The 144,179-nt window shown below is 36.2% G+C and overlaps 7 protein-coding genes and 1 non-coding gene across 8 annotated transcripts; 4 read left to right on the forward strand and 4 right to left on the reverse strand.

The window, feature by feature from the left end:
* The first annotated feature begins 5,636 nt into the window (after nucleotides 1-5,636).
* Nucleotides 5,637-10,644, forward strand: LOC130720511 (guanine nucleotide-binding protein-like NSN1). The gene is made up of 9 exons (XM_057571158.1): nucleotides 5,637-5,766; nucleotides 5,871-6,115; nucleotides 6,767-6,857; nucleotides 6,969-7,142; nucleotides 7,233-7,447; nucleotides 7,787-8,051; nucleotides 9,330-9,509; nucleotides 9,637-9,848; nucleotides 10,004-10,644. Exons 1-9 carry the CDS (start codon nucleotides 5,748-5,750, stop codon nucleotides 10,373-10,375), a joined length of 1,773 nt encoding a protein of 590 aa, XP_057427141.1. The 5' UTR covers nucleotides 5,637-5,747; the 3' UTR covers nucleotides 10,376-10,644.
* Nucleotides 10,645-11,607: 963 nt separating this feature from the next.
* On the forward strand, nucleotides 11,608-12,459 carry LOC130720054 (uncharacterized). Its single transcript, XM_057570636.1, has one exon. It carries the CDS (start codon nucleotides 11,965-11,967, stop codon nucleotides 12,298-12,300), a length of 336 nt encoding a protein of 111 aa, XP_057426619.1. The 5' UTR covers nucleotides 11,608-11,964; the 3' UTR covers nucleotides 12,301-12,459.
* Nucleotides 12,460-15,407: 2,948 nt separating this feature from the next.
* On the forward strand, nucleotides 15,408-16,385 carry LOC130721161 (40S ribosomal protein S27-2). The gene is made up of 4 exons (XM_057571902.1): nucleotides 15,408-15,562; nucleotides 15,688-15,789; nucleotides 15,903-15,931; nucleotides 16,033-16,385. The coding sequence occupies exons 1-4, from the start codon at nucleotides 15,560-15,562 to the stop codon at nucleotides 16,157-16,159; spliced, it is 261 nt and encodes an 86-aa protein (XP_057427885.1). The 5' UTR covers nucleotides 15,408-15,559; the 3' UTR covers nucleotides 16,160-16,385.
* A 12,419-nt stretch (nucleotides 16,386-28,804) lies between these two features.
* Nucleotides 28,805-39,481, reverse strand: LOC130717072 (F-box/LRR-repeat protein 15). Its single transcript, XM_057567179.1, has 17 exons — nucleotides 38,827-39,481; nucleotides 38,417-38,675; nucleotides 38,155-38,287; nucleotides 37,869-37,965; nucleotides 37,597-37,794; nucleotides 37,242-37,512; nucleotides 37,041-37,139; nucleotides 36,877-36,965; nucleotides 36,616-36,715; nucleotides 36,351-36,521; nucleotides 32,448-32,600; nucleotides 31,943-32,103; nucleotides 31,671-31,869; nucleotides 30,000-30,466; nucleotides 29,858-29,921; nucleotides 29,307-29,393; nucleotides 28,805-29,216 (listed from the first exon to the last, which is right to left on the reverse strand). The coding sequence occupies exons 1-17, from the start codon at nucleotides 39,228-39,230 to the stop codon at nucleotides 29,136-29,138; spliced, it is 3,033 nt and encodes a 1,010-aa protein (XP_057423162.1). The 5' UTR covers nucleotides 39,231-39,481; the 3' UTR covers nucleotides 28,805-29,135.
* A 16,081-nt stretch (nucleotides 39,482-55,562) lies between these two features.
* On the reverse strand, nucleotides 55,563-63,156 carry LOC130717639 (peroxisome biogenesis factor 10). Its single transcript, XM_057567954.1, has 11 exons — nucleotides 62,946-63,156; nucleotides 62,838-62,869; nucleotides 62,648-62,737; nucleotides 62,111-62,205; nucleotides 61,805-62,015; nucleotides 61,423-61,492; nucleotides 61,260-61,338; nucleotides 57,926-58,059; nucleotides 57,667-57,758; nucleotides 55,891-55,982; nucleotides 55,563-55,802 (listed from the first exon to the last, which is right to left on the reverse strand). Exons 1-11 carry the CDS (start codon nucleotides 63,127-63,129, stop codon nucleotides 55,700-55,702), a joined length of 1,182 nt encoding a protein of 393 aa, XP_057423937.1. The 5' UTR covers nucleotides 63,130-63,156; the 3' UTR covers nucleotides 55,563-55,699.
* An 87-nt stretch (nucleotides 63,157-63,243) lies between these two features.
* TRNAD-GUC (transfer RNA aspartic acid (anticodon GUC)) lies at nucleotides 63,244-63,315 on the reverse strand. The gene has a single exon. It is a non-coding gene; the product is annotated as a tRNA-Asp (tRNA).
* An 8,455-nt stretch (nucleotides 63,316-71,770) lies between these two features.
* Nucleotides 71,771-78,895, reverse strand: LOC130717103 (cytokinin dehydrogenase 7). The gene is made up of 4 exons (XM_057567215.1): nucleotides 77,923-78,895; nucleotides 77,543-77,821; nucleotides 76,403-76,665; nucleotides 71,771-72,387 (listed from the first exon to the last, which is right to left on the reverse strand). The coding sequence occupies exons 1-4, from the start codon at nucleotides 78,835-78,837 to the stop codon at nucleotides 72,051-72,053; spliced, it is 1,794 nt and encodes a 597-aa protein (XP_057423198.1). The 5' UTR covers nucleotides 78,838-78,895; the 3' UTR covers nucleotides 71,771-72,050.
* Nucleotides 78,896-111,001: 32,106 nt separating this feature from the next.
* On the forward strand, nucleotides 111,002-111,376 carry LOC130719009 (uncharacterized). Its single transcript, XM_057569660.1, has one exon. The coding sequence runs from the start codon at nucleotides 111,002-111,004 to the stop codon at nucleotides 111,374-111,376; it is 375 nt and encodes a 124-aa protein (XP_057425643.1).
* Nucleotides 111,377-144,179: the final 32,803 nt, after the last annotated feature.

A 144,179-nucleotide genomic window follows, 5' to 3' on the forward strand; every position in this document is an offset into this window, starting at 1 on the left:
GAAACAATAAGGACCAAAGTGACCCTTCACCCATTTTTTAGTTGGGTGAATGTGAAAGCACATTCACTCAACCCAACAAGTGCATTATGTTGGTTGAATGTGCATTGAAAATCGTGATCTCGAGTTCTAATGCTTCAAACAGACTTCTTAATTAAAAACCAAACATGCACATAATTGGTTTGGTCTTGTTCAATTAATTCATTTTTTTCTTCTGTAAATTCAAATTCAGGTTGTTTGATTGAGATCAAGTTCAAATATAAAAAAGTAATGTTCAAAAGTGCATCGTGTGTTGTGGTGCACAGTGGCGGGTTCGGGTGAGGGCACCATGGTGTAGAACGAGTCCACAACGGAGAAGATACATGCTAAAGATACAACACTCGTGTCAATAATGGATCAGAAAGAGAATTCTCAAAGTATAATTAATGATTTGTTTAATAGAATTAAGTTTGTGAAGAGAGAAAGAGGGGGGAGAGAGTTAAAGAAAAGAGAAAGGTTGAAAGATGGGTCTCATTACCTGTTTTTTATGTCTCCCCAAAATGAAGAGAGGAAGAGGGAGAATTCTTTGTTTTTTCTTGGAATTAAACTTTACTTGTGGTCATAATATCCCATGAAAGAGTGTTTTGGACCGTTAAGAATTAAATCCTCTAACACAAAAAAATAATGTTTTCTCTCTCTTTCACTTTATTAATTCTTTTCTTTTTCTATCATATCAAATAACCAAATTTAGATCCTTTAATATAAAAAAATTCTCATGTTTTCTTATGCTGAAGTTTTCGTGTCTACCTCCCTCTTCAAATGTATTAAATGTGTTAAATATGTGGAACGACTAAATGTAAGATTACAGTATATATAAAGTGAGGTTCTGAAGAACAATCTGAGTGAAAAAGAAAGGCGCATAGATCGCACATTGATATTCAAGCACCGAATCCTCAATCTTCAACTAGTCCTTAAGAGTCAAAAGCTTCAAAGTCACATCCTTCTACCACAACAGATAACTACATATCTATTATCCATCCTTGTAAAAGCCTCAAAGTACACTCAAAATAGTCATATCTCATTCACATACTAGAGAGCTATTTAAGCTTAGTCAATCTACATCATTCATTCTTCGAAGGATAATCAAAAGTAGAAAAATCTCTTCGTTCAACAAAAGAAATAAAGAGAAGTCCTTAATAATATTTGTAAAGAGAACCATGCACAATTTTTTTTTGAAAGTGAACCATGCACAATTACTTGTGCGGATAAGTCCTGTGTAATACTTGATAAAGAGAAGTTCTTCAAAATACTTAATACAGAGAAGTCCTTGATACTTTGTTGTTTAGTGAAACTCTTGGTAGATACCATTAAGACCGAATGTAACCCACGTTATGTGAACCAATATAGATCTATGTGTTCATTGTTTTTTTCTTTACTGTTTATTATCTATTTTGTATCTTTAATATGTTGTACTAATTAACAAAGGAGAATCTTTTAAAAGAATTTTAAGAACTAATTTTGTTTTACTAACAGATTTTAAAGACACAATTAATCCCCTCTTCTTGTGTTCTTGTGTTTATTTTCATTAAGGTTTTGTTTGTTGGTCATGATATGATAAGAGAGTTGGACTAGGACATGAAACAGAATAGACTCGTATCCTATCAATGTTTAAAGTGGACAAGATACTGTCAGGATATGATATAAATAGTGAAAGTACATGATATTGATTCAAAATTATTTTTTCAAAATTCTATAAATGAGTCTATATATGTTTTAAAGTAAACTAAAAATAAATGATTTTTATGTTATTTAAATGTACATATATACATATATAAATAAATAAGTAACTAATTGATTTTAACTCAATAGTAGCAAGTTATAAATAATAAAATTAGTCGATATTTAAATTATAAATAATTATATAAGTATATAAATAGTTTTAAGCAAGGAATAACGTTGAGAAAAATAATTAATTTTTGATATTTATAAGTAAGTAGTCTATTATCGGTGATTGCAATTTGAACATATTAGCAAGACATGAACTAAAAAATTGCCTCATTGGGATAGTTTATATTTTTTATTATCATAATATTTATCATGTTATAAGTAACAAAATAATATTAACTTTTTTTTTTGCTCCTTTGGCCACCAGTCTCCACGGGGGAAAGGGGCCTCACGTGACTAATCTGGCTCGGGATACGGTAGTGATGTCCCTGGCCACAAAGGTTTTTATTTTTGACCTCAGAGGGGATCGAACCCGGGCCAGAAGCCTAGGTGAATCCCTCAAGGAAATGCACATTCACCACTTGTGCCACCCATTGTGGTTACAAAATAATATTAACTGAGTAGTAACAAGTAATAAAGAAAAATATTGTATATTTTTATATGAGCAAAGTCAATATTTTCATCATTTATAAGCTATTTCAGTTTTTAATTAAATTTATGGGCAACTAAATAACTTAAAATTTATTGTAGCAATTACAATTAATAAATAATAAAATTAATATGTTATAGTTTATAAATAAAAATATTGAAACAATTTTAATTTAGTTTTACAAAACTGAGAAAATAAAAAATAAAACTGTTATCTTATCTTGCTCTATCTAATTCAATTTGCCTCTCAAGATAAGAGTTATTCATGGTAGACATACTAAGATAAGTGAAATGACAGTGATGATTGTATTATTCTATACTACTAAGAGCATCCCTGGTTGCTTAACCTAGTTGAAGCACCTTAAGAAAAGTGCTAATTTTGGGCAACCGTTACGTTGGAGCAACATGACATGACAGTTCTTATTACTTAAATTTTAGCAATGTTGCTTATTCTATTTCTGCTTGCTTTTTCACTAAAAAAATATATTTCTCTTTTATTAATGACCTTAAATAGTGTCATGATATTAAAATATTATAAAGACATGTGATACAATGAGATCCAATCGATAAAAAATGAAATAAGAAATTGTGATTGGAGTAAAATCTACATAAATTGATTAAATTATATATGACAATTTAGACTCACAAGAATAGTATTTAAACAACCCGACTGCGAATCTGATTAGATTATCATATATTATTTCTTTATCCTGAACTGCGAATCTGATTAGATTATCATATATTATTTCTTTTTTTTTTTGGTCAATGCATATATTATTTCTTTATCCTGATCAAAAGTATTATTGCATTTCTTTGGGCTGATACATATCCACTCTCACATGAACAAAAATGAAACAAAGTAGATGAGAGGATGTGGTCCAACAATCACATGCAAGGCGTTTTAGCAGAAGGACGTCTCAACAACAATTGTTCCTAGTCACGTGACCATTTAATGTGTACATTTATTAAGGATTTTGGGGCCCCATAATCCTCCTTCGCAGCTGCCATTGTATTTTTAAATTAATACTATGATCAATCGCTTTCCAAATGTTGAAACAGATCCGCATAGAATAATATCCCACTTTCCACCATAACCATTTAATTAAAACAATAATATCCCACTCAGCACAACAAAAATGATTTAAGTGATAGTAAGATGTTTCAGTTTTGTTAGAAAATACAAAAATCAAACACTTATTTAAAGAGGTTTATCTAATTTATTCATTAACCTTAAATTGGAATTTAATTTAACTGTTTTGACTATCAATGCTGGTTGTAATTTTCTTCTTCTTCCTTTGAATCCAAAACAATGGTGGTTGTAGGACTTAAAGAAAATGAAATTAAGTATATAATTTACTCAATTTTTTACTTTTTTGTCTCTACTCATCTTCTTTCATTTTATAATCTACCTTTTCAGTTATACAAAACAAATTGTTTGACTCTAGGTGTTCACAACAGGAAGACATTAATCAAAAGAGTTTTGCACTTATCATTCTTTACTTCAAACATGTGTCACTTAAAAAAAAAAACTATTCTTTACTGCCTATTTACACCTAGATTTTAGTATAAAAGTCTTTTTAATAGAAGATTATGTTGTGTGAATAGTAAAAAAAGCAATAACTTCAATTTATGCATTGAACTAGACTCGGCCCAATATGAGGACCAGGCCCCACGGGCCCACGTTCTGTGTGAGAAATACAGGCCTGGCATGATAATGGACCTGACTGACGATCATGTTACTCACTATCCATTCCCAGGTTTCCGGTTCTCCTCACCTACGTCAACGTCTTGTCAGCCATTTACCTAATCAGATCCACAGTCCACAGACTATTAAATATAGCAGAATTATATGAATGGCTTGATTTTGGTTTAAAAAAAAAGAAAGGACTTGTTGCCATTTAGTGAAAAAGCTGAAATATAATATAAAAAAGTGAGATGTAATAATAAATTTTGAAAACTATCATCCATTAAACATTTGTAGTTAAAATAAAAATTTCTAATCCAATTAATAAATAATTGAGTTCTGTAAGTATTTAATCGAGACTTCAATTATGAGGAAAGATTTAGGTTGCCTTACCTCGTCATTATTTGTCGCTCGCTGGGGTTGAGTTTAGGTTAGGGGTTTGATTTGGTTTTTGTGTTCAAAATTCACAAGGAAAATGAATTGAGTTTAGAATTTTAAAATGAAGAAGATGAGGGTTTGAACTCGGTGGCAAAGACCGCAGCTACGGTGACCTTGCTCAAAGGGATTTGAGATGAAGAAGGTGATGAGGAGGATAAAGATGCAAAAGATGAATTTATGGGTTTTGTTTTCCATTAGGATTATGAATTAAATTTAAAAACCTACATTAATCTATCGTAATGACTTACTCACATTTGGGTCACTTTTTCACTTACTCACCTTAAAAGAATCCTACAAAAACTTCATTGAACTTTTTGGTATTTTTTAAGAATTCAACAGTATTAAGTGTTGGCTTAAATATGTTTTAAGCCCATGTATATGAAAGATTTGAACATTTTCTCTATCTCTACCCATAAAAGTTTATTTTTATATTTACCTTCAATACATGAAGAGCATATAAGGAAAAGAATGAGATAAAATTATTTTTTTCATTATTGAAGAATAAAGAAGAGGTTCTAAAAGAACATCAAATAGGATTGATCTCACATCATTGATAGAAGTTAGTAGTCTAAACCAATCTTATTATGTAAAAACTATGAGCTCTCAAGATCCAACTTCTACATGCTTTCATTAATGATTAGGTTAATAGGACTACATGAAATCCTTTGGTCATTACAAGAAGATGTGACATGGAAATGTGAACAGAAATATGAAAATATCCAATAAGGAATTTGAACCCCAACTTTGTTTATTCTAGACAATATCCTTACTACTAGGCTCATTTAAACTGATATTGCTAAATATTCCGTTAAAAATTAAAATGAACATAGTGATAAGGGTATTGCCCATTATGCTATAAGTTAGGGGTTTGAATCCTCCATTAGATATTTTCGAATTTCTCTTCATATTTTCACATCAAAACATGTTGGCTCAACTAATGAGGTGACAAAGGTTTATGTCAGCTCCGTCTTTTAACTGACATCAAAGTTAACGGCAGAGACCAAAACCATCATATTATTTTCACCTTAAGGACTTTTTTCCAAAAAAAATTATAGGGACAAAAACCAAAATACATCAATATTACAGGGGCCTCAAATATATTTACACCTTAAATTTTTGTTTTTGTTTTTTTCTTTTCGAAGTGTTAATAAAACCCTAAACCCTGTTTTTTTTAACAACAAAAATTTAATTTAACGTTGTCTGCAGCAACCTTCGAGCCACCGCCTCCTCGTTGAGGCTCCTCTCCTTAACGCTTCATTCCATTCCATTGCCGAAAATGGTGAAGAAGAGCAAGAGTAAGCAAACTGGATTCCTCTCACTTCGATTCCATCTAGATAATACGAATGTTTGTTTGTTTGTTTCTAATTACTTGAATGAATGAATCTTTGGTCTGTTGCAGAGAGTAAGAGTAAGAGGGTTCCATTGAAGAAGAAGTATAAGATCATAAAGAAGGTGAAGGAGCACAAGAAGAAACAGGCCAAGGAAGCCAAAAAGCTTACTTTGAGTGGCAAGAAGAAGGTTGAGAAGGATCCTGGTATTCCCAATGATTGGCCCTTCAAGGAGCAGGAGCTCAAGGCTCTTGAAGCACGCCGAGCGCGCGCTATTGATGAATTGGAGCAGAAGAAAGCCGACCGCAAAGAAAGGGTAATTTATTTTTCACTCTATCAATGCATTTTTAAAGAAACTTGATTGGTTTTGATTTGTCATGGTTTTTGAAGAATTGAAAGAAAAAAAGGGAATAATTGGACTTGAAGTAGACTTTTTAGTGTAATTGGTTTTATGGACCTTAGGTTTTTTTGTGTCCTTATTTACTTATGATATGAACTATTAGGGTGTGTTTGGATTGCGGTCACGGTCATGGGCCTTCGTATTGCGGAAAATTGTGAACTAACGTGATTGTCGCGGCTGAAATCACGGTTGCGGACCTTGATTTCAAACCATGGAAGGGAAGGGAAATAACCTGGTGCTTTAAAGCCTTATGCCAGGTAAGGTCTAGGGAAGGTCGAACTTGTTGTGGGTCTATTGTAGGTTGCCTTATGCGCTTAGCAGGCATTTGCCAGAGGTTAATTCCTTGATTTGGACCTATGACCTTGCTGTTACATGGTTGTGAACCCTACTGTTGCCCTCAAGGATTGTTTTCAAAGGGGAGGTAGAATGAATATTTAATTTTAGAAGCGAGGGTTGTATGATTTTAGGAAAATGATTGGTTGTGGTTTGTTACGGTTTGTATGCAGTTCTAATGATTTTCATTTTTTTTATATTTTGAAACTTAACTATGTCTAACTCTTGTTTCAGGCTCGAAAAAGGAAATTGGGGTTGCTAGAGGATGATGATAGCTCCAAGGTGGTTGATAGTAATGAAAACACTACTTTTGTGAAGACCAGAGGTGTGTTTTTATTAATGAGCTAAAAAATTGGTTTAGGCCAAATATTTGTTTTTCCTTCACTTTTAGCATTCTTGTATATTTATTGTATTCTTATGTATTCTTTTGCCATAGATACCTCTGATAAGGCCTTTTACAAGGATTTGGTGAAGGTCATTGAAGCCTCTGATGTCATACTAGAGGTCCTTGATGCCCGAGATCCCTTGGGTACCCGTTGTGTTGATATAGAGAAAATGGTGATGAAAATGGGACCTGATAAACATCTTGTGTTGCTTTTAAACAAAATTGGTAACTTATATGCTTACATTTTCCCCTCTTTTCTCCTTTTAGTAATATTTTTATATTTACATTGACTAACCAATAGTGCTCTTGACTTAGATCTTGTCCCTCGAGAAGCTCTCGAGAAGTGGCTCAAATACCTTAGAGAAGAATTGCCTACTGTGGCTTTCAAGTGCAGCACCCAGCAACAAAGATCAAACCTAGGGTGGAAATCTTCTAAAACAGCCAAATCAAGCAATACTTTGCAACTAAGTGATTGTCTTGGAGCTGATACTCTCCTCAAATTGTTGAAGAATTACTCAAGAAGTCATGAGGTAACATATAACAACGATATTTTTTATTCCAAGTAGTGTTTTTTCTTTTAATGTTGTGTTGAAGAAAAAAAGGTATTCCATTATATTCTTACTTTCTATTCTACTGGGTTCTAAACTACATTTAAATCTTTTAAGTTGGAATGTCTCCTTCAAGTGTTATTGCCACCATTGGGGATTTTGCATGTGACTGATTATTTTATTTTCCCCTAAAAACTTGCAGCTTCTCTTCTAGTCTTAGTGCTTATCTGTAAATTGTATTTTTTTAATTCTATGTTTGTTTATTTGATTTGAGATCATTCATTGCCAATCTTTATTTATTTTGCATCCTTCTCTTGACAGATCAAAAAGTCAATCACTGTGGGTTTGGTTGGCCTGCCCAATGTTGGTAAGAGTAGTCTTATTAATAGCTTAAAGAGATGCCATGTTGTCAATGTTGGTGCTACTCCTGGGTTAACAAGATCAATGCAAGAGGTTCAATTGGACAAAAATGTTAAATTGCTGGATTGTCCTGGTGTCGTTATGCTGAAGTCTAAAGAAAATGACAGTTCTACCGCATTAAAGAATTGCAAGAGAATTGAGAAATTAGAGGATCCAATTAGCCCAGGTATTTGAAGGCATTTCTTACTAATTAATCTGCTTATTTAAGTCCTGTGTATTGGAGTAAAACAGTTGAAATGGTTGGTTGAAGCTTTATTTAAATTTAATGTAAATAAAATAGGAAAGCAGATGACCTTGCAACATAAAAGAAATACACTCGTGTCTTTTATGAAAATGTGTAATTTGTGCTATTCTTTGGTAAGTTTGGCTTAAACTTGTTATATGATAACATTATGTCCGTTGCTTCTCTTTAATGTTATGCTCATGGCAGTTTTCAGTTTTCACTAGTTGCTATTGGTCCCATGTTACATAGTTGTTTTTTGTTTTTTTAATATTTTGGCGGATATCTTATCTTCCACACATCCCTCCATTTGTCGAACATAATTTCTTATTTCTTATTAGTTTATAGAAAAACTCAAATTTTAGTTACTAGAGTCCTTCCTCTGTAACCAAAATAAAAAGTAACCAAAAAAGAGTCCTTCCTCCAGACCCTAGAATACTTGAAAGATTCTTTTTGTAGCTTAGTGGAGCTTATCTACTAGAAAAAGTACATATAAGCGCCCATAAGTGCTCTTTGCTCTGCATTCAAATGGGCTCAATATCAAGAAAGAAATCATATCTTTATTGCCTGCTTTCTTATCTTAAACCCTATACTTCAGTTTTCAAGGTAACAATGGCATCACTTGATCCATGTAGCCCTAGAGATTTTGCAATTGGCATGAGAACTGATATCTAATTCTAATAAGTATCATTATTATGGGAAATCTTACAATTGACTGGCCAATTCAAAGTGTAGAATATATTGATTAAATATAGAATCAACTGAACCACAACTAGTGGGAGAAATGCGTTTATTACTTTAGCCAAAATTGTAAGAGTTTGGTTTAGTTCAGGCTTTTCTTTGCAATTATAAATGGAGTTGTCGAGGTCAGTCCGCCTCCTGCAAGAGTTTGAATGTCGGGATGCAAATTCTGTTATCAATTCTCATCTCTTACCCTGTTAGTAGAAAATTATGTAAGATGTAAACTATGGAACTTTTAGGTGTTGAAGTCGAATATGGGATTTCTCTAAGCATGTACCTTTAGATCTCCACAAAAAATGCTACTCTGCCAAAATTTGTTGTTTTAAAATAACATGTTTGTAGCATGCTTCTGTTACTAGATATAAATTGAAGCTCTATATTTTGAAGTCTACTCAAGTGCTTTGAAGTTTGTACCAAACAGTTTTTTTGTATTTATGGGAATTTTAATTTGAAATCCTGTGTCCTTCTTCGTGGACAATGCAGTGAAGGAAATTCTCAAGCTTTGCCCGTCCAGGCTGCTGGTTACTCTTTATAAGATTCCAAGTTTTGATTCTGTTGATGACTTCCTACAGAAGGTCTCAACAGTTAGGGGCAAGCTCAAGAAGGGTGGAATAGTTGACACTGAAGCTGCTGCCAGAATTGTTCTTCATGATTGGAATGAAGGTATACATAATGAAATTTGTTAGAGCATAAACAGAGAGAAAGGGCAAAATGTTTCTTATGATATTGAAAATTAGAAACAACTTGATACTTCATTAACTTGATATAAATGTCTACTTGCATCGTTCAGGTAAAATTCCATATTATACCATGCCCCCAGTGAGGGATCAAGGGGAACTTTCAGAGGCCAAGATAGTTTCAGAGTTTGCTAAAGAGTTTAACATTGATGATGTCTACAATAGTGAAACATCATTTATTGGGAGCCTTAAATCTGCTGACGCCTTCGATCCTGTTGAAGTTCCGTCAAGTGGCCCTCTCAACCTTGATGAGGCGATGCTAGAGGTCTGTTTTTTATGTTGCTGTTTTAAAAACCTTATAAATAGGGAGAAAGTGCTTTGGAAATGACATTGTTTATCTTATTCTTCACTCAGTTTTACCCTTTACAATTTACCAATTAAAACATCTTATCTTCTTACAAGCTATTTTTTTCTTTCTAGGATGATCAGCAAGTTAAACCGTCAGAACAAGAGGATCCTGAGAACATGGCTGACAATGATAGTGATGAAGCTATGGAAGATGATAATGGTGATGCTAGCAAGAACAAGGGGAACAGTGCAGCTAGTAGACAAAATGAGAAATTATATACAGCCGATGGTATACTTAATCCGAAACTTAGGCGAGCAGAGAAGAAGAAAAGGAAAAAGGATAAAAAAGCCACATCAGATCCCATGGATGATGATTATGACTTCAAAGTTGATTACTTCAAAAAGGGATCCACAATGGATGCTGAAGGGAGCAACAATGAGGATGAAGATGATGAACAAGTCAACTCTGAGGTGCCAATGTCTGGTATTCAGGTTGATGAATGATTGGTCACCATTGAATCTTTATTAAGTTTTTTTTTTACTTCATTTTATTTACTATCCAGTATTTCTCAGGCTCGTTTTTTTCTTAGTTTAGTCGTGTTATATAGCATAACTGCTGAAAAAATATATCTATATTCGCTTCTGAACCCAGGAAAGGTGGCAATTTTGAAACACGTATACTAGTCTGTTTTCTTAGGAGAGATATATGAATATTTGTACCAGCTATTTGCTGTTTATTATCTATCTTGCATATAGTTTTCATTATCGTCTAATGGTATTTTTTTTCTGTTAATAATAAAGCAAATTGTGAATGATATGTAACCAAAAAAAAAATTGTGACTGATATTATAGTGTTAAACTATGTGAATATAAATTAAATTTGATGACACAAACATCCAATCATATCTCATTATTTTTCTTTTTTTAATTTTTAAAATTTTAATTTAACTAAGATTTGGCAGATGATAAATTTTTATTGGATGTTTGTGTAAAACTTATTTACTTTAGTAGTATTATATAGTTATTAAACTCAAATCAGAGAAATAAGTTTTTTTTCTTTTTTCACTATCATATATTTTAACCATATAGACTCGCACAATCACATGAATAGTTTTCTATATATACAAATACAAATTCATCTTATCCAACCGTTATTCATCCATAGTGTCCTTTTGTCCTTCCAAACACTGTCCTCTAGCATTTTCTTCGTTTGATTCTAGATAATCTTTTATTTTCCTCACCTTCAGCCATCATATAGAAGTTTCTCATGTAATTTCATGAGGTAATATTATGGATGTCCTTGACCATAGCAGAAGAAACAGCATCAGATTCCAGATAAAATTTAAAGAAGCAACGAATATTGGGTCTTTAGTGGTGAACCATGTTCACATATACACAGTATACACTAAGTCACTAATGGTCCGGTTCCTGTTGGCGCCTTCCACATAACACATTCTTTCTATTGTCAAAGTAGATTCCTTCAAGTAGATCAGAGTCCCCCACTTTCTGCTAAAATCTATCTTTAGTTCTTATATATACATAGGTTTTGTTTTTGTTTTTTTTTAATATAGAGTAAGAAAGAGATATGCTATTTAGTGCACTATGAGAAAACTTAAATACTTGTGCCACTAAGAGAACAATATTAAATATGTAGGTTACCTTATGACATATACTTATGCCAAATAGGGTATATAAATGAATGAAAAGTTTGCACAATACAACTTTTCCCAGGGTAATCCTAGCACATGAATGATGAAAAAAGAATAGTTGAGCGTATCTGATGCTTTATCATGTTTACTTTGAAAAGCAGGATTCCCCTGACCACATTAATATTTAGGGTGGCAATTACAACATACATATATTTTGCAAAATAATTTGTTCATACTCAGATTCCACCAACATCCAGAGAGACATAGTAATAAAATAGAAAGAAATTACAATGAGTTATGTGGTAGGAAAATAAGACAGAGATATGAAGAAAAAGTGAATGGAAGTAAAAAAATTGAGTGTCAATATATCATAGCCCATTTACTTTAGCAGAAATAAGTAAGGCCTCTAGAGAACCAAGGTAATTTTCACCATCTATCTTCTGAATGGAACATGGAGCTAGCAGGAGGGGGAGCAGAATTTCTTCTTATGAGAGAGTGGCAGCCATAAGCTTAGTGGTTCTTGCTGTGGCTTCTCCTCTCTATATCGACCGGAGATCGGAGAGTGAGTTGGAAGATGATGAGCACCCTTTAAATATTGTAATCTGGTTGCCTCTTCTTCTCTTTATCTTGGTTTTGGCCATAACTTTATCAGCTTTCCTGGACAGGAGCTTCACCAGGTTTGATCGTTACTGGATTCATAGGGTTGGTGGTTCTTCTGGTGGCATTCTTTTGATTCTTGTTATTCTCCTTCTTGTTTTGAAGTGTAAAGCGTCTATGTAATGTAAGAACTCAATTGGCATGCTCAAATTGAGTTTTAAGATATGCAACTACTTTTCTTTCTTCTCTGTATGTGAAGAAAAAAAAAACTTCATGATGTTGTGTGATTAATCATCCTTTGTTCAAGATTTCAAAGGTCTAATTTTAATTCATCAAGTGATTTGATTCCTCTTATGAATCATATAGTATGGACACAAGGTAGTCAAATCGAGATACGTATCGTGTATCGCTAGACCCTAATTCCATGTCGCGTATCGTATCGTAACGTGTATCGTAAGATACAGACACAAAAAAAATTAAGTCATAAATTAAATAATATACTAATATATCATATAAATATAGTTCAAAATAATCAAAGATTTAAGTCATAAGTAGAAAAATAGTCTCACAAAGTTCAAGTTCAACCTAATTCCAAGCCATAAGCCAAACTAAAGTACTAAACATCAAAGAGATGAAATTAAATGCTCACTCCCTAATTCCAAGCCATTAAAGGGCTGCTGAAGTTGAACGTGAAACATGAAAGGGCTGTTGAAGTGAAGTTGAACGTGAAAGGGTGAAAGAATCAAAGAAAACATAACTTTTTAGAGCAATTTACTAATTTTTAATGAAATTAAATGCCCACTCCCTAATTTTTCTAGGGGAGTAAGATGAAACGGCATTTGAAAAATTGTTTTTGTATCGTATCGGGATACGTATCGTGCGATACTCATGCGATATGTGCGATACAGGTCACGATACGAACACAAAAAGATACATATATGGGATACATATCGTTTGGTTGATTTTCGTATCATATCGGGATACGTATCGTGCGATACGCACGATACTGACTACCATGTATGGACATGGTTTGCAAGGTTGTTCTTGTGGCTGAAATTCTGATTTTTTTTACTTTTTTTTATATAACCACTGAAGAGATTTGCTAGAGCCAATGCCATAAATTTCGAATGCAATTAACAGTAAATAATATTGAAAATTGGCTTGAATCTCTTCACCAATTAAAAATAGATAAATAGCAGAGCTTAAAACCTTTCCAAAAAAAAAAAACAAAAATGAAAGAAGACATGAACTGAAGTATATATCATAACTGAAGTGGCAAATAGCCATATCCTGTCACAGCTGCTCCCACGAGTGTGATTCTTAGGATAAAGTATATCTATGCTCTTCTGGTTTCTTATCAGGATAAAAGAAAATGCCTCAGTTGCATGGTCATACTTATTGCATGTTTGGATCAATTTTTCTTTTCTTAAATGTAACTATGTAATCCAGAAACTACTTAAAGAAGCTTCCCCAAAAAAAATTGATTTTGACTTTAGAATAAATTGTAGATGGATTCTGCCATCCTAGAAATTGAGATTAATTCCAATGAATTGGGCAAGGTGGTAAAATTCCTAGGTTACGCTTCATATAAATGCCCCTGGTATAAACACCTTGCTCTAGGGTTGTTGAGTGGCTTCAAATTGTTTAATAATGATGAAGATGTGTGTGTATTTCTCTGTGATGTTAAGGGTCAAGATGCAGTAGACTTATATGTTGAGCATTGTGAAGTTTCAAAAGTGAACGTTGGTGAAACCGTGAAAAGGGATTTCAGATTAAAGGGTGTGTAAGGGAAACTGAGGTTGGGAGTTTAACATGTGAGTTAGTGGTTGAGGTAGAAGTACAGATTGAGGTTGAACTACAACAAGCACAGGATGAGGTTTAGGAAAAGACAAAGGAGGGTGAGGAACAAAGAAACCAGGTTGAGGTTGAGGAAGGAGCACATGCTGAGGTTCAGAAGACAAAGGAAGGTGAGGTTGATTCTGATGGTGATTCCTTAGATCCAGACTATGAGGCTGATTCAAGTGAAGAAGATATTTCGAGTCTAGATGATTATGATTATGATGACAGTTGGGAAATTTGCTTTGCCACCTGAAAATCTGAAATTATACAATTCCATGCAAATAGGAGATAAGGGGATAATGGTGAATGGATTTGACAACTAGGCAACAAACTTTTAGGATTTTGACAATGAGGATGGAGATTCTGATGAGTTAATCACTCCAACAGGAAGTAATGCAGACAGTGAAGATGAGAGGACAACGTTTCCAAAGTTCATCAAATCCAATCAAAATGAGGCTGGTGTGAGATTTGAGTTGGGGCAAATTTTCACGACTGCTGAACTTTTTAAAGGTGCAGTGAGGGACTATGCTCTACAGAGTTAAATAAGAATTTTTATTTGGACAAGAATGACAGGAAGAGGATTGTAGTGAAATGTGGGAAGGATGAGAATAATTGTCCTTTTTTACTTGAGGGTATCAAATATGAGAATTTTTTTTTCAGGAATGAGTTTCACAACGCTTTAATCTTCGCTCTCAACGGGTCTCCATTTTGACTTCCCCACATAGAAACCATAAGCTAATTCTGAGAATCATCACGCACCAATCCTATTGTCCCCTTAAGCTGACTAGAGGCGTTAAAAGCACCCTCAACATTGAGGACAAAAAAATCCTTAGCACCAAGAAGCTGTTATGGAATTTGAATATTCACACCTTGTACTATCCTTTAAGAAATTGATAATCTTTAAGGAATGAGTTTCCCGACGCTTTAATCTTCGCTCTCAATGGGTCTCCACCTTGACTCCCCTTCATAGAAACCACAAGCCAATTTTGAGAATCATCACGCACCAATCCCGTTGTCCCCTTAAGGTGACTAGAGGCGTTAAAATCACCCTCAACATTGAGGACAACAAAATCCTTATGATGGAGGCACCAAGAAGCTATTATGAAATTTGAAAATTCACACACCCTACTACTAAAAAGGAACTTGGTGTGGTCCTTTTGCTCATTCATAATCCACTTGCACCCAAAATCCACAAACCAACCCTTATCACCGAGCAACGTCTCATCACGCCACCACCACAAACCCTAGATAACCGCGACGAAGAGCGGGGTATTTGAACTAGTAACATGTTTCTTTCATCCATGCCTCCGACACCTCAATCACACTTGTTTAGAAATCAAGATTTTGAATACAATTTTAGTAATTTTTTTATAATAATAAGAAATTACATATATTTTTGTTAGAATCCGTAAATAATTTTATAATATTAAACATTACAACATATCACTTGATCCACTAGGTTTTGGGCCGGGCAGAAGAAGGACGCACTACTATATAATCACTTCTCACATTCTCCCTGAACCCTCTTCTGCCGCCACTCTCGCTCATTGCCGCAACTCCATTTCTGCTTCGTCAGTCATTAGGGTTTTCTCGCCGCTCCACAATGGTAAACATCTTCTTCCCTTCCTCGAATCAGATCTCAACTCGCTTTTCCTGCGATTCGATTCCTATCATGTTGTCTGTGTTTCGTTTCTAAGCATGTTTGGTCGCTGGTTTTTGTGATTTGCACAGGTTCTCCAGAATGATATCGATTTGTTGAACCCTCCAGCTGAGCTCGAAAAGAGAAAGCACAAACTCAAGCGTCTTGTGCAGTCACCAAACTCTTTCTTCATGGTATTCTGCTTTTTCTAATTGTGTTTTTATCCAATTCCCATGTTTGTGGAACCATTTTGATCTATCAACTTTCATTAGTTTTCAAATATGATTGTTTTTCTCTTTTGTTTCAGGATGTTAAGTGTCAGGGATGCTTCAACATGTAAGTTTGATCCATCCTTTTCTTTTTATCTGATATGATTTTTGTAGTGGTTTTGATTAGCTTGATTGATTGATGTGATTTATTTATTGAATTGGTTGCAGAACAACTGTGTTTAGCCACTCTCAGACTGTGGTGGTGTGCGGAAACTGCCAGACCGTCCTGTGCCAGCCGACCGGTGGGCGTGCCAGGCTTACAGAGGGTTGCTCCTTTAGGAAGAAGGGAGACTAAATGGTGTGTCATTGTTTCTTTGTTCATGATGGAGAGTTTCAATTGCTAGGGTTAAGATGGGTTCAATGGCTTGTCTTGTTTTAGTTTCGGTATTTAATTTTGTTTGATTTTGTAAGACTAAATCCTACAAGTACAACTTTATCCTAGACTTTTTGATACCCCATGGTATTGTTTATCTCTTCACTGCTTTGCATATGATTGAAAGTAGATATTTACTTCTCTGGCAGATGGTATTGAATGTGTTACTTGTATATTTATGTTCATGTTTATTCATTATGATGTTCTTTTGTTCTGTGTGATGTGTGTTGTGCTTGGCCTTTCCCCTTACTGTGATTGTCATGTTTGTTCTGTAGAGCTAACACACCTAACAAGTTTGTGATTGGCAATGTGTTTTTTCAAGATAAAAAGTGAAAAAATTGGGTTTATACACCAGTAGAACAAACTTTTATCTCAATCCCCCATAAGAAGTTTTGCTGACATTTTGTGAAGTGAGTGCTAACTTCTCTTGCAATGGCTACTATCTAAGCATAGTCTGAGTTGAAATCTGTTCACTTGCTCTCAATTATACTCACACTAATTCTATAATTAAGCTTTTGTTTTTGTTTTGTTTTTAAGGTAGTTTATCATTTGGGGGATCAAGTTTTTTTGAATTGCATGTACTTTCCCTTCCTTTGACTAGTCCTGTTTGAAGTTTTCGTAATGTTTTTATGGTTTCAACCGTGATGGATTTTTGCTTATAATGCGCCCAAGGCCGAGCGCTTCCCTCTTGAGTTAGGGGTGGCGTGGTATTTCCACGAGAGAGGGTATTCTTTGTGGCACACTTATTTTCAGTGTGGAGGTGGAAATGAATTATTTCCACTAAGTGAGGGGCTCCTTGGCTGCTTTCCTGCTCTAGTTTTAGCAGTTTAAGCGATGGGTTGGCCCTACATCTATTACGGTCTCTATCTTGAATAATTTACACCAATTTTGGAGTGATCTTTATATATCTTTGATTGGCGTTTTGATTTTTGGTTTCCTTCTCATCCCCACGAAGCATGTTGTCTTGGATATTTTCTGTTTTAGGCTTTTAGCTGCTAATACCATGCATGTATCTTTCTCTTTGAATATAATTATAGGTTGTACGGTTTTGTATATTGGAATGTGAATTTCGGCTTTTCAAAATGGATGGTTATGAAGAAATGGATTTTTCTTGGTTAAATGAAAAGTAACTAATTCAAAAACACAAGAAACACTTATTTCACTAAAGGGATTATGTTTTGCAGCACATTGTCAACCCACTTATGTAGTTGTTTGACTATTTTCCATTAAATGATATTGGCGAATCCTTTATCCTACGGTTGAAATGTGTGTTCGGTATTATTGCTTAACTTCATTCTTTCTCATGCTCATCAATGGAGTTTTGTCCTTAAATCCTTAACAATGGTAACTGTTTTGATTTTTGGTTTCCTTCTCATCCCCACAATGCATGGATTTTTTCTGTTGTAGGGTTTTAGCTGCTAATTTTATGCATGTATCTTTGAATATAATATAGCACGTTCGTTTATGCATGTTGGAATGTGAATTTCGGCTTTTCAAAATAGATGGATATGAAGAAATAGATTATTCTTGGTTAAATGAAAAGTAACTAATTCAAGAAGGAACACTTATTTCACCAAAGGGAATATGTTTTGCTGCACATTGTCAACCCACTTATGTAGACCTTTAACTATTTAACATTAAATGATATTGACGAATCCTTTCTCAAGCTCATCAATGGAGTTTTGTGCTTGAATCCTTAACAATGGTAACTGTTTTACAATGAATTCACTGTGTATTTAGTCCTCTAAGAGCTTCCAGAGACGGAATACTCTTTATCTTTATTAGGTTTTTAGTGCTTAGACCATTTACAATGGTTCAACACTTGTAATATCACTTTTCCTCTTCCCAACACTCCACATCATTTTCTCTTTCCAATTCAACACTCATTCAACTTTTACCCACTCCAATGGTTTTTCATTCAACACTCTACCCACTACTTTTTTATTTCATATTTTTATTTAATTTTATATTTTTGTTTTTATGATTACATAAAATTAAAATTATCGATTTAAATTAAATTAAAACAATAAACACTTAACAATTTTTTTTTAAATATAGACAATAATTTATTTTATTTTCTTAACTTAAAATGGTAATTGTTGTGGTCCATTTCAAAACAAAGGTTAATAGAAAGATAATAATAATAGTGAAAAACTTGGTTTTTATTTTTTTCGTGTCCAAATCAAACGAACCACGTCTCTATTTATAGAGGAAAAAATCATGAATTTTGGATAAAAAAAAATTTTCAGAATTTTTTTTGCAATGAAATAATTGAGTTCAAAAGATTAAGATGATAAAAATCCAGACAATCAATCACACGTTGGCATGCGTCCCTATTCAACATGTTGAGAGTTTTTATCACTTCTCTCCACCACATCATCTTTCAACACTCTTCAACAAACCATTGCACCCATTCAACACTAAATTCTTTCCCTTTAACACACCATTGTAAATGGTCTTAGTAGGGGCGATCTTTGATGGCCCAACTTTTGTATATGGTTATTTAGTAACTAAAAATGATTTGAGTGATCTATGACAAATAAGTGTTGTAAAAGCTCTATAAGGTTTTAGTGCTTAGTAGGGGCGATGGTTTGGCAAAAAATGTTGTAAAATGTATGTAGTCCATTATTGTTCACAACGAACGGGAGCAATTTTGTTGGTGTTACCCTCATAGCGTTGTAAAGGTGTACAACCCCTCCTCAACACTCAACAACACCTTGCACACTCCTCATTAGAGTTTCATTTTCAGCCTCCCCCCTCATGTGGAGGGTTTCCTCTCCTCATAAAAGGTCTTCTTCCCACTTCTATTGGGGTTTTCTTCTCTTTAGTCTGAGTTTTCTCATCCTTTGGAGGATTTGTTTTGTTCATATCCTATCTTTTTCTCTATCAAACCATGTCCTTCCACCCCCCTATCTGCCATATTTCCCTCTTTTTAGCTCTCATCACTTGTTTTCTCACCGAGCGTCTCCTTGAATTTTCTATCAAATTCTAATCTTTGGTATATGTAAAACATCATTATGGTGCAAAATAAAGGGCAAAGAAGAAAAGGCATGCCCCCAAAATTAAAGGCGATGAATGAAATACAAGCATATTTTTTTTTGCCTTAAATAAGTTTTTGGTCCCTAATCTTTACCAAATGCTTGGTTTTCGTCCCTTGTCGGAGTAAATGTGAGTTTTAGTCCCTAACCTTTGTCAAAAGGTTTGGTTTTGGTCCCTCCGGAGCTCTGGTTCAACGCCGGAGCTCCGGTGGCCCATGTGGCATGGCCACGTGGATTAATGAGCTGACATGAATTTTTTTTTCATTTAAAATATTAAAAAAACACAATTAAAAATATTAATAAAAAATAAAATTTTGAAAAATCATTAATTCATACTAATTTAATTGGTACATTAACTAAATAAACACAATATTCATCCTCTTCAACTTCAATACTTCATCTTCCATTCTTCATCTTCATCATCATCAAAAACCAAGAACACAGAATCATGAAAACCTAGAAAAAATTATGAAAAGCCCGAAAGGATAACAAAAATCAAAATAACATCATCAACCTAAAACACCAAATTCATAACACAACATCATCAACTCAGAACACAAACACCAACCCCAATTTCGACCCCAAGCCCAGCAACATCAACCCGAACCCCGAACCCCCTCTCCTAGAGTCCTCATCTGAGATTCGTAACCCTCCCACCTCCGTCTCTCTCTTCTCTATTTTAGATCTGAAAACTCAAACATTGTTGAGGCATGGCTTCAAAACCAAATCGTCGTCACAGAACAGGATCCATTTGTTTGTGTTGAAAAATCTAAAGTTTGAAGCTTTTTGACTTGAAACTATGGATCCTGTTCTGTGACGACGATTTGGTTTTGAAGCCATGCCTCAACAATGTTTGAGTTTTCAGATCTAAAATAGAGAAGAGAGAGACGGAGGTGGGAGGGTTACGAATCTCAGATGAGGACTCTAGGAGAGGGGGTTCGGGGTTCGGGTTGATGTTGCTGGGCTTGGGGTCGAAATTGGGGTTGGTGTTTGTGTTCTGAGTTGATGATGTTGTGTTATGAATTTGGTGTTTTAGGTTGATGATGTTATTTTGATTTTTGTTATCCTTTCGGGCTTTTCATAATTTTTTCTGGGTTTTCATGATTCTGTGTTCTTGGTTTTTGATGATGATGAAGATGAAGAATGGAAGATGAAGTATTGAAGTTGAAGAGGATGAATATTGTGTTTATTTAGTTAATGTACCAATTAAATTAGTATGAATTAATGATTTTTCAAAATTTTATTTTTTATTAATATTTTTAATTGTGTTTTTTTAATATTTTAAATGAAAAAAAAATTCATGTCAGCTCATTAATCCACGTGGCCATGCCACATGGGCCACCGGAGCTCCGGCGTTGACCCAGAGCTCCGGAGGGACTAAAACCAAACCTTTTGACAAAGGTTAGGGACTAAAGCCCACCTTTACTCTGACGGGGGATGAAAATCAAGCATTTGGTAAAGGTTAGGGTTTTTTTTTTTTTTTTTTTGGACTAAACGCTTAGTTTTGAGGTTACATGTTACGTGAGTTTTCTTTTTAAGATTTTATATTTCTTGTTTTTGTTCTTGATTATGTTGTGGATGTAGAGCATGTTATATTATGTCTAGTGTATGTGGGTTGTGTGAGCAAACATGTTATCCTAAATAGTGTTCGATTCTGTAGCATTGTGATATTGTTTCTTTGACGTTTGTCTATTATTTGCTAGATATGGCTGCCTAAAGTGTCATTGATAAAATAAAAGTAACTCGTGTTGTGTTAACTTTGGGACTAAATCAACATATTACGCTTCAAATGACATGATATTTTAATGGATTTTGAATATTTTTTAAAATGAAATGACTAACTGCTACGTTTTTTTTTTCGACAGGAAACTGCTACGCTCTTAGGATTCAAAATAATGTCACTCATAAATTAATACAAGTATTTTTACTAATTAATGAGTGTTTTAATTTTTTAGGTATGTATGGTAGGTAGTATGTATTAGAGTATATAGGTATATAGGTGATATGAAAATATTGGTTCTATGCTTAGTGTGTGTGCCAGCTGGAATGCCAGCTGGACACAGTTGTTAGTTCTGTTTTGAACAGTTGTCAATTATGTTAGAGGTTGTTACCATTCAGTTAGAGGCAATTACTTTTCAGTTAGAGTTAGCTTAGCTTGTAGAGCAAGCGTCTTCAATCCTATATAAGGATTCAATACTCATTGTATCAATTAACAAATCATAGTGAATATTTTCAGATGCAAATCTTTTTCCTTTTCTCTGGTTTTCCTATTATGGTATCAAGAGCCTAAGATCCATGGCTATGGATGCTTCATCATCTCCTTCCTTGCCTTCTTCTTCTTCTACGAACACTCTCTCTCAAGCGTTTTCTCACAAATTGAGCATCAAGCTCGATGACTGCAATTTCTATTCATGGAAACAGAAGGTGGAAGGGGTCATCAGATCACACAAGCTTCAGAAATTTGTGCAAGATCCACCTCTAATTCCTGAGAAGTTCTTGACTGATGTAGATAGGATCACAGAGAATGTGAATCCTGCATTTTCAGATTGGGAGCAACAGGATTCACTCCTCTTCACATGGCTTTTCTCTACTCTTTCACCTTCAATTCTTCCAAATGTGATTCAATGTGTGCACTCCTTGCAGATTTGGGAAGAAATTCACTCATTCTTCAATGCAAAATCACGTGCTCAGTCAACACAGTTGAGGAATGAACTGAAGAACATCACAAAAGGTACAAAAACTGCTTCTGAGTTTCTACAAAGAATCAAGACGATTGTGAATACTCTTGCTTCAATTGGAGAACCTGTCACTTTTCGTGATCATCTAGAAGCGATTTTCGATGGTCTCTCGGAAGAATACAGTGCTTTGATGACTGTTATCTACAATCAAACCTCATACTACACAATCTCTGAAGTGGAAGCCATGGTGATCTCTCATGAAGCGCGGTTTGACAGGATGCGGAAGAAGCAACTCGCAGAAACCACTCCTTCAGTGTTTCTGACGCAAGCGACAGCTCCGTCTTCTACAACATCGGCGCTGCCGCCACAAGCTTTGTGGACTCAGCCTGCTCCGGCGCCGTCCCCACCAGCGACGCAACTTCCAGCGACAGCTGTCGCTCCTTCCCAGCTAGTCGATGCCGCTGTTGACTCTGGTTATGGGAATCGCGATGATCAGAATCACAATTCTGGAAACTATGGCAGAGGACGCGGGCGCGGAAGACGACGCAATGTCCAGTGCACTTACTACAACAAATAGGGCCATGATGCAGCTTCTTGTTGGTCACGTCCCTCAGGAGTTAGTCCTCATGCTAATTCCAGTACCAATTCTGGTCAATCTGGGAATTTTGGTCAGAATTACCCTGCTCTAGGTGTCAATCTAGGGTTTTCTCCAATGCAATTTGGGGGTTTTCCTTCTATGGCCAATTTTGGATTTTCCCCATATGCTTCGTGTAATTCAGTGTTTCCTCAGTATGGTTCAGGTGCTATTCAACCTTTTAGCATGCCTCAATGGCCTCCTTGGTGTTGTCCACAAATGCCTTATCCACAAGTTGCTGGAATGCAAGCTGCTGGAATGCCATTTGCTTGTCATTGGACTCCTCAGGGTCAGTTCTCAGCACCTTTTGTTCCATCACCTCAGTTTCCCAGGCCACCACAGCAACAAGTCTCTACTGGAATGCTTCCTCAGGCCATGCTAGCTACTGTTCCTACACATAACTCATCACAGATAGCTTGGTTCCCTGACTCTAGAGCCACTAACCATGTGACTAACAATCCAAGCATATTTGTGGATAATATTCCATCACCAGCACAGGATCAGCTTCTGGTGGGAAATGGTCAAGGACTGCCAATCCAGTCTATAGGTTCAGCCACTCTTCCCTCTTCTTTTAATCCTACGGCTAGTTTAATTCCTAAAAAGCTCATTCTTGTGCCTTCTATAACTAAAAATCTTGTTAGTGTTAGTCGTTTTGCTCGTGATAATAATGTTTTCTTCACTTTTCATGCCAATCATTGTTGTGTTCGTCATCAGGACACTTATGAGCTTCTTCTCACTGGTGCTGTTGCGGATGATGGTCTATATTACTTTGATGGACCACTCACCAAAGCTAGCTCACAACCTGCTGTCAATGTTTCTTCTCTGTCCTCTTTACATTCTCAGTCTTTGTCCAGGTCTTTGCAGGCTTGCTTATCTTCCAAGTCTGCAGCAAATAAAGCAACTTCTGCTATTAGTTTGCATTCTGCTCTTGTTTCTCATGTTGTTTCTAGTATAGCTCAGTGTAATAATGATGTGCATTCTGCTCCTGTTTCATCTACTGTTTCTGGTTCAGCACATTGTAATAGTGGTAGTAGTATTTCTCTTTATGATTTGTGGCATTCAAGATTAGGTCATCCTCATCATGATGTACTTAACCATACTCTTTCTTTGTGTAATGTTTCTGTTCCAAGTAATAAAAGTGTGTTTTCCTTTTGCAAGGCTTGTTGTTTGAGTAAACTTCATAGACTACCTTCTTCTCCTTCTACTGCAGTTTACAATACTCCTTTTGAACTTGTCTTTGCTGATTTGTGGGGACCAGCCTCTCTGGAATCCTCTTGTGGGTTTTTATATTTTTTAACATGTGTTGAAGCATGTACTAGATATACTTGGATATTTCCCTTGAAGAAAAAATCAGGCACTTGTGCTACTTTTATCAATTTTCAAGCTATGGTTGAGTTGCTGTTTGGTCACAAACTTAAGAGCGTCCAAACTGATGGGGGAGGGGAATTTAAACCCTTATCCTCTCATTTTCAAAAGTTGGGAATCATTCATAGACTTACATGCCCACATACTCACCATCAAAATGAGAGTGTAGAGAGAAAACATAGGCATATAGTTGAAACAGGTTTAGCCTTGTTGTCTCATGCCTCAATGCCTTTGCATTTCTGGGATCATGCCTTTCTTGCTGCCACTTATCTCATAAATAGAATGTCTACTACTACTTTACAAGGTGCAAGACCTTATTTCAAATTGTATGATCAACATCCTGATTTTAAGAGTCTAAGGTCTTTGGGTCAGCTTGCTTTCCTTTTCTTAGACCTTATAATTCCACTAAATTGTCTTTGCATTCAAAAGAGTGTGTGTTCATAGGGTACTCAATTTATCACAGAGGATACAAGTGCTTAGACCAGTATGGTAGAATTCCCCATCATTGTCTTCTGCTCATGCTCAGCCAGCTGATTCTTCTGTATCAGTGGTTGCTGCAGTCCCTCCAGTGGCTGTTAACAGTCATCCTATGCAAACTAGAGCTAAATCAGGAATTGTCAAGCCAAGGTTACAACCCACTCTGTTGCTCACTCACGTGGAACCAACTTCTGTCAAGCAAGCAATGAAGGATGCTAAGTGGTATAAGGCAATGCAAGAAGAGTACACAGCTCTTATGAACAATGGTACTTAGACTCTAGTTCCTCTACCAACTAACAGAACAGCAGTGGGGTGTAAGTGGATTTTCATAATCAAAGAGAATCCTGATGGCTCTATTAACAAGTACAAAGCACAGCTGGTGGCTAAAGGCTATAGTCAAGTCCAAGGGTTTGATTATTCTTAGACCTTTTCTCCATAAGTGAAGCCTATCACCGTGAGACTTATCCTTTCCCTTGCTATTTTAAGAGGCTGGCCACTACAACAGTTGGATGTCAACAATGTTTTTCTTAATGGTGTGTTGGAAGAAGAGTTGTACATGGTACAACCTTCTGGTTTTGAGCACAAGGACAAGAATCTGGTTGCAAGTTGCAAAAGGCCCTTTATGGCCTCAAGCAAGCTCCAAGAGCTTGGTTTCATAGGCTGAAAGAAGTTCTCATCAAGTTCGGTTTCCATGCCAGCAAATGTGATCCCTCCTTATTCACATATTATTCCTCACAAGGCTGCATTTATATGCTTGTTTATGTGGATGATATCATCATCACTGGGGCTTCTATGACTCTCATTCAACAACTTACAACACAACTTCATCCAATTTTTGCTCTAAAACAGCTTAGCCAACTTGACTATTTTTTTGGTGTTCAAGCCACTCATTTGACTAGTGGAAGATTGCTGCTGAATCAAACTAAGTATATTTCATGCCTTCTCACCAAAGTCAACATGCTTGATGCTGCAACCATTTCCACTCCTATGCAATGTGGTGTCAAACTCTCCAAACATGAAGGTTCTGCTCTAAAGGATCCTACAGAGTATAGAAGTGTGGTTGGTGCACTTTAATATGCAACCATGACAAGGCCAGAAATCTCATTTACAGTCAACAAGGTGTGCCAATTTCTGCCACAACCTCATGAGGAGCATTGGAAAGTTGTCTAAAGAATTCTAAGATACCTCAAGGGCACCTTTACTCATGGTGTACTTCTTCAACTATGTTCCATGACCAGGCCTCTTCCTTTGATTGCCTATTGTGATGCTGATTGGGGATCTGACCCTGATGATCGCAGGTCCACATCAGACTCATGTGTTATTCTTGGTTCCAATCTTATTTCTTGGACAGCTAAGAAGCGTACTCTAGTTGCACGGTCAAGCACTGAGGCAGAGTATAGGAGTCTAGCAAATACTACTGCAGAACTGTTATGGGTGCAATCTTTATTCACAGAACTGAAAATTCCCTTTACTACTCCTACAATTTATTGTGATAACATGAGCACAGTGTTGTTGACTCACAATCCTATCTTGCACACTAGAACTAAGCATATGAAAATAGATATATTTTTTTGTAAGAGAGAAAGTTCAGGATAAAAGTCTTCTTGTTCAGCATGTGCTCTCTGAACATCAAAAAGCTGACATCTTCACCAAAGCTCTCTCCCCAACAAGGTTTCTACAGCTCAAGGACAAACTGAATGTAGTTGACAAGCTTCAGCTTTTGTCACCTCCTTCAGTTTGAGGGGGTGTATTAGAGTATATAGGTATATAGGTGATATGAAAATATCGGTTCTATGCTTAGTGTGTGTGCCAGCTGGACATAGTTGTTAGTTTTGTTTTGAACAGATGTCAATTGACTCAATTCTGTTAGAGGTTGTTACCATTCAGTTAGAGGTAATTACTTTTTCGTTAGAGTTAGCTTAGCTTGTAGAGCAAGCGTCTTCAATCCTATATAAGGATTCAATACTCATTGTATCAATTAACAAATCATAGTGAATATTTTCATATGCAAATCTTTTTTCTTTTCTCTGGTTTTCCTATTAGTATGGGTACGAAAATGATGATTAAGTATTTGTTTCTTTTAAGTAAATATATAGTGACAAAAAAATTTACATGGATGGGGATTTGGCAGAAAACAAAGGAGTTTGTTATTCTTATGTTTCGTGAACCATGTTCTTTGTAATAATAGACATTTCTCCTTTAAAAACTTTGAATAGACCTATAAATTTGAGTTGGATTTTGTGGAACTGATCTATCTTCTGGCCTTTCGTTTAAACCTTTAGACACATTATCTAATTCTCCAAATGATTTTTCTTCTGTCAGCATAGTTCTGCTATGTTTTTTTTCCTTCACCTTGGTCTTTGGGGTTGGCTCTTTTGATTTGAGAGCAAAGGTTTTGACTTTCCTATCTCATTGTCTTTCTCTTAAGCTCAAGCTCATGAACCTTCAAAGAACTAAGAAGCTCAAAGGTCATTTGCTTCTCGGATGACAATCACAATAAAATAAAAATCTGGATCTCCATTATTTTAGGTGACTTTTTAGGATCTTCTTGACCTCTTTAAATGGTGGGATGTTTTCCCCATATATCAATGTGAGTAGTTTCTCTGAACAATCTCACCCTAGCCTTCAAATATATCAATAATATTCGCCATTGAAAGCAGGAGGTATAGAGACTAAATGTCTCTTTGCAAGTATGTCTGTCTGGTACCGATTTCTTCCATTATCTTTAACCTCTACACGACTAAGTGCTCAACCTCTTAAATTTAGTTGTGATACCAACTGAAATAATTAAGAAAAACACAATGTTGATGGGCTGGGCGGAGGGTGCTCGCCCAGTAGGCAACTAGGAAGATGTTGAAGATGCTCGCCCAGTGGGCAATTGAAGGGGGATTTAAGGAAATTGGCGATTGAACACATTCTAAGACACACTGCGCTTTCATACTTCAAGCTCGGTGTCTTATAGACTTGTGGACTGGGCGAACCCTCCTATACCCAAGTGGTGCTCGCCTAGGGGTGGCATAATCTGAGGACAAGCGTCCACCAGGGGCAAGGGTCTAGATTTAAGAGTGGGTCCTATCCTCCTTTAGGATGATTGCCGGGGCTGGAAACTTGTGTAAGGGAGTTGGTCCTAGCGTTGAGCAGGCCCAACAAGCCCATTAGAGGAAACTTAAGGCCCATGTAACTTCTATAAAAGGGGGGTCTAGTGTACATTGTAAGAGACTTTTTGGCATTTATAACGAGAGATTAGGCAATCTCCATTGCTAGCTTTGTAGGCGTTTCATACCTACCTTCTTTGAGTGTTCTTGACCGGAACAGTTGAGTTGTGTTTTTGAATATTTTTTATAAGCTAGTTGAAAAAGCTATTTGTCTGATCGCCCAGATTCCTAGTTCAAACAATAAGTTCTTCAAACAATTGTACTTAACCCAATTTAAACTTGTTTATAGCGGGTTCATATTTCAAGTCACTTCTAAGTTTGTTAATCAGATATAAGGATACATTGTGTATTTATCCCAGTTTACATAAATGACTAGGACTACCTTCCATCTCCAAAGACACTTGAGATCGTTCCCAAAGGTTAGGGACGGTCGCCCATATTTGCTCCGACAAGAGAACAAAAGTGTAAAGGTTACCAAAAACTTAATTAAGCCTAATTTAGTTTTGGCCTCCGCAACGGAAAAATCCTGGATACACCCACCCCTTTTGGTGGGCGAGGGTGGTTAGGAGAGGAAACAAGAGTCTCACTAAGATTACTCACCTATTATTGGTAGAAAGCCCCTCATTCAAAGAGAAAAGCCCCCTACCGAGGGGAGAGGACCTCCTTGGGGCAGCAGAAGCAAGGTATGTAAGGGAAAGTTGAGGGGGCTCAAGGGTTTTGGGTGCGCACTTATAAGAATAGGAGAACAGAATTTTTAGACAACCAAGTTTATTGGTATAGGAATAAAGATGGACAAGTGATCTAACAAATATAATGTCATTAACTGCTATTGGGTAACTGCTTATATGAACATATGCTTAACCTCACTAGAATACAATTCCTTCAAATGAACAGTAGGCTTTACTTTTTTTTTGGGGGGTCAAAACTCAAAACAGTATGCGTTAGTTTGAAATTTGAAAATGTAGATCGCACTTAGATGACAGTCGTTGAATTTGTCAAAAAAAAAAAACATCCGTTGAAAGTTCACAGCAATTTTAGACACAAGGGAACAACTGACATGAGTTTTCCGTTAAATTCTTTTACCCATTATGACCTAATGCATAAATCGAAATTTCATCAAAATGTAGAAGTCAATAAATATTGCATTAATGCCTATAGTGAGGCCCAAACTAAAATAGTAAAAAGATGAAAAAAGAAATATCAATACGCCAAGTACACAATATACAACATAAATTATGACATACTATTGCAAGGTCATATGCGCAAAGGATTGGATACACCAAATCTTCACTAGAGACAAGGTTAGACCACTTAAGCATAAAATATGCATCAACAAAATTGAAACATAAAATTTACAATAGTTAATAGGTAGAACAAACAATAACTTATTATAGCAATACATAAAGATAACCTAATTTCTATATGCCAAACAAACACAATAAGTTAAACCATTTACAAATACATGAGGAAATAACCCAGATTTATTACCAAGCGTGCCTTCACCCCAAGTGAACAAGCACGGGAAAACTTAAAAGATATCCGAGTTCACGTTCATGAAGTTGACAAGCTGCTGAATATACGCTTCAAACTACAACACGCTGCACGAAATCTTCCCATGCTCATAGAGCTTATCTGTAAAGCACCATAAATGGTTCAAGAACATTATAAAAATACAAACAGTAAAAAAAGGACCAAATTCACTCCTATGTGAAATGCTCTCACCTTAGGACAACAGCGAACATCAAGAGTTTCCAGCATAGTGCATTTAGATATAGCAGCTTCAACAGTTTCCTCATCAGTATTGCAAGACTGAAAAACCCAAATTATGCCCCCAAAAAAATATTAATAAAGCAAATAGGTTTGGTACACAAACGAATCAATCAATGCGTTGCAAGAATGCTGTAAATTTAAGTCAAATTTACAATTGACTATCCCTCAAAGATCAGAAATTCATACGTGCAGGTGAAGGACAAAGACCAACCCCATAATCAAACATTTTTCATGGAATCCCATTCTAGTAGTTATGTAAAGCTTGAACAGGAGCCGGACAACCCAAGCCAAGAGAATGGAGCAAAAACAACACATTTTAATTGCATAAGTTAAGACTACAGCTGTTATGCAGAAAAAATAAGATGAAAATAGTACCTCAACATATTTAAAAACATATAGAATATGTTAACACAAGTACCATCAAATATAATGGGTTCATTTATCAAAAAAATATAATGGGTTCATGAATATATATCTATATGTTGGTAGATAAGGAAAATAACCTGAAGGAACAGACTGGTCAATCTTGGACACTCAAGCTTCAAAACTTCCAAAGAGGAACAATTGCTGTATCAAAAATTTAAAACATTATCACCTGTTATGATGATAGATATATCCCATATTTATTAAGAAAGCAAACCTTACCTTAAATTAAGCCAGCACAGGTTGAGACAAGCTACATCAACCTCTTTCAAATTAGCTGACAGAGAGAGGTTTAAAAACAATAAATTGGAACAATGTGCTGTTGATGGAATGAAAACCTTCCTGATATTTGGACATCCTACACAGTTGAGGTTCTGCAGTAATCGGGTAGGTTGCTCACTTGGCTCATGGAAATTGTTGTGGGAGCTTGCAATGGACAGGATATTTATGCCAGGCAACTCAGGAATCTTCCCACGACTATACCCCCAGTTTAAATCATGCATATTCACACAGCCATTCAAGCTCACACGAGTAAGGTGTGTGCAGCAAGAAAGAAGCTCTTCGATTGCAGACTGACACAGAGTTCCATAAGACAAGTCTAACTCCTCAAGAGCTGGTAAAGCACCCCCATTGTATAGAGGTTCAAGTGATGAGTCAGTGAGATATTTGCATGCCTGCAACTTTAATACCTTAAAAAAAACAAAAATAGCCAGATAAGAAAAAGGCAAAGAGAATAATTATTATACAAATAGAAGTAATTAACCATTCGAATACCCATGGACTAAGGGCTGAGGAAACAATGGTATAATAACAGAACATTTGATTTAGGCTTAATTGCAACTTTGGTCCCTGACATTTATCAATTCCACGATTTTAGTCCCTCGCCTAATTTAATTACACAGATGGTCCCTGACTTTGCTGGCAGTCTGCAACGTTGGTCCTACCGTTTGTTTGTTAATGGAGGAGGTTTACGTGGATGGTCACTTAGCTGATGTGGAAGTTGAATTGGAGAGAGAAAGAGATCGGCAACTGATTCAACCTTCTTCCTCGCCTCTAGGGACTCGTTCGTTCTTTACCTCACGGTGCTCTGTTTTTTAAGGAGGAAGAGGGTAGAATATGACCGTTGCAGGTCTCACGTGCAACTCACGTGCTTCCCTCTCTCTTCAGTCCTTCTTTCTCTCTCCAATTGGACATTCACGTAAGTCTCCTCCGTTAACAAATAAAAGGCAGGACCAACATTGCAGACAAGCAGCAAAGTCAGGGACCATCTGTGTAATTAAATTAGGTGGGGGACTAAAATTGTGGAATTGGTAAACGTTAGGGACCAAAGTTGCAATTAAGCCTTTGATTTAACACAAAAATCTAACGGAAATTTTGCCCACATTTTCCTCACTCTTTTCCAGTCCCCTCCACATCTCTCTCTTTTACCTGGCATTTTCTGCGTCTTCATTATTAAGGAGAAAAAGTGATGAAAAACCAAAAAAAAATGATTTTTCTTTGAACCCAACAACATAAATTGGAATTCCAATTAATAAATACTTCAAGAATTAACAAACAATTACTGCATACTGATAAGCAAACCCAAATAATATCATTACTTTGATGTCCTGATAAAAACCAAATTACATTTCAGTGAGAATGATGAACTCATCTCATTTTCATGAAGATTAGACTGCGTGTAATATTAAATTTCGTTAGATGTTCTTATAAAACAAAATCTGTCAGACTAAAACTTGCCACAGCTTGGATTGCACAGAACTCAAATACGCCATCACTTTTATTTTTTGATAGGGGGCGGGGAAGGGAGAAGAGATCCTCTACTGCTATATTGTACTACTTGTAATATGCCACACAAAAAATAAAAAATGCGTATGAAAATATGATAACTCTTACCTTCAACTGTGGACAAGATTCAAAAACAGGCTGCAGATTCACCAAGAAAGTGTATGATAAATCAAGCAGAGTCAAATTTGGGAGCCAACGCAGAGAGCAAAGTCCATCTAAACCAATTGATGGGCATGACATTAATATTAATGACTCAATCAATTTGCATGACGCTGTTGTCGCAGACAAGCAGTCATCAGTGAGTTGGCTGTAAGTCAAAATAATTATAGTCAGTCCACATATAATCAGGATACCTCAGAAAGAAACAAATGAAGCCTTACCTGCAAAAAGAAGCATCTAGAGACGTCAAGGAAGGACAATTAAGGGAAGCTTCAGATAGCACGCCGCATCCTTTCAACTCGAGTGAGACCATATATAATGCTTCAATGCTCAGTACGTTCAATTTTGGACATATTCCTAAATTGAGAGACCGAAGACCAACCTGAGAAGCAGGTAAAAAAACAAAAAAAAAATGTATTTAGCTACTGGACATCATATCATAAAAAACTCAATACATCAAGTTCATCATATACATCGAGTTCATCATGTACCCCTAGTCCAGTCCCAAATTCCAAGTCTTAACTGAACAGCAGCCACTTGGACCAATAGATAAACTAGTTCTTAAACCATGGAAACAGCAAATTACAAGAACATGTGGTGTCAAAGTTCTGTAGTTTTAATTATGGATTTAGCATATTTGGCCAAATGATTAAGTCAAATACCATGAAGAGTCCAAAAATTTCAACACATACACAACAAAGTATCTAGTACCTCAATACTACTTACCGGACAAAATGATGCTTTTTCCAAATGATCGCAGCCATCCAAAATGACTTTCTCGAGATTAGGGCATGTTAGCTCAAGAGTAGTAATTGCGCGACAACCACCAAGAGAAAGACTGACTAAAGAGGTGCTGACGAACCGAACTGAGGTCAAGCTCTAAATTCAGTAAACATTAAGTTTAGTAATTAAAGGGTTTGAAATAATTGCAAGTTCAGAACATTTAAACAACAAAATCAGCAATAAAACGCCACCAGAAATTCAAAGTTCAAACAAACCAGATTTCTGACATCATAAGCACAAGTACAAGCACTAGAAAAGTTAAGACATAATCCTTTTAAAATGATTTTTCAGCACTAGCTGAAGTAAATAGTGTCTAATTAATTCATTGAAAATTGAAATGATGATAATACTTCATGTAACTAGTTGTCTAATTCCACTAATTTCAGTAATCTTCATAATATACCACTTTTATCGAAATCATAATAACTCTTCTGTGAAGATAGCACGGGAACCCTTTCAGAAACTCAAGGTCAGAAGTGATCAATGTCAGATAAAAAACATATTGACATCATTGAAACTAACTACACAGGCGTAATTATCAGCTCATAGTTTTTGCACAACAGGGTTTTAAGTATCACATGAATCGCACGATACACATTGTGATTCGATGCACTCTTCAGCTCCTGCGATGCAAATCGCATACTGTTTCGCTTTTGGGTTTTTGTTTCCTTCGCTGAATTGCAGGATTATCGCGGGAATAACCCCCCTGCCCAGTACGCTCACTCGATCTGGTTTCTATTCTAGCTTCTTGCGTACTTTTTTTCAATTTTTAAAAAATAAAATGTACAGAAATTTCCAATACGTATTTTCCAAGTCAAACACCAAAAACAACCCTAATTTGGTCCCACCCTACACCTTTTCATGTGTGCCACAATCTTCCTCATGCGAACTGCAAACTAGGTCTTACGCTGTGTTTTGATCTTTGTGCAGTCCCCCCTATGTTCTATTGCCCCGCTTGGTACCCCTTGGTTTTTTTTATCACACAAATTGAGTATTGACCTGGGCAGAGAAATCCGACTCAGTTTTTGACTGCCACCTCAATATTCCACGTACTACCTTATTCTATTGCTGCTGTTTGCTACTTTTATAATGGGTCAGACAAAGGGAAAAGTATAGAAAGTCAATGATATTGACTATCGAGCCTTTGTGAGAGTGTTCAGCCTCATAGGCTTTTAGTGAAGTGTAAGTAGTGTTCACATACTTTCGAGGTAGGGTTGCAAGGGTGAAGCATCACCTTGCTCAAAGCCTGGAACAAAGGAAAATATGAGTTGTTTGTGCATCACTTCCAGATGAAGTTAAAGCGATGATTGGATGGAAAGGGCAAGTCACTTACCAACTTTTTAGTTAATAGTCACGTGTGACCGTTTTCTTTACGTCTATTGACACAAGTGATCTCGGATTATATGTCAGAAGAAGTTGGGCAAGACAATGTAGTTCAAGTGGAGATGGGAGGAGGTACTAATCTTGTAGCGGCTGGGAAGATGTGAATTTAAAGAATGAATAGTCAAGATATAGGGCGTGAAAGATAATTGATACTCGTTGGAATTTGCGGTTACATAAGTCTCTTCAAGCTGCTACTTACTTTCTTAATCCTAAGTAAATTCGTTAAGGGTCTGTTTGGTATGTTGTATAGAATAAGGCCTGATAGTATTAGGCTTGATAAAATTTTAATCTTGTACAACATTTGGTGACACACTGTATAACTCATCATTTCGTTTAAATTAATATAAACTTATGTTTTGTGAAATATTGAATAATGATATATATTATAAAAATGAAGATGGTGTTAAAGGGTGGCAAAGATGGCGATGGCGGCTAAGGTGGCTGTGATAATGGCGGTGGCGGTGATGGAGGGTGGTGGTGGTTGTAGAGGTGGTAGCAGTGATGCTGAGTGGTGGTTAGGGTGGCGGCGGCGGTGGAGGGAGGTGGTGGTGGTGGTGGTGACGGTGTAGGTTGTGGTGGCAGTAGTGGTTTAGGTGGTGGCAGTGGAGGTGGTGGTGTTGGAAGTGGTGGTGATGATGGTGGTGGCGGCGGCGGCGGAGGGAGGTGGTTGTGGCGGTAGAGGTGGTGTTGAGTCATGGCGGTATGTAGTGGTAGCAACAATGACAATGGCGGTTGAGGTTGTGAAGGCGGGGGTGGTGGTGGTGGTGGTGGAAGGTGATGATGGTGGTGGTGGCGGTGACGGTTGCGGTGGTGGTGGCGGTGATGGAGGTGGTGGTGGAGGGCGGTGGTGGTAGCAATGGTGGAGGGTGGTGTGGTGGAGGGTTGTGGTAGTGGCTTATACATCACACTCTTATCATGCCTTATCCATCATTTTAATGTTTTAGAGGGGATTAATGTATAAGCGTATACAATACAATGTTAACACTAAACAATGGATAAGTCCATAATGTATTATATAAGCTTATACTATCATGTCTAATACGGTGTGCCAAACGAGCCCTAAGTTTTATGTGCTGCACTTATTTATTTTAGAAATAAACTACATTATTTAATTCTTATTTTATTAGGTTCCATTGTGACAAACTTCAGTCCTGACAATGAAGTTTTATATGGACTATATGAGACCATTGAGAGAATGGTTAAGGATAGGAAGTCTAGATTAATAATTGATAAACAACTTGATCAATTTAAGATAGCTACAAGACTTTTTGCAAGGAGTATGGCAATAGACACTAGGGGCAAGAAGCAACCTGGTCAGTTTTACATTGATTTTCATGCTTTTATAAGGAGTAAGGAAGCCAAGATATAATTGTGATTGTAATGTTGACTTCTGTTCTTTATGGCTCTTCGGTGGGAAAGTTATAGTGGAGAGGGCAAGGAGATCATTTTATGCATTTCATTAGATGTCTTATTTTTATTTATTTTTTGCAGCTGTTTTTTCTATAATTTTTTTACTTATTTTAACCGCTATACGGTTTCCGTTGTTTGCCCGCGACGCTATCCGCTAAATGAAATAGCGGATTTAGGCCTCGCCGCGATTTTCCGCGATCGCGATTTGACAACACTACTCTCTCTTTGGCCACACTCTCCTCTCACTACTTTTAGCTCAAGTTAATTCAGTATGAAAATATCTATGGCTAGAAAAGCAATAACTTTAGAATCAAATGAAGCTTCTTAGGGAGATATCTAAATATTTAAAAACAATAGTGCTCATTTCACATTTTATGGCCACACAATTGCTAACAAATTTCAAATCTGTAAGCAAAAACTAACCAAAAAAAAATTGGAAACACTAAAGAAACTAATGATTGTACCGAATTTTATTTAATAGATTGATACCAAAATATAAAAACTAAAAACAAGTTCCTACCCCTAAGGCTTAAAGTAAAAAAACATGAACATGGAAATAAGAGTTCCTGTGCTCCTAGCTACATAAGAAATCATTCATATCATCTTCAAGCACTGAAGGGTGGCCGCTAGTGAAGAATGGTCACCTGAGAAGGGGGTGGTGCTTGGAGGCCCAAGGTGAGAGGGCAACGTGAATAGTGAGAAGAGGGCAGAGAAGGTCCAATTAGGAATTCTGAATGAAGCTTTCATTCTTTCAAGTTTGACCTAAAATGCCCCTAAAAAGTTCCCTAATGATTTAAAATCGAGGTGCTTGAGTCATTTTGCCCTTCGTCCATATAGCGCCGCTATTTCACGCTATTGGTCGCGATCTGGCCGCTATTTTGGCCGCTATTGTTAGGTGCACCACTAATTCATCTCAATCGCGGCAGGGAGCTGCTACACCGCTATCGCGCGCTATGTACTACTATGCTTTATATACTACTGGCTTAGATCATGTATAAGCAATTTTTCGCAAGTGAATCCAGCAAAGGCCAAAAAAGGGATAAATTCATGTACCTCACAATTATCAAGAACTAGTGATTTCAACATAGGGCATCCTCCACCGTCACTAAACACTTCACATATAGAGTTCGTCAAAGATTCACACTCGGAAAGATCCACTTCTTGTAAAGATTGGCATTGCAGAGCCAACACCGTTAAGCTATCCTGCTTTTGCAATGCTAATTTCTGCATCACCATAAAGTCAATCCTTCGGAGTTATACTACGATAGTACACATTAGCATTGGGAAATAAAATTGCATGCGAAATTACAAGACATACTTGAAGTGAATTTGAAGTGATGTTAATACGGTGGAGAGCAGGGCAGTTAGACACCAGTATAGAAGTAAGCATTATGGCCCTCAAGTTCAAATCAGCAAATCTACAAACAATTCAAATTATAAATTAGGCAACACAATACTGAAAAACAAGGATAGGGTGTCAAATTAAGAAACAAGTGCACAAGCAACAGAGAAAGACAAAGATGAATAATAGAATTAAAATACTTCTCTGGAAAGGAAGAAAAGTGAAGCAGAAACTTACTTGCGACAGTGTACCAATCTTATATTCGTTAAACGTTGAAGATCTAAAGACACTGAAGTCAATAGACTGCAATTGTCAAGCTCCAAAACCTGAAATCGCAGTGACATCATGTTTCATGAATTCAGATATATCACTAGTATCAGTATCTAGGAAAAATAACATACCTCAAGCATGGAACTATGAGCTATTGCAGCCATTGAGGCGGAAGTGATGCCCTCGCAACTATGAAGCTTTAGAACTGTCAACATTGGAAGTCTAACATTCTTCAAAGAGAAAAAAAAAACAAGTCAGCAATCATGCCACAAGAAGTGAGATGCTCAGGTTCAATTTATGTATGCAAAAAGTGACTATAGACTGAAGCATACCTCCAAAGATATGTTTGGGCAGTATGATGCATCAAGAACACTAAGGTTAGCACAATTTTGTGCTATTTCACGCAGTGTTTCATCACTGACACATGAACAATTAGACATGTCCAGTGACACTAGTTGAGGACATGAAGTTGCAGCAGCACGGATCGCAGCATCTGGAAGTTTGTGGCAAGAGCCTATATCAAGCTCATGCAGAAGAGGGCAGTTAAGCACAACCTGTGCCATGTTACTGCGCTTCAATGACATAGTTTCAAGCAGTGGGCACCTGAAAATATATATACATATATCACATTTTATCTCATCAGCAAAGTGACAGCTAAATATCAGTTAAATCTCGAAGTATATCCACCTGACGGCTATTCGCATCACACGGCATTTTGTTAATTGAAGTTGACACAATCTTTCATGAACAACAGATATCTCCTGAATACCATTTCCAAGTGTAGCATCATTGATATTCAAACTTCTCAACATTGAACAATCAGGTAAAGCAAGAAAAAAAGAATCCGCTATCTGTCCTCTTCCTAATGTTAAAACCTCAAGATTCCTGAAATTGATGACAACAAATCAGCATGGGTCCAAGATAACAAGATCAATTTCAATACCACAGAAAATACCTACCTTAATGAAGTGATAGCCTTCATGACAAGCAAGTGAATAGAAGGACCAGATATGCTCATTGCTGTGGCATTAGGATAACGCCTACACATGTCCTCAACTGTAAATACAAACAAAACTTTGAATAAGCACAGTTACCAACAAAAAATTTACAGAAGCAAGACTACCACTACTGACACAAAGCAGGATTTCCAATACTCATAGTCTGAATACTAAAAGGCTCAATCCAACATAAACTAAAACTTTCATAAATGACATCTTATTACAACATGTACGGTTTCAGACTCACATTGTTCAACAGAGATGTTCCTATCCTCAAAATTCAAACTCTTCCAGAAATCTTCATGAGCACTAGCAGCTCGCCACTGCTTACAAACTCTGGCAGCTTTGCAGAGATTGGGATGATCCAAAAATGAGAAAACCTAAATTTCACAGGCAAGTAAAGAGAAACATAAAGAAATTACAAAATTTGGGAAAAACGGGGACCTTCAAAAATCATTGCCAGATATTAAAAGAAGCTAAACTCGAGTGACTCTTTTCCTGTGTCTTACCATATGCAACAAATCATCTGTTAAGTCCATCCTGACCTCTAGATCTTCTAGGTTTGAGATGTCACTATCATTTCCTTCACCGTCTTGCACAAAGTTACCCTCCTCACCACCGATACACATTAATGTAAAAGCATCATAACCCATGCCACTGTTCAGTCGAAGAGGCGAACCTTGAAAATAATCATGACCTCCACTTTCAGAAGACACATAAGCGCATTTCCCACCACTGGAAGATGCTGGAGTTGCAAAGTGACTCTCACTGTAAAACACACATCCAATCATCAAATTCGCAACACAATCCTAAACAGCAATCATGAATATCTATCTCCAAAACTAAACTATCATCTCTAAAACAATGCACATGTGAGTTTGCATCAAACAAACATTATTTTCGAAAACGAAAAACTCACTCGAACTCGAAATCAGCGTAGAACTTGGCGCGCTTATGGCTCAAATCGTGACTCTCTTCATCGGCGGAAGCCGCAGCAACGGCAGAGCTACTCTCTCCCTGAGAAAACAGCATGCGTTCCCACCCTCCGAACTCATCCACAGGCGGAACCCTATCAATCTCATCGAGCAACCACCGTTCCTCACCACCACCGCCGGCGTCGTCGTCGTCGGAAGCAGCAGAAGGAATGTCGATGTCGATGTCGATGCCGTTGTTGTCGTCGTTGTTGTTATTCATAGTAGTAGTTTCTGGAAGAAGAAGAAGAAGATTACCACGCTCACGCTCTTCCTCTCGAACCACAACAACCTCTTCTTGTTCCTCTTCTTCTTGTAGGTTGAAACATAGAAATCGCCACCAAAGCTTCATGCAAATTGGAAGATTGAGGAAACTAGGGTCCAGATCTTGAGCATTCCGGCGATGAATTGCAGAAACCCTAATCGGCGAAGGAGAAATGATCGGGTTTTGTTTTGTTTGGGAGAGTGGGTGTGGAAACAGTACAAGAGAGAGATAGAGAGAGAAGTTCTGTTTTAGAGAGAGAGAGAGGGAAGGGTTGAATGGATCTGATCGGATCTTGGGAGCTGCTTTGTTTCTTCGGATGTTTTTTTTTTCCCCTTTTGGGGTTTGCTTGCTTCTATATCTCAGCGAATCACAATTTTTGTACTGCTTGAGCGCAAAATGAATGACTCCAACGACGTCGTCTCTCTATTTTGTTTCATCAAAGGCTAAGATTTCCATTTTCACAAAAGTACATTAATAGAAGATATTTAATTAGATTTATATTTCTATCACATTATAGGTGTATAATAAAATTATATCCTATACTTCCTATCTTATCTTATCTTATTTTATATACTATTTTTGAAACAAAAAGGTAGTAACTCTGACAAGTGTCACATCTTCATTTTATATCTTTTTGATAAGTTTTTTTTTCTCTCATACTATAATTATCAGGTAGATGATGTCATATTTATATTTTCTGATTTTTTTAGTAATTTAAATAGTAAAATAATTTCATATTTTTTAAAATATTTTAATGTATTAATATTGCATTTAATAGTTATTAATGAAATTAAATAATTAACAAAAGTTAATTATGACTTTTTTTTAAAATAATTACTGTATTAATTTGACATTTAATGGTTTTTAATCACATTAAAATATAAAAGTCAATTATAACTTTTCTAACATAAAGATGTACACTGATAAAGTCTTTTTTTTAATGATTATTTTTTATATAATAAAATAAAAAAATTAAATGTAATATATTACGTTCAAGATGATAACAAATTCGGAAATTAAGGGATTTATTCGGAAATTAGTTTGAAAGTTTTGTATTTTATGTTTTTTGTATATTCATCTGGAAGATTAAAATAGTTTTGGTATGTTGAATCAAGGCATAACAAGTTAGAGAAAAAAAGTAATTAGAATGTAACTAGGATTTGAAGGAAAAAATCTTGAATATGTGACATACGTATTTAAAAAATGAAAATGAGAGAGGAAATATGAAAATGTCTTATGTATGTCGACAAATTACTCAGATTTCATCTGTGCATGACGCGAGATCAATACTAGTATTATACTATTCTCGAAACAAAAAAATAGCAACTATAATTAGTAGGTAAATGATGTCGTATTTATATTTTTTGTTTTTTTAGTAATTTAAATATAAAATAATTCTATATTTTCAAAAATTATTAATATTACATTTAATAGTTATTAATGACATTGTAATAATTAAAAAAGTCAATTGTGTATTTTTTTCAAAAATAACTATTGTATTATTTGAAATTTAATGGTGTTTAATCACATTAGAATAATTAATAAGTCAATTTTGACTTTTCTACCATTTTTTTGGTACATCGGAAGAATTGATCCCTAAACCTCCCTCACCCAACCCATATGTCCTCTAACTCTTACCACTTAAGCTATCATACATGGACGACTTTTATACCATTAAGATGTATGCTTACAAAGTTTTTTATTGATTAATTTTTCATATTACAAAATAAAAAAAATTAATGTAATATTTTACGTTCAAAATGATATCAAATATGTCATCAAAAAAATTGATAGAAGTATCAAATAGTTTTAAATGATTGATTTTGAAATTAACTCAAAATTTTGTATTTTATGTTTTCGTATATATAATTGGAAGATTAAAATGGTTTTGATATATATATTTTTTTTTTGCATCGGAAGGTTAATTTTGGTATATTGATTCAAAACATAACAAATTAGAAATAAAAAAATGGAATTAGAATTTAACTAGGATTAGAAAAAAAAACTTAAATATGTGATACACATATTTTAAAAAAAAAAACCGAGAGAGAAAATATGAAAAAGTCTGATGTATGTCGACAAAGTACTCTTATTTCATCCGTGCATGACGTGAGATTAATGCTAGTAAATGATTAAAAGATAATACATAAAAACGTAATTGGATGTTCGTGAATATAAACATTACGAATAATGTCCATTTTGGTAATTAAGTTTTCTTTCTAGACCAAAAACAGTCTTTATAAGAGAGATAACATATCTTGAGACAAATATCTATAGTATATATATTTAGCTAAAATTCTAAGCTACCTAATATCTGACGTGACATCCGATGATTGACTATTTTTCGTCCAAATCCTACATGTCACTTCATCCTCCATCCTCATTCCCTCTCTTTCATTATTCTCCCTTTCACCCTCTTTGATTTCAACGCTCTTCAATCTGTTTCTCTATTTCTCTCACGCCCTTCTCTTTCCGTTCATCAATTAGTTTTGGCTTCCACTATTCAAAGCCACTTGTCTTCTCCTTCTCTCCTAGCACTCTTCAATCATGTTTCCCTTTCATGCATATATTTTTTTCTCTTTCTCTCTCACCACCCTATTCTTTCTGGTATCTCTCTTCCATCTCAAACCTTGTGCTCCTCTCGCATCATGTTCCTCCATTGAAGGAGAAAAGTACTAATCTCTGCGATTTAGTTCTAATTTCAAGCAGCAGATCGAGATCATAGCCATTTCCACCTTCAAATTAGCAAATCGAGACTATATGTTGTCCTCAAATCAAGAGTTCTTATCGTATTCCCAAATTTTCTGTTTCACATTGTTAACGTCTGAAGCCTATTGTCCGTAGAACTCATGGCCGCTCTAAACATCGCCACTCGCGACCTCACTAATCTCCATTACACGACAGAGATAACTCCGGTATTTAGGGCTTAATTGATTTATGGTTTTCAGTTTCCAAATTTTCAAATATCCTTTACCCACTGCCTATTTTCCATAATTTTCATCTTCACATGCGGCCAGGTTCCTAGGTTTGAATCCTCCTCTTCATCGTGGCTGCCATTATGAACTCATCGTCATCTCAAGTATGTTTAAGCATGACTTTTATTTGAGGAGGTTGTTTGTACGCTTGGGGGCAACCTACATCAAATTAGGTCAGGTGTGAGTAATTTTCCTTTCCCTTACTTCCTCCTCTCTCGTCTCTGTGTTTGGTAATGTTATTTCATTAGTAAAAAATCGTGATGTTTGGTCTATTTCAATGTAAAGGACTCAAAGGTCAATAGTCAATATTCAATATTCAAGTATTTTGCAGTGTGAAATAAGTAATTCAGATTGCTGATAAAACTTTATAGCCACTTGATATGGTCATTTTCTCAATAAAAATTTCTTCCTAGTTTGATAGTTGATCTTCGTTATTTCATGCACTTTCATACCTATGGTTATATTTGTTTGTGTTTGGTAGTTCGTAGCATCAGCACCGACATTGTTTCCAGCTGAGTATGTGCAAGAATTCTAGAATTGCTTTGACATAGCCCCAACACTTCCTAGGTCTAAATCCTCATGTTCATCGCGGTTGCCATTATGACCTCATTGCCATCTTAGCTATGCTCAAGTAGGATTTTTATTTTATTCCTATTTCAAAAAAAGAATTGCTATTGATTAGTTCCTTATTCGATGCTGAAACTGTGGATTAGTTACCTTATTTGCATTTCAAAATTTGTATCTTCACAAATTAATTCCACACCATTAGGGATGACAATGGGTCTTGGACCCATAAGGTACTCACAAAAAATACCCATTATGGGTAGGGTAAAAACCCGCTAGATGTGTTTGAGGTTGAGTATGGGTAATTACTCGCAAAAAGTAGCGGGTATGAGTGCGAGTATGAGTATTATAGTACCTAACTCGCCTCATACCCGCACACATATTATTATTATTATTATTATTATTATTATTATTATTATTATTATTTTGTAATATATGAACAAATTAACTTAAGCTATAGCTTTCAAATTACTCTTTTAAAAAAATGACTATTTAAGGTATTCATAATCATTGCTAATTTACTCCTACTTGATTTTAAAATTAGTAAGTTAATAACTACAACTTTATGACTATATTATAAAGAGTTTAATGGTTGTGCAATGCCAGTGTAAAGTATTTTTACACAACGTCCAATCATTGGATGCGACGTATTCAAAAACATTTATGTTCCATTTTATTATAATTAAATTTAAAGTTTATTTTCTGATTTGGCGACCCATCATTGGATGCATGTGTAAAAAATATTTACACTGACAATGTATTTCCATTAAATTCTATTATAAATCTAAAATTATAAATTTAAAGTTATATATTTCTCGCTTATTCCTTCTAAAAAAATATTATTAGTTGAATGATTTTATTTTTTAAATATTTATATAATATTTTGTATTTATATTAGTGTTTTGTATTTAAAAAGTTAGTTCTGATTTTGTTTTCTATTAACAAAAATAGTGAAAAATATATTTTGGTTAGCTAAATTGTGAGTAATAGGTACGAGCATATAAGTACTTAGAGGGTACGGAGACGGACATTCAAGTTGCTACCCACGCGGGTATGGAAACATGAACGGATAATTTTTAAAAACATGGATATGGGAATGTGTACTATAGTATCCTACCCAGACCCTACCCATTGTCATCCCTACACACCATCAAATGACAATGTCAACATTTAATTCCATAAAATCTTATTAAACAAAAAATAAATCAACGCTACAATCATGGAATTTGGTAATTATTAATATTATTATTATTATTTGGTAATATATGAACAAATTAACTTAAGCTATAACTTTCAAATTACTATTTAAAAAAAAAATATGACTATTTAAGGTATTCATAATCATTGCTAATTTACTCCCACTTGTATTTAAAATTAGTAAGTTAATAACCTACAACTTTAGGACTATATTACAAATCTAAAATTATAAATTTAAAGTTATATATTTCTGGCTTATTCCTTCTAAAAAATATTATTAGTTGAATTATTTTATTTTTTAAATATTTATATAATCTTTTGTAATTTGTTTATAAAATTAGTAAGTTTTTTTTCGAAAGGAAAACTGATTATATAGATAAGAAAATAGCCTTGAGACCAACCCTCTCAAGTAGGCAAGATAAACCAAACAGATGAGTAAAACATATTAAAGAAAGACTAAAACAAATATAGAATCACGAAAACAGCAGCAGGGTCAAGAGGAGCAATGGCAAGCCAAAACCAGATTTAGCACTGTTGAAATAAAACACTAAGAGGGGTCTCTCGTTCCACTCCAGATTTTGCAAGAGCATCCGCAACTGGATTGGCTTCTCTAAAAATATGAGCAACTTCCAACACATCGAGTTCTATCCTCAAATTATCAATCAAGTTCAGTTCGTTGCCAAGCTTCCAAGGTCTATTAGACTTATTGTTAACCCATCCTACAGCTAGGATAGAATCGCTTTCAATGAGGAGATGATTGAGACAGTGTGATTTGCAGAATTGGAGACCTTTCAAAATTGCCAGTACCTCAGCCTCATATGCCCAGAGCATGCTCACAGCCTCAGAAAAAATTCCCACAAATTCCTTACTGTGATTACGGACCACCTCGCCAATACCACTAGGACTAGGGGAACCCCTCGAGGAGCCGTCAACATTAACTTTTAAAACACCAGCAATTGGGGAAAGCCACTCAACTTTTCGTGCAATATCCCTGGGAGTATGAATTCTGATTTCCTCGAAGTATTGGGAGAAATCATATGGTGAATAAGGGCATTCTTTCCACCAACCATGTACCCAAGAATAGATCCTAGAAATATGCATGTCCCAAACAGAATCAAAGGAAGAAGATTGGTTCTTGAATAATACCTGGTTTCTTTCTAGCCAAATTGACCAGAAGATGGAAAAGGGTGTCAGCTCCCAAAGTAGGGAATCAGTTTTCTTCCTAAGCTCAGGCCATTCTAACATCAGGTTTCGAATTCCAGAAGGACAGCACCATAAAACCCCTTCACGCTCCAGCACTGAGTTTAGGATTTTCCATGGGATAGGGCAAAATAACATAAGGTGACTTGAGGTTTCAACTTCCAAACCGCACATCCCGCACATACCCCCATTTTCAATGGTCACTCCCCTCGCCATTAAATTAGCTCGAGAGGCAATGCGATCCTCATACAATTGCCAGAAGAATTGGACCACTTTTGCTGGTGCGATTTTTCGGATTCTCTGGGGAATAGACCAGATTGGTGCCGAGAAGATCTTAAATTCCACCACTGACAATAAAGCTTTTACAGAATACAAGCCTGAGACATCCCCTGTCCAGATTAGTTTATCTTCCACGCGGCTTGGGATAACAGTATTAATAACTTGGTACAACGCAGTAAGGACCTCTGATTCCCATCCAAAGAAGTTTCGTCTAAAGCCTATGTTCCATGACCAGGCCCCGTTCACAAAGATCCCATTGTTACAGAGCATGGAATTTTTATCCACAACCAGGGAAAACAGTCGAGGAAACTAGGTTTGCAAAGACTCCATCCCCGCCCATGGATCCTTCCAAAACCGGATATTTCTTCCAAAGCCTACACTGCAGAAGCACTTATCCCGGAATGCTTTGGCAATCAATGTGTCTTCCAAGGCAATTTTGAGGATATCCTGGAGAATTGGAGAAGTTCTTCTAATGCCATCCACTTCTGAATGAAAAAACATTATGCTATCATTAATGCCATACTTCACACAGATTACTCTCCTCCATAAGGCATGTTTCTCACTCCCAAATCTCCATAACCATTTGAGCAATAGGGCCTTGTTGCGCCACCCCAAAAAATCCCAATCCAAGGCCTCCTAGATTTGCATTCTTACAAATCTTTTCCCATGACAACCAGTGAATCTTTTTTGAGCCATTGGAATTTGCCCACATAAAAGTTCTCATTAATTTTTCTATGTCTCCTATCACCCCCACAGGAGCCAAAAACACTGCCATCAAGAAAACTGGTATTGCACTTATTACCGATTTCAGTAGGACGAGTCTTCCAGCTAAAGATAGGAATTTAGAATCCCAGGATTGTAATTTGACACGCATTTTTTCGATCACGGGGTTCCAAAAAGCTTTTCGTTTGGGAGTACCCCCTAAAGGGGCCCCGAGATATTGAATAGGAAGGTTTCCTACCTCAACGTCAAGAAGGGCAGCCAAGCTCTCCAATTCAGTGTTCTCTACATTGCAACCCAACAAGAGGGATTTAGAATAGTTAATCTTTAAACCAGATATAGCCAGAAAAATTTCCACAATGCCCCCTATCCGCTCCAATTGCCCACTATCTTTTTCACAAAAGATTAAAGTGTCGTCCGCGAATTGGAGGTGATTAATGAGAAGGTCACCTCCCATATTGAAGGCACTAGGATGATCTCCTAGTAGGAGCTGGTTCAACATGCAAGAAAGCCCATTCACACAAATGTTGAAGAGCATTGGAGATAAAGGATCGCCTTGACGGAGACCTTTCTCTATCTTGAAAAAGTCTGTGGGTGAGCCATTAACAAGCACCGCCAAAGACGCTGTGGAAATACATGCTTGGATCCACCAAGTCCATTTGTCACCGAATCCCATTTCAGTGAGCAAATTTAGTAGGAAATCCCAATCAATATTGTCATATGCTTTCGCAAAATCAAGCTTCAAGAGAAGTCCTCCCTCTCTTCTTTTTCTCATGGAATCCACCACCTCGTTCGCAACTAGGATACAATCAGATATCTGTCGTCCATGCGTAAAGGCAAATTGGTTTGGGGTCAATATCAACGGCATGAGCCCTTGGAGTCTATTTGCCAACACTTTAGCAATGAGCTTGTAAATGCTCCCAATCAGGCTAATTGGTCGAAAGTCGGATATGGAACTTGGCTCTTGGGATTTAGGAATGAGGGCAATAAAGGCCGCATTTAAACCTCTCACAAGCTTACCATGAGCATGAAACTCTTGGAAGACTTTGACAATGTCATTCTTTACCAATCCCAAGAACTCTTTGAAAAAACTCATATTGAAGCCATCCGGCCCCGGTGCACGGTTACTTTCACAAGATTTGAGAGATTCCCAAATTTCAGCTTCTGTGAACGGTTCCTCTAATCGGTTCTTAGTAGCTGCTGTAATTTTTGAGAGGTTGGCACATGATAACTTTGCCTTGAATCTTCTGTCCCTTTTGAAAAAGGATTGAAAGTGATTAAAGACCGCTTCTTTAATGGCTCGTGGGTTTTCCAGCACAACCCCATTGAATTGCAGTTGTTCAATGCTCCTTCGAGATTGTCGAATTTTACAGGTTCTATGAAAGAAGCTGGTGTTTCTATCACCCTCTTTCAGCCACCTGATACGGGATTTTTGCAGCCACATTCGCTCTTCTAGCCTGTATTCTCTCCACAGATTGTTCAAAGTTTCAAGGCGAGCTTTTCTTGACTCATCATCCACCCCTTCTAGTTCCATTTTCCTAAGAATCTCCTGCAATTGGTCTTCCAACACTTTGATCCTGGAAGAACCCCAAGGGCCTCTTGTCCTTCTCCATGCCTTAATTTTCTCCTTCAGACCTTTTAGTTTTTGCATTATGACATAGCCAGACCAACCATCCACTAGAATCGATCCCCACCAATCCTCAATTAATTTCTTGAACCCATCTTCCATGAGCCAGAAATTGTAAAAGAAAAACGGTTTGGGACCGAAATCCCTATTGCCCAAGGATAGAGTTATGGCCCTGTGATCAGAAATTCCCCATTCTTCTGCTGCCTGGCTAGCTCCATTAAACTGCAGTAGTGCATCTTCATTCAAGAGCCAACGATCCAATTTGCTCCACAGTCCCCCGTTTCTGGTGCTGAACCAAGTAAAGTCCCCTCCTAACAGAGGTAAGTCTAGGAGGAGATGGGTCTCCACAAAGGATTTGAAAGAGGGATTCCCACTGCAGACTTGTCCTGATCCTTTTCTTTCGCCATCGTTCAGAATCGTGTTGAAATCGCCCCCAATTATGATGATAGGGGCATCAGATAAGCAGTGACTAATGCCATCAAAAAATTCATCTCTTTGATCGTCTGAGTTAGGACCATAAACATTTCCCACCAATATATCAATACCACCAGTAGCATAGAGAAAAGAAGTGAAGAGGAACCTGTGATTCTTTATAACTCTCTGAAGCTGGAACATAGAGCCCTTCCAAAGTGTGGCCAGACCCCCTGAAGCTCCATCAGACACCACGAATTCACATTCTAATTTCAAAGATCGAGCCCATTCCAGGATAATATCAGTTCTGTCCTCGGTTAATTTTGATTCTTGCAGAAGAATCAATTCTGGTTTAACCCTCTCAAAAATCTGCTTCATCACTTCTCTCTTGGTAGAGGACCCCATCCCTCTTACATTCCAAGATATCCATTTTCTACCCATCAGATAGCTCTGTGGGAGTTAATTTGGTCCACTAACGTTTCAATGGCTATTTCCTCCGAGCAATCCAAGATCACTCCCACACTCAGACCCAGATCTAACACTCTCTTGGCTCTTTCTGGTACATCATGATATGAGCTAGAAATGGGTACCTCTTGAAGGGAATTGAGATCCTCCACGACCTCCAAGCTTGTTTCCTCAATCGGTTCTGTTGTTAGCTCAATCTGAGGAGCTTTACTTCTGCCCCGTTTAATCTTGCGTGGTCTTCCCCTAGGCCTTTTCGCTATTATAGGATTCTCAATAGCAGGAATAGTCAGCGGAGAGGAAGGACCTGCAATAGCGGATTGTGTTTGCAAGCTTTGAAAGCTGTGATAATCTAAACAATGGATCTCTACATCCACCAGATTTAAGTTTGGCAATGGCCCAATAGTAGCTGGCCCAATTTCTCTGTATGGCCCAATTTCCATCCCATTAGAAGCTAGTATAATAGGAGTCATATTGTAAACTTGATCCTTGAAGTAGGCACTCAGGGAATTGGGGTCCACCCTGGGAGCGGCCCTCATTGGATACGAGGTATTTGGGAATCCAAGCGTTGACCTCATAAAAGCGCCAAAAGCATTGGATACATTAAGACCCTCTAGCACTCTGGCAAGCCCTGTGTCCAAACTCGTAGGTATCACTTTTGTGAGCACAACGCCCCCTGATTGTACCATGATAAACTTCCCTTCCAATACCATAGTTGACCCCCTTCCCTGATTGGATAAAAATTTGAAATTGTTTCCCAAATCGATGATAGAGCAGGATAAGTCAGATGGCTCAGGGTTCTGACCAATGACAGGTATGATATTTCGAGTAGAGATATGCTCTGGCGGACCCACTTCCTCAGAAGAGTCATCACCGTCACCATGGCTGCCTGACATGGGCGAATCCGGTGAGGGCTCTGTTTCAGCCACCATCGATTCACCACACTGTTCCATTTCCCCAGTCGAGGACGAAGGGGTAGTGAAACCCGAGTAACCAGAATCCGATGGTAGCTTCGGAGCAGCAGGGCCTTCAGCAAAGACAGTGTCTTCTTCAACCCAGATCTTGATGGTCGCATCATTTAACATTGCCTCAATGTATCTACCTTGGAAGCAGGGAGTTGAAGATGAGATCAGGATTCTTGCCATATCAAAGCGTGATTGCTTAATGGTCTCTTCATCACATCGTACGAAGGTCCCAAAGGTGCTAACGATAGATCTGAAGAATTTTTAATAACCTACAACTTTAGGACTATATTACAAATCTAAAATTATAAATTTAAAGTTATATATTTCTGGCTTAATCCTTCTAAAAAATATTATTAGTTGAATGATTTTATTTTTTAAATATTTATATAATCTTTTGTATTTATATTAGTGTTTTATATTTTAAAAGTTAGTTATGTTTCTGTTAACAAAAATAGTGAAAAATATATTTTGGTTAGCTAAATTGCGGGTAATGGGCACGGGTACGGGCATAGGTATCGAGAGGGTACGGAGACAAACATTCAAGTTGCTACCCACGCAGGTATATGAACAGGTACAAGTAATTTTTAAAAACGCGGATATGAGGATGAGTACTATAGCACCCTACCCAGACCCTACCCATTGTCATCCCTACACACCATCAAATGACTGTCAACATTTAATTCCATAAATTCTTATTAAACAAAAAATAAATCAACGCTACAATCATGGAATTAATCTCCCTATTTGTTATTAAAATATGCATTTTTTTCATCAAATCTCCTTGTTTCATCTAAAAAAAACCACCTCAATTAGAATAACAGTAACTAAGGGCTCGTTTGGCACAACGTATTAGGCATGATAGTATAAGCTTATACGATACATTATGAGTTTATCCATTGTTTGGTGATGACATCGTATTGTATAAGCTTATCCATCAAAGTCCCATTATACGTTAAAATGACGTATTATTTAATCCATCATGTAAGTGATGGATAAGGCATGATAAGGTTATGACGTATAAGTCACCATCACCACCACCCTCCATTGCTGCCAACTTACACCACCATTGGCACCACCACCGCCACCGGTGTTGCCGCCACCACCCGATCACCACCGCCGCCGCCACCACCACCACCGCCGCCGCCCTACCGTCACCACAACCACCACCGGCCTACCGTCACCCCTGGTGTTGCCGCCACCACCACCATCGCCCTACCGCCACCACCGACACCACAACCACCACCATATCGCCACCACCACCACCATAATCACCGCCACCACCCTATTGCCACCACCCTCCACCGGCGCCGCCACCCTACTGCAGCCGCCACCGCCTTACCACCACCACCACCACCCTATCATCGCCAACACCACAACCACCATCGCTGCCACCACCCGATCACCACCACCGCCGCCGCCACCACTATTGTTGTCGCCACCGCCACCTAGACACCACAACCACCACCATAATTGTCGCCACCACCGACACCATAACCACCACCCTATCGCCACCACCACCACCATTGCTTCCACCCTCCACCGTAGTCGCCACCCTACCGCAGGCGCTACCGCCACTGCCTTACCACCACCGCTACCACCCTATCATCACCACCACCACAACCACCATCGCTGCCACCACCACCACCAACCTATCTCCACTGTCACCACCACCGCCACCAACACCAACCTACCACCACTTCCATCACCACCGCCACCATCGTTATAATCACCTCCATATTTGATTTTTATTATATATCATTATTCAATACTTCACTAAATATAAAATTGTATTAATTTAAATGATACGGTAAATTATATAGAGTATGACCAAACGCTGGATAGTATAAGAAAGTTATCATGGCTTATACTATCAGGCCTAATACTATCAGGTCTTATACTATCAGGCCTTATACTATACGTCGCACCAAACGGGCCCTTAAGGGATTAAATTTGTAGAAAATCATTGAGTAAAATCGTACACAAGTTATGATCGATGTCTAGAGTGTAGTTGTTCTCATTTGTTTTGTTACCTTGTTACCATGATGACACGCGAGCTGAAGTCATAGTGTTGCACAGTAGATTGCGTAGTTGAGTGGCGACAACAACTTCAACTTGTTTTCTCTTTCAACGTGTGCTCTGCTTACTTGTGTCTTGTTGGACGTGAGATATAAGTTTGGGTACAAATTTCCCAACATCATGTCCCACTCAAATTTCCACCATACACAACACAGATTTTCTTTTTCTTTTTCTTTTTAGATTCATATTCAAGTTCAACACTTGCTTTGCTTGCTTGTGTTGGGTGTGGAATTATTTAATTGCCAAGCACGAAGAAACTAACGAGGGGAGACTCTTGTGTTGGATATACTATAACTACTTTTTTTGGCCTAGTGTTATTTTTGGTCAATTTTGTTGCCTAGATTTTTTCATTATATGCCGTTCATCTTTTTTCTCTAACCCTAATTCCCAAACTACTCTCAGCAAAATAGAGACAAGGTGATGGTGACGTTGTTGTTACCAAAAATTAATTTTCACTTTTTTCTCAAATTTTAAAAATTAAATTTCAGAATATGAAACACATTTTGTGAAAATTAATTTTCAAAAAGTCATAATTTTTTTGAAATTAGTTTACTAAATTAGAGAAAGCATATTTTTTGAATTTGTTTTTGTTGAATGGGAAAATAATATTTTGGAAATTAGTTTATGAAATATATTCATGACATAACGGAAATAGATTTCTAGAAGACTATTTGTTTTCATAAATTGTTTTTCAGAATATCAAATACATTCTGAAAATTAATTTTGGATTTTACATCGATAAGATAAATTAAACCCTTCAGGGATCGATGAGAGGATAAAGTAAAAAAGACATTTTACACAATTATTTAGCGGTGTTCCCCATAGCCATTAGAAGTCTGTTTTTTTTTTTTAATTTTTTTTTGGAAAAACACATCCAAAGTCCAGGGCCATGAGTCCATTGCAAAATCTTCGTCAGGAATAAAGACCATTAAGAACAAACCTCACAGCCCATCCCTATCATTGAAAGAAGTATTTGAATTTACAATATGTATCCATTTTAAATTTGACAAATTTATCTGTGTTATATGCACATAAATTAAAATAAGTTACTTGTGTTGTACATAGGGACTATGAGAATAATAAGAAAACAAAGAAGTAGGTGAAGTCTTAAACCATTAATAAGTATTTAGCAATAATTAGCTTCAAAAATATATAGCAATAATAATAAGTAGATAGCCCGTCAAGCTTGCAGGGAGGGTCCATGCGTCGTGTTTGGAGACTTCCCCCATCTTTTATAATTGAGTCTCTATCTTGATATTCTAATTTAGCTATCGACTTTGTTAGTTTTCCTTTTGTAACAAAAAAAAATATCTATCAAGAGAATTTGAGAAGATAAAAAGTGGTATAATTTCTGGCGTGTGGATATGGAGTGCACAATTTATAGAGAAGAATATCTTTACTATATATGCTTAATAGGACAATGACCATTGTACAATGTTGGACGGTTTAAATATATGTATGACCCGTTCTCATGCGCGATCTCATAGTCACTTCTAGACTCTTTACCTCCTCAATTTAATTCTTAATTCCATTTTTCGTCCCTCATCTATCATGATTGTGCAATTTTAGTCCCATTATTTTAAAACGAGCAATTTGGGTCCCCATTGTTTGTGTTGTCAGCAGTTTTAGTCCATCCGTTAATGTTCCATCTAAAACTTGACGGAATGGGTGATGTGGCCTTCATTAATTGACCTGGAACCCCAACAAAGCATCCACATAGATGCCACATCAATAAATCTAATTAAAATGAAATTATTAATATTATTATTTTCAAGAAACATAAACAGATACAGCACGAAACAGATTCAACGAGCTTGTATCTCCACACAACCACCAAACCATTCCCAAAGAAACACTTCAGAACCAATACACCACTACATGAACAAACAAGAACAACATCACCCTGTTGCAGAAACCCCACCCTGTTCAATATAATACAAACAGCCCCACCATTTTTGCCACAACTAGAACATACCAGTAGTGATCCCAAATAATTGCAGTAGTAGACAGAACTGAAGATGAACAAGAAAAATAAGAGGATGAACAAGAGAACTATCTTCACACAAGTTCACAACAAAAATTCACCATTGAATCTCCTGAAATATTTACACACAACAAGAACAAGTGGTCGGAGCCCTTGTTGCCTATTCATCCCTCATTGAAGATTCAACGAAACAGATCTAGAACCGCCACTGTTTTTTATCTCAACGATCTGAAGGGAACCTAGAAATTTCTGACCCACAAACCTCAATGAAACCCTCAAATTTCTCTCCAACAACTTACCGTGGAAAAGAACAAGATCTCAATGGTAAGATTTAAGCTTGGACGGAGAGAAGCAAAGAGGAGTAGAAATACCCAGATCGAGAGCCATGAGGAACAAGATCTCAATGATAATAGTTAATTTATATTTGTTGATTTATATAAATTATCTATTATCTATGTGGATTTATTTTTTGAGTGCCAGCTCATTTAGTGAAGGACACATCACCCACTTCCGTCACATTTTGGACGGAAGGACTAAAATTGTTAACGACCGAAACAAGAGGGACACAAATCGCTCGTTTTAAAATAGTGGGACCAAAATCGCACAATTATGATAAATCAGGGATGAAAAATGGAATTAAGCCTTTAATTTTAATGTATAAACTCATTAGAACTTCAACAATCAAATATTGTGGTATATGTGTTCACTTAGAGTGGAGAGAACCTTAGGTTCGCCAATGGCAATCACTTTAGGTGTCCATTTATCAGGCAAGCTTCTTAGATTTTTCCTAAGTTGGTCAGACGTTGCAACAAGCTTTCAAAGTCTCTTGAGACTATTCGTGATGGTTTAGAATTTTCCAAACATCTAGTCAATAATCTCATGAGGCTCCATCCTGAACAACTCATAGTGGTGAGTGACAATGCTAACCGCTGCTTCCTTCACTTCATTGGTTTCTTCATTAGTCACAGTGAGAGTGTCCCGCATCTCATTTGCAGTCTCACATCCATAAACTCCTTCCCTACTTGATATTTTATAGGCTCTTCCAACATGTATGTTTAACACATCAGCTTGTTGTTTTCTGACCATCATAGGTATTCATCTTCCACCAATTAGATTTTGCCACATTAACTCTTTGATCCGAGGCATTAGAATACCGACTTAGGAGGGTTTGATGCTGATAGATTACCTTTGTGTTGGACTAGGCAAACAATATGACATCATCAGCAACAAAATAAATGAGTTTAGGGGCCGACCTAGCAGGTTTTAGGCCTTGAATCACATGCTGCAAGAAAGAAGCTCCTCCTGCCTCGGACATCTTTGGGTTTAATTTTTGACCAAACAAAGTCATTAATCTTGAATCTGTACGAGGCACCAGACACCAAAATCATAATCTTTTAAAGCTAGATTCAATCAAAACCCATAGGCTAGTAATGCTTTCTCTAAGAACACCCACTCCAACCTATCGGGCTTTGTTCATATCAAACTTGATAGCCACATGGTTATCCAACCGGTCATCTCCACTTCAAGGCATGAAACACCTCATGTGTGATAATCAATTAGGAGGACCTAAGCTGTATTGTTGTATTTTGGGCCATTAGGCCCACTTAGGGCTTTCCCTGATTTGGAAACAGTTGACAAAATATAATACAAGTAACAAGAGAAAGTCAGAAACAATATAGGGGCGTTACAAAAATCAGCTTGAACAAAAGTGGCCATGCTATGTAGTCAGCTCCTGCAGAGGCAAAGCCAACTTTTTGTGAAATTGCTCCAGTAAGCTAGCTATTTGGGACAAGAATTTTCCTAGCTAAGGGTATGCCAACTCAAACAGAATACATGCAACTGACTTGTTAGTATAAATCCTACTAGCACCTTCCAATTATAGCTGTGCTACAAATAAATGGTCATTATTTCCAACAAAAGAACAAAGATTCATCATAAATGTTATTTAAAGAATATGGATAAAACTGAACAGATTCTAATATAAAATTAAATTCTGTAAATATTCATATTATACAGTCCTAGCAAGACAGAAAATGTTGCCTTTCATGCTATCTTCTTTCTATGTATAGAAGATTGCAGCTAACAAGAAGCAGATTCTAGAAGTCTGAATGATACACACAGACTAGACTTGAGTGTGTTATAGGGGTACGGCAAAGAGGGCACTCTGGCTTTTCGTTGCACCATTCTGTGATACAGTTCCTACATGGATCACATCAAACAGAAGATGAGAGACAGAGAAGTGGAGGGTGCAAGTGAAACACCCTTAAGGAATGCATAGAGACAATACCAGCAAAATACATGGCCACAGGACGTAGCTGTTGGGTGTTGGCGATTACTCAGACAAAGTGTGCATTTGCTAACACCACTAGTTGCATGATACTGCAAACAGAAAAAGGATTAAATCAAACACACTTGGTGCTAGGAAGATGACACATTGGAGGCGTGGAGCTATCTAATTCTCTTAAGGACTATATTAATTCTGCGATGGTAAATCAACTCTCAATATACAATAAGCGTCCTGTGAGTGAAGCATTTCAGATCTTGGCAATAAACATGTTAGAAGTACAATAAGAAATCATTCATGTGTCTTCACCCAACATCTTAAACTTTTGGAATAGTAGGTTCATGACATGGTATCAGAGTCTCTATGTCCAAGTGGTCTAGTCATAGATCCATTTTGCCTCAATTTAGCACTAGATAGGAGCCTGAGCATTAACAGCACCCAAAGAGGGAACAATTTGGAACATGGCTAAAGTACTAATACTTGTTAATACAGGACCCATACAAATTATAGACGAGAGGGGAAAACACACCCACATAACAATCCCAAACCAGATTATACAAATTCCAATTCATTAAGGAACAAAAGTACAAAACTGCTAGAAGTAAATCTATGTAGTCAAACTATATACTATATTTTGTAGTTTCCACCTTTTCTACAGGTTTACTAACAAGTACCTTAAGACCACTGGTTAAAGAGTATTTAATAATTTCTATAAAATGCTTCTAATTATGAAAAATTTGTACTCTTCATTTACTATTTTCACTCTGTCCTTAATTACTGTCCTAACTTAAAGTGCCCTAATTAGCAAAGCCCTTTTTTATGTCCTGAGACAACATTGGAATTTCAAACCAGAGCAGATCAGCACCACTATGAGTCAAAAACAGTATGTTTATGTTAGGTGTGATGGGAACCAATGCAACAGAGAAAGGAAAAGGGAATAATGGGAGAAAATTGCTTAATGGAATTATGTGAAAGGAAGATGATTACAGTAGTATCACTACTACTCCAGAGCTAGGCTCCTATAGAGAAAGCATAACTTCTCTATTCTCTCTAACAAAAGCAATACTCACAGATGTCTCTCTCATGCTAACAGAATTCCCTTTATACACATACCCCCCCTGATTCCCGTAACTAACTCATCCTAGCACTCCTTTCTCACACTTCCAGCTCACTCTTCTTCTGGATGCTTCCTTTCTTTCCTCTCCTCACATACACACACCATACCTTGGGCCTTGGGTTAGTTGTTTCAGCCCATTCTCTATTTGGGGATCTATCAAGGTGTCTCCATGTTAGAAGTTTTTTAGGAAAGTATATAAAAGGAGAAATAAGGATGAGCGAGTGATTAATTTATTGTCAATAAGAAAGAATAATTCTAGAACATAATTATTAGATGTAGATATCATAAAGTATAATAATTATGAAAAAAAATCAATAATGGAATTATTAGGAAAGGACAAAGGGGAGAATTAGGAAAATATGTTTGTTATAAAATAATCAAAGGAAAGACTGTGGATATCTAGGTATTTCTGTGGGAATAGAGGCCTTAAGGCAAGAAGGCGTGGACCCTAGAAGATCTCAAGTGCCATAATCATGGGAGACTTTTCCCTATACTTTCGAATAAAATACAGGTTCCTAATAGTTTATCACATTGCAGATCCTAAATTTCCAAGTAGCATATAGATGCCATCTTATCACCTTCAACCTCACTCAAGGCAACAAGCGTGTTTTGAAATATCATCATTAAAATGAGTAAAAGATAAATTGATGAGAGAATTGAACCTCGGAAGATGAAGATTCAGAGATCCAACTTCCTTTGTCAGTATCAGGAGATGCCAAAGTACCTTCCTCATTCAAAACAGGTAAACCATGTCCTATAATACAAGATAATGTAGTCAGGTTATTTTCAAATTATTTGAAAAAAGCGGAAAAAACGTCCAAAGCATATTAGTACTGGTAGACAGACAAAATTAAGAAAAAATAACATGTGGAAAAATATACAAATGAAAAGTCAGTTAAAAGTATTCATTAAGAATATAACCTGCTGATGTATGGTGGGTTGCATAGGATGTTTGAGTAACTGAACCCGCAATAGAAGTAAAATTTCTTCGACGCAGTGCCTCAGCAGCTAGTACACAAATTTGAATCAGCAGAAATACTCCTAGTATTTGGTATCTGCGTACAAGCCAAATTATATAGAATAGGAGCTCTAAATCTAAATCCTTGAGAAGAAACATACTTACTGACACTGTAATGATTGATAAGAAATGATAGAGAAACTTAGTTTGTGGAATTAAAAAAGGTAATCTCCAACTCTAATAACCAACATTAATGCTTCATAAGAGGCAAGTCAGAATGAGTGAAAAATACAAACTGTCACTTGCATGAAGAACTTTTACTAAGCAATTTCAGGGGGTCTTCTAACCCAAGGTTTAGTACATGAAAGCAAGATTAAATAGATATTGAATTTAAATAGAAAGAAAACAGAACAATAGGAATATATAGCTCTATGATCATACTGAGAGATATGAAGTTAGATAAATACAACCACCATCTAATCTTTTTGTACTAGGCGTGGTTGGCTACATAGATCAAACAACGCTATGAAGTCATATCTTGAATCATGTTTTATTACAACTGTTAGGATCCGAAAATCCTAACGTGGAGAAATGATTGAGAAAATAGGAAAAAATGGAATATTTTTGGTATTTTTCTGAATATAAGACTGATATTAAAATAAAAAGGATAAACAGGAACTGAGAGGCTGGTTCCTCTTCAGAACCAAGAGGCTGGTTCCTCTTCAATAGGGCTGGTTCCCTTTACAAACTCAATAATTCAATCCATAACTCTAACCTAAGGAGGGCACTCCTATTTATAATAACTAATCCTAATATCAATAACTTAATCCCTAAGAAATACAGAAGATATCCTACTAGAATAAGAGATAACATCCTAATATAAAAGATACTATAAAGATAGATTCCTAAGTTAAATCCTAATATAATTAATCCTAACAATACTCCCCCCCTAAAATCAACCTTGTCCTCAAGGTTGGAAGTAGCATAGTAGATCCAATCTTCCCCTCCCGGGTCCCATTGTAGGCGGCAAACCGAGTGAAGCGCCAGAACAACAAGAGTCCAAGTGTCCATATCTGGCAGCATTGGAGGAGGTCGCTTGGACAACACATTGAGGACCCATGGTTGCATTTGCATTGAGGCCTCATCCCTCCGCATCGAGTCACCAACTTCATCCACAACGCCCATTATTAATTGTGTACTGAATTGGTTGGAAGCCCCTACTCTGTAAAACTTTTCATTATGAAGCGCGTTCACATTCATTGACATCAGAGCATCTTCTATAGAGATTGTGCTTCCAAAAAGTTGAATACTAGAGATGTGGGGCATATTGGCAGCATCTTCTTGGAGACCTTCTAGCGGAAAAGTTGTGTCTTGGGTGGACTCATTAGAAATCATAGAAGTAAGCGCAACATGTTGATTGCTTGAGTTCTCCTTCAGTACGTCTTCGCTTGAGTCCTCCTTGAGTATGCCTTCTTCTTCCACCGAAATACTAGCAATGGTTTCCCCTTCGGTGTTAGAAGGCGGGGGGAGAGAAGCCTCTGGAGTAAGTGATTGTTCTTCAGGAAGGAAAAATTCTGAATCAATTTCCCGAGCAATCTCCATGGCACGCAACAAAGTTGTAGGATGGAAAGACCGGAACCTAAGACCAACCACCAGTCTGAGGCCCCGCTGAAAACACTCCAACAACCGCTCTTCAGAAAGATAAGGAACATGGGCCACCACAACTTCAAATTCCCGCACATAAGCGTCAACAGTACTGCTTTGTCGGAGAGTGTTCAGCCTCTTGTAAACGTTAGCACGATACCCGTAACCAAAACGTTGAAGCAAGAGGGAGATGAAGCGATTCCAAGTGAGACCGAGATCTTGATAACAACAACAATAAAACCAATTAGTGGCCTTCTCCCCGTCCATGGTAAGGGATGTCAATTGCAACTTATCAAGATCCCGCTGCAAATTGTGGACCTCAAAGATTTTCTCGGCCCGAGCAATCCAAGACAATGGATCCACCCCGTCAAACTTGGGAAAGTCATCGACAATAGTCTGCCATTCTTCCATTGAAAGGACCATGATGGCAACAACTTCTGCAAATAAAATAAAATTATCGCCCAGAACAGAAAATCAAAGCGTGAATGGACACGTGCGTGCAAAGAAAACCCAAATCGGCAGATGAACAGTGACGTGAACAGTGCGCGGATGAACAGTTCTGATTTTTTTTTTGTAGCGAAGTGACAACTGGAAGTGGCGGGTGCGGTAGAGTCAAAGAGGAAAGGTAATGGTGCGTGCGGTGGCTGGTGGAATTTCGATCCGGCAGGCCGGACCAATTGTTAGGATCCGAAAATCCTAACGTGGAGAAACGATTGAGAAAATAGGAAAAAAGGGAATATTTTTGGTATTTTTCTGAATATAAGACTGATATTAAAATAAAAAGGATAAACAGGAACTGAGAGGCTGGTTCCTCTTCAATAGGGCTGGTTCCCTTTACAAACTCAATAATTCAATCCATAACTCTAACCTAAGGAGGGTACTCCTATTTATAATAACTAATCCTAATATCAATAACTTAATCCCTAAGAAATACAGAAGATATCCTACTAGAATAAGAGATAACATCCTAATCTAAAAGATACTATAAAGATAGATTCCTATGTTAAATCCTAATATAATTAATCCTAACAACAACCCATTCAAATCCAAACACTTATTAACAGTTTTTCTTGACTTCCCTCCACCTCTAACAATTGAACTCTTATTGTTATAGTGCTTCCCAAACGAGCTAAGGTGATCCCAACTTTCTCTCTAATGGTTTCATTTCTAATCCTATATTGTGTGACTACTTATCCATCATAACATTCGAATTTTGACAACATTGAGTATTTGAGTTTACTATCTTGTTAGCTCTTTACTGCTCAGCATTTAATTCTATACAACTAAAACATAACAAATAATAAGATTTCCTTATGCTTGAATGATATTTCTATATTGTAAAATACACCCAAAACATTCCTCCATGTGATCCATCCTGATTGAATCCTATAGATTACACCTTCCTCTATTTTCTGGAAATTTTGAATGATCATGTCAAGATACTAAGACTGAAGGGTAGGAGGAATGGTATGTTCTTCAATTTTCACCTCTGAACTATGATTACAGTGCTGGTGGCTTAACTTACATTCCAATGATTCCATATACTCAATATTACTTCTAATTAAGCAAAAGCCATGCAATCCTACTTGAATCAAGAGGAAAATTCTCCTATTGTCCAAACATTTTCCATAACTTAAATTTTCAAAAGATTACCTAGGTCTCTGATTTGATGCTTTTCCAATGAACACATAACGAATGCCTGCAGCACGTTTGGATATATGATAATAGAGGCCTACAAAAAGAAATAATAGAAAGATTTAGAAAACTTGCTTTTACACATCTCACAACTGTCATGAGCTCACAAGCAAAGGATCACCTTCGAAGTAGAACAACATAAGGTTAGCACGAAGAACCATCTGCAGCAACTCACGAACAAAAGGGAGTATCTGGTTGTGGGTCATAAAACTAGATTAAGCAAAAAAAAAGGATAAAGAAGCTTTCAACTTTGCCAATTAAATATAGTCAAATTACATAAAGAAGAAAAAAGCCCCAAAGAGGATGAGACAAAAGCTGTTCCATTGAAGGGCGGCTAATTATAGTCTAACTGGTATTCTGGTAACTCCGTTAAAATTTAATAAAATCAAATAACAGTATATGGTTGTAATACTTTTATAAAAATTATCAAGCGTATCCAAAGGAAAATATATTGACTACATGATAAGTATGGAATGAGCAACAAATCTGCAGGAATAATGTACCGTAGGCCATCTTTGAACCACATGCAACCAAAATCTATCCATTTTCTGCTTCAACCTTGTCAGAGTTGTAATAGATTGTCCTGACATGGGCGAAGGAGGAAGTTCATTCGCAGCAGAAATCTGAGAACTACTGCTCCCGTGGGCACTTTCACCATAACTCTCAGCAAACTCCGAGTCAGAAAGGGCAATGCCTTGGGAAGCCATTCTAGAACTGCAAATTCACAATCAAGTCGTCATAAAATTTGACACGCAGAACTCATTCATAGTGATGATTGGAAGAACATGAAAGTGTTAACAATAAGCAACCTAATTCGCTCCGCAATATATGGAATAGCTGTCTGGTAAACAATGAAAAGAGCACGCCTCGCAGGGGTTGGAGGAAGTCCATAAGGTTCTGCAACCTAATAAACCAATCAAATCAAATCAGCTATGGAAAAAAAAAAAAAAAACTTCAGTCGTATTGGTCCCTAAATATTAGAAATTAATCTCAAACTCAAAGTCCTTGAATATATATGTTTTGCAGTCAAATTAGTCCCATTATTGATGGATTATGGAATGCACATATTCACAAACAAAATGTCATTCATGAACTATTGGTGTAATTTCCATTATTCAGGGCCTAATATGACTGATGAGTGATGACATACTGAGACTCTAAATTGATTTTCAATTCTCAACTAACACTTTACTACTACTGCACATGACAATAGTACCCTGTTTGGATATGAGCTTATTAGAGCTTATCTACTAAAAAAAGCACTAAATAAGCTCCAATAAGTGCTTTTTTTGTTTGCATCCAAAAAAGCTCAATTTGCAAAATTGATAGTCAGACACAGTAACTACCTGAGTGATATCACAGTATTCCTCTCCAAGAGTCTGTTGTCCTGACCCTGTTGTGAGGACATAGTAAAGCATTTGCCCTAGAAGTTTTGTCTGCAAAAGCAATCAACACTTAGGGACACACAACACAACACAACACAACCAAGAACAAACACAAAACAAAACCTTAAGATAACAAGGGAATGGTTATGACCTCGTTTTGGTAAGTTACTGCAACTCTGGTTCCTGCAACATGATGAATCAGAATCAGTGGAGAGTTACAGTTAATTGAAGGGAAATTGAGATGGGAAAGAGGGGAAACCGAAGAGGTGGCGGAAGGCGTCGCGACAGGCTTCGTAAACGAACGATGCGTACTGGTCGTCTTTCTCAGCGGCGCGCATCACCTCCGGCTGAGCAGCCAGAGGGAACCGCCGTGGATCCGTGGTGGTGCTCGGTCCGGCATCGGAATCGGAGGAGGCATGGCGTCCGAGGTGACCCCACCCCATGATGGCATTCTAACACAATTTTAACGCTGTTATCTTATTTCATTTCATTTCTGGTCAAAAAAAAAAAAACAAAAAGAACTCCAAAACGAAAAAGAAACGAAAATAAAAAAATATCGCCGTTGCCGGGGATCGAACCCGGGTCACCCGCGTGACAGGCGGGAATACTTACCACTATACTACAACGACTTGTTGTTTAGAATTTGCAAATTTTGTTAATAATTTCAATAGTAATGAGTATCACATAGATTTTCTTTCTTGTCCCTCTAGCTATTTCATTTGTTTTTGTTTTGATTAAAAACAGGGCCAAGCCCAAAATGGAAATAAGTTCCTTTCTGTAGAAGGAATTACAACCATCAAACATAAATGAAACTTTGAAAAAAAAAACATAAATGAAACTAGACTAAAAGCAAGAAGAGACTTATAAATATGCATATTCATGGTAAGGAGAACTCATTTTTTTGAAAAGAGTCGATAATAGAGTTAGAATTAGTCTCCTTGTCTCCTACATCGATCATGGCAAGTGTCTCTGAATTGGATACCAAGGGAGTGCAATATGGCAGCGGATGGGTTGGCTCGAGTCTAATAAGTTAGATGTTTATTTTATGGAGAGACCTCTGGTGAAAATTGAACCTTCCATCCCGAGGGACTCGTTTGCTTGTTCTTAGTTTGGTTTTGTCTACTTTTCCAATGTAACAAAAAAAGAATTAGTCTCCTTGTAAATATGTTTCCAATGCCATTGACCATATTGATCAACTAGCTTCTTTAATCTCCCTGACCAACTGAGCACAAAGATGTGTCTTAAGAACCATTTCTCTAGGAATCCAATTGCTAACTCAATTAAAATCTTGAGTACCATGTTGGCCAAGTGAAACGACCTAAACAATGATTTATCTCCTCCAATAGTTAGTTGAGCGAAACGAAGCCGACACATTTACTAAACAATTGCAACACTACTTGAGCATGGTCATCATTTCGGAAGCCTTAAACAAGGACTTCATTAAAACTCAATGTCTCACTTACAAGTCTGACCATGCCTACAAATACATATTTGATAATTCATTTATATAAACTTTAATTATTCATTTTGCTAATTGATTTTACTTCTTAGACTTTAATATTCTCTTTCTGATAAAAAAAATTGACTTGAGTGCCAGAGTGTCTTTTGCCGATACACCTGTCAATTTTCACCAAGATTTGCCTTAGAGGTCATAGCTATCACTTTCAATGCGTTTAGCCTATATCCACCGTTGAGTGATTAGAGGTGTTTTTGAAGTTATGTTTCATGAAGAACAGGCCTAGGATTCAAGTGCATCAAGCTTGGCGTTAGGGTGGTTGGGTCTATCCTTATTATTACCTTGATTTATGTTTACTGGTTGTAACATATGAGAGGACCATTGTTTTTTCCGAAAATACTATACCACAATAGATAGTTATTCAAGTCAGGTTGTATATTGATAAAACACTGCTCCCAATAATTTAACACTAAGTTTTTTTAGAAAATTAGCATTTAACACTGTAAGTACAGAACAATTTGTTCACATAGTACAAAACCAAAGCATCAATTCTTTCCCTAAAAAAACATGAATATGCACTATTCAAGTCAAACTATGCTCTTCATTTTTTTTATATTCAGTTCTAAAAGTAGAATATTCTTTTCTGATGGGAACATGAACATGAAGCTAGTGAACCTAACAGAGCCCCGTAAAGTTAAAATCTTTTATGGCAAATGAAACACAATCTAATCAAAATCTGAAATACATTGCCAAATGAAGAGAATCGGAATCGCTGCTGCTCGAAGTCTTCCATGGATGAAAAAGAAGCTCTCCTTTCGAAGTATATTTAATCACTCAAAAGCAGTCAAATAGATAATATTGTTCTTCCAGCAACAAAAGAAGATAAATCACGTGCTCGAACAGGAATCAACTAAACAAAAAATAAGAAAAACGGATGTTGATCAATTCCTCATTCCTCCATGATATTAATTTGAAATGGATCACACGCTAGAACTTAATTTCCTAGTCCGGCAATCCTAATTAACTACTACCAAAATATAGAGGCAACTCCTCTTGAGAATTCATAGATAAGATAAGATCCACATGTGACATCTCCAATATATCATACAGTGTTGGGTAAATATGTGTCTGTACTCTCTTAGCTTGTTGATTTTTGTCATTTGATTATTTTTTAAGGTTGTTTAATTATATATTATTAATGATAACAAGTGGAGGGATATAAGGGTTGGGTAGGATCAAGGGTGAAGGGTCCCGGGTTTGAACCCGAAGAAGGGATTAACTTACTAACATTACTAACAACTAAACATTTGCCCATAAAAAATGTAATGATAACAATTCTAAATTTAAGTATATACTTATTAATAATATGGTTTAATTTGATCAGTGACTTATTGACTCAATACCTCAACTGAAGATGATCGAGCTAAATTTTAAACTCTTTGAAACAAAAAAAAGATGCGATGAAGGTAACTAAACATTAAATAAGTAATAAGAAATGTAATTAAGTTGCCACTTTTATTACACGCGCATCGCTTGCGTGTGTATATTCTGAGTCATTTTCAACATTAAATTAGAGTTGTTAACAAATGATGTATTGCGATTTTATTAGGAAATACTTTTACTATTTTAAAGTCACTAATGATTAACTTAAGTGGTAAGAGGTAAAAGACATAAGGGTTAGGGAAATAAATGTGAAGGAGTTCGGATCAAAACTGTAATAAATGAACTAATTTATTAATACTATTAACATTTGTTTATAATTTTTTTTTTACCGTTTAAAAAAAACTTTTGCTCAAAAAATGGAATACGCCTATAATTTAGCTTTCCAAAGAAAAAAAAAGCACGCTTAAGTGATAAAATATAACTTTTTGTTGGATTAAAATATTTTAGCTAAATTTTGCAACAAACTTGTTTCTAGAAGAAACATTTAAATATATAAGTTACTGTTTACTCAGCCCAATTAAACATAGGTTAATAAAGATGATATATGGTAAAATAATCGATTACGTCCTTGCATGACACGTTTACCATAGAACGTAGATGCTCCTTTTGCATGAGTCTAATCGCGTAAACGCTGCGTGATTGGGTGGTGCTTCTTACAAGAAATCATGATCTTATTATTGCCTTCTAAAGCTACGTAAGGGACCAAGTATTTTCTACTTTTCTCTACTTTTAATAAGAGTAAAAGGAAATTACAGACGAGAGAAAAAGAACAAGACGAAAGAAAACAAAAGTTGCCAAAAGAAAGAATATGAAAATGGAGAATCATGAACCCAAGTAGATTTTGTTTGGTTTTTGTGTCAAACAAGCATAGCCCGAGGATTTGTGGAAACCACTTCAAAGGGGGATGGACAACAAAAAAGCAAAAGCTTTCTATCTAGCTTGTTTTATTGAACTAGATTTGATCTTTTCCTACTTGTAAAAGCTACAAAAGGGCAATAAAGAATTTGATTTACCTAACTCCAAACATAAGTGGCTTCACTTTCAGATTTATGTATGTTTTACTTACTTTTCCCAGCTTTCAAGTTAATTTGAAATGAAGGAAGCAAAAAGCAGGGACTATATCTATATATATTATACTATTAATCAATCACGGATTGAGCAAGCTACCTCAAGAATCAAGATCTTTCTCAGCTGAAAATTTCACATAACAGTGTCAAGTTAAAACTTAAAACTATGTGCATATTTCTCACTATATAGTATTAAATGCACGTTTGGAAAGTAGAATCAATTTTACTTGGTCAAAATCAATTCTATTTTTAAAATGATATTTAATTTGAAATGTACTTTAAGCTCAATAGACTTTACATGTATTAGTGACGATTTTTAAAGATGGAAAAAAGTTTATTGCTAAAGTAGATGGATTTAAGTTAGTGACAAAATTTGTGACGAAAATCATCACTTTATGAACTACATAGATTCTGTCTCTATTTTTCATGATCCAATGATTTTGTGACAGATTCTAATATTTCGTCGCAAAATTTAAAAGGGGTGGATGTATATTTTAGATGAGAATAGAGTGGTGTGTCATTTTGACAAACCTTGAGGGGTTAGTGTAATTTGCTTTTTCTTATAATATCTTATATAATATTGTATACTTATTTACATTTTTAAACTTTTTAAACAAGTTGACTTATATAATGATTCAAAGATATTCATCTATTTTTAGAAATAAATATACAACCTATTTAAATAACATCATATGAAGTATAATTGTAAATGGACTCTCAAATCCTAAAAAGCGCAACATATATATTCCAGTTTATATATTCATGTCGTAGCTTGTAATCTTGCTAGCTTGATTACTGAAAGATTTCTTTTTGCTAGTCTCTTTACAAAATTTTGTTGGCAAAATTTTGTTGGAAGATGTAAAATCTTATTATGTAAAAGGCATTTAAATAGGCTACTATAGTTCAAGATGGAATTTTAGGAATGACTTTCACGAAGGCTAGATCATACTCGAAAAAGCCTATGTCATGTAATAAGCCAAACTTAGGCCATAAAATTTTTAAGTAGGCCAAACTATTTACATAAAGTCTAGCCTAGTCTATTCTCACCCAAACAAAACGAGTCACACATTTGAAAAAATTATTTGTATTTTATATGTTCATCTTGCTGTTCAAAATAACATTAACAATTATTATGTTTTATATTGATAGCTTATTGTACCTTTTAATAACTATTTCATATTTGATTAACTTGATACTTGTTGTCGTACATTTTGTATCATTTGCAAGTTTTTAGTAATATATATTTTATTTTAAAAGTTATAATTCATTCATATATTATTGTTAACTCCATGAAATTAATTTAAATTCCATTCATATATTATCATTAATTTAACAAAATTAATTCATATAAATATAAAGAAAAAATAATTGACGCAAAGTCTATCTATATGGATTATAATATTCATATATATTTTAGTCATGACACACTCAAAAACAATTCTAATCAAAGTTATTCAAGCCAAATCCTCTTAAATAAATCACTTTTATGATAAATGTATACATAAATCACATCACTTTAACTCGTATTTAAAATAGTCAATTATGACCATATCAATTATGCTAATGTTGATCCAAACACATACTAAATAGATAAGATTCTCAATATATTTATGCGGAGAAATAAAGATAATGTTTTACTTAACACTGTCATGTAACATCTCAATTCTTAATCTTTTCAATGGGGAGGCATATTGTATTTGGAAGTTTCCTCTTTCGGTACTTTGTGGGGGGCGTATCCCAATTGACACATGAGAGGGGACCTTTTTTATCTTCTGGCAGAGGTAGGGGTAGTTCAGTGGATCCTTCCGCTACAACATTTTTTGTACTTTTCACAACAATTCAAAAATGTAGTCATGATGGCAGGAAAATTCACACCCGCGAGACCCGATCCGAACCTAGCCCGAAATTTTGGGCAAAATCTGATTTCTTTGGGTTTGGGTTTGGGTTTCATCCGAATTTTAAAACATGTTTGGGTTCAGGTGTGAGATTGATTAAGTGCATGTTCAGTTTTCAGTTAGGAAGTCCGTTTGAAGCATTGAAATTCGAGATTATGATTTCCAATGCACATTCAGCCTACAACATACACTTGTTGGGTTGAGTGAATTTGCTTTCACATTCACCCAACTGAAAACCAAACATGCTCTAAACCCATACCCAAACCCAAACCCAAACCCGAAGCCTTATGCATGTAATTATCAGATATATATTATCAAAGTTACTAAGTAGGGTTTTCTTTAACGTAAAAATTCATGAGTTATGTTGTTTATCAACTTATGTTCATAAACTATATTTTTTCCTTTGTATTGGAAAGATGATGAGGTTTAATTAGCTTATGTTCATGTTGTTCTCTTATGTACATATTGTTTTCGGATAAGGTTTTTGGGTTTTTTTGCGTTCGGTGCTCACATCGGGTTATGGGTAACCCGAAACTCATGGGCTTGGGTTTAACTTTTGCACCTATATTGAGTTTGAGTGTTAAGTTAGGGTTCTGGTGTGGGAATGGTCAAACCCGCACCTACGGGGCCCATTGCCAACCCGTGTAGCCATGGTACACGGAAAATGTTTCCTAAATTTTACGCAACAATTTTCGACGGTCTCATGTTCCAGTATTATCTATTCCTCTTGGTAACCGTTTCTTATACTCTATGGTAATATGGTGAGAAACTTAAACCTATTGTGTGGAAAATACAACAATCATCACATGATAATTGATCCCTATATAAAATACATAACAATTATTTAGTATTGTGAAATATTTATTGCCTAAAACGAACTCTTTATTGCAACAGGTCTGAGGTGGTACTTAATGCATTTTTAAGCAACACATTTTGCCTATTGCAAACCAGTGTTGCTAAAAGCAAAAAATGTTGTAGTTTTCGCTCTCTGGTTGTGGGTTGGAGTTTGCTCACTACTCTTATTCAAAAGAATAAGATCGTTGCTTGGAACTAGGTGTGTCTGCAGCTTGGTGTAGGTCTGACATAATGTTAATTGTGTTGAGGAAGATGTCGGAGTAGCTTTTAGATTCAAGCTTTGTAAGACGAGTAGAGCTGATCATGGTTTTGGTGCTCCTAAGACAAGAGGTAGCCCCATGAAACTGATAAATAGAGGGAGGAGGAGTTTGGGTCGCAGGAGTTGCTAGAGGTTACTCCAATTAAAGATAATCCTGTGATTTTGTTGGAGGCTCATGATTTTGATGGTATCTTGATGACATCGAGACACTTTTTTGGAGGGGGTGAATGTTAGCGTGGTTTTTGAGTGTTCAGACGAAGATGCCATTCAATTTATTGTTGCTTGGTTTGGGTCATGTAGAACATAATGAGGGGAGTAGTTGTTTCCAAGTTTTTGATCTTGTTTGGAGCTTTTATTGGGTGTTGGTGACCTCGAGTTCTTTTTTCGAATTTGTTGTTTTGGTTTTTGGGGGAGTGTTTGTTTGAATCTAACGTTAGTAAAATTGAGTCTAACCATAATTGGATATGGTAACGCAGTGTTTTAAAACTCGGCTCGGTCATCGACTCGGTCGGGGTACCGAGTCATTGAGTCACTGGTCGAACCAGTGGGTCACTGGTTCGATTGCTTGACTCGGTGTATTTAAAAAAAATAAAAAATTAATAATATACTAGCTAAGACTAATTATTAACTCCATACTCTAAATTTAAAATCATTACCATCACACAAGTACCTAATTAAAATACCAACAAGAAATATTTAACTACAACAAAATATTACATATAAGTTTAAAATATCAATTAAAAATAGGTTCTACATTTTTTAATAATAGTAAAAAGCATACAAATAATTTATTTTAAATTATAGTTATTAAATATTTACATTAAAATAAATGACACAAGTAAATATTGTCACTTTTGGAATTGTGATTTTAGTTTTATGATAAACAATACTTATCTATATTTGTCAAAAGATTTTATACTGTTTTTCTTTTCGTAAAAGAGATTTTGTTATACTGTTATTGCTACTAATTTATTCATTTTTTATTTTATATATATAATTAATTGTAATAATTATACCAAACCAGTTGCCTAGCCTAGTGGTGGATTTCCTTGCTTTCTTCCTCCAAGGAACGTGCTCGAATCCTGGCCAGGTTCCTTTTTAATATTTTTAAAGAATAAACAGCTGTTGCAAAAAAAAAAACTGGTGACTCGCCGGTTCAATTAAAAACCGGCCGAGTCACCGGTTCAATTAAAAACCGGCCGAGCCGTACCGGTTCCCACCGGTTTGACTGCATGGCCGATCCGTTAGGAGGCTCGGACCGGCCAGGTGACCGAGTCCCGGTTCAACCGGTCGGACCGGCCGGTCCGAGCCGAGTTTTAAAACTATGTGGTAACGTGAGTTAAGTGACGTGATTTATATTTGAATACATTTTACTCATAATTGATTTTCGTAATTGAATTATAATACATAAACACAAAATCGGACCAGGCCGATGGAGAAGCTACCCAAGTTAATTCTGCCAGATTCGGATTAAACTTGTAGAATCGATTCTCAAAATTCGTTTACAAACATCTTCAAAACGATGGAGATCCACATTTGAAGCTCTAATCCACGTTTATAGCTCAGATCCACATTTAAGAATTGCACCCAAACACATTCTTTGGTTAGGTCAGTTGAACATCTTCTTGTGTTGCTTGCCGTTTTAAGGGGACTGTCTATGCTTTTGCTTGAGGTTATTTCACTCATTATCTTCTACTATTGTCATGTGACATAAGGGTTCTATTCCAGTGAGGTAGTAACGAAACAAAGTTCAACTGAAACATCAAAGCCAGTTAATATTGTCTCAGATAAGACTCATATACATGTAGTGCGCGGTTTGATGATTGGCACGTAGGTTTTGAAAAATCCAAAGAGACCAAGGGAAAAGGATTGGTTGACAAGCACTATAGCTAGTTTGCTAGTTTGATAGGATGAAAGTGACAAGAACCAATTACTAAGGATTGGTTGACAAGCACTATAGCTAGTTTGCTAGTTTGATAGGATGAAAGTGACAAGAACCAATTACTATAACTTGTACATATACATACGTGTCATGCTTGTATGTATATATGATCTTAGCCTATATGACCATTGCTATAGTTTTAGATACACGACTCATCCAATCCTTAATTGACAGGGAGAAGAAGGGTCTAGATTGATATTCATATTAATTTCATCCCAAAAATATTCATGTACAATATGGCTGCAGCAACATTGTGGAAATTAGAGAAACTACAAGAGGAGGATCATGGGGGGAGGGGGAAAAAATTGAAGACAAAATTACAATGGTTGGGAAATTAACAAGCTATTAATCTAATTAACTGCCGGTTTCTCGACCGGTTTGTTGGTTAAGAGAATTTCACCCACCAACAGATCCTCAGTTCGAAACCAGCGAAACACCGAAACCTAATTAATTATGTGATGGACAAATTGAAGGTTGAGGGATTCTGGTGAAAATTTTCTGGCCTGGAGCAAGAATAGCCAGGGGATCAAAATTGGCTTTTCTCTCAACGAATCTAGACCACTTATCTCCATAGTGTAGCTTCCAGTGATCCTGTGACTGGTAGTGAGGTAGATATTGCTTGAAATCAAAGCCTCTGGTGTAGCACAACTGAATAATTGCATGGTTTTGTGCCACCAAGAGTTCTGTAGGTGGTCCCTTTGGGGGTGGTGGAATGAATCGGAGCAATGCTATTATGTAGAAGATGTTGCTGTCAGGCACCACTACTGAGTGTCGACTATCCCACCTGATTAATTAAACAAAAAACAAAAGAACGTAGAATTAATCAATCAAGCAAATTACATAGAATTTAGGAAAACTAAATTGCTAGAAATCTAAATTCACGAATTAAAATTATTTCATGTCACATGGTAATATGAGGTGAAAAAAAAAAAAAGAGAAAATAGACAATATTTTAGAGGGTAAAATAGATATAACTAGAAATAATACCCGTGCGTTGCACGGGTTTATTTACACTACTTTTTTAATATAGTATAAAAATTATTACAGTGTAATTAAATTTCTTTTGTATTAGTATTAAATTAATTTTAAAAACTCTGGTTGTAATATATTTTATTGATTTGGGTTCTCTGTTTTTAGGTTTATTATTGTGGTTTCAATTGCAGAGGTGCTGATTTATCATATATCCGGTTGTAAACATTGATACTCAATTATTGTCCCCATATGTTATTCTATTTTTCAATCATAACTAATCCTTAAAAACCAATTTAATAATTTGAAAAATCCTTAAGTGAATTTAAAATATTTTAAATAGTAATAAGGTTTTAATATAAGTTATAATAACATATTTTTTTTATACTTTTTTATCAACAATAAAATAATTTTAACTTTTTTTTGAACTTGAAATAATTTTAACTTAAAAATTATAATTGAAAAAACTTTTTATAACTTGAAATAAAATAATTATTTTTCTCTGTTATGCTTCCTCAAGTTATTTTTATTTCTACATAATAGATCAAAAATCATATTAATTTTTTTTTTCAAATAATATACACATTCAATATAGTAATAATAATATCTTATAGAGACATTATTTTTTAATTTTCAACTATTTTTTCGATATTAATTATTAATAAATATTTTTGTAAATAGTAATAAGTTTTATTTTTTATTTTTTTAAAATTTCTCAACTTATGATTAATAACTAATAAGATTTATAATTATTATTAACAATAATGTAAAAAATATAAACAAATAATTATTAACAATCTATTATTGTCATTAATGTAAGGTAGTCAATTTCAATTATTATTATTTTTTAAAAATTCACCTCAAGTTGTAATGAATAGCTAAAATTTAAATAATTTAAATATTTCATTTTAAATAAGAGAAATTGAAAAGTTTTAAATTTTAATATTTACTTTTAAATATGAGAAATTGAAAAGTTTAACAATTAATTTAATGAATAATAAATTTGATGTAGTTTTTATTTTAGTTTTCAATTTTTTTATTTAATGTTTTTAATTCAAAATAAATTTACTATTTTTTATGTGTTTAATGTTATTTTTTCAAGTCTGCTTTACATATGTATATAGATATATATATATATATATAGAATTTTTTTTATTTTAAAAGTGTTTAATCTAAATTAATTATTAATAAATATTATTTTGTTTTTAATTTTGATATTTTAAATTTTTTAAATGCAAAGCTCAAGTCAATTTTAAGTCTATGAATGTTGTTATTTAATATAAGTAGTTGAATAGTTTTTTATAATAAATTTTTTTCAGTTTTTAATTTATTAAATTATTTATTTTTTAATGTATTTAATATAAAAATATGTGAGCTTTTATGATTTAATGCATTTATTGCATGCAAAAAACACAAGTGTGCTTTACATATATATATAGATGTATTTAGAGGGTAAAATAGATATAATGTATTTTTTTTTTGAAAACAAAATAGATATAATGTAAGAGATAAATACAAAATTTTCACATGACAGTATGATATATCCCCTAAATTCAGATTCTCTGCAGCTTATAATAAATTACCATAAATCTTTAATTTGTGAAGTTTATTTTATTTTATTTAGATTAGTTGTAGCAATTAACTACAAAATCAAGGGTCTATAATTTTGCACGAGGGAGTTGTAGATATTCAAACTCAATATCCACATCAAGGGTGGTTCGACTCCTCTAAAGTAAAAGACTCACTTTAAAGAAGCCAAATCCCCACAACAGAGTATCCTCACACATCACAAATGCAGTAAACTTTTCTTGATTAAGAAAATTGCAATCATAATTTAGCATACAAGACAAGAATAGTAGAGTGTATGCACAGATTTCTAGAGACAATTGAGATAGGGGAAGGGCCTAATTCAGGTCCACCACCAACTACTGAAAGGTTATGTGAGTTTTAATTTCTTAAGAAGAGAAAGCAATAATAATGATGAGCTTTTTATTATATATAGTACTAGATTATGGTTAAATTTTTACTTATAAATATGGCACCATGTAATCTGATACAGTACTAATAATAGTGTTGAAGGTCAATTCGATCTTCGCGCATGACTTGAAGCAGTTACATATTGGGCAAGGTGGGGTTTTTAAGAGAACCAAATTCCAATCCTCAGAGAAAAAAAGCAACAGCATCACAATCCCTGTGTATGTGGAACCACAAGGGCGATTTTGTGTTTTTTGTCTGTCAGGAACCAAATCTTCATCCTCTAGCGTCCATACAAAAACCGGTGTCACTATAATCCGGTTGGCGAATAAACATCCTTGTCCATTCTTATTGGCAAAACTGACCATGAAAGATACGTTGTTGGGGATGGAATTAATGGGAAAAATATCACGTTTTCACAGGTCCAGAGAGAATTTCAATTTCCCCACCCATTTCCATCACTTACTAGTTACTACTAGCTAGACAACACTACACTACAATTTTTATTTACTAAACACTACCACACAGATTCATGCACAGACAAAAGTGCCTCCAGACTCCAGAGTCCAGTCTTCACTGAGAGAAAGTGTGAGGCATTGGAGTTTGATGAATAAAAAAATAAAAGTAAGAAAGAGATTGATGCAAAAAGGTAAATCAAGGGGGGTAATTAATAATTAGATTTAATTTTATAACATGTTATTTTGATTTTTTTTTCTTAGAATCAATTTTGAACAAGTCTCACATCGCCTTGTAGGTTCATTGAAGAGGGAGGTCAGGGAAGCTCTTAAAGAAGTCTCACATTGCTCAACAAAGTGAAGAAAAAAGAGGCCACACGACTATAATATTGACTCAAGTTCTTAGTTTGAAGATGCATAAACACTGAGAAACATTTTAAATTTACATTTGTGTTTTCTTTATCTTTTATACTCGTGTTTTATAGTATTGTAGAAAGTAGTTCAAGTATTTGTTTTGAAGAGTATGAATGTAAATCGGGTGGCTGTGAATTTTGAGAATGACCTAGTTTTCTGGATTATGCGTGTTTTTCACATTATATTTTTGTATCATCTATTTTTTTTCCTTTCTTACTTTCTACATTTATAAAACTCTTATCTTCCCCCTCTGTCTCTCCTTTTAATTTGGATTGAGTCGTCTATAAAGCATATTCGTGTAAGAAAAGAGTTAATATTTAATACACCAGTGATTGTTCTTAACTCTATCTTTATGACTTTGTCTCAACGCAAAGGAACAGGTTCCAAGTTAGCTTAGCGCCAACCGCGGGCAAAAGGAAAGGAGTGAACAAGAACAACAGGAATATAGGTGTGTGATACTGTACGGACATGCTCACCGCAAGGATGGTACAACCGCAGGATGATGGAACTGCTGAGGTTACCTCCACTCCACTACCCTACCCCCATAAGATGGTGGAACCGTGGGTCCCATTCTGGCTTGACCCTTTCTAGTGGAATATCATTAGCCCCACCCTCAAAATCTTAACCAACTATGTCTAAAATTAGTGGTCCCTCCGCAACCACGTCAAAATGCATCACGTTGAAAAATCATCGTGAATCAAAATCACAGTAAACAGATACAACTTTTCTTAACATTTACTTGAATTGTTGACTGTGATTTTAGTTTCGCAATGATTTTTAGTTTCGCAGTGATTTTTCACCGTATATGTAAACATACAAATGAACAAAAAGAATTTATGTCAAGGTGGAAGGTCACTAGCTCAATTCTCAAACACATGACACAAGTCGCAACCAACCCAACAAACGCATTTAAAACATTTTGCTAAATCTACATTTTGACAAAAAAAATGATAAAATAAAAAGATTAAATAGGGCGCGTGTACTTACTTGCTTCGCAATAGCGGGTAGACTAGAATAGGACCACCAATGCCGTGCTTGAGGATCTTCTTAAACACTTCACGATCAAACTCAGCCATATTGGACTTAGACACAAACAGGTTCAGCCACGGATGAGGCGCGTCCCAAATCCCATTCACTCTCGCATCCTCCTCCACGCGCTTCACGCGTGACAAGAATTCCATGTATGTCACGTCCACCTCGAACCGAAGACCCTTAATGAATCGTAGCCGTCCAAGCAATCTATCCACTTTCTGCGAGAAAAAAACAAAACAAGTGAAGTAAGTAAGTACCACTGAGGGGGAGTGTACTTGCTGAAACGAGGGCATTTACGTCATTGGGGGAAATTAATATATATATTTTTATACACATACTTTACTGCAGATTCCAGAAAATGATGGTTTTTTGGCCATTTTCGCTAGTGTGGGGACCGTAACGTCAGCGAGATCTCAATGATCAGAGCAATGGAGCACTCAGTGGTGTTACATGACCATTTTAACCTTTAACCGTGAAGAAACTCTACCATTACCATTTTATGCTAGTTGCTAAGGTATCAGCCATGCAAGGTACAGTCCCCTTCGGTAATTTGAAACCAACAACACAGGCATTTTAGGAAAGTTGATGGTGTCAGAAAATCCAATGGAAGATAGCATTACGACCGTATTGTCAGTTTTCACGAACCATTGGCATTTACATTTACATTTATTTCCTCTTTCAAAAAAATTTAAAATTACTACAAAAAATTCCCAATATCCAAAATCCCAAAACCAACACTTATACCCAAATGATCTGTATGACGTTATGTATATATGGACCTTATGCCAGACAAGAATTAAATAAGCCCCAACTTCGTAGTACATGTGTAGGTGAAGTGAAATCTCAAATCTGCATATTTTGACTTTTTACCCGGGACCCACTAAATTTGGTTCTCTACCCTTAAAATTATCTTTGATATTAGTGTTCATTCATTATTATTCACTTTCGGATAATGCTTGAACTTCCCTTTATTAAAGTAAGCGACCCACTCAATGGCCCGGCCGACCCGAACATCAAACACGGGTCGGGTTTGTGTGCATTGTGGTTAAGAAAAAAAGATGAACTAAATTGAGAAAATTTAGTTTAGCTACCAACCATGTCAATTTCAGAAGGGTGGTCTGAGTGATGGCAATGAAGGGCGAGTTCTAAGCAATAGAGGACCGGGCCAGCGGAGCGCGGGACATGAACTGGGTCAAACTGCTGGTTTGGGTTCACGGGCACAGTGGGCCACCCGTTACAAGGGTCGTCACCGTTCACTACAACGAACCCTTCCACGTAATCAAAACCGTCCACACCTTCTTTGCGTGTCACGAGCCACTCTGCATCCTCAGTGAAGTCCTCAAACTCTGAATAAACTACCCTTATCCACCTCACCTAAAAAAAAGAGAATTAATAACAAATTAAAATAATAACTAAAATTAATCATTTGATTTTTGGTTTTTTATTGATGAGCAAAGTTGTTAATCGATGTTTACCATGTTAGGGGCTTGTTGAAGAGCGATGCGGGCTCGGGTGATGATACCGAACTGGCCTAAGCCGCCGAGCGTGGCGAAGAAGAGCTCGGAATTTTGGGTTTCCGAGCAGATGACGGTGTCGCCTTTGCCGGTAACTACCTCCAATTCAGCTACGCTGGCGGTTTGAGGGCCGTAACGGAAAGCCTGACCACTAACGCCGGCGTTAGATAACGTCCCTCCCACCGTTAACCCGAGGTAATCGGTCCATGACTTCGGTGCGAGGCCGAACCGTGAAACGCAGCGTTTCAAGACGTCTTCCCATAATGCCCCTCCCGAAACGTCGACGTATGGGGACTCGTCGAGACAGATGAGGGTGAAGTGGTCTTCCTCGTCAGCCATGGCGCGCATGTCGAGGACGAGGCCTCTCTCCGCCATGGCCTGGCCGTTGATGGAGTGGCCGTTGCCGCGGGCAGCCACCGTGAGGTTTGGGGTCCTCGCCGCTGCTCTCACCGCGCGGGCCACGTCGGTGGCGGAGGAGGGGCGGATTAAGGCTAGGGGGTGGGCGGACTTCATGCCGCCGAAGTCCTTGGCGGCGAGGCTGGTGGCGCCGAAGTTGAAGGAAGCGGCGCCTTCGAGAGCTGCGACGGCGTCGTTTTGGAGTGGGACTTCGGTGTCATTTCCGTGGACGAAGTGTTCAAGGTAAGCTATCATGTTTGTGTTGGTTGAAGGTGAAAGGGGTTTTTGGGTTTTGGTTTCTTCTTCTCTGTTGGTAGTGTTTGTTTGAGTTTGAGGCTTTTGGGAATTTAGTGGCTTTACTTTTTTCGACTTTGAGTTGAGGTGAGGTGTGCTTGGTTTGCTGCAGGTGAGAGAGGTTTGTTGTGGGTTTAAATAGTGGCTGATTTGGATTTGCTTGGATTTATTCTTCAATTGTGTCATCAAAAGAAAAGCTAGTGGAAATGTTGGGAATATGAGATTCTATTAAATATAGTCAACTAAAGAGATTAGCATGTCACAAAAAGAATTTAATTTTGATGTAGAATTAGTGGTAATTTTGAGATTCTATTAAATATATTTACGTGATTTAAACTAAATTACCATTAGATGACACATGTGATGATCATGTAAAGAAACATTACATGGGTGCATGCTTGGGTGCCCAGAAATTCAATTGAGGTGTACCAGTAATACATGAACACTTAATATGAGAAGTGCTGACTAGATTTTTTTACACTATTTACATTATGATCCAACTGAATTTTAACTTACTAAATATGTCCTTACCCTTTTTAATAATTATGTATGTAAACATAGTCATTCCCATACCCATATTCTTCACCCCCAATACATCATCTAACAGCAACCCCAAACCACCCATAACCACAACAAAGAATCAATCCCAGCCAAACCACCTCCACTTCACCGTACAATCTCTTGCTCTGTTCTGCAAATCAGAGAAACAGGGCCAAGATGCCAAGCCTTGTGACCGGTGATTCTCTCGTAGTACTAGATGTACTCTTCTCTGTCGAGCTCAGCGAAATTGGTCACGACAAGCCCGTGGCTTGTGAGCTCTTTCTCCAGCAGAGATTCCATGAATCCAGTGGTGGATTTCGGTGGTCTCGCGCGCAGGGTGATATGGTGAGGAAAATCCGGGACGGGGATCGGTTTCAGAGCGGTGTTTTCTGACGGATTCCATGGCGGAGACGGTGAAGAGAGAGAAGCCGTTGAAGGCGAGCCTGGGGATTCGAAGCCTGTTGGCTAGGCCACCAACCCATGGCATCATGAAATCGACGATGCAGTCGGGTGGGTTCTGCACCACGAAATCTCTGATTGGCCCTTGGAGGAGCATGGCGGAGTCAGCGAGGTTAGTGAGGGCTGTCATGGTTCCGACGCCGTCGGGGAGGCCAACTTCTTTTGAGGGGAACTGAACGGTGTGGAGGTGGACGACGGCATCGGATATGGATTTATGAAGGATTTATGGCATGGGTTTTCATTGTTTTCATGGCCAGCATCATCAACCTCCCAAATATTCTGAAGATCAAAACCATAGCCAGCCAACCCAGAGACAAAATAGAGATCACACAACATCGTTCCATCTGAAGAAGGGGAAGTGCCTCGGCGGTGATGGTGGTGAATCCTAATTGCTTCTGATTCTACCACTCAGTGTTCAATTCTTTGTTTCTTTTATGCTGATTTTGGTTGCAATTGCAACGTTGTGTCCGCTTTTCTACTATTACCAGAAGCATCCAGTTAATTACCTTCTCCTTTCGATTTTCACGCTCTCTCTTGTTGTTGTCGTTGGATTGAGTTGCGCCTTTATTAATAGGGGAAAGGGGAAATTGGGGGTGGTTGTGGTTCTGGGTTATTAAAAGGGAAAAGGGCTAGTGTTTCTTCATCTTTATTATGTTTGTGTTTTGTTTTGAAGAAGGGGAAGAGTGGATCGGAGGAGACTGTCAGACTGGCTAGGGTTTCTTCATCTTTATTCTGCATTATTTTGAACGTTCTCAACCTCTGCCACCGCGGTGGTCGGACGGAGATGAAGACATGGCATGGTCGGTGGAGGCGTGCATGGGGAGGGGACACAGTAACATAAGGATTGAATTCGAAAAACAGAAGGTTCTGGGGTTAGTTTATAATTACAATAAACCTACAGGGTTGATTTCAGAGTTTCAAAAAGCCTATACTATTATTAATAAATAATCCAAGTGTAATTTTCCTACTGGTACATGTCACTCTTGTATTTAACCCAGAATTTTTTTGCTTGTACCAGAGGAAATTCCCATTACATGACCACGTATTACATCATAAATAATCTTTAATTTAGAAAATATATTTTACTTCGTTTAAGATAAAGCATATGAAATAACTAATGTATAGAGCCGCTTTAAATTATTTCGGAGAATGAAAATGTTTCAAACTTACTGAATTGTATATTTATATTTGTATGCATGTGATGAAAAAGAATGTAGTAAATGTGTAGTATTGAGAGGGAGGGAGGGAGGGAGGGAGGGAGAGAGAGAGGGAGAGAGAGACCCCCTTCTGCTAGGGTTTCTTGGCTTGAAATCAATCCACTTCCGAGGAGGATGACTAACGAATTTATAACACAAAGAAGGTGAAAACAATGGAGGAAGGAGTCCATTACGGATGATTCCATACCCCAATTTGAAGAAAATCTCTCTGAGAAGGAAGAAAGAGGTGGGTCAATAATGGGTTGTTCCTCAAAACCGAGCAACAATATCTCATACAACGATACAGGGAAAAGTAGTGGCAGGGGAGTGTTTCTATAAACTCTTTTCTCATTAGGATATTGTGGATTCCGTCGTTGAGAACTTATGTGTCAAGTTCAAACGTTAGATGTCTAATTCTTTAATCTCATATTTTGAGTGATAACGTTTTTAATTATATTCTTTTGACATGCAAAAATTTATCTAAATCTCTACTATCTCAATTTTAGGGAAATATATGACTTGCTCTACTAACGTTTATATATCATGAGTCTCGTCTGATTACAATATCATCCATTATTTTGACCATTCAACAAAAGGCCTAACGTCCACGCCTTTAAGGAAAAAAGAATGGTCAGCTGAAGTCTCATATGCTTAAAGTTTGTGAGGAAATAGCTAAAAGACCTAAAGTACATCATATGAGCTACAAAAGACACATTAAACAAAGTAAAAGTACAACGTTGTCATACATGTCACATCAAATAACTATCTCCAACTCCAAATTTCACTCAGAGGAAAAATCCACTGTAGAAAACTTCTACCTGCCTTTTGGATCACATTTTCAAAAAATATCTCTGACTCAAAGTACTTTAATGAGCAAAATCATTTTATGCAAAGTAGATGACCGTTTGTACCTTGGATGGTCAACTAACGGAAAACCACATACGATACAATGTCTCTTAACCTAGAGTGCAACTCTAAATGGAAGACTTGAAAATCTGAAGAAATAGAACCAACCAAGTCAGATTTGAAAAGATTGAAAAGTGAGAAGAAGCAAAGAGTCTTCAGAACTATCTCATCCAAAAACTTCAGAGTGCTCACCCAATAAATCTTTCTCTGAAATACTCTTGGTATTCATAAGTGTCAAATCTTGCACTCATACGAGTTGCTAGATCTTAGACTTTCTACATCCCTCTTTGTGAAGAGAATGTAAGTAGAAGAAAATTTATTTCTTGGATGTAGGAGAAGTCCTTGATAATACGTATTTTTTAGGAGAAGTCCGTGATAATACTTGTGTGATGAGAACTTCCGATGAATACTTGTGAATGAGAAGTCATTTATACTTGGCTCATATAGTGGAAAATCTGAGTGGATACCAAGGCCTAGATGTAAACCCACTGATTTAGCCTAGAGAAGTTCTTGTGTGCTTTACTTGCTTTAGCTATTAATCTCTTATATCTTATCCGCTGCACTAATATTCTCTTTGGAAAATTTTTCAAGAACTAATATTTGTTTTAAAAAGGTTATTTTTAAAAGGCACGATTAAAACTCTCTCATCTTTCCTGTGTCCCTGCATTATTTCTCACTTTGCTTGAAGTACCCAATAGATGAGCATTTGGAGGAGGTACGTGGAACTTTTAACCCCAACCAGCAGTGCCAATCTCGTTGGATGAGTATAGTTAATGGTGCAAAGCCATGGAGATTTACTCTGATTGTCAAGCTAAAAAGAAGTTGGGCTTCAAATGGATGGAGTAAAAATTCATCGCCTCTGGGCTAAAGACAGGGTTATAAAGGTTACAGATTTGAGTGAAGACTATTTCTTAGTTTAATTTCCTTCTGAGAACGATTAAAAATGTGCTCTGTATGGAGGACCTTGGACACTTTTCGATCATTACCTTTAGTTCATAGGTGGAGACCAATGTTTAAAGCTGATGATAATAGAGCCATAAAATTGTCATCTAGGTTCGAATCGCTAAACTCCCTATTGATCTCTATAATGTAAAACTCCTATGGAGGCTTGGGTCTCTCTGAGGGATAATGCTGAAAATAGATACACACACTTCAATCCACTCGAGAGTAAAATTCACCAAGATTCGCATGGAGATTAACTTGAATAAGAAGTTAATTGGTTCCAAATTTCACTACTATTGGGGATGAATTTTGTCTATAATATGAGGATTTGCATCTTATTTACTTCAGATGCGGTAAAAACGAGCATAAAATTGAAGGATGCACGCTAAACCTACTGCTAGGTGGTTGCGTGCATATTGGTTTGGTTAATATTATAGTTCAAGTGGAGGATCAATATATGGTCCCTCTCTGATGTCCACAAAGAGCTAGCCAAGGTGCTAGGTTTGTTGAACAGAGTGAGAAAGTGGTTCAGGTGGATAAGAAAATAATGCTCCTAAGGGGTTTGGCCCCTGCATGTTAGTGAAGAAATCAGCTAAGAAAAAACCTGGTAACGCAGTATATTTGGGATAGCAGAGGCATGCATCTATCATTCATTTACATAACATGTTAATGAGCAACAAAATTAAAAAATTATTTAATTATGACATGATATAATATTTAATTTTAACTATTTATGATCCAATTTAATAATCTCAGATTACTTATTTCTTTCACGTGACATAATTGCAGGTTCAAATGACATAATTCAGAGATTGATCCATGCCCATATGGTTCCACAAAATTTAATTTGAAATATTGTTTTGTTAACCTTTGAAACACACATAAATTTAGTGAATGATAAATATAAGTGAAAAATGTAACATTCCGATCTGACGACTGGCCTCACGGTAACAATACGAGTCTTTTCAGCGCGCTTTGTCTTCACTTGCGCACTTCCCGAGAAAACTTCCCAGGAGGTCACTCATCCCAATATTACTCCAAGACTAGCACACTTAACCATGAAGTTCTTATGAGTTGGGCTCCCGAAAAGAAGATGCATCTTGTTGTTATGAGTAGTACCAATCAAATCATTTATGCCCTCCTTGACTGTATAGTCCCATACCTATACAGCCTCGGAATACCTCTTGTTCGGGTGCGAGATCGATTCATTCATGTGCCCCTCCGCCTAGGAGCCTGCCAGGAGCCACTCCTTGTCCGTGCCTCACTGCACCGGAGATCACTCCCCGCCCTCGTCGGCCCCGCGTCACAGGCCCACCAGCTTCCGCTTTGTTTGTCCCCGAACCACACCGTACTGGGAGAGGTCGGCTCTGATACCATTTGTAACATCCCGATCTGACGACTGGCCTCACGGTAACAACACGAGTCTTTTCAGCGCGCTTTGTCCTCACTTGCGCACTTTCCGAGAAAACTTCCCAGGAGGTTACCCATCCCAATATTACTCCAAGGCTAGCACACTTAACCATGAAGTTCTTATGAGTTGGACTCCCGAAAAGAAGATACATCTTGTTGTTATGAGTAGTACCCACTACAACAATTTTCACTTTTAGCAACACTTCAAAATGGTTGGATAAAGTGCTAAAAGTGTTGCCTAAAATCAAAGGTTACACTTTTGAAGTGTTGGATATGCCCGTGTTACCTATTGTTTTGGCAACAATTAATTTTTTTAGCAACAATTAAGTCTATTTTACACTTGATAAGTGTTGCCTATGGGTGGATGCTTTCGCAACACTTCAAAGTGTTACTAGTTTTAAGGGATAATCCTCTAATTGGTCCCTGTAGTTGTGTGACCGTCTGAAATTAGTCCCTCCCGTAAAATCTAAGTCCTCGCGTTTGAAAAGTGTGTGGAAATTAGTCCCTCCGGCGAGGACCTGCTACACACACTTTTTCAAACGCGAGGACTTAGATTTTACGGGAGGGACTAATTTCAGACGGCCACACAACCACAGGGACCAATTAGAGGATTAACCCTAGTTTTAATGAACAATTAACGATTGTTGCCACAAATGTCTGTGACAACACTTACATGTGTTGCCTAAAATTACTTAGATAACACTTTAAAGCAAGGAAATCTAAATTATGAAGGTTAGCATGACTAACACTCAAATTAGCAATTCTCATTAAAAGCACTTTAAAGCAAGGAAATCTAAATTTGAAAAGAGTTGCACACAAGCAAAAAGCTAATCAAGAAATAATTCATGAATTACATACTTAAGTTTAAAACTCATCAAGGAAGTGTATAACTCCACTAATATATTCTTCACAATATCGTGGAAGGTCAACCCAATCCTTGTTTATCATATTTTACTCACTGAACGAAAAAATGAACAAAGAAATGAAAAATCCAGAAATGTAAAACATAACTTTACAAGTCTTTTTTTTTTACAGAGAACTTTACAAGTCTCAATAGACTCTAAGCTCTCCTTCAAAAACAAGATTCCAGTCCCCCACCCCCCTCACAAATTAACCAAAAAAATCTAACATTTATGTCTAAGCTAAGCAAGTTATTTCTATACCAATTAAGATGATATATATTAAATTTTCAGTCACCAACCTGCTTGTAAAATGATGTGAAGTATTTAGCAAGTAGAATAGCAAAGTCCTCCACAAAAAGTATTTATGAGCATTCCTTTGCTTTTGAATATACCTAAAATAAATAAAAGTTCATAACTGAATTGAAAAGATGAAAAAAGTTTCTGTTAAAAGTCGGGGATATAACAGAAACATCACTCCAGAGTAATAGGTGCATCCAATGGTCACTACACACTCAAGCACAAGTACACTTGTATGTTTTTTCAACTTTAAATTAAAATAAAAAAAACTAAAAAAACATCAGATGGGTCTATGAGTTCAATAACTTAATTAATCAACTTTCCATTTGTAACATAACATAACTTTTCAAGTGCTTGTACTGCTTTTGCTCAACCTCGTGTTCAAATACCTAGCATACAAAGTCCCTATTAACAATGCTGTGATCAAGCACCAAATAATAATATCTAAAAAAAATTAACCATACAGTGAAGAAAGGGAGATTATACCACTCAAATTCCCAATAATGCGATGAATAGGATCACCAAAAGAGATTATGTGATTCACAGATGCTATCACAGGAAGACCAGCACCTACATTTAAAAACATTACAACCAGATCAGACATGGCTCCTTAATCCATTGACCTTCAATCAAACTAAAACACTCATATCCATTCAATCAAATAATCAAAGAAGCAATGGTTTCAATAAACCCTAAAATCAAACTAAAATTGTTCCAAACCCTGAATCAAATTGAAACCATCTGAATTGGGAGAGTGAGTGAAAGTGAGTGATTGAGAGTGAGTGAGTGATTCAGAGAAAGAGAGATGGGCCAGGAATACCTTTCGTTGGCGAGAGGAACGAGAGACAAACCCTGGATCTGTGAGAGAGTGCGAGAGAGAAAGCGATTGCGATTTTGCGAGACCTTGAAGCTTCGTGCGACTGTGTGAGAGCAAGAAGGAGAGCGAGAGCGAGAGACTGAGCTTCCGTTTTCGTCTTCGCGAGCTCACGTTTTCGTCTTCATCGTCGTTCGTTTGGAGAAATCAACTTTGCGAGTTCACGTTTTTTCTGATATGATTTTGATTTTGAAAATTTTGTTAGAGGAAAATATTAACTTCAATTTGAATGGAAGAGTTCGGAACAAAGTGAAGAAAACTTGTTGTTTGTTTATTTTTTTAGTGGGAAATGAATAATTACTAAACAGTGACCCAAACTTTTAGCAACACTCGTCAAATGTTAAGCAATGTAATTTACAATACTAACAAGCCAAAATTGTTGCTATATAAATTTTAAGGGAACAATTATCCTATGTTAGGATATGAGTGTTGTATAAAATACAAATTTTATGGCAACTTTGAACAAGTGTTAGCTATTCTATTTTAAGCAACACTTTAGACTTGTTGCCAAAAAAATGTGTTGCTAGAGGCACAAAATGGTGTAGTGACCAATCAAATCTTTTATGCCCTCATTGACTGTATAGTCTCATACCTATATAGCATCGGAATACCTCTTGTTCGGGTGCGAGATCGGTTCATTCATGTGCCCCTCCGCCTAGGAGCCTGCCAGTAGCCGCTCCTTGTTCGTGTCTCACTGCACCGGCGATCACTCCCCGCCCTCGTCGGCTCCGGCGTCACAAAAAATATCATAAATAATTATAAAAGTAAAAAATAAAAATGAAAAGATAAAATGAACAAAAATGAGATAAAACAAAAAAAATTTCGTGAATTAACCAATAGGCATTAATGCTTATCCAAAAAAAAAAAACCAATAGTCATTAATTTGGAAACTAGGTGACGGCACGACAAACGTAACATTTTAGTTTAGTTTTCTGCTGAAATCTTTAATTTGATTGTACATGAGAGTTTTGGGTCGCATATGATGGCTTTGCGATTTTGAACAAGAATTACTTGACTATATATGACTATTATTATTTATAGATCTCGTTGGATATCGTTTAGGTTCGATCATGATCAGATACGCACACAAAAATAAAATGTTTTGATGTGACTGAGGTTGAATTGCGGCAGGGTATCTTACAGTTGAATTTAGCACCAAGAACAAGTATCCTAGTTACATTGATGTTTGAGACCAATGATAAGTGATGGCAATCAAGCTCAAATATTGGTTCAACTAAGAGACATTGTACTGCATGAATTAACAAAAGTGAAGCTACATATCAGGATAGTTTTTTTATTCTAACATATGTATCATCAGAGTTGAAAAATCTAATGATATCTTATTTGATCTTATTGCTACTGTAGCTCTTCTAGTAAGGATTGTTTCATACGGAAATTCAAACCTGAAAACATGCACCATATATATGATAATAATAATTTAGGTTTTGATCAAGTTCATTTATTTTTATTTAATCTCTACAAACTTTCTCTTCTTATCTCTATTTTCTTTTCTTATCAAATGACTCATATTTCTCACTCTTATTTTTTATATAGAGTTAATAGTTAAATAATTCATGATTTTTGTAAGTAAGTTTGATTTTAGTTATTAAAAGAAAAAATGATGCTTAATGAAGTTAAAAAAAAGTAATTATAAAAATGACCGTCATTAAACGTATTTTTTCCGTTTAGGGACTAAAATCAAACTCACTTACAAAATCAGGGACTAATTTGATTATTAATAATTTTATATATCAGCATGTAGTTGTAATTGATGTGTGAATAGATTCTTATTATAAATTAGTAAAGAGTGTCAATTAACTCCACTATGTTTTCATAGTCGGTCCTAAGCTGGTGTAAAGGAGGAAGTATCCTAGTTACATTGATAAGTGATGGCAATCAAGCTCAAACCTTGGTTCAACTAAGAGACATTGTGCTGCATGAATTAACAAAAGTGAAGCTACATATCGGGATAGCTTTTTTAATTCTAACATGTATCATCAGAGTTGAAAAATCTAATGATATCTTATTTGATCTTATTGCTACTATAGCTCTTCTAGTAAGGATTGTTTCATACGGAAATTCAAACCTGAAAACGTAACATGCCCATGTGATAATAATAATTTAGGTTTTGATCACCTTCATTTTATTTTTCATTTAATTTCTACAAATTTTCTCTTCTTATATCTATTTTCTTTTCTTATCAAAGAACTCATGATCATATGTCGCATTTCTCACTCTTATATTTTTATATAGAGTTAATAGTTAAATTAAATTATGATTTTATAAGAGCATCTCCAATGCAAGGTTCTTAGTTCTTATTTTGGAGTTAAGAACTAAGAAATAAGAACTTTACCATTGGAGGTGCTGACATGGACTCCTTAGTTCTTAAAAATAAGAACTCAGTTCTTATATAAGATGTTTTGCTTTTTGAGTTCTTAACTTAAAATATTAATTATTTCTCTCTCATCCAAATTACTTTATTACTTTATGAGTTTTGTTTTATTACTTTATGGAAGAAAAAAAGTATAAATAATGTGGTTGGTGAGACCAAATGAATAGTAGTAAGAACTAAGAACTAAGAACTCATGGTTGGAGCAAAATTACTTGAGAGTTGCTTAAACACATGTGGCAATACGGGCCCACGTGAATAGTGTTAAGAACTAAGAAATAAGAACTAGCATTGGAGATGCTCTAAGCGAGTTTAGTTTTAGTTATTAAAAGAAAATATAAAATTCAATGAAGATAAAAAATAGCAAGTAATTATAAAAGTGACCGTCATTAAACGTAATTTTTCCGCCTAGGGACTAAAATCAAACTCGCTTACAAAATCAGAGATTAATTTGATGATTAATCCTTTTATATATCATTGTGTAGTTGTAATTGATGTGTGAATAAATTCTTATTGTAAAATAGTTAAGAGTGTCAATTAACTCCGACTATGTTTAATTTTCATAGTCTGTCCTAAGCTCGGGTAAAGGAGGAAGTTTGCTTTAGGCTTTTGATAGCCAACGTATAACTGACTGATATCTTTTATATGAATGAAAAATGACATTTGATGTGTACGTTATTCATATAGCCGACATATCTTATTGTGATAAGACGTGATGGTTGTTAATCACAGTAGTAATATATAGTTTGGGTTTTAATTACAATAATTTTATTTTTCATCTAATTTCTAATAGTTTTTCAATTATTATCTCTTATTTCTTTTCCTATTTTTTTATATCTCTCGTTTAGTGTACCTAGAATTGAGATGTGAAGAGATTTTTATTGTAATAGTTAAGAGGGTCATTGTACTTGAGTTTGGACTAAGATACTATGCTGACTATATATATGATGATGGTTTTATTTTACTATTATTATTGGGTGTTGGCGTTGCGGATAATGCGGGTTATGTTACTTTCAAATGTTTGATAATTTGTTCTTTCAAGTCTTTGGCTCAATCAAATATAGTGCCAAAAGATTATCAATGATAGTGGTTTTGACACAGGAAAAACGAACTCAAACTTGTCTCATCTCTTTGTTCTTATTTGGAATCTCTTTTAGAAAACTATATTTGGTTGGTCTCAAATAACTTCTCAATCTGATAATCAATACTATCCAATGTGTGTGTATATTTCATGGTTCAAATTCAACAGACAAAAACGCATAATTGCTCTGCCTTTAACTCGTATCCACTTATCATTACTAGTAAAATAGTAATGCATTATTGGATGGTTCCAATTAATTTAGAAGCTTGTTCCTAAATCTTTATCTTGAACACTTTATTTACCCCCATCCATCGTTTCAACATGTTATTCGTGTGTCAAATTGTAAAGTGGTTTGGTTTGTCATGGAACAACCACAAATCGTTTTCGATCAGTTGGGGTGACAAGCATTTGATATTTTTAAATTTTAACGGTACAGATAAATTAGCATTAAAACAATTCATTTGTTAATTATATTTTAATTTACAAAAACACCCTTCTTCTTCTCCAACCCACCCCCACCTTCTCCCCCAATCTTGACCATGATTCACGTCCTCTAGAGTGCAGACTACAAACCCATCCCACCACATTTCCTGCTCCTCTCCCTCCCCATCCCCTTTTCCTTCCCCCACCGCCCTCCTCCGCAGCCCACTCCTTCTCCCGTCCACATCCACTGACCCTCACCCCCACACTGCCAAAAACGATGGAGGGGAATGGAGTTTCCCATGACCGCTAAGGTGTGGAGAAATCCAAGGAGGCCATCAAGGTTCAAGCAAATCGGAGCTACCCCACCAAGAATCAGATCCATAAACACAACAACTTCTACCCAAAGCCTCCCCCACCAGAAACCCAGATCTGAAAATTCAGCAATGCAAACCCAGATTTGCGGCGAAGCCACAGTGCTGCAACGGCGAGGCTACTGTTCTTCAGCGGTGAGGCTATGGTGTTGCCGGTGGTAACAGATGAAGTAAAGGAAAAAAAAACTGGGATGAAGTTAGGAGAAAGGGGTAGGAGAAAAGATGAAAAACAAAGAGATAAGATGAAGGATAAATGTGGAGGAAATGCTCATTACAACCCAAAGTCCCAAAACATTAAGCAAAAACGCAAATTAAGTTTGATTTCAGAAACAAAATGGAGTATGATCACAAAGCATTGAAGAAGCGGTGGTGTAGGAGCAAATGGTGGTGTTGGGACGGTGGAGATGATGAGGGAGAAAGATGGAATTTTATCAAAAATAGAGGATATTTTTGTCTAATTACTTTAAAAATGAAACTGAAGCACCGTGTGTCAGTTTGAAACTGACACACGGTAGACGCAGCCGATTTGTTTGTTTTGATCATGGTGTTTTATCTGTTGAGCATTGGGTTAAGAATCATTGAGTTTTGTACAATCAAATAATCACTTTGGTAGTTTGGTTCATATATGATATAACTATGGAATCGTTTTTGTTTCTCCGATTTGAATCATTATAGAAGATGAGTGAGTGTGTCACTTTTGTCAGTAATATAAGTAGTACATATGTGGTTTCTTTCTGGTGTCATGTTGCCTTGCTCTTACAATTGCACAATGCTATCTGTTGTAGGTCTCTTATTGGCTTCTCTAGAGTCACCGTGTCTGTCATATAAGAGTGCCGTTTGCTCTAACCCAGTATAAGGAGTTAACATCTCCATATGACTCATAATTTATAAGTGACCCAATAGATGAATTTAAAATATGCTTTAATAATAAGTTACTAACAGAAATTAGTTGATGCCTTACTATTAAAAAAATTAGCCTAGGGATGATAATTTTTATATCTTATATAAAAATTTAAGATTATTTATTATATCTTTTGATGATGTGAGATTTCTTAACAAATTTCACAGGTTACTCACCTTTGCATTTGATTATCCGGCCATGAAATTGCATGTACAAGATATTTTTTTTTTTAATTTGTCTCTTAAACTATTTATATTAGAATATAAAATGATATTAGATGATATATTTTTCATATGTTAGATTATTCCTTATGTAATTATATTATGAATCTATTGGCACCCAAAAATTTGTAAAGGCTACTAAAATAGTTGCGAAGACTAGCCAACATTACGACAGTACAGTCGGCGAAAAGATCAGTTGATGGTCTAGGGTTAGGCGCTAATACTCTATGATAAAACAGATGGATGAAGGAGTAATGTATGTGGACAAGATTGGAGGAAAGGTACAGGGGCTCAATGCAAAGTTGAAGAGGTTTTATGGGCTTCTAGAAGATCCTCGTGCGCAAAAGCATCAATAGGTACTCCCTACATAACTGAATTCCTTGGCGACGCTAAGAATGAAACGCATGAGAAAATAGCTTTGGGTTTAATAATCACAATATCATTTCCATTTGATTAAATCCATCATACAAGGTCACGCATAAAGATCATACCAAACAAGCATTAAAGCACTAAATCAGGAAATTAACTAAGTTTATTTCTCTTCATTAATCACGCGTCTTACAAAAGACTCATATTTCCTCTGATTTGACTTCGAATTTGAAGAAAGGAGGTGAAGATCTTCAAGAAAAAACCATCCTTTTTCCAAAGAGATGCTTGTCGAAGTTGTCGCCATAAATCACCTCTAGAGGCGGAGCACGGCAAAGTGCGATGAAGCTGCCTCTTTTCTTCATCTCCTACGCCCAATAACACGTATTTTCAACCCAAAATATGTTTGAGGAACTGAGGGGAAATAATGTGGAAGAGCGAAGTGAGAGAAAGAGAAGATGTCGCATGAGAAGAGAGAAGATAAGAAAATGTGTTGTATTCAATTGGTTTGTGTTTGTTGATTGTGTGTTGTGTTCTGGATTTATATTCAAACATTTCTTATTGGATTTTTTTTCCAGACTTATTGGCCCCTTTAATTTTATTTAGAAGAAAAGAATTGAATAGTTTTTCAAAAGATGATTATGAAGTTTATAGGTTTTTGGTTACAGTAGGAAAGGTCGAATTAGGTGAAGGATGAAAGTTGGTGATGAAGATGAAGATGATGAAAGTAAATGATGAAGATTGTTGATCAATGATATGATTTTTTTGGTGGAAATGATCAAATATTTAATTTAGTGATTAGGTTTTAATTAGTTGGTTTAAGTTTTTTGGTACATCAGAAAGATAAATTTTACTCTCTAAGAATTGATCCAAGACCTCCTCCACCCAACTCACATGTCTCATAACTCTTATCACTTGAGTTATCATTTAGGGATTGTTGTGTTAATTTAGTGATTAATGATTTTTGTGAAATTTATTATTAATTTTTAATTATATATATGGAAATTTAATTTTATTAAAAATGACGTGAATAATGAGACGTCAGCTATTACCTACCACTTAGCACCCACACTAAAGCTCCACCATCATGTGAGAACCAAAAACTAACAAATCCACAATCAAGTGAACATGGACTACACTATTTTCCAACATTATTTTCCAACGAGGGACTAAAATTCAGCCAGAGCATGACAAATTTGATTTGGTACCTCTCTATTTTCAAGCGAGGGAATAAAGTTGTAAATTATGACAAATACATCACTTATTTGATGATTAACCATAAATAAAACAAATACATGGTTATTGGTGTCACCTCCACATCTAATTATGTCAACCATAAATGGGTGAAAATACTAAAACACGCGTAATGAAAAAATACTCACATCAATTCCTCACCACTCACCCTCACGAGTCACGATTGTGGGTTAATGACAATTCTACACTCTTCTAGGGTTTTCGATCACCTTCCACCTATATGTATACCTAACCAAACAACGCCTCCGTCATTCAAACAACGCCTCCGTCATTCGAACAACGACAACATAGGTTCTCAACTTCTCATTCCCTCATATTCAAAATCTAATGGATCTCACTTGGTGATTTGATTGCTTCTTCTCTATTCTCAATAGTCTTCCTATTTCCTCTAATTGTTTTTCACTAGGATTATACCCGTGCGATGCACGGAGGAACATTATAAATGGATTAAATAAGTTATGTATTTCACTCATTTTAATTGTTATCTTTATTATTATAATTTTAAATTTTAATATGAAAATATTAAAGATACATATACAATTGTAAGTTTTTTAAAGTGTTATTATAATTATTTTATAATAATTTTATTATTTTCAATTTATGCCTCAAGACTCATCTTACACCAATGATAAAAAGTTTACATTAATAATTTTTTTTTGGTAATGCACCGAAATATAAATAATATTATTTATCCATTAGATATATTATTTGACGATAGAGATTTGATATTAATACAAATAAAAAATATCGGATGAAACGCATTGTCATTTTTCAGTTTTTGAATTTAAAGTTTTTTTGGGTGCATCAGAAAAATAAATTACACCCTCTGAAGATTGAACTCTGTACATCCCCACCCCAACTCATATGAATTTGAAGTTTAGATCCATATATTGAAAAATAAAATAAAACTTAACTTTTACATTTATAATTATATTAGAAAATTTGAATATTTTTTTGGTTATACAAAATTTGAATTTAGTATCACATGGATTTAGTTATGTCTACCTAACATGGATTTAGTTATTATTATATATTATATATCACAAGACCATAACTAATATTTGGCGAAATTTTTAAGAGAGTAAAAATCTTTTTTGTACACCTCTAAATAAAAGAATTAACACGAGACTCAAAAATATTTATTTGAATAAAATATTTTGCTTTACTTGACAACCAAAAAAAGATTTTTTTTATATGAAAGTATTTGCCAACCATGTAATTATTTACCACTGTTTTTTTTTGAAATTATTTACCACTCTTTAAAACTACGTATTGTAAATTGTATTTTAAAATTACCTAATATTAATACAAAACTTTGTGATTAAATTAATAATTTATGGGCATTGTTAAAATTTTAATGATATTTAGTGGAAGAATAAAACTGGTAAAATATATTTTAATTGTATTAATATAAACTAAAATAAAAAGAGATGTTCTGAACTATTACTTTTGAAATTTTAAAAATTAATTTGGTAGCAAAATCAATGTAATTGTGCCATGTGAACCCACTAATAAGCAGAGCATAATTTTATATTATGTTTCACTTGCTAGTAAGTAGTAAATACATCAAAGCTTATCCCAATAATCAAAACTAACACAGTTTCAGCTTAACCTTACAAATGTACTGCTCAAAAAGGCACAAGCAACATTCAAAATAATGTAATCTCTTCAAATGTCACAGCCTAGAATATTAGTTAATGTACAAATGCTATAAAAATCACAAGGCAGATAATCAATGTTATGTTGATAGTGGTGGCGGAGACATTAACTGTCAAAGAAGTGCATAATACATAATTTTCTTTATTACTCTAGTCACCAATATTAACAATATAAACATGGTAAATTGGCTTCAACACAATCCATTTGCGGACTTCAAGACCAGGATTTGAAGCAAGAGAGTCGTGGTTTTTTTTAAAGAAAAAAATTGTATTGAAGAGTAATATGTCAATGATAGCATGAGTAATACAACCTCGTACGATAGAAAGAGCCAAAGCAAGACTCCAGACCAATCTACGAATATGAATGCATTTGAACCAAAAGAGATATATGAATTAAGTGGGGCAAATAAACAAACGACAAAGAACTGCAACCAAACTCAAAAACCAGAATTCAGTAGCCTTGAAGACCAAATTGGTATGAAGAACCAGTAGAGAAAACCACAAAAAAAAAGGGTGCTCATTTGGTACGCCAGTTTCTGCATAAAAAGCTTCCACCAATAAGTAATAACCTCAAGCAAAGGTAATACAATCCTTAGCACACCCCAAGTCTTAACTCTTAGCCAACAAAGAACCTAGAGGAAAGCAAGGAAAGACAGCAAAATAGCTCTACTTTTTTCACTATCTTCTCGCAACATGCATGCATTTCAACTTATCCTCCATCTAATCAAACCACCAACATGAAGTACCCCACCAAAAAGAAAAAACAATACCAAAGATAAAAATCATCCCAATCATATTAGTTTTTATCAAAAGACACAACTTCAATCAATAAACAAATAAAAAATTATAAGTGGAAAAACATGCACTTGATTGGTGAAATTTCTCGACAAAAACTGCATAGTGAGTTAATATGTTCAGGGGAATAGTCAATTATTTGAGTTTGTCAAGAGTAAATAGAGAAGAAACAAAACAGTAAATGAACTAAAGATCTATGGAGGTGCCTTGAAGCAAGGCCCAAGCCAACATAAACCTTTCTGCTGAAATCATAAAACCAAGAGTCAAAAGTGATTACAGAATTAAAAAACCATGTAACACACCAAAGATTTTGGGAGACTAATACCTCTTAAAAAGGAGGTGTCGAAGGCAACCAAATCATGCTTCCAAAGGGACAAATACCTCACCTCACTAAGGAACGTAATTTTTGGAATTCAACAAAGGAAATAGGGGATAAACCTTAACTTGCTCAATTTGAGAATCTCATCTATCTCATATATTCTCACAAGGACAATAGGAATGATAATACACCAGTTGTGCTGAGAGGTCCAGAGCTCGCATCTGCAGGTGGTTTCATTGATATGGCTCTTCCATCCCTGAACCTCATCGTCCATACAAATGAACCCTTGCTTCATCGTGTTCTTCCACTCCGAATTCTGATCTGGCACAAAGTTAACCTCCTTCGCAATCTCATGCAGCCTCTCCTTGCACATAGTCGCAACCTGTTGAGTTCAAAATCAGAACACCTAAGCTGAGTGGCATTAGCAGTAGCTGTTATAAAGCAAAGTAATGGTTAGAAAACACACAAATTAAGCAGAGGCATTAGTATCTTGTGTAATTTCCTGGATATTGCTTCTAGATGTCATTAGATGGACTCTATAGTTTCTTTTAAAAAAAATGAATACTCTAGCATAGAGTAGCCATCGATCAAAATGTGATGATAAAGGAACGAACAGAAAACGTGTTGAAATCATTATTAAAAACTAATGTAGCTTTCAAAATATATCACTACATAGAATCAACTAATTTTTTTTTCCGAAAATAGATGGGAGCTTTAAGGTGTTGCAATTTTGGGTTTGATTGAATGATTTATTGGTTAACTAAAGAAAATAAGTTCTGTAACATACAAAACACAATCAAGAGTGCCCTTTAAGATGTTGCAATTTTGGGTTTGATTGAATGATTTATTGGTTAACTAAAGAAAATAAGTTCTGTAAGATACAAAACACAATCAAGAGTGCCCTTATATTTTCATTTACAAACTCCCCCAAAGAATTCCACCGTAAAGTAGAGTCATGTGATGGAAAGTTAGAATTCAGTTTAAGCATTTGAGTGAAAACATGGAGTGCATCATTACTATGATCAGATTTGAGAGGGGGAAAATGCTCTCTAAAGAATTATGTATATAAGTAAATATGTTGTAAGGTATGAGAATTAAGGAGGAAAATGTTACACAGCTGTACACACTCAAAGGTATGGTCAAATATTTTCCTATTTAGAGACAACTATATTAACGCAATTGTAGTTGATGGGAAATTTTGAAAAAGAACAAATTTTCATCTTGACAACCTATGAACAGAGACAAACCTTCTTCAAACCATTTGTTTCAAGAAAGTTAACTGAAGACGATATATCCTTCACAACACATTGGCAATCAATATCATCAAGCAATTGTTCTCTTGCAACATCCAGACCAGCATGTCACCAGTACATAACAGGGATAAAAGGCAAATCACCTATGGTCCAAATACAAAATATTACTATGTATGATACATAAAGAACAAATACTAATAAAGTTCATGTAGTTTGAGAGTAATTGAAAACTGAACCTTAACAGTGACGAAAGTTAAAACTAAGATCTAGGAGGAAAAGAAAAAAACTTCTATAACCAATCGTGTGACATTGAACTATGAAAGAAGTTAACTAAATTACCATTAAATATGCACATGGAAGATTACTAAATTACCATTAAATAAATTAGTTTTACTCCATCGGTATTGCACATTCTTCTCTATGTTGAAAATTTGATGAAGAAAACTTGAATGTAAAAAAAAGGAATGAACTAAAATAGGGAGTAGGTCATTTTCCCGCATAAGTAGGACTTCAGCAAAATCTTTGGGCAACCTTCAAAGGAAGATTATTTATCCTATTTCTCATCACCCCACGAAAACATAACCTTTAATATACTAAAAGAAAAAGTGAAGAAACACAAATAAGACCTTATCAAACCTCAATAGCAAACTGCATGATGAAGAAATTTCTACACATATTAAAAGAAGAAATTTTTGAACAATATAGAAGAGAAGGCTGTAAAAAGAAATTTGTAACAGCTAACTAACATGCCACTTCTTAAAAAACACACAATAAATTAAAACACGATTCTAAATCTGAAAACAAAATAATTACATTAGAAACCACTATGTTGCCTCCCTTCATCTTCCCCAAATCAATATATACTATTATCAGCAATTAAACCACTTAAGCAAGTAACATATATTAATAACTATCACATCTACCATTGAAGAGGGTTCACATCTCTTTCTTTATGTCATACATAAAGAGACATAGAGGAATGTATGACATAAATGAATAACTTAGTGTGCGAAAGAAAAAAGTATGTAGTCAGGGCACTAAATATAAGGCAAAAAAAGCATCTATATCTATATATATATATGTAAAGGAGACTTGAGTTTTGTTGCACTCCTTTACATTAAATGTATTAAATAGTAAAACATTTCTTTTATATTAATATCTTTAATAATAAAATTAAAAATTAAATAAAATTCTTAAGTCATAATCTATTCAACTACATACTAAATTGTAAAAGTCACTTTGAACCTTTGTATGAAATACATTAAATTAAAATATTAAAAATGAATAAAATTGTTTAAGTCATTAGTTATTCAACTACCTACTAAATGTAAAACTCACTTGAAAGTTTGTTACAAATACATCAAGAAATAAAAAAAATAATTTTGTATTATATACATTAAAATAAAAACATATCAACAAAATTTACAACACAATAAGTTAATCAACTACCAACTAATTTTCGTGTTTGTTGTATAAGGTGGAACATGACATAACACTTTAGTTCTTTAAAAAAGTGTGAAACAAAAACTAATTAAAAAAATCACACTAATGTTTATGGACCAAAAAAGTACATTGATAAAAGTACTCATTATTTACATGTGAACAATTTTAATTAGTTAATAAAAAAATAATTTATATAAATAAATACCTTAATATATAAAACTTCAATTGATTTAAAAATTTATGCTTGATTTCCCTTAAGCAGTGTCTCAGGTTCGAGTTTTGTGAATGAAAAAACTTCGCTGAAAGAGTTAATTCCACGATATTGTGAAAATTATGGGCTCGAGCAGGATTGCATATAAAGAAGGATTCCTCTGGAGGAGGATATATGTAAGCGCAAAAAAGAGTTAAAATTATTTGTTTGTGGTAAGAAGTTTAATATGAGTTAATATAATTATTTAAAAATATTTGTTTACTTTAAAAAAAATTAAAAATATATTAGTCATAAAAGGTACAAAGGTATTAACTATAATATATATGTGCATTATTGAAAATAAATATTTAAATATATTTTTTATCTATGATATATTAGTAAAAATTACTCGAGGAAGCTTAATGGAGAAAAATAATAATGGCCAAAGTTTTTTTTTTTTTGAAAGTAGCATATATAATATATTAAGTAGAACGTGGCATAGAAGCCATAACATCAGTGTCCACAAGCGGAGTAATCTCAGGCGGGCCTTCTTCTATCCAGACACACCCCGGATAAGAGGAAGCATGCCGAGCAAGATAATCAGTGACCGCATTGCCATTACGGCGAACAAAAGAAATAGAAACTGAAATAAAATGAGAAGCTAGTCTATGACAATCAGATAAAATTGAAACCAAATACGAGCCACCTTGAAAGGAACTACTCCAACCCCTGTAAACTTGTAAGCTATCAGTTTCGAAGCACACATTCATGAAGCCAAGCTCATTTGCCATAACCATGGACCAACGCAATCCTTGAGCCTCTGCCAAAGTCGCGGACATGGTTGGAACAGAAGTGGAAGTCGCCGCCGCGAGGACCTCGCCTAAATAGTTCCGCGCCACCAAACCGTAGCTGGCACCCTCCCCCTCACGGTATGAAGCATCCACATTAATCTTTACTATCCCTTGTCGTGGTCGTGACCAAGAAGAAGCTGGTTCCCTCCTCCCACGAAGCACCGGAGCTGGACACGGTGGGGAAGCCTCCGTCAGCTTAACAAAATGCTGCAATAAACCTGCCATGGTGACCTGCCTTCCATTGAAAATTAAAGCATTCCTGGCTTCCCAAAGGGCATACAACCAGGTCTGGAAACCAGCCACTAACTCATCCTCAGCTGAAGAAAGGAAAGCCACAGTCAGCTCATGCATGGTCGAGAAAGAGGCCACCCAGATCGCCAACGGTGAAGCAAACCAGAAAGGCTGAACCGCCGGGCACCTCACCAAAACGTGATCAGTTGTCTCAGTCTCAGCCTCACAGAAAGGGCACACAGCATCTACATCCACCCCATGGTGCCTCAGGCTTCCCCGAACCGGAAGCACTCCCTTGATCGCACGCCACGCCAAGTCTTTACATCTTGGTAAAGCACTCGACCGCCAGAATTTTTTCCACAAACCAGGCAGCAAATTAACACCTCGAGAAGAAGAAGGGGCAACCTCATGAGCCAAAGACTGTAGGAGTTGATATCCAGACTTGCAGCTATACATACCATTCATAGTACAGGGCCAAAATAAAGAATCTTCACCCCGAAACATAGGAATTGGTACTTCAGTAATGCGTTTCACCGTTATGGGCGCAAAAACCATCTCCAATAATGGTACGTTCCATGCCCCATGCGGCTGTACAAGCAGATCAGAGACAGTATTAATACCCCATTCAGCCACCAAATCTTCCCTATATAAAAGAGGTGCACCTTGGGGAAGCCAATTATCCTTCCAAATGTGGACCTTTTTTCCATCACCAATTCTCCACCGCGCCCCTTTTTCAAAAATCACTCTTGATTTCAAAATACTAGTCCACGCATAACTAGGCCGATACCCTCTCTTGGCATCCCAACAGGTTGTTCTAGGGAAATACACAGCCTTGAAAATTTGAGCAAGCAAAGTATCAGGCTGAGAATAAATCCGCCACCAATTCTTCCCCACCAAAGACAGGTTGAACGATTTAAAATCACGGAAACCATGGCCAAAGTTGAATAAATATTTGTTGTGAGAGGTCTGACTTATCCACTTAACCTGATCGTAGAGTCTCAAGGGATTAGTCTCATAGCTATCGGCTGTGAGAAAACATTCGCAACCCAAATAAGTTGAAAACAATTAAATTCACAAAATAATATTTTAGGTTATTTGTTTGTCCAAATGTCATTTTAGTTATCACTTATTATTATTCAAAATTGTAAAATTAATTTATTCTTCTTAATCTTGACATGTCACAGCAAATTACTGTCTAGGTAAAACGTTAAAAAAATATTATTAAAACTCATTTCATGACATTAAACATTTTGTACTTAACATTTTTTACGTAATTTAAATATTTCAAATTAACTTAATAATTTTTGATATAATTAAATAAATAAAATTTTGTATTGTTAAAATTATTTCTATGCTAATAATTAAATTTAGCATAATTAAATTTGAGTAATATTAATTATTAATTTAAAAAGAACTATAATAATATTTATTGAAATGTCTTAACACAAATAATTTTTATTTAGTGTTAAAAGATATTGTAAATAAACCCGTGCAACGCACGGGTATAAGACCTAGTTTATACTATTGCAGACTTCAAATCCAAAAGAATTGGAATTCTCAAGAAAAACATATCATCTACAATCAAGTTCACTAAATTATGGTTTTATCATGAGAATAAAAAACATTCATTTTTTAGAATTTTACCATAATTTACATTATTTCTCTGACTGACATTTGCACCTGTAGTAAAATGAAGCAGGTTCTGGATTCTGCACTCCGCAGTCAGTAGAAAAGACAAATTATGACTATAGCATATATAACATGAAAGTTAAAGACATTCTTCCAAGAAGACCAAATTGAATTATTAGGTAAGGTTCTTAAAGGCTAAATGGGACAATTGAAATCTATGTATCTTCCCAATAACTAATCTAAATAACCACATGATTTAAGAACCAAGCATCAGTTGCAGTACAATTGCTCAACTAATATATAGCTAATGCTCAAAACCTACATCCATTATACAAAATGCTCAATTCAGTTACATATATTCAGGGGAATTATAAATTGTTTGAAATTGTTAATGAGAAATAGATGACAAACGAACCAACACCTCCAACAGTTTTGATGCTAAAATAGAATACCTTGCAATAGAATAGTACAACAGTCACCGGAATCGTTGAGGAGGAAGAGGGTCGAAGTCGAACACTGCTCCCGCTGGCTTTGGTGCCGCCGCCGTCGTTTCCCCGAAGTCAGCAGCACCAGTCCTGTTGTGCCGCTCTCTTAAATCGCGATGGCCGCCGTTTACTCCGCCTTGTTTGCGCCGGTGAAACGCCCCAGTCCATGACGAAGCAGAACCCACCGTGTCTCTCTCCCCACCGTCGTCTCATGATTTCCGTTAATGAGGATAGCACGCGTGGGGAGAACAGGAAGGAAGATGAAGAATTTATAGAAGTTTGACATCATTGGCTCCCTAAGCTTCGTGTGTAGGAACAGAGCTACCTATTCGTCAGAGAAGGTTCTGGAAGAGGGGAAGCTAAGGCTCTCAGCGGATTATAGGTGCCAGTCAAGGCTATAAGCTACCCAAGAAATTATGAACCAACCTGTAAAGCAAATTTCCTAGCTGGTTTTTTGAGGACGACGTAGGTTTCCAGTCTAGCCGGCAGGGGAGGTTGAAGCTTCCAGAACCTTCAACTGGGAATAGGGCCAGCAATTACAATTGATGTCTTCACCTGAATCTGAATTAGGCAAAAACCTAATAACCTATTCCCTACATCGTAGAACACTGATGGGGTGCAGAGAAAGAAGAGAGGGTGCAGAGTAGCTGTGAAGATAACTCAGATAGGCCCAGCCCATCCATCTCTCCCGTTACAAAAAAAAAAGATGGTGCATGAATAGTAGAATCCAATCCTTCCTTTGTAAGGTAGTAGATTCAAATTGTGCATAACATGTTTGATAATATTATTCCCTTGTTCTTCTGTCAATGCGTTATGCTCCCTGATTCCGAAGTGTTTCGCTAAGTTTACTATAGAGAAAGCAGAGGTTTATTGTTGATTTCCGAATCTCACCGATGCGATGAAAGCTTTTCTAGATCTCTTTATTCATTCATTTGTTTAATTTAATTTCTAATTTGTCAAACTCTTTTTGCCATTTGCTGCATATTTCAACAATTAGAAGTCATCTTTACAACGAGTTGGCTGTTCGTAGATGCTTTTCTCGTATCTGAGGATGACAATATTGATTTGATTAATTGATTTCATATCGCCATGTGTTAGATTATTGCTAAGGAGTGAAGTGAATAGTAGATTCCTTGTGCTGATAGAGCCATGGTACATTTCACATTTGCATCTTTTTTGAGGTGTGTATGTGCTTCCTTATTGAATGTCCAAATACATTGTCATTGACCATTTTACATGATCCATTTTCATGAACTCAATCCAGGAACTGTGGTGATCTATTTTCCCTCTCTCAATTGATTGAGTAGTGACTAGTGAATGTACTATATGAAGTGTATTGCTGAATCTTGTAATTGTGAAAAATTGCAGTTTTGGGACTTGATTGTAATGTAAACCATTTCTGTGTTGTTACAAGCAGTTCTTTGCTCGTGGTTTTTTTGTGAGAAGTCCATGACATGTTTTTACACTAAATGTTTAGTGGAAAAAGGATTCTCTCTTGCTCAAGCTTTTGAATGTTATATGAGCATTACTAATTCTCCTATGGCTTTATACATTAGCCTTCTGGAGTTCATTATAATAATGCTCAAAATAAAGATTTGGAGTTAGTCAGGCTTCTTGTGCTGTTTGAAAATGTGCTTGGAGTTTGGCATATATTCCCACATCTCTACCTGATTTTCATTTTCAGTTTCACCATGTGTGCATTTTCATGTCCCTTTCCTCCTTCCATATTAAATCCATGTTTTGTTGTGAGTTGTGACAAATGGGGGAGGAATTTTCTTTGCCATGTTTTTTATTACTACCGTACTGCAACCTGCTTTCCCTTTTATCTATGCAAATAGTAAAAGAAAAACATGTATATCCACATAGTAGTCAAATTATCATTTTCTCAATTGTACCCTTATTCCCACCTAGTAATTTCAAGTAAATTGAAGTCTCAACTGATAAGTAGTTCAATTGACAAAGGATAAAATTGGAAGTTTATAATTCCAATAAGTTGTTTTTCTTGATTTTTTTACTTTCTCCTGTCTCTTGATAGAAAAATAGGAAAAAAAAGTAGTACAAAATTATGGGAGATGCTATAATGTTAAATTAGTGTGTTTGGATTTCGTTCCAATTCACCATGGATCCGCATTTGTGATATGAGTATTACTAATCCTTTGACTTTATCCATTAGCCGTGAGGAGTTTATTATAAGAGCATCTCCGTAAGGTTCTTAGTTCTTATTTTTGAGTTAAGAACTAAGGTCCCGTTTGGAAACATAGCTTAATTAAGCACTTATGACATATTCATAAGCTATTTTAAAATATTTATTGAAATAAATTGAAAATAAGCTATAAATAAGTATAAGCTCTTTTTCATAAGCTATCCTGAATAGCTAATGCAAATTAGCTCAAAACAGCTTATGACCTACCATAAGTTGTTTGCATAAGCTCTCCCAAACACTGGCATAAGAGCTTATGCTATCAGATAAGCTCAAATAAGCTCTTCCAAACGGGGCCTAAGAACTGAGTTCTTAACCATTGGAGAGGCTGACGTTGAGTTCTTAGTTCTTAAAAATAAGAACCCAGTTCTTATATAAGGAGTTTTACTTTTGAGTTCTTAGCATAAAAAAATATTTTTTTTCTCTCATCCAAATTTCTTTATGAGTTTTATTTTATTGCTTTATGAAATAAAAAGTATAAATAATGTGGTTTGTGGGACCAGATGAATAGTACTAAGAATTAAGAACTATGGTTGGAGTAAAATTACTTGAGAGTTTCTTAAGCACATGTGGCAGTCCGGGCCCACATAAATAGTGCTAAGAATTAAGACCAAATACAATGGTTTGTTGAGAGGGGGGTTGAATTTTGTTGAGGGCGTGTAGTGGTTGGTTGAGGTTTGTTGAAGATGAGGTGGAGGAGAGAAGTGTTGAGAGTTCTCAACAATGTTGAGAGGGGGTAAGGGTGCCACGTGGCGCGTTCTAGTTCGTTGTCCGGATTTTTATCATCTTAATCTTTTGAACTCAATTATTTCATTACAAAAAAAATTTGCTGGAAATTTTTTTTAACTAAAATTCATGATTTTTTTCCCTCTATAAATAGAGACTTGGTTCGTTTGATTTGGACACAGAAAAAAAAAACCAAAATTTTCACTATTTTTATTATCTTTCTATTAGCCTTTGTTTTGAAATGGATCCCAACAATAAAATAAAATAAGTTAAGGAAATAAAATAAATTATTGTCTATATTTAAAAAAAAATTGTTATGTGTTTATTGTTTTAATTTAATTTAAATCGATAATTATGATTTTATGTAAATCATAAAAACAAAAATATAAAATTAAATAAAAATATGAAATAAAAGTGGTGGGGTAGGGTGTTGGTGTTGAATGAAAAACCATTGGAGTAGGTAAAAGTTGAATGAGTGTTGAATTGGAGAGAGAAGATGATGTTGAGTGTTGGGAAGAGAAAAAGTGGTGTTGAGAGTAAGTAAATTAAACAAACCATTGTAAATGGTCTAATAACTAAGAACCTAGCATTGGATGCTAGTTCTTATTTCTTAGTTCTTAGCACTATTCCTGTGTGCCCGTATTGCCACATGTGTTTAAGCAATTCTCAAGCAATTTTGCTCCAACCATGAGTTCTTAGTTCTTACCACTATTCATTTGGTCCCACCAACCACATTATTTATACTTTTTATTTTCATAAAGTGATAAAACAAAACTCATAAAGTAATAAAGTAATTTGGATGAGAGGGAAATAATTAATATTTTAAGCTAAGAACTCAAAAAGCAAAACTCCTTATATAAGAACTGAGTTCTTATTTATAAGAACTAAGGAGTCCATGTCAGCACCTTCAATGGTAAAGTTCTTAGTTCTTAACTCCAAAATAAGAACTAAGAACCTTGCATTGGAGATACTCTAATGATGTTTAAAATAAAGATTTTGGAGTTAGTCAGGCTTCTTGTGCTGTTTGTAAATGTGCTTGGAGTTTGGAATATATTCCTACATCCTTTACTGATTTTCATTTTCCCTATGTGTGCGTTTTTATGTACTTTCTCTCTCCATCACTAAATTCACTAAAATGTCCAGGACAATCTTGTATTTGGAATTAAGACTTGTCTCAATGAATATGTTGCAAATTAAGAGTTACTCCCTCCGTCCTCATTTATAAGTCACCTCCGTCCTCATTTATAAGTCACATTTTGAGGGATTCTTTTGTCTCAAAATATAAGTCACTTTATATTACCAATGACAATTTATTACTCTTTTTCCAAACTTACCATTATTATTTAATATGAAAGAAATAGTGTCATTTTGTAAAAACTCTTAAATTGGAGAGAGAAATTCATGGGTAATTTAGGAAAGTTAATAAACCTTTTTACAAATTTATTGCACATAACTACCTTTTTTAATCCTAGAGAATTAGATAAAAGTGACTTCTAATAGGGGAATGAGGGAGTATTATATTTTCAACCTTGACATCTCATAGTTCAATATGTAGTATAATATTGACTATCATTTTCTCAACTGTACCCTTATGCCTGTGTGCATGGTTCGTTTTTTAAAAACCAAACCATATCCATTTCAAAATCAATTTCATGGTTTGGTTCTATTAAGTGTGTACCACTTTTTATTTTTAGTTTGGCCCGGGTAAGAACAGGTCCAAACTGGATATATGTTTCTTTTTAAAATTGGTTTCACATTGGTTATGGGTTGGGCCTAAAAAACTGGTCATATGAACTTCCCTATGCCTGCCAATCCAAATAATTTCAAAGTTAAACTCTATTTGACCAAAAAAAATGTTAAACTCTCAAATAATACGTAGTTCAAAAGTTGGGTTCAATAGAAAGTAAAAATAATTTCTACAAATTAATGTATTTCTTGATTTGTGTGTGATGATAGAAAAATAGGAAACAAAGGTAGTACAAAAATATGGGTATTGCTGTAGTTAAATTACAAAAAGTGTGAAAGTCAAATGATGTTTAAGAATATGTGAGATAATTTGAGCATTATTTTAGTTTGGACCAATATTTGTTGGATATGCATGATTTCTGCAAAGTGATAAGGGAAAGATGGGTTAGAAGATGTTTATTATGCATTTGGAGAGTTTAAATTGCAACATTCATTTAACTTACCGGCCAGATAGATGAAATTTAAGATTGAGTTCATCAATTTGGCTTCTGGATACATATTTCATTTGTAAGTTAATAGGTTTTATGTGCATTTAGGATGATGTTTGATGTTTCCTTGTTTTACATCACTAGATGTTGGCATAGTCGCATAACACTTGCTTCTCCTTTGCCTGCACCCTTTCCCGGTCTCCTTCATGTGACTATGGTTATGGAAATAAACATAGTGACGCTTAACATTCAACTGAATACAATGTTTCATATAGGAAAAGAGAGCTAACAAAAAGCCAATATAAGTTTATCAAACAAAGAAAGGCAAGGCAAGTAATTACTAACTAACCACTGTGATGCTAATAACAAGCTTCAGCCGTTGCTAACCAACTTCAATCTCTCTTTAACGGACCGTTTTCACCCTGAACTGGGGCTCGACTCTACATAAGGAGGTTTCGGGATATCGGGCGAGTCCACCTCTAGGAGCTTAGTGAAACTACTATTAGTTGGGCTAGTTTCGACAAGAGGCCCATTAAGCTATACAAGACCCATATGTAATAAACTTAGGGTTAAGACTAAGTCAGAATTTAACTACCTCTACCTTCAATTGGACCCGTAGATCCGGCAATGAAGCAGCTCACACAGTAGCATATCTATGCAGAAGGGGAAACCTCTCTCAATTATGGATTTTCAATCCACCTGCCCCCTGAGAAGAGCTTTAGTCAAAGATGTTATGATAGCTTGCCAAGGAGGATGAATTATGGGATAGCTCTCTTAACTCTAGCACCTTACTCCTCGATTCTGTCCAGCTCCCTATGCCAGATTCCTTTTTGAAAAATAAACCCACTAAACTGCCTTTGTGATTAGTTATTGTATAGGACAATAGTGGTTAGTAGGTGCCTTGGTAGTTGTCTATCTTTATTTGGCTTGTCAGCCAGTTGCTAGAGCCCGTTTCTCTATTCTTGTTGTGTATTTTTTAAGTGTAAACCGGGTAGTGTTTCCTAGCAAGTTGTAAGCTTTCTGAGCTTTGTCTCTTTTGGGCATCTGAGCCCCGTTCAATACAAGTTTAACCATTGACAAAAAAAAAGGTTAAACCCCCTTAAAAAGGTCATTTCAATCAGACAAGTTATCTTTATTCTACACTTTTTCTGCTCTAAACCCTAGATTTGAGAGTCCTAGGTTATTGTAAGAACAATTATGATCATGATGTTATCCTAGTAGTATTTGAGACAATTGTATTTTAGTAGCTAAGCAGAGCCTAGAGAACTAACATTCTAACAAAATTATGTCTTTAACATATGATAAATGGGCTGCTTTTGGTCTCAACGCTTGGCGAGAAATTAGCATAAACTCTGGCAGGAAAACATGTTAATATTATTATGTGGAGGGCCTAATAAGAAATTGGGAAAATTCTTGTAACTCAACTATTTCAGTCCTTCTACTTATTTTTTTTTAATTTAAGTCCTCCAATTTTGTTGATTAAAGGATTTTGATCTCATAGTTGGCTTTTTGCAATTTTAGTTCCTATGGCTTAGTCGTATCATAATTTTGATCTTCATACTATACGCTAACTATTTTATACAGTAACATAGAGCTTCATTAGATTAACTTAATAGAGGGTACATTACAAAGAAAAAATAAAAGGGGGAATGGAGCCAGCACCAACATTAACCAAGCCAAGAATGCATGCACCAAAGGTGGTCGTAGGATCATCAGGAATTCTTAAAGTAACAGAGGCAGTGAATTGGCGCTTGCGAACTATTGAATATGAAGTTAGCAATAATATCACAATTTCCCAGTTGTAAAACTAGAGGCCCACAATCGTATAATCATTAACTTAGTGATCATTCATCCGTCCCTCCAATTTTGGGGTTTCCTTTTTTCTTCACTAGGAGGTCTTTTCCAGGTGGGTTTTCTTCGACTCTTGGTGGATTTGCTACCCAATAAATAGTTTTTTTTTCTTTCTTTTTTTTCTCCTTTTGTGTCTAGTTTTCTCCCTGTGCTGCGGCCACACAGATCTATTTCACCCCATTGGTCTCTGAACGCCCTCGTCGTGTAACCATCGACGTGTCGTCGCCACAATCTCTGTCACACTCATCACAACCACCATCACCACCACTTGCAACCACTTTTTTTTTGTGTATGCGGCCATTTATGTGCTTCGCATGAGTCATCTTCATTTGTGGCCTTTATCGGCATCACCACTGAGGCCTACACCTGCACCCCCCAACCACCAACCACAACCACCTTCGTCTACAACGATACGCTCACAATCTTTTCATCCAAATATGATATTCTGCATGTTAAGTCCCCTGTTTTAGAGGTCTTGTGTACCATTGTTGTTGATGACCTTGTAGCAGAGATACATTTTTGCAAAAAAAGTAGAGTCAACAAGGTTTAGGGAGGCAACATTTATAGTTTCAAATATTAAATTTTCACTTCTAATCAAATTTTGGGTTTAGTTTTGGAGCTATTGCTATTTCCATCTCCGCCACCGATCCACCACCATCTCTTTGTGGTTGGGCTACAGTTTGTCTCACCTATGTTTCATGTGCTTAGTATTACGGGCATGGGTCTTTTTGGGATTTTATTGCATGTAGTTTTTCTTAATCTCCTTAAATTCTAACTTTGTTTAGGTGTATAAATGAGTCATAGGCTTAAATGCAAAGAAACTAGTAAGTTGGTTTAGGCTATGACCCAAATTACTCAATGTATGAATGATATTTTGCAAGTATTGCTAGACGTCCTTGAATGATAGCTCAAGTGGTAAAGAGCTAAGAATATAAGGGTTGAGTGGGATGAAGGGTGAAGGGTCCAAAGTTCGAACTCTGAGGATGACTAATTTACTAATACTATTATCAACTAACATTTGCCTATTAAAAAAAAATATTGTTAGACAATCATCATATTGGATGAATCATGAACTTTTGAAATATACTTCAAAATTATGAAAAGAAAAGTATATGAAAGGCCATGAAAATCATAATATCACTAAATTAGGAGGACTAAAATGGGGAAAATGAATTAGGGAGACCAAAATATCTTAACTGAGTAGAAGAACTTAAAGTTCTTTTGACAAACAAATAAAATGAAAATACTAGTTTTTTTGTTTTTTATCATTTGAAAAAAAAATACCCTAATACTATTTTTTAAGAAAAATTTACAAAAATATATTATCGATCCACAGCTAGATTAACTTAATTAAAAAAGTTAGAAAATATGCTGGATTAGTTCAGGGCCGGCCCAAGGGTAAAACCACCCAAGCAAGGGTTTTAGGCCCCAAAAAAATAAAATAAATTTACTAAGTAAAAAAGACCCCAATTTTTTTACTAAGTAAAAAGGCCCCCAAAATTAAAATTAACCAGATAACCTTGAATGTATATTTTTTGGTAGATAACCTTGAATATAAATACGATAAACCCAACTCATCCTATATTGATAAATTTTTATGAGTAATTACAAATGTTGAAGCCCAAACTCATCTCATAAGTAGAAAATTTAACAAAAAGAAAAAGTAAAAAGAAAAAACAGTATTCTGAATATTCGGGCCAACTTCAATCAATCACGGACGGCCTCTTTTGTACCAATATAGAAGAAGACAAAATAGGTTGAATATGTAAATCATTTTTTTCTTGGGTAACAAAAGTTGACTATAGTATTCAACCCACAATTCCACCAAAATTCAACCACAAACCATTTAACCTACCCCGTTTTGGCGCGCCAAGTGGCAGATCGCCAAACATGTTTTCTTCTTTTAAAATGCCAAATATAAAAGAGTTATTAATTTTAGAGTTTTTTTTTTTATTTCAATTCTATATTTAAAAGAATTCATGTTCAGCAGGTAAATGGATTGGTGGTTTTCATATGCACGATGATGGTGGATCACCTTTCGCGGCTGAAGCTATGACCCTCCGAGAAGGACTGCAGTTGGCATGGAATAAAGGTTATAGAAAAGTATCTGTAGGGATAGACTACGAAGAGCTCGTTTCTCTCGCTAATGATTCTAACGGCGACATAATTCGGGTCCATCCTCAAGCTTCTATTATTCGTGACATTAAGCTTCTTCTGGGCTTGGACTGGCGAGTTGAGCTTTCTTGGATTCCCTGTGATGCTAATGCAGCAGCTCATTGGTTGGCCAAGCAGGGTGCTCATTCATCCCTTCCTGGGCTACAATTGGTGACTAATGTTGCTCCTGAGTTAGAGTGGCTGATCTTTAAGGATGCCTTAATTGTTCCTTAGTTTTTTGTTGTTCTGTTGTTAATTTTTCAAAGCACCAACAAAAAATATTCATGTTATTTTGATACTTTAAAATAAAATTTTATTTTTGTATTTCCTTTAATTTTATGGGCGAATAGACGAACCAAACAACCTTTAAACATGGCTAAGTTTCAGAACCAGCCCCGACTGTCCTTATTTTTTATAGGTTGAGAGCAAGACACGAGAGACATAATTAAGTGAAAACATACTCAACTATTATAATCTATAAAAATATTTGTTCACATTTTTTTAAGTATGTTTAATTGTTGAGAATTCAAGTGCGGAGTTGGAGTCCCACATTGGTTAAATTTGGGTGAGGAGAAGACTTTATAGGAGATGGGACTCATAAACCTAATACCTTAAGGTTTTGGGTTAAGATGTGGCGTCGAGATCTCTTGGTGTCTTGCTGCTCGGCCCATGAGCTCCCCTGTCAGATCCCAACAAGTGGTATCAGAGCCGATGATTGGTGTAGTCATGGTTACGACTCCTTGTGTCGAAAGTCTTCCTAGCAGTGTGGCTAGGCGCGTGAGTTCCGTTGGCAGCGAACGACGATACAAGGGTGGATAAGCTTCCGCGGAGGGGCCATGATAATGTGGAGGTGACTCGCACTTGATGGGGAGATTGTTGAGAATTCTAGTGCGGAGTTGGAGTCCCACATTGGTTAAGTTTGGGTGAGGAGAAGACTTTATAAGAGATGTGACTCATAAACCTAATGTTTTAAGGTTTTGGGTTAAGATGTGACATCGAGATCTTTTGGTGTCTTTGCTCCTCGGCCCACGAGTTCCCCTGTCTCCCCCAATATTAATGAGTATCCAAACATAACATTAGCAATAAATCATTTATGATTTATCAAGCATTGTTGGTAGCCGAAATTCAGCTTCTGCAATTAATTAAACAGCTCTCGTAGCCGAAATTCAGCTTCTGCAATTAATTAAACAGCTCTCGTTTACTTGCTGTCACCTGGTTTACAGTTAGACTATGCACATCGATCTCAAGCTAGAGAGCAACTAATATCAAGAAAGAGGATGATGATGACATCACTATTGAAATTGAATTAAGGCCCAGTTTGGAAGAGCTTATTTGAGCTTATCTGACAGCATAAACTCTTATGCCAGTGTTTGGGAGAGCTTATGCAAACAGCTTATGGTCTGCCATAAGCTATTTTCAGCTTATTTTCATAAGCTACTCAGGATAGCTTATGAAAAACAGCTTATACTTATACACAGCTTATATTTAATTTATTTCAATAAATTTTTAAAAATAGCTTATGAATAAGCGCTTATGTCATAAGCGCTTATGACCATAAGCGCTTAATTAAGCTGTTTATCCAAACGGGGCCTAAATCTTTCATTTTCTTTGCTGTTAAGAGTCTACTTCATCATTTCGTTGGAGAGGCACAATCAGAATTATCAAACACCATGTTATATTTTATATATTAATTAAAATAAAGACAGGGAGACTATAAACTAAAATAAAAGACACAAAATGTAGTATCAATTATTAATTATTATTAAGACAAAAAATTATTAATTATTATTACGGTTTGGTCTTATGACTTATGTCGACGGCAAAGGGAGGACCAAGCTTAATTAGCTATGGATAATATAATAAACCCATATACTAATCCAATAACGGCTAGCTAGCTTATTATTCCATGAAAGACAGTCCAGTTTGGAACTAACTTTATTTTTAAATAATCCACAACCATGTCATATTTGGTTCTATATTTTTTTCCCGTATGGGAGGCAATTTCATTAGAGTGAGGAGGTACTCTGTGTGCAGACACTTAGGGCCTAGGCTAAAGCAGGGTTGTGTACATGCAATTTAAGGTTTGAGGCGAAGATTTCAAAGTTATTTTATTTTAACAAGAATTTTGAAGAAATTTAATGTACCATGTAAATTATCAATTTTTATACTAACGGTTTTCAGAGTCGCGAAATCATTTATTAGAGTTCCATAATGAATTATTTCTAACATTTCGCTTCAATAAATGAGATAGTTAATTATTCAATATATCTTGTAACAATATTGTTGATTTAACTAATTTTAATTTTGAAAAACTTTTTCTAGCTGTAGAAACCGTTACAAGATTGTCAATAAAATTCAATAGACAATATATACATTTGGAAAAGAATTTAAATTCTTTATAGAACTTGAAACGTAAGGAATGAAACATTGAGAGATTTTGCAACACTTTAATATCAAGTATCTTATTTGATAATTCACTTCAAGATAGAAACAATGGATTTTTTTATAGAGAAAAACCAATGAGTGAAACTACAAATATATAAGTAAAAAAAAAAAGGATTATGACTAAACACAATTAATTTTTTAATTTTGAAAATGTAAATATAACAGGTATTTTATTTATTAGTTTTTTGGAAAATGTAAATTTGATTATTTAAAACACTACTATTAATAATTGTTAAAAGTTGCACCTCCCACATTTCACTTCGAGTTCTCACATTTCATTGCCCATATTACAATTAAGATGACATAATTTTTTACTATTCTATTACATCTTTTAAGTCTCAATAAAATATACTATATAGGTAAGATTTTTTTGGGACCATAAGCAATTTTGGGGCCTTAGGCAATTGCCTAATTTGTGTAAAGCTTTACACGGCCTTGGGCTAAAGCGAGAGCTTAGCAGGTTAGAGACTCCCTTGTCATCCAGGATCCCCATGACGAGCTTGTTCCTCACCTCTTAACGGATGCTATGGGTACTAGTTTCACTCCGGCTTAATTACCCAGAGTGATATACTTTTTCTGTTTGTTGTTTTTGTGTTTTTCTTTTCCTCTTGTATAAAAATAAAATAAAACTTTTAATGAGACTAATTTTTTCACGAGTCTTTTATACATACATAATACTCGAATCTTACACCTGCTCCTCTTAGGACCAAAAGAAGTGGTTGGCTACCTAAGATGTAGTAAAAGATTTAGCAAAAGAACGGGTTCTAGTCTTGCTGCAGGAGGAGTTTTGGCCTGGGAACACATGGGCACTCTCATGTCGAGGATAGCATGGAGCTTTCACACGATCTCTCCCCTCGAAGCAGGAATGAAATCTCTGAGACATGCACCCAACCTTGTTGTGAACATGAGGTGCTCTCATGTCTTGTTGGAATTGAAAAACCTTAAAATCATTAGGTCATGTAGGGGTGATCAACAAATTAGGAAGATTGAAAGCCCAATAGGAGAAATTCTAGAACTGCAGAAGTAAACTAGCAGGTGTGGGTTTACCTAGAAAAGAATGCAACAAATGAGGGCAACAAGAGTGCTCATCTAGTGAGCCAGCTCCAATGTCGAGAACGACTCCCCCAAATTGAACTTCGTAGCTTCCTCCAGCTCTGTTAGTTGCCCTAAATTACGATTGTGCTCCTTATCTTGATCAATTGGCACCTTCTAGAGCTTTACTCAGATCGCGCACACCCCTCATCTCTCTCTCTCTCTCTCTCTCACTCTCTCTCTCTTCAGGTTAAACCTACGATGGGTCACCACCCGAGAGAGTTACATCTGGATGGATATGCAACACATGTACTCTTTGCGTGTCCAAGTACTTAAAATTGACCTATAGCGCCCCATGGATGCGAACTCCTAACAACGATGGCAGAAAGGGGATGCGACATCAAAGCCATCACAGTTTGTCTCGACGAGGATAAGGTAGAGGATAAGGGTTATCTGCTAGATGCAACCTCTCTTGCCACGAATCTCTCAGTCTTCGTCTTTTCTTTGAAATAAGATTGACTCAGGAAAAGGAGGGTTTATGTCTATATATTCATATCTAGGTCTTTAGTTTAACTAGTTGAACAAAACTGAACTTGAATTCTACTTGCTTCTTTGTATTAGCCTTATTGGGCTCGATCAATCTACAAGTTATCTTTGTGAAAAAAAAAGGAGTGAAGACAAATACAAGAGAAATGTTTACCAGGTGAAAACAAAGCCTGAGGCAAGTAAAAACTTACCAATGCACAAGTGTAGAGAAAGACCGACGAGAAGGAAGGAGAAAGATAAAACTTTGTTATATGAGAGGTAAAGGACATACGACGATGAAAGACGAGAGTACACATAAAGATAAAGATAGTTCAGGTTATGGGTAAGGAGTGAAAACAAAATTTCTATTATATCCAACTCATTTCTAACCCAGCTTCCTCATAGGATTAAATTTACGCTATATAAATATGATAATATAAGTAATAAAATTTTATCATCCTATCCTTTCAGTTGACTCACCAAACACCAAATTAAAATATAATTAATGACTAGATACATTCATTAAATGAATGAATCTAAAATGTTTCTTTTATTTATGTATGTGACCGGAGGGTGTATGTTTTATCAAACAAATCTGAATTTTCATTCTAAAATTTTCTTCTTTTCATTGAGACAAGCACGCCATAATTTATGCTTTAAAGAGTATCCTTTGGAATCTCCTCCCTATTCTAGGATATACTTGTTACTTGAATAGATTTTTATTTTGTTTCACACAAAGTCCCTTGAACTATATAATAAGCAAATGGAATATATGTTTGAGATATTAAAATCAAAGTTATGCATGTTATCATTAAAGTAAGGATGACATGACATTTACAACAACAAAAAATTCCTTAAACAAATCAAAATAGTGAGAACAAATATTTGGTCGGATTTCGGTTTTTCATTTCTTCTTAATTATTATTTAAAGAAAGTGGTTTCTTGTTTAAGATGCAATTAATGTTAGTTAGGACGGCACTCGAAAGTTGTTTCATTCCCTTTTCATTTTCAATCTCTAGGTCTCAACTGCTCTTGGTAACATCAATATATATAGACACATGTTTAGAGCTGTTAAAATGGATCAACCTAATTAATCTAAACTAGTTTGTCAGAAAAGTAGGTTAAGTCCGCTTAACTAATTTTTTGCGAGCCAAAAAAATATTAGTCTAACTCGACCCAATGTAGCTTGGTTCGCCAGTTTAAAAAAAATAAGAAAATGGAAAATAATAGAAATGAATTATCGAAAGAGTCATAAAAAACTACTCCCTCCGTTCCAGAAAGTTTGTAGTTTTGGGTATGATTTCAATATCCCAAATAGTTTGTTGTTCTAGGATGACAATGCATTTTTCTCCATTTTTTTCCACTTATACCCCCCCTCATTTAATACATTTTCACTCACCTATCACCTTTTTTTTTTTGGGTAAGCAAAATTATATTAATGAGGTACTAGGGGTACCTCAACCCAAGATATGTACAGGAGAAACCAAAAAAGAAAGAAAAGAGGAAAGATAGCCAAGCCAAGGCCTCCAAGGCTCACAGAGCGTAGCAAAGAAATAAAAAATAAAAAACTACCAGCTAGCCAACACTGACAGCAGCTGCAAAATTCTTCTTGCTACTTCCTTCCTTATCCCAAAGAGATTCCAGGCTCCAGTACAGGTCCACGAAACAGGGGATAGTGCCAACAAGGTCAAGAGCAAAAGTTTAACAATCAGCATTTCAATTCTGGTCTCAAAGAATGCTCAAGCAGTACCTTGGGTTTATACTCCAATCATAAAAAGAGTAAAGAAAGTCTTTACTCTTTGCTGTCAGCCATCTCCATGCCCTTAATTTAACCAGTTCCAGCACCTTTTCCGCATCCTTCTCTTCATCTCTAAAAATAATGTTGTTCCTTGTTTGCCAGAGAGTCCAAACTACCGCTAGCCATATTGTTTGCGATCCCCTTCTCTGATTTAATGTCCAGAACTCTCCCCCGTGCTGCAAGAAGTGCATTCGGCAATTTGCTGGTAGGACAGTGAGTGTACCCAGCCATCTATAGCATTTCATCCAAATCTGGAAGGAGAAAGGACAGTTCAGCAGCAAGTGTTCCACTGTTTCTTCCTCTGCCTGACACAGTACACAATTCAGAGAGCTCGTTTCTGATAGAATCCCTCTTCGATTGAGGTATACTTTTGTTTGGATTCTGCCCCATAGTACCCTCCAGCCAAAGGAAATAATATTTGATGGTTCCTTACCTTGCCACAGAGTTTCAAAGACCGGTTCAACTTCATCAAGATCCCTTCCTTGCAGCACATGATAGGCTGATTTCACACTATAACGACCCTCATCATCAGCCAGCCAAAACCATTTATCTTCTTTCCCTTCCACCAATGTAGTCGTGGACACATAGGAAAAAAGACTAGCCATCATCGCTTCCTCCCGAGCCAGAATTGGCCTTCTCCAATTTAAATCCCAGTTCCAAACTGTAAGACCCAAGTTTTTTAAGCTTATGCTAAGTGAATAAACTTCTTATTCACGATTAGGGTTGATGTATCGTGAAGGGAAACCTGAACTAGAGTTTACCAAATGAAATAAATTTATGAAGGAGAAAGTTCAGGAAAAGTCTGAGGATCGTATGGATGTCGATAAAAGTTATAGCACGATCGTTATACGCTTAAACCTAGGGCGAAACCCGAATAAATAGCTAGTTTTTCACTTTTAGGCACGATAGCAGTTAATTCCAAAAATCTTCAGAGAAATGTTAGAACTTCTCTTTTTCCATATATCAAAATCGTTTCGAGGCGAAACTCTAGGATCTACGAACGTCCGATTCCAATCATCGGAAGTTTGCCGAAACCGAAACCCTGGTATTTCAAAACCCTAGAATTTCTCGACAATGAAGACTTTATCTATTCAGAGCTTCAAATGAATATTCTACACGCGTACACCCATTTCTCTTGATGATTTCAATCTTTCTTCAGAAGGAAGTTTTCCATTCCGACATTCGATGCAAAAAGCAACTTATCGGGTAAAATAGTTTTACACCGACTTTGCACCGACTTTGCATTAGTTGCCAAAAATACAAGGAGACATCTTCTTAGCTTAGGAATTCCTTTGCCAAAACATATCTAATAATTCACGGAGAATGACGCCGGAAAAATCAGATTCGCGAAACTTTCATTTTCCCGCGAATTACCATTTTCTATATATAGCAAGAAAGGTGAGAAAAATTACAAGAACTCCTCCATTTTCTCTCCAAGGCCGCGAGCTCCATAGAAGGAAGAGGAAGAAGAGCTTTTCTTCATTTCTTGCTTGATCGTTGATTAATCAGTTGCTGCTTCAAGGTTTCGAGGTATATTCGCTAATCCTTACCTCTGATCGCTTTTTCCATAGCTTTTCTGTAGAGTTTTCTGAGTGGATAGTTTATGGGTTTTTGCAAAACTATCCTGAATCTTTCATTTCTGATTCTAAACCTCTTCTATATGTGCCCAAGATCACTTCTGCCGGATTAGATTTTCCGTTATGTCGCCGGAATTCCGCCGGAATCGATTTTTAGCCTAAAATACCCATTTTGGAGTTTTTGGAGTAAAGCTTCAACCTTTAGGCTGAAAACTATCGCCTTAGCTTAGTGCTAGTAGGATTAGTTGTCATAAACGTCGTTGGTGACGTCCCTGCAAAATTTTATTTTTGGGATTTCAGTTTTGAAAATCCTAAGTTAAAAATCATGACCAAAATACCCCTGCGACAGTTTTCGATCCGATAATTTTTCCGAGTTCAGAATACCCTTAGTTACGGCTTATGAAAGCATAGGAACCAAGTTTGATCGAAGAAAAATCGAGCCCCATAATTAGCCAAAGTGGCCGAGCCCTATTAAGGGGGAGGAAGAAATTTCCTTTTTTCCGAAAACTTGTCTTTCGCGCTAGATTATCGTACCTTAGAGTATAGATTACTTCGAGTAACCTTAGTAAGTATCGATAGCTTAGTTTCCGATAGATTCTGATAGTATTTCTGTGATTTTGTTTTAAAGGAACTTTTGAGGAATTTCCTGAGGAACAACACTTTGAGTGCGAGGAAGCACTAGTTGATTATTCTGGAGAACCTACAGGTGAGGGCTTCTCACTGAATCTCTAGTTAATGCTTAGGGTCGATATTTCGACATTGTTTACTGTTTATGCACTGAGATTGTGTGTGATTGAAAATGTTTTCTGAGGCTTCGGCTGACAATGTAGATGATTCATCTACTGAATGTTTTTGAAGATTGACTTACATGCTATGTGCTATGTGGGTAATCTAGGATGTGTGGTGCATGCTTTATATGCTAAGTGCTAAGTGTTTATGATGCGATTTATTGATATATGACATGTTGTTGATTGTGAGGATTTAAATATGCTTTACACTGGAAATCTGAGATTCTGAACGGTGAGAATAGCGGGCAGGTCATGCCGATTTTATTTTGAGAGTTTTGAGAAAGTTTGATAGGACGAACGAGGTTCGGGCCTTGTATAGGGTTTATGGATCGAGACATTCTCTGGAGTCATTTGGGGATTCGAAGATCCCGAGAACTTATAGGAATTGCGATAAGACTAAAAGGGATATTATTTTGAAAAGAAAATTCATAAGACATTAAACAACCTCTAAATCTTTAAGTAAGGGTAATAATCTCGAAAGGAGGCTTTGGATGAAAATCATAGTTTTGGAAAACGAGAAGTGTCGTCAGATCCAAGTGTTGAGTATGTCGTTGTTGTGCTGTTGGAGCAGCGTTTGATGTCGGGCTGTTGGAGCAGCGTTTGTTGTTGTGCTGTGGGAGCAGCTATGTTGTTGGGCTATCCTGGGGATAAGTCCGGGGAATTGATAGTTCCCGAGTATTTGATACTCTTGTGCTGTTGGAGCAGCTATGTGTTGTTATGAAGTGCCAAGCAGAGTACTTCGGTATAGCAGGAAGTAACGATCAGCCATGCAGAGTTGGATCGGTCCTGACTATACCTGGCACAACAGGAGGTAACGATCATCCATGTAGAGTTGTATCGTGCCTGTTGATGTTCGGCATAGCAAGCAGAAATGGTCAGACCATGTAGAGTTTGTACCGTCTTGACTATAGCCAAAGGTGATAAGTGACGCCCGAGCAGAAATGGTTAAACACGAGGCTAGTGTTACGACCGTCTCGAGGTGCCCAACCTATAAGTGGCAATACCTTTGGTTTGTCCCGTCGCCAAGCAGAGTGACGTTGTGGTTTTGTCCCGTCGCCAAGCAGAGTGACGTTGTGGTTTTGTCCCGTCGCCAAGCAGAGTGACGTTGTGGTTTTGTTCCGTCGCCAAGCAGAGTGACGTTGTGGTTTTGTTCCGTCGCCAAGCAGAGTGACGTTGTCGGTTTGTTCCGTCGCCAAGCAGAGTGACGTTATTCGGGTTTTATGCTGATCTGACTACATGATGAGTGTGTTTGATACTTGTAGTTCTACTTGATGCATGTTAACTGTGATTTACAGTCGTTATATTCTTTGTGGAAGTATGCAACCCTAGGATGTTATCCCTAGTTATAAGCCTAAGTGGCTATTATCTCATTTATATTTATTGGTGCTATTATTTACATAATTCTTTGGAGTTGACCCTCGCGTCTTCTGTGTGTGCTTTGGCGAACAAACGCCCTTTGTCAGATGTCTTTGGCGGGCTGATCCATGATGGTTCATCCTTCGGGAGGAACTAGGGTTGAGATGCAGAAACTGGAGCGTATCGCGGTAGTGAGAGGAGGACGGATGGTGTACTTAGACTAGGTCGTTCTGAATTCAGATTTGGGCGACGACCACGCTAGCATGTAGGTCTTAGTGCTGGTGTGAGCTCCTCGAGATGGGATTAGTGTAGGAGTAGAGTCTTAGCTCTGAACATCATTTGTTTCTTTTGGGACAGGGTAGCTTCCCACCTATAGCTTTTGTGTGGTTTCTTTACAGGAATCACAGAGAGTTGGTTGGACTTAGGAGGTCTTGCTTCAGGCCGATGGGCCAGCTGATTTTCAGTTTTGAGGGATGGTGTTGCGGACACTTCACCTTTATTTTCAGTCTGTACATATTGCCTTCGGGCGCTACACTTTTCTTTCCGTCACTGGAGGTTTACTCGTGACGAGGTTAGTACTACAGCGGGGGCTGTTTATATATTGTATATTAGTTTTATTACTTTTCGCATTTGGGTTTTATTTAATTCAGTCTTGTCTTAGTTATTATCAAAAAAAAAATATTCACGTTTTTCCGCATTAAGTTTACTTTTGGTTACTAAAGTGACGCCACCGAAATCGGGGTGTTACATTGTGGTATCAGAGCACGGTCGAGTCTTTCGGGAGTTGTTGGGGAATAGGTCTTCTGTGCTAGGTTGTGTGACTCTACAAAGAGTGAAAATTGATTGTCTGCAAGCGATTTTTCGCTTAAAAATTGATTGAAGTTATTGCTTAATCATATTGTATAGTTATGGAAATGCTATCTTATGATGAGTACTAACTGTTTGTCTAACTTAACAGAACGATGGTAACTTTCTAACCATTCTTTCTCATTTCAGTATAATATATTCCATTACTCTCGTAGCGTGTGCAAACACACCTAACTTATTTATACTGTCTAAGCTTTGACCTTATAGTTATTACGCCTACTAATACCTTATTTGAACGTAGCTCGTATTTTAGCTATAGAAGTACCCGAGGTTTAAGATAACACGTTAAGCCTAGAAAGTAGTCTTGTACCGATGCGTTTGACCAGAAGCTTGAAGCTAAAGAATGAATCACAGAGAGATTTCGTATGGATAGTATACGTATGATGTCGAGAGTGTGTAGTTCCGTAGCGACATTATTGAGGATTTAATATCAAGATTTTTGTGACTATTGGATGATAGGAACTCATTGACTGATCCAGTAGGTTTTTCTAGATTTCCACCTTCGATGTATTAGGTCTGATCAACTTAATATTGAGGGGGTGATATTCGGAATCACAGCTGGCTATGGACTTTGATAGAAGGATTGGTAAGATTAACTTGATCTGATCGAAGATTAGTTGAATTTGGGAGGAAAGTTCGTGTTAAGCACTTGATTGTACAAGATTAAGAATTGAACCTTTGGAAGTTGATGATTGTCGTTTAGACATTAATTGGTTGGTTCGTGTGATTACTCCAAGTAGAAGTAGACTCAGTCAAAAGATTTAATATTGGAAACATATTAGGTATTTTCTCGGAAGTTATGAAGTCATAGGTTATGTGATTACAGAGTGGAATTGTTAGAGACCAAATAGGTTGGATTTAATCAGGTTATAGATGATAGCTTGATAAGTAGCAAGATGGAGAAGAATTAACTTTGAACTAGATTGTTGTAGTCGAGTTCGAGGAATAAGTTTTGCTAAGTACATGATTAATTTGTGGAGACATTATAGTCTTAAGAAATGAATTTTCACTTGAAAAGTGTTAAAGGGTCAAAGGACATTACCGATGCAAACTAGATAAAAGTTTAGATTTTAAGCCCAGGAAGTTTAACTTGAATGTGTAAGACTTAGAGAATCGTCAGGAGTTTTCGGGAGTGACTAAGTGTTGAATCAATGATTAAGTAGAAAAAGAAAGTTTTAGCATAAGTTGAATCCTTGAGGTTGTTGATATGGATTTCAAAGAAAATATGCTCAGATTACTAAGTGAGATTTACTAAGTTGGATTGGAATCTTAGGGTTAAGATTGACCTTGAGAGTTGAGAATCACGTACGAGTAGGAGATTGGAGATCTGAAGATGAGTTGCGGATTAAGACCTTGAGGTATAGTATAAGAGAGATCTTGAAGTAAAGAAATTCTGAGTTGTGTAGAGTGTTAAAGGTGGTTATAAGTTGGTAATCGATTGATGTTGATTATGAGACTGCGGACATAATGAACCATGTGATAAGATTTGAATGATGTTAGCATAACAAGTTATGACTATGGATATCAAGATCCAGTTATGAGTGTGAGAACGTGACGACACTTATCAGGTTGTTTGGGTAAGCGGAGGAGTTATAGTTTTAAGAAATGGATATTCACTTAAGGAGTATTGAGGGATTAAGAAGTTTATCGACGAGATGGTAATCAAGTTACAAGAAGGAAAGTGTTAGTATTAAGATGAATACTTGAAGTTATCATATTTGGACAGGCTACTCAGAGTCTAATAGTGAATGGAACTTTGTCATGGACTTCGGTGATGCATGCTAGAGTTAGCAAGTGAATTTTGCTCAGTTGAATAAGAATCCTATGATTAAGATTGACTTAGGGAGTTGAAAATCATGTATGAATAAGGGATGTAGTGGTGATAGCAGTTACGATAGTAGTTAAACCTCAGAAGGTTGGAGGATCGGATGATAAAATGACTAGTTAAGACCTTTGAGGTACAGTTATGAACTGATCTTCTAGAGGATAAGTCTCGATTTATGCGAAGCGTTAGGAATTTCAGTAAGTCTAAATTGGTTTGAGTAAGGAAGGTCTTGAGGACGGAGACAACAATAATGGATTGTTAGATAATAAGAGGATGATTAGCTTGTGAGTGGTCGATGAATTGATGATAAAGGGGATGAGTCTTGTCATATACAAGGTATTAAGACTCATGGTCGAGTTTTAATTTGAATGATGACTAAGTAGAAGATTGATTTCATGGTGCGAGCGACGATATTTACGGAGTTGGAAGTGACATTAATGGATTATTAGATTCCAACGTAATGTTTCGTCTAGGAGTGATCAAGCGATTGAGTTGAGTTTTGGATCATGAGTGCACGTCACGAGGACAAGTTGAGCATTCACTCCGGAGCGTAGAGATGTACCGAGTTTCTAAACAACATTTTGGACGAACAAAAGCGAAGGAACGAGTGGTTAATGTTGTGCAATTGCACGAGTGCCAACAAGTATTACTTCAAACGGAGACCCAACGCAAGTGGTCGAACCGGACAACATAGAGTTGGAAGATGATATGTCTTTTGAGACGCCGTCGAACCAGCATTGGGGCTAAAAGAGTGAAACAATCGAAGGGAAAGCAGAGTGTTTTAGTGAAAAGTTATTTGGAACAAAGACACGGACGGTGCTATATGGGTATTAGAAGAAAAGATCAAGGAATAATATCCAGAACTTTTACGGACCCTTAAGTTTCGAGGACGAAACTTTCTTTTTGGAGGGTAGTAATGTAAGACCCAAGTTTTTTAAGCTTATGCTAAGTGAATAAACTTCTTATTCACGATTAGGGTTGATGTATCGTGAAGGGAAACCTGAACTAGAGTTTACCAAATGAAATAAATTTATGAAGGAGAAAGTTCAGGAAAAGTCTGAGGATCGTATGGATGTCGATAAAAGTTATAGCACGATCGTTATACGCTTAAACCTAGGGCGAAACCCGAATAAATAGCTAGTTTTTCACTTTTAGGCACGATAGCAGTTAATTCCAAAAATCTTCAGAGAAATGTTAGAACTTCTCTTTTTCCATATATCAAAATCGTTTCGAGGCGAAACTCTAGGATCTACGAACGTCCGATTCCAATCATCGGAAGTTTGCCGAAACCGAAACCCTGGTATTTCAAAACCCTAGAATTTCTCGACAATGAAGACTTTATCTATTCAGAGCTTCAAATGAATATTCTACACGCGTACACCCATTTCTCTTGATGATTTCAATCTTTCTTCAGAAGGAAGTTTTCCATTCCGACATTCGATGCAAAAAGCAACTTATCGGGTAAAATAGTTTTACACCGACTTTGCACCGACTTTGCATTAGTTGCCAAAAATACAAGGAGACATCTTCTTAGCTTAGGAATTCCTTTGCCAAAACATATCTAATAATTCACGGAGAATGACGCCGGAAAAATCAGATTCGCGAAACTTTCATTTTCCCGCGAATTACCATTTTCTATATATAGCAAGAAAGGTGAGAAAAATTACAAGAACTCCTCCATTTTCTCTCCAAGGCCGCGAGCTCCATAGAAGGAAGAGGAAGAAGAGCTTTTCTTCATTTCTTGCTTGATCGTTGATTAATCAGTTGCTGCTTCAAGGTTTCGAGGTATAGTCGCTAATCCTTACCTCTGATCGCTTTTTCCATAGCTTTTCTGTAGAGTTTTCTGAGTGGATAGTTTATGGGTTTTTGCAAAACTATCCTGAATCTTTCATTTCTGATTCTAAACCTCTTCTATATGTGCCCAAGATCACTTCTGCCGGATTAGATTTTCCGTTATGTCGCCGGAATTCCGCCGGAATCGATTTTTAGCCTAAAATACCCATTTTGGAGTTTTTGGAGTAAAGCTTCAACCTTTAGGCTGAAAACTATCGCCTTAGCTTAGTGCTAGTAGGATTAGTTGTCATAAACGTCGTTGGTGACGTCCCTGCAAAATTTTATTTTTGGGATTTCAGTTTTGAAAATCCTAAGTTAAAAATCATGACCAAAATACCCCTGCGACAGTTTTCGATCCGATAATTTTTCCGAGTTCAGAATACCCTTAGTTACGGCTTATGAAAGCATAGGAACCAAGTTTGATCGAAGAAAAATCGAGCCCCATAATTAGCCAAAGTGGCCGAGCCCTATTAAGGGGGAGGAAGAAATTTCCTTTTTTCCGAAAACTTGTCTTTCGCGCTAGATTATCGTACCTTAGAGTATAGATTACTTCGAGTAACCTTAGTAAGTATCGATAGCTTAGTTTCCGATAGATTCTGATAGTATTTCTGTGATTTTGTTTTAAAGGAACTTTTGAGGAATTTCCTGAGGAACAACACTTTGAGTGCGAGGAAGCACTAGTTGATTATTCTGGAGAACCTACAGGTGAGGGCTTCTCACTGAATCTCTAGTTAATGCTTAGGGTCGATATTTCGACATTGTTTACTGTTTATGCACTGAGATTGTGTGTGATTGAAAATGTTTTCTGAGGCTTCGGCTGACAATGTAGATGATTCATCTACTGAATGTTTTTGAAGATTGACTTACATGCTATGTGCTATGTGGGTAATCTAGGATGTGTGGTGCATGCTTTATATGCTAAGTGCTAAGTGTTTATGATGCGATTTATTGATATATGACATGTTGTTGATTGTGAGGATTTAAATATGCTTTACACTGGAAATCTGAGATTCTGAACGGTGAGAATAGCGGGCAGGTCATGCCGATTTTATTTTGAGAGTTTTGAGAAAGTTTGATAGGACGAACGAGGTTCGGGCCTTGTATAGGGTTTATGGATCGAGACATTCTCTGGAGTCATTTGGGGATTCGAAGATCCCGAGAACTTATAGGAATTGCGATAAGACTAAAAGGGATATTATTTTGAAAAGAAAATTCATAAGACATTAAACAACCTCTAAATCTTTAAGTAAGGGTAATAATCTCGAAAGGAGGCTTTGGATGAAAATCATAGTTTTGGAAAACGAGAAGTGTCGTCAGATCCAAGTGTTGAGTATGTCGTTGTTGTGCTGTTGGAGCAGCGTTTGATGTCGGGCTGTTGGAGCAGCGTTTGTTGTTGTGCTGTGGGAGCAGCTATGTTGTTGGGCTATCCTGGGGATAAGTCCGGGGAATTGATAGTTCCCGAGTATTTGATACTCTTGTGCTGTTGGAGCAGCTATGTGTTGTTATGAAGTGCCAAGCAGAGTACTTCGGTATAGCAGGAAGTAACGATCAGCCATGCAGAGTTGGATCGGTCCTGACTATACCTGGCACAACAGGAGGTAACGATCATCCATGTAGAGTTGTATCGTGCCTGTTGATGTTCGGCATAGCAAGCAGAAATGGTCAGACCATGTAGAGTTTGTACCGTCTTGACTATAGCCAAAGGTGATAAGTGACGCCCGAGCAGAAATGGTTAAACACGAGGCTAGTGTTACGACCGTCTCGAGGTGCCCAACCTATAAGTGGCAATACCTTTGGTTTGTCCCGTCGCCAAGCAGAGTGACGTTGTGGTTTTGTCCCGTCGCCAAGCAGAGTGACGTTGTGGTTTTGTCCCGTCGCCAAGCAGAGTGACGTTGTGGTTTTGTTCCGTCGCCAAGCAGAGTGACGTTGTGGTTTTGTTCCGTCGCCAAGCAGAGTGACGTTGTCGGTTTGTTCCGTCGCCAAGCAGAGTGACGTTATTCGGGTTTTATGCTGATCTGACTACATGATGAGTGTGTTTGATACTTGTAGTTCTACTTGATGCATGTTAACTGTGATTTACAGTCGTTATATTCTTTGTGGAAGTATGCAACCCTAGGATGTTATCCCTAGTTATAAGCCTAAGTGGCTATTATCTCATTTATATTTATTGGTGCTATTATTTACATAATTCTTTGGAGTTGACCCTCGCGTCTTCTGTGTGTGCTTTGGCGAACAAACGCCCTTTGTCAGATGTCTTTGGCGGGCTGATCCATGATGGTTCATCCTTCGGGAGGAACTAGGGTTGAGATGCAGAAACTGGAGCGTATCGCGGTAGTGAGAGGAGGACGGATGGTGTACTTAGACTAGGTCGTTCTGAATTCAGATTTGGGCGACGACCACGCTAGCATGTAGGTCTTAGTGCTGGTGTGAGCTCCTCGAGATGGGATTAGTGTAGGAGTAGAGTCTTAGCTCTGAACATCATTTGTTTCTTTTGGGACAGGGTAGCTTCCCACCTATAGCTTTTGTGTGGTTTCTTTACAGGAATCACAGAGAGTTGGTTGGACTTAGGAGGTCTTGCTTCAGGCCGATGGGCCAGCTGATTTTCAGTTTTGAGGGATGGTGTTGCGGACACTTCACCTTTATTTTCAGTCTGTACATATTGCCTTCGGGCGCTACACTTTTCTTTCCGTCACTGGAGGTTTACTCGTGACGAGGTTAGTACTACAGCGGGGGCTGTTTATATATTGTATATTAGTTTTATTACTTTTCGCATTTGGGTTTTATTTAATTCAGTCTTGTCTTAGTTATTATCAAAAAAAAAATATTCACGTTTTTCCGCATTAAGTTTACTTTTGGTTACTAAAGTGACGCCACCGAAATCGGGGTGTTACATTGTGGTATCAGAGCACGGTCGAGTCTTTCGGGAGTTGTTGGGGAATAGGTCTTCTGTGCTAGGTTGTGTGACTCTACAAAGAGTGAAAATTGATTGTCTGCAAGCGATTTTTCGCTTAAAAATTGATTGAAGTTATTGCTTAATCATATTGTATAGTTATGGAAATGCTATCTTATGATGAGTACTAACTGTTTGTCTAACTTAACAGAACGATGGTAACTTTCTAACCATTCTTTCTCATTTCAGTATAATATATTCCATTACTCTCGTAGCGTGTGCAAACACACCTAACTTATTTATACTGTCTAAGCTTTGACCTTATAGTTATTACGCCTACTAATACCTTATTTGAACGTAGCTCGTATTTTAGCTATAGAAGTACCCGAGGTTTAAGATAACACGTTAAGCCTAGAAAGTAGTCTTGTACCGATGCGTTTGACCAGAAGCTTGAAGCTAAAGAATGAATCACAGAGAGATTTCGTATGGATAGTATACGTATGATGTCGAGAGTGTGTAGTTCCGTAGCGACATTATTGAGGATTTAATATCAAGATTTTTGTGACTATTGGATGATAGGAACTCATTGACTGATCCAGTAGGTTTTTCTAGATTTCCACCTTCGATGTATTAGGTCTGATCAACTTAATATTGAGGGGGTGATATTCGGAATCACAGCTGGCTATGGACTTTGATAGAAGGATTGGTAAGATTAACTTGATCTGATCGAAGATTAGTTGAATTTGGGAGGAAAGTTCGTGTTAAGCACTTGATTGTACAAGATTAAGAATTGAACCTTTGGAAGTTGATGATTGTCGTTTAGACATTAATTGGTTGGTTCGTGTGATTACTCCAAGTAGAAGTAGACTCAGTCAAAAGATTTAATATTGGAAACATATTAGGTATTTTCTCGGAAGTTATGAAGTCATAGGTTATGTGATTACAGAGTGGAATTGTTAGAGACCAAATAGGTTGGATTTAATCAGGTTATAGATGATAGCTTGATAAGTAGCAAGATGGAGAAGAATTAACTTTGAACTAGATTGTTGTAGTCGAGTTCGAGGAATAAGTTTTGCTAAGTACATGATTAATTTGTGGAGACATTATAGTCTTAAGAAATGAATTTTCACTTGAAAAGTGTTAAAGGGTCAAAGGACATTACCGATGCAAACTAGATAAAAGTTTAGATTTTAAGCCCAGGAAGTTTAACTTGAATGTGTAAGACTTAGAGAATCGTCAGGAGTTTTCGGGAGTGACTAAGTGTTGAATCAATGATTAAGTAGAAAAAGAAAGTTTTAGCATAAGTTGAATCCTTGAGGTTGTTGATATGGATTTCAAAGAAAATATGCTCAGATTACTAAGTGAGATTTACTAAGTTGGATTGGAATCTTAGGGTTAAGATTGACCTTGAGAGTTGAGAATCACGTACGAGTAGGAGATTGGAGATCTGAAGATGAGTTGCGGATTAAGACCTTGAGGTATAGTATAAGAGAGATCTTGAAGTAAAGAAATTCTGAGTTGTGTAGAGTGTTAAAGGTGGTTATAAGTTGGTAATCGATTGATGTTGATTATGAGACTGCGGACATAATGAACCATGTGATAAGATTTGAATGATGTTAGCATAACAAGTTATGACTATGGATATCAAGATCCAGTTATGAGTGTGAGAACGTGACGACACTTATCAGGTTGTTTGGGTAAGCGGAGGAGTTATAGTTTTAAGAAATGGATATTCACTTAAGGAGTATTGAGGGATTAAGAAGTTTATCGACGAGATGGTAATCAAGTTACAAGAAGGAAAGTGTTAGTATTAAGATGAATACTTGAAGTTATCATATTTGGACAGGCTACTCAGAGTCTAATAGTGAATGGAACTTTGTCATGGACTTCGGTGATGCATGCTAGAGTTAGCAAGTGAATTTTGCTCAGTTGAATAAGAATCCTATGATTAAGATTGACTTAGGGAGTTGAAAATCATGTATGAATAAGGGATGTAGTGGTGATAGCAGTTACGATAGTAGTTAAACCTCAGAAGGTTGGAGGATCGGATGATAAAATGACTAGTTAAGACCTTTGAGGTACAGTTATGAACTGATCTTCTAGAGGATAAGTCTCGATTTATGCGAAGCGTTAGGAATTTCAGTAAGTCTAAATTGGTTTGAGTAAGGAAGGTCTTGAGGACGGAGACAACAATAATGGATTGTTAGATAATAAGAGGATGATTAGCTTGTGAGTGGTCGATGAATTGATGATAAAGGGGATGAGTCTTGTCATATACAAGGTATTAAGACTCATGGTCGAGTTTTAATTTGAATGATGACTAAGTAGAAGATTGATTTCATGGTGCGAGCGACGATATTTACGGAGTTGGAAGTGACATTAATGGATTATTAGATTCCAACGTAATGTTTCGTCTAGGAGTGATCAAGCGATTGAGTTGAGTTTTGGATCATGAGTGCACGTCACGAGGACAAGTTGAGCATTCACTCCGGAGCGTAGAGATGTACCGAGTTTCTAAACAACATTTTGGACGAACAAAAGCGAAGGAACGAGTGGTTAATGTTGTGCAATTGCACGAGTGCCAACAAGTATTACTTCAAACGGAGACCCAACGCAAGTGGTCGAACCGGACAACATAGAGTTGGAAGATGATATGTCTTTTGAGACGCCGTCGAACCAGCATTGGGGCTAAAAGAGTGAATCAATCGAAGGGAAAGCAGAGTGTTTTAGTGAAAAGTTATTTGGAACAAAGACACGGACGGTGCTATATGGGTATTAGAAGAAAAGATCAAGGAATAATATCCAGAACTTTTACGGACCCTTAAGTTTCGAGGACGAAACTTTCTTTTTGGAGGGTAGTAATGTAAGACCCAAGTTTTTTAAGCTTATGCTAAGTGAATAAACTTCTTATTCACGATTAGGGTTGATGTATCGTGAAGGGAAACCTGAACTAGAGTTTACCAAATGAAATAAATTTATGAAGGAGAAAGTTCAGGAAAAGTCTGAGGATCGTATGGATGTCGATAAAAGTTATAGCACGATCGTTATACGCTTAAACCTAGGGCGAAACCCGAATAAATAGCTAGTTTTTCACTTTTAGGCACGATAGCAGTTAATTCCAAAAATCTTCAGAGAAATGTTAGAACTTCTCTTTTTCCATATATCAAAATCGTTTCGAGGCGAAACTCTAGGATCTACGAACGTCCGATTCCAATCATCGGAAGTTTGCCGAAACCGAAACCCTGGTATTTCAAAACCCTAGAATTTCTCGACAATGAAGACTTTATCTATTCAGAGCTTCAAATGAATATTCTACACGCGTACACCCATTTCTCTTGATGATTTCAATCTTTCTTCAGAAGGAAGTTTTCCATTCCGACATTCGATGCAAAAAGCAACTTATCGGGTAAAATAGTTTTACACCGACTTTGCACCGACTTTGCATTAGTTGCCAAAAATACAAGGAGACATCTTCTTAGCTTAGGAATTCCTTTGCCAAAACATATCTAATAATTCACGGAGAATGACGCCGGAAAAATCAGATTCGCGAAACTTTCATTTTCCCGCGAATTACCATTTTCTATATATAGCAAGAAAGGTGAGAAAAATTACAAGAACTCCTCCATTTTCTCTCCAAGGCCGCGAGCTCCATAGAAGGAAGAGGAAGAAGAGCTTTTCTTCATTTCTTGCTTGATCGTTGATTAATCAGTTGCTGCTTCAAGGTTTCGAGGTATAGTCGCTAATCCTTACCTCTGATCGCTTTTTCCATAGCTTTTCTGTAGAGTTTTCTGAGTGGATAGTTTATGGGTTTTTGCAAAACTATCCTGAATCTTTCATTTCTGATTCTAAACCTCTTCTATATGTGCCCAAGATCACTTCTGCCGGATTAGATTTTCCGTTATGTCGCCGGAATTCCGCCGGAATCGATTTTTAGCCTAAAATACCCATTTTGGAGTTTTTGGAGTAAAGCTTCAACCTTTAGGCTGAAAACTATCGCCTTAGCTTAGTGCTAGTAGGATTAGTTGTCATAAACGTCGTTGGTGACGTCCCTGCAAAATTTTATTTTTGGGATTTCAGTTTTGAAAATCCTAAGTTAAAAATCATGACCAAAATACCCCTGCGACAGTTTTCGATCCGATAATTTTTCCGAGTTCAGAATACCCTTAGTTACGGCTTATGAAAGCATAGGAACCAAGTTTGATCGAAGAAAAATCGAGCCCCATAATTAGCCAAAGTGGCCGAGCCCTATTAAGGGGGAGGAAGAAATTTCCTTTTTTCCGAAAACTTGTCTTTCGCGCTAGATTATCGTACCTTAGAGTATAGATTACTTCGAGTAACCTTAGTAAGTATCGATAGCTTAGTTTCCGATAGATTCTGATAGTATTTCTGTGATTTTGTTTTAAAGGAACTTTTGAGGAATTTCCTGAGGAACAACACTTTGAGTGCGAGGAAGCACTAGTTGATTATTCTGGAGAACCTACAGGTGAGGGCTTCTCACTGAATCTCTAGTTAATGCTTAGGGTCGATATTTCGACATTGTTTACTGTTTATGCACTGAGATTGTGTGTGATTGAAAATGTTTTCTGAGGCTTCGGCTGACAATGTAGATGATTCATCTACTGAATGTTTTTGAAGATTGACTTACATGCTATGTGCTATGTGGGTAATCTAGGATGTGTGGTGCATGCTTTATATGCTAAGTGCTAAGTGTTTATGATGCGATTTATTGATATATGACATGTTGTTGATTGTGAGGATTTAAATATGCTTTACACTGGAAATCTGAGATTCTGAACGGTGAGAATAGCGGGCAGGTCATGCCGATTTTATTTTGAGAGTTTTGAGAAAGTTTGATAGGACGAACGAGGTTCGGGCCTTGTATAGGGTTTATGGATCGAGACATTCTCTGGAGTCATTTGGGGATTCGAAGATCCCGAGAACTTATAGGAATTGCGATAAGACTAAAAGGGATATTATTTTGAAAAGAAAATTCATAAGACATTAAACAACCTCTAAATCTTTAAGTAAGGGTAATAATCTCGAAAGGAGGCTTTGGATGAAAATCATAGTTTTGGAAAACGAGAAGTGTCGTCAGATCCAAGTGTTGAGTATGTCGTTGTTGTGCTGTTGGAGCAGCGTTTGATGTCGGGCTGTTGGAGCAGCGTTTGTTGTTGTGCTGTGGGAGCAGCTATGTTGTTGGGCTATCCTGGGGATAAGTCCGGGGAATTGATAGTTCCCGAGTATTTGATACTCTTGTGCTGTTGGAGCAGCTATGTGTTGTTATGAAGTGCCAAGCAGAGTACTTCGGTATAGCAGGAAGTAACGATCAGCCATGCAGAGTTGGATCGGTCCTGACTATACCTGGCACAACAGGAGGTAACGATCATCCATGTAGAGTTGTATCGTGCCTGTTGATGTTCGGCATAGCAAGCAGAAATGGTCAGACCATGTAGAGTTTGTACCGTCTTGACAATAGCCAAAGGTGATAAGTGACGCCCGAGCAGAAATGGTTAAACACGAGGCTAGTGTTACGACCGTCTCGAGGTGCCCAACCTATAAGTGGCAATACCTTTGGTTTGTCCCGTCGCCAAGCAGAGTGACGTTGTGGTTTTGTCCCGTCGCCAAGCAGAGTGACGTTGTGGTTTTGTCCCGTCGCCAAGCAGAGTGACGTTGTGGTTTTGTTCCGTCGCCAAGCAGAGTGACGTTGTGGTTTTGTTCCGTCGCCAAGCAGAGTGACGTTGTCGGTTTGTTCCGTCGCCAAGCAGAGTGACGTTATTCGGGTTTTATGCTGATCTGACTACATGATGAGTGTGTTTGATACTTGTAGTTCTACTTGATGCATGTTAACTGTGATTTACAGTCGTTATATTCTTTGTGGAAGTATGCAACCCTAGGATGTTATCCCTAGTTATAAGCCTAAGTGGCTATTATCTCATTTATATTTATTGGTGCTATTATTTACATAATTCTTTGGAGTTGACCCTCGCGTCTTCTGTGTGTGCTTTGGCGAACAAATGCCCTTTGTCAGATGTCTTTGGCGGGCTGATCCATGATGGTTCATCCTTCGGGAGGAACTAGGGTTGAGATGCAGAAACTGGAGCGTATCGCGGTAGTGAGAGGAGGACGGATGGTGTACTTAGACTAGGTCGTTCTGAATTCAGATTTGGGCGACGACCACGCTAGCATGTAGGTCTTAGTGCTGGTGTGAGCTCCTCGAGATGGGATTAGTGTAGGAGTAGAGTCTTAGCTCTGAACATCATTTGTTTCTTTTGGGACAGGGTAGCTTCCCACCTATAGCTTTTGTGTGGTTTCTTTACAGGAATCACAGAGAGTTGGTTGGACTTAGGAGGTCTTGCTTCAGGCCGATGGGCCAGCTGATTTTCAGTTTTGAGGGATGGTGTTGCGGACACTTCACCTTTATTTTCAGTCTGTACATATTGCCTTCGGGCGCTACACTTTTCTTTCCGTCACTGGAGGTTTACTCGTGACGAGGTTAGTACTACAGCGGGGGCTGTTTATATATTGTATATTAGTTTTATTACTTTTCGCATTTGGGTTTTATTTAATTCAGTCTTGTCTTAGTTATTATCAAAAAAAAAATATTCACGTTTTTCCGCATTAAGTTTACTTTTGGTTACTAAAGTGACGCCACCGAAATCGGGGTGTTACACAAACACCATTTTCCCAATGGCCAAGGTATGAAATAAGTGAGGAATATTAACCAACCACAACTATTCTCTATTAATTACATTCTTCTCTATCTAAGTATAATTTAATAGTTGCACATCATACTAGTAAAATTAAATAAGGGCAATCTAGTCAAATTATACTATAAATAATTGATTTTTTACTCTTTGTGCCACAACCTTAAACTAAAGCATATTAACCAACCACAACTATTCTCTATTAATTACATTCTTCTCTATCTAAGTATAATTTAATAGTTGCACATCATACTAGTAAAATTAAATAAGGGCAATCTAGTCAAATTATACTATAAATAATTGATTTTTTACTCTTTGTGCCACAACCTTAAACTAAAGCTTTATGGAACGGAGGGAGTACTTACCAAACTTAAATAGTGCGCCCAACAAATCCAATATCATAATATTTTTTAAAACAAAAATGTATATATCAATATAAAGCATCCCCAACAAGTCATAATCTACGACAAAGATTAGACAACTTAACAACTGCAAGAAAAATCCAGAGAACGAAAAATCCAACAGATCAAAAAATCCAACGAAACCAGAAACCCCAATGAAAAAAAGCCAAACAAAATACACCTAAAACAAAAAACCCAAATCGAGCAGCAACGAGCTAGGACCCCAAATCGAAGAAGCCGAAAAACAACCGTGGCCTTCAACTGATCCTGATCTATCGCCAAGCTAAAGCAAAGCAAAAGGAATGATCCACCATCCACTTCAATTTCACTCAGCAAAGCCTCCACTGCCTCTGAATTGGCGACAATAGGGACTTAATAAGCTACACAATCACCGTCGAAAGAAGCCACCGCCACGCTAGAACCCCGAGAATTGTCGCCCTTACCAAGAGTCACCCAACATTAGCACCCTGAAGTTGGACATCTCCTTCGTCCTCATCGCAACTTGCCTTAGATCCCTCGCGATAGATAGACCATCGTCTCCAAATACAGAGTTAGGTTCAGGGCCAACTTCAACCAAATCTCACTCCATAAACGCCTCACCATCTTCAGAAGTACCCTCACAATTATCACGAACATGGCCGATCTTTGCATCGTCACCGGAAAAGAGTGAACTAAAGAAATAATAAAGGTTGCGATCACTACCAAGAGTAGAGAGATCTTAGCCATGTTGCTTGCAGATAGAATGCAACTAGGAGACTTAAAGCTATATAGAGGCTCAGACATCAAATCTTCAAACTCTACGACTTCAAAATCACCTTCGTGGAGTCAAGGGACGCTCCTCCGCTGGAAGAGGCTGCCTTCGCATAAGACCTTTTAGGGTTTCTAAAGAGAAGTCAGACCTCCTTTGTCTAGAAGTTCGCCTATTTTTCCTTTCTTTTCCTCAAGATCATAATATTATTACAACATTCTATATAAAAATCTAAAGAAATAAAAAAATGTTTGACTTTGGATCATTCTAACCCAAGGTTTGTGGCAGTATGATTTTGACCAACCCAATCTACCGACGATTTGAATTGGGTCACGTTGGCTCGTGGGTTACGAGCCAAATTGACAGCTCTATAAATGCTCGGTTCCCCCTTAAATAAGATTTTTGATTTGATATTGTGAATACAAAAATCTATTATGAAAGTTAGTCTACCTAAATAAGAATTTTCTTAACTCTAACCTGATTGTCTTATGTGGAACTATAAATCTAGATGTTCTTCATTTTTTTAATATCCTTTTTTATTCCAAGCAAACTTCTCTTCCTGTACAAAGCAGCATGCGTTGATGATCATCAATCATCATAACTAATTTTATTAATTGATATATTCGGCTGGGCGGCACTATAATAAATCCTAAGGAAAAAATTTATGTGATGATCCATTTCATGGAAGGCCACATTCTTTGGTTCTGGTCCCTTTTGTGTATGTATGTTGGTAACAGTGACCAATAGAAGACCAAACATAGTGATTATTTGGTGTCCGAGGAGACCCCATCGATGCAAATATTGCATACTCTCTCCATTTCTTATTAACTATCCACTTTAAAGAAAAAATTTTGTTCCTATATATATATATATCTGTCCACTTAGAGTTTCAAGAGAGCATTAATTAATGTTTTTCCTAGAAAAGCCCTTACAGAAACAATAAATGAAGAAAGATAAAATACATTCTAAAGGGTGATATAGGAAAACAAATAATACTTTTATGAAAATCAACATAATTAATTGCTTTTCTTAATTTGTGTGAACCTTCTCTTCCTAGACAGATAAATAGGAACGGAGGAAGTAGACCTTATCGAGTGTGTTGACATCAAGCACTTGATCCAAGTCGACATGGAAAGCCAATTTTGATTTATTTGTTATCATGGACAAAAATCCCAAGGATCACAACACTGAAGAAATCAAATAAATAATGACATTGTATCAAAATAAAAAAAAATTAACCTTGGAGTAGTGATAAGTGAATTAGACCCTGCAGAATGAGAAAAGAAGTTCGAATTCTAAAAAAGATATTTGTTGGGAAGATTGTGCTTCAATTTCCCAAATGGGTAATAACATCTGTCAAAAGAAAAAGCAAAATAATAATATTGACATGGATGTTACTCAAAGTAAATTTATCTTGCATTAAATAAGAAAATTTACAACATTTGGTGTGGGAGGAAAATAATCTTATCATTTCTTTCCTTTTCCCCTCGCCATTGTGAGAAGATCCTTTTTATGTAGGTCCCTTGATCGCGAACCATATTCACAATACAAATGCATAGAGGATGAACCCTATTATATTAGCTTCCCTATACGTATGTCTAACACCCAAGAAATTCACCTCCCCCAACAAAAATTGATTTTGTTCAACTCATTGAGGAGTTTCCACAACCAATTTTGTTTTAAATTCACAAAACTCACGACAAAAGTGGAATCGCTTTTGGCAACTATGTTCTTAAAGACAAACTGTTGATCAAACAAAAGCAAATTCGAAATACTCCCTCTGTTCCATAAAGTTTGTTGTTTTGCACAATTTTTTAACATCCCAAAATGTTTGTTGTTTTAGAAAACCAATGCATTTTTTGTTAATTTTTTCCACCTATACCCTCATTTAATACATTTTCTCTCACTTATCACCTTTCATATTAACCAACCACAACTCTTCTCTATTAATTACATTCTTCTCTATCTAAGTATAATTTAATATTTGCACATCATACTAGTAAAACTAAATAAGCACAATCTAGTCAAATTGTACTATCAATAATTGCTTTCTTACTCTTTGTGCCACAACCTTAAACTAAAAACTTTCTGGAACGGAGGGAGTAGTTTTTATCGCTACTTAGTAAGCCCACCCATGCCCTGAATTTATTGAGAAGTAGCCTAGTATTTCCTTCTTTGCGTTTTAGAGCACCCCCCTATGCCACTTCACCCCTAATAAAGAGAAGGTAATCCATGTTTATGTTGTACTCCCTCCGGTCCTTTTTATAAGAAAAACTTGGACAAATCACACAAACCAATGAAACTTATAGTATTTTTTATAAAATAAACTACTATGCTTAATTCCAATGATGTTTTTTCCTTTTTACAAGAACAATCATGTTAATTACCATAAATATTGATCATGCCTATTGGGTGCTTGCAATTTTTCTCCAAATTTTTGCATTGGGAATATGTCTCTTTGCATTGGAATTGATTATTTGACTTAATTTTATAAGAGTGTTTCTTATAAAAAAGACCAAGAAAAATTGCCAAAGTGTTTCTTATAAAAAGGACCGGAGGGAGTATGAGAATAAGAAATGAGGATGGATAATTGAAAAATCACATCGATAAAGTGTCCAAGTTATTACATGACTGAATACAAAGTCATTAATGTATGCATGGTACTCGACGACTAATAGGAAACATCTATATATCCTTATGATCAAACAATTCAGCTCGATAAGCAACTGAATTGCGGATAAAAACAATCCAAACATGAAATGGGTGGTTATGTTTGAAAATAGGTGCTTGCTATGATATCTTAACTTAGATCAAGGCATGGTACTTAATATGATGCATACCAATAAACATACATGCTCTGATTGAGACAATATTCATATATTTATATTAATATTTTCTTTTAAAAATATTTAATGTTGATATTATTATCATTATTTGTAAAGTAATTCTTCGGTTAGTTTCTAACCATTCTTTTCCTTTGCATCATCAAAATTTTATTCCAAAGCATAAGCGTCGGAACTCTGCATCATCTTTTTATCGTTTACCGGCCATGATCGATCTCCAGATGTCGTCCCCTCTATCGTCAATAAGTCTCGACGGTCGCATGAAAATAATTTACTGAGCCACTTAATGAAGGTATTACACCCAAACTAATTTCTAGATACCACATAATTCACCTTGATAATATTATGAAAGTTAAAATGTCTTCGGGTTATACGAGTGACGCTAATATTTACAATTTAGCATCGACCATGGACATAGTTTTGTGTAAGCAACTGATGTAACGTGTTAGCTTCGAATCTTTTACCGTCAACCCCGACGCTAAGCATATTCTAAATTTGATGTAGCGTCAGTTTTCGGCAACGCTAATGATCCCTTTTTCTTGCAGCATTTGAGCACAAAAATCATTCACATTATAATGGAATTAGCTAATTAAACTCTTTCAACAATAATTTCTCCTATATATCTACAAAATCTCAAAGGCGGAACTTTGTATAATGATTTATTCTAAAACATACGTTCCAATCAACACTTTCAAATGAGACCTTACTCATGTATTCATATAAATTAACTATTGATGTAACTAGTGCTTAATTTGTGAAGAGAAAGGATATGTATTAATCAGAATAGAATATGCAAATATCAAACAGCACGCAAAGATCATATAACAGCACGTGTGGGAGACAAATTGACGGCGTGTACCTCAAAGCCAACAAATGCAATGAGATATGGATTTTGTTATATAAAAAGGAAAACAAGAAAAATGTAAAAGAGCTTTTGGAGCACCGAGGTGCACTAAGGAAGGAAGCAGCAGCCAGCATAGTAAAAGTGATAATGAGTTTGTCTTCGTGTGTCTATGTTGTGCGCATTTTGTGTCTGATTAGTATAAGACTAGTTCAAGGGAGACAATTATGTTCAATAAGAAATAAGAAAACAAGAGCATTCGTATTCTAATGAAGCTAATTCTCTTAACAATGTTTTCTTTTTAAATTAACACAATATTTAAATTTGAGACCTTATTTATAGATAATTAAACGTGTATCACTTGTACCAACGGGCTTCATGTGATTTTAATTTTAAGTATGAAAGCAATGAAGAGGTGAACGCAATTGGGAGTGGAGACCGGTAAGGAACATAGTGGCCAGACAGCACACCAGGCAGCAATTAAGCAGTACGCACCAAGCACGCTCGCTGCTGATAGCTCAATGCTCCGTATTTGCTATAATAAAGTGATGAATAATGGTGTCCAAAAGAAATTGACATTGAAAGCATTTATATATGTTGTTTTCTTTAAAATTATTTGCACTATATATTGATCAAGAATTTTGCATATTCTTGCATAAAAATGTTTTTAATTCAACGAGATTATTAATTAAGGTGAATAAAAATGATGTTATATAGCAATGCATGGATGAATGGATGAAAAGTCTATGTAAAAGTCAAATTATATTGAAAAAATCATATCAACACCTATATACTCCTTCCGTTCCTATTTAACTGTTTACTTTGAAGAATTTTTTTTATTTCTATTTAATTGTCCACTTAACATTTCAAGAGAGCATTAAATGATGTTTTTACAACAAATGCTCTTGTCAGTACAATAAATGAAGAGAGATAACACATACTTTAAATGGTAAAATAGAAAAATAATCTTCAATTTTTTATAAAAATCAACAAAATTAATTGCACCCTTAATATGTGTGCCTCAACTTAAAGTGAACAATTAAATAAAAATGGAAGGAGTACTAAATTGAGCTTTGCTAAATAGCGCCAAATGAAACACAAGAAAAACATGTAAAATAATAGAGCTAATAATCGTTCCTCGGGTTTGAAGGAAAACAAGCATCCTTATTCCTTTGTATCACTTTTGTTTTGTAATTTAAGGTGAGTACACCCGTTAAAAGAGGTAAAAAAAACTTGGCAGTTGGCATCATACATTTCCTGTCCTTAATAAAGACAGAATCTGCATTAATTTCTTTCTTTTTGTTGATATTGATATATATAATCTAAAGAATTCTTATATTATGATTGAAGATCTCTACTTACAAAGCCCAATTTAGAGTAGGGTATATATATGCATCATTAACAGTAACCAGATTGTTTGACATCTCACTGCAACATGCAACTTTGATTTTTTTAAAGAGTTGTTTGCGAATAATTTTGATAGTACTTGAAAATTGAATTTGGCAATGATTTTCCTATCTTCGATGATGTCAGTAGAATTTATACATCACATCCAAGTTTATTTAGTAACCAAAACTTAGATCTCTGTTCGTTAATTTTTCCTACTTCCCCACCCTCCTCTCCTTGTCAAGGAATATCAAACTTATAACCGTATTATCTAAATTCCTTGAACATTTTCAATCGCGATTTGCTTAAGTAATTACGAATAAATTAAAAGATTTTGTTTACAAATAAAACACAGGAGATAAAATCCAACCTTAAAAAATATGATTCATCATTATTGTTTTTTTTACATCGGAAAGATAAATTGCACAATTCAGGAATCGATCCTGGACCTCTGCTACCCGACCCTTATGTCCCCTAATTCTTACCACTTGAGCTAACATTCGGAATGTAAATATACTTTTTTAGGTTTAAATATGTTTTTAGAGGTAGAATTCATTGTGTGACTTTAATCCTTACCATTAATCTTTATTTTAAGAAAAAGTGAGTTGACAAATGGAGCTCCACATCCATTCTCTCTATGTAGGCATTCAGGCGGCCAAATTAATCCGTCTGGCCCTCCATCTACAAAATTTTTAATTTTTTCTTTGGCCATCTCATTCCCTACCAAGAACATCATTATTGTTGAGAATTCAAGTGTGAGTTAGAGGCACACATTGGTTAAATATGGGTAAGAGAAGACTTTATAAGAGATGTGACCCATAAAACTAATGCCTTAAGGTTTTGGGTTAAGATGTGGCGTCGATATCTTTTGGTGTCTTAATCATTGGCCCATGGGCTCCCATGTATCCCTCAACAAGTGGTATCAGAGCTGATGGTTCGTGGGACCATGATAACTGCTCCTTGTGTTGAAAGTCTTCCTAGCATTGTGGCTAGGCGGCAGGTTCTGTTGACTCAGCAAACGACGGTACAATGGTGGATAAGCTTCTGCGAAGGGGCCATGATAATGTGGTGGTGACTCACACTTGAGAGAGAGATTGTCGAGGATTCAAGTGTGAGTTGGAGCCCCACATTGGTTAAATATGGGTGTGGAGAAGACTTTCTAAGAGATGTGACTCATAACCCTAATGCCTTAAGGTTTTGAGTTAAAATGTAGCGTCGATATCTCTTGGTGTTTAGTTCCTTGGCCCATGAGTTCCCCTGTGTCTCCCAACAATTCTCAACAATCATTTCCCTTCCTTATGCTTCAAATAAATTTACAGGGATGAAGAAGTGTAGGAAATGTATTCCATATCTTTCATTGATAATTAGCTCAATATAAATATACAAAAATCCTAGCTAGGTTAATAGTCAACTAAGTAATAAATCTAAGAACATGCAATTACAGGCGTAATTATAAGACACTAAATACAAATATATTCTAATCTAATATTATATTCTAACAACAACCTCCGTGAAATCAAATCCACCCAGAAACTTCAAATTGTGAAGCATGATATCATAATACCATATATTGGACGCCCCATCTCCTACTAATATCTAAAGTAAAATCAGATTAGATTTGACCAAGTTAAAGATCAATATCGCAGACCTACTCTATGATTAAACCCATTGTCTCAACGGAGACACTATATTCTGTAAAGGTACGTAGAATACAATTAGAAATTTGCATATAAAGTTCCTGAAAATGAACCTGGGGCCATCCTCCAACAGTTCAAGACTTCATATAAACCATAGTACCTTTTGTTCTTCGTGGATTTGTCTTGAAAGTTCCTTGCACTCTTTGTCTCCACATTATACATGGGAAAGAAAGAACACTCATTGCACTAGACAGGGCCGGTCCCGACATTTAGGAGGCCCTGGGCAAATAATAAAAATAGACCCCTAATAATTTTAACGTTCAAAATTTCATTAGAACCATTATGTTGGTTCGTTTGACAACTGACATCTTGAACCCGCCCGAGAGTCGCGTGTTTGAATCCAAGCAACGCGACACCTTTTGCATTAATTTTTGAATTATTTCAATTCAAATTAATTAACAAATAACATGTCAAAAGTCAAAAGGTAGGATTTGAACCTGATACATAAAAGTAACATACACAATTACTAACCACTAGACCAGCTCAAGTCATTAATAACATTGTGAACATTAATTATTATAACTAAATTTTATTTTAGGGGAAAGTTTAATGAGATTTTTTTTGGGCCCCTTCTTTCTGGAGGCCCTGGGTTGTGGGCCTGCTTGGACAGGCCCAGGGCCGGCCCTGGCACTAGATATAGTTAGCGCTATGATTCATCGGAATTTATTAACTAGTATTGATGTCATTTGGATGAATTTCACTTAACTTTTCAATTCAAATTTAGGGAAAATTAATTTTTTTATTCCTATTTATAAGCCACTTTCAATCAATTCACTCATTGTCTCCACTCTCCACATTAACATGAGAATGAAACCAATAGACTTAAACTACTTTTATTGTGCTGTTCAAGATTATTACTGAAACTTTTGGCCGATACACTTAAACTAATCCTTCCCCATTTGGGTATAATGCCTTATCAGTGCTCACTAGGGTGGGTAACTTTTTTTTATCCACCGATGCTCTATCATTATTCACCATTAAATCTTAGCATCTTGGAATATTCTTTAATATAATTGAATGGTCAAGATTTAATGAATTACAAAAGGCTAAAAATGTAAATGATAAACTCATCTTTCCCAACCAATCTTCCTCTGTCACTGAATCACCTAGAAGGCAAGAACCCAGAAACCACCAAGACAAACAATTTTATTATTATTGGATGAATTGCGATAAAAGGAACATTTTTTTAGAACTTGAAACTTCTAAACTAAACAAGAACAACAACAATAACAATGAACCATAGCTAGATAAATGGTCTCTAATTAAACTAGAATCAGACAACACAATGTTTCAATCAGTGAATTTAATTCAAGCAGGTGTTGAATTCTCAGGAACCATAAACCACCACAACACCACCTTCCAGCCACCGTGACCCTGACCGCTAGGGCTGTCCACACTGGTCCGAACCGAACCGGACTCGAGCAAACCGACGGTTTTTTAGAAAACAGGCCGGTTTGGTTATGCCGCAGGTTTGGCCGGTT

The sequence above is a fragment of the Lotus japonicus genome, chromosome 5, assembly GCF_012489685.1.
Source record: "Lotus japonicus ecotype B-129 chromosome 5, LjGifu_v1.2".
Lineage (NCBI taxonomy): Eukaryota > Viridiplantae > Streptophyta > Magnoliopsida > Fabales > Fabaceae > Lotus > Lotus japonicus.

Excerpts from the sequence above, each read along its gene's own strand:
- LOC130720511 (XM_057571158.1), top strand. Across the intron at positions 7,448-7,786 it reads ATTACTCAAGAAGTCATGAG|ATCAAAAAGTCAATCACTGT; the intron begins GTAACATATAAC and ends TTCTCTTGACAG. Across the intron at positions 9,510-9,636 it reads TCTTCATGATTGGAATGAAG|GTAAAATTCCATATTATACC; the intron begins GTATACATAATG and ends TGCATCGTTCAG.
- LOC130720054 (XM_057570636.1), top strand. The coding sequence starts at position 11,965 with ATGGAACATGGAGCTAGCAGGAGGGGGAGCAGAATTTCTTCTTATGAG.
- LOC130721161 (XM_057571902.1), top strand. Across the intron at positions 15,790-15,902 it reads CACCAAACTCTTTCTTCATG|GATGTTAAGTGTCAGGGATG; the intron begins GTATTCTGCTTT and ends CTTTTGTTTCAG. Across the intron at positions 15,932-16,032 it reads TGTCAGGGATGCTTCAACAT|AACAACTGTGTTTAGCCACT; the intron begins GTAAGTTTGATC and ends AATTGGTTGCAG.
- LOC130717072 (XM_057567179.1), bottom strand. The coding sequence starts at position 39,230 with ATGAAGCTTTGGTGGCGATTTCTATGTTTCAACCTACAAGAAGAAGAG. Across the intron at positions 38,676-38,826 it reads TACGCTGATTTCGAGTTCGA|TGAGAGTCACTTTGCAACTC; the intron begins GTGAGTTTTTCG and ends TGTGTTTTACAG. Across the intron at positions 37,140-37,241 it reads GCCCAAACATATCTTTGGAG|AATGTTAGACTTCCAATGTT; the intron begins GTATGCTTCAGT and ends TTCTCTTTGAAG.
- LOC130717639 (XM_057567954.1), bottom strand. The coding sequence starts at position 63,129 with ATGGGGTGGGGTCACCTCGGACGCCATGCCTCCTCCGATTCCGATGCC. Across the intron at positions 62,738-62,837 it reads CAGTAACTTACCAAAACGAG|ACAAAACTTCTAGGGCAAAT; the intron begins GTCATAACCATT and ends TTGCTTTTGCAG. Across the intron at positions 55,803-55,890 it reads TGTGGCCATGTATTTTGCTG|GAACTGTATCACAGAATGGT; the intron begins GTATTGTCTCTA and ends TGATCCATGTAG.
- LOC130717103 (XM_057567215.1), bottom strand. The coding sequence starts at position 78,837 with ATGACACAATTGAAGAATAAATCCAAGCAAATCCAAATCAGCCACTAT. Across the intron at positions 77,822-77,922 it reads TTCAACAAGCCCCTAACATG|GTGAGGTGGATAAGGGTAGT; the intron begins GTAAACATCGAT and ends TCTTTTTTTTAG. Across the intron at positions 76,666-77,542 it reads ACCCTTCTGAAATTGACATG|AAAGTGGATAGATTGCTTGG; the intron begins GTTGGTAGCTAA and ends TTTTTCTCGCAG.
- LOC130719009 (XM_057569660.1), top strand. The coding sequence starts at position 111,002 with ATGCACGATGATGGTGGATCACCTTTCGCGGCTGAAGCTATGACCCTC.